The 132023-nt window shown below is 45.6% G+C and overlaps 1 protein-coding gene across 1 annotated transcript; it reads right to left on the bottom strand.

The window, feature by feature from the left end:
- Positions 1 to 18488: 18488 nt before the first annotated feature.
- LOC121290470 (MAP7 domain-containing protein 2-like) lies at positions 18489 to 122150 on the bottom strand. Its single transcript, XM_041210909.1, has 12 exons — positions 122051 to 122150; positions 93602 to 93723; positions 79203 to 79318; positions 69300 to 69577; positions 61256 to 61394; positions 60433 to 60613; positions 54571 to 54675; positions 54424 to 54477; positions 47757 to 47835; positions 38667 to 38853; positions 22332 to 22621; positions 18489 to 21004 (listed from the first exon to the last, which is right to left on the bottom strand). The coding sequence occupies exons 1-12, from the start codon at positions 122148 to 122150 to the stop codon at positions 20997 to 20999; spliced, it is 1659 nt and encodes a 552-aa protein (XP_041066843.1). The 3' UTR covers positions 18489 to 20996.
- Positions 122151 to 132023: the final 9873 nt, after the last annotated feature.

Here is a 132023-nt window from a genome sequence, read left to right as displayed (position 1 = left end):
TGGAAATAAATTTTTAAAAATAATAATAGAAATAGGTGGGAAAATATATATATAAAAAATTTAAATTTTCTCCTGCCTTCCCCTGTAACCCTGTAGATTGTTTCTTTACGAATAATCATCTAATTCCCTTCTGAATGCTTGGATTGAACCTGCCTCCAGCAAATACTCAGGCAAGTGCGTTCCAGAGCTTAAGCACTGGCTGTCTGAAACAGTTTTTTTCATATCGTCTTTGCTTCTTTTGCCAGTTACTTTAAATCTGTGCTGTCTTGGCTTGATCCTTTCAAGAGTGGGAACCCTATCTGCTCTGTCCAGACCCCTCATGATTTTGAATACCTCTATCAAATCTCCTCTTAGCCTTCTCTTCTCCAAGGAGAGTCCCAACTTCTCCAATCTATCTTCATACCTGAAGTTCCTCATACCCGGAACCATTCTCATGAATCTTTTCTGCACTCTCTCCAATGCCTTCACATCCTTACTAAAGTACGGCATGCAAAACTGGATGCAACAATCCAGCTGAGGCCGAACTAATGTCTTATACAAGTTCAACATAACCTCCTTGTACTGGTACTCCATGCCACTATTAATAAATCTTAGGATACTATATGCTTCATTAACCATGCTCTCATCCTGTCCTACCTTTAGTGACATATGCACATATACACTCAGGTGCTCTGATCCTGCACTCCCTATAGAGTTGTACTATTTATTCTATATTGGTCTCCATGTTATTCCTACCAAAATGTATCACCTCACATTTCTCCGCATTAAACTTCCTCTGCCACCTGTCCATCCATTCCGTCAACTTGTCTATGTCCTTTTGAAATTTTGCACTGTTCTCCTCACAGTTCGCAATGCTTCCGAGTTTTGTATTGTCTGCAAATTTTGAAATTGTCCTTTGTACACCAAGATCTAGATCATTAGCACATATCAGGAAAAGCAAGGGTCCCAATACCGACACCTGGGGAACTCCACTACAAACATTCTAGCAGCCCAAGCAACATCCATTAAACACTACACTCTGTTTCCTGCCATTCAGCCAATTTTATATCCATGTGCTACTGTTCCTTTTATTCCATGAGTTCTAACTTTGCTCACAAGTCTGTCGTGCAGCACTGTATCAAATGCTGTTTGGAAGTCCATGTGCACCACATCAACAACATTACCCTCATCAACCTTTTCTGTTACCTCTTCGAGAAACTCCAGCAAGTTAGTTAAACATGATTTTTCCTTTTGAAACCATGTGGCTTTCCTTAATTAACCGCGTTTGCCCATGTGATTATTAATTCTATCCCGAATTATTGTTTTTAGAAGTTTCCCCACCATATGCCCGGTTTCTATTTTGCCATGGCTGCACGTCCCTTCCAGTTTTTGGTGCACACCCTGGCCCCTCCAAAGCATATCCTCATCACTTTCAAATATTCAGACTTGATGGTGAAGGGGACAAAGGATCGGTGGGCCCTGTTCCCAAGGAACATGGCCTCACTCTTGCCATGATTTATTTTCTCTCCTGAGGCCAATTCAAACTGATCGCAGATGCTCATCAGTCTGCACACTGACAAGGAATACGAACAGAAGATGTTGACGTTGTATATGTACAGGGAGGCTTTGACCCAAGTGTCTCCGCTGCACCTTTCTGTAATTTCCTTGCAGATTTGTTCCTCTATGTCCTTCTCACTGGTAGTGTCTTATAGACCACATGCTCCCTCTCTGAGGGCTGTGAGTCTGAGGTGTTAAATGGGGTCACACTGGGCAAAAAGATGAGAAGCACTGGTCTATGCACAGCTTGATGCAGCCACACACAAATGTGGCCATCGGGATAAGGCAACGTTGGATATGATTTTCCCCCTTTATTCAGAGGTTTCCACATCATATTGCTGCAGACACGGTCCATTTTCAACCTCCAGATAAAGCAGAAGGTGGTTTGGATGATTGCCATGGTGCAGGGGTTTGGTACGGGGCAGCCCTGCCTGACTCCAGATTTGAGCAGACAACTTTCCAATTGCCACTCATGGATTGAAACTGTGGTGCTGGTGTTTATGTAAAGCAGTTGGATCCAATTGTGGATTCCGTACTCCTTAGTTCCAGGACATCAATACAGGAATTCCTCAGGGTAGTGTCCTCGGCCTAACCACCTTCAGCTGCTTCATTAATGACCTTCCCTCCATCATAAGGTCAGAGAGGGGATGTTCGCTGATGATTGCACAATGTTCAGCACCATTCGCGACTCCTCAGATACTGAAGCAGTCCATGTCCGAATGCAGCAAGGCCTAGACAACATTCAGGTTTGGGTTGACAAGTGGCAAGTAACAATCGTGCCACAAAAGTGCCAGGCAATAACCATCACCAACAAGAGAGAATCTAACCATCGCCCCTTGACGTTCAATGGCATTACTATCGCTGAATCCCCCACTATCAACATACTGGGGGGTTACCAATGACCAAAAACTGAACTGGACTAGCCATATAAATATTGTGGCTACAAGAGCAGGTCAACCACTAGGAATCCTGCATTGAGCAACTCATCTCCTGATTCCCCAAAACCTGTCCTTCATCTATAAGTCACAAGTCAGGAGCGTGATGGAATACTCACCACTTGTCTGGATGAGTGCAGCTCCAACAACACTGAAGAAGCTTGACACCATCCAGGACAAAGCACCCCATCCACAAATGTTCACTCCCTCCACCACTGATGCACAGTGGCAACGGTGTGTACAATCTACAAGATGCGCTGCAGGAATTCACCAAGGCTCCTTAGGCAGCACCTTCCAAACCCACGACCACCACCATCTAAAAGGAAAAGGGCAGCAGATAGATGGGAACAACACTACCTGGAAGTTTCCCTCCAAGTCACTCACCATCCTGACTTGGAAATATATCACCATTCCTTCACTGTCACTGGGTCAAAATCCTGGAACTCCCTAACAGCACTGTGGGTGTACCTACACCACATAGACTGCAGTGGTTCAAGAAGGCAGCTCACCACCACCTTCTCAAGGGAAATTAAGAACGGGCAATAAATGCAAGCCTAGCCAGCAATGCCCACAGCCCATGAATGTATAAAAAGAATTTTTAAAAATCACTTTGGAAAGCACATTATGTAGGTGTGCAATATTCTGTGAAAGGTCTTATCCTGGTCCAAACTGATGTGGCAGGTGTCCACCGTCTGTCCTGCACATAGGTGATTGTATCCCTGAGTAAAGCAATGTGATCAGAGATCTTCCTGCTGGGTACTGTGCTGGTCTGGTCAGGGTGGATCACCACCAACTCCAGAGCAGACTTGACCTGATTGGAAATGACCTTGGACAGAATCTTATACTCCACATTAAACAGTGAAATGGATCGTCAATTTCTGATTTCCTCCCTCTCCCCTTCCTGCTTGTAGATGAGGGTGATGAAGCCTTTCCTCATGGATTCTGACATGCTGCCACCCAGAAGCATACTCTCGTACACTTCTAGCAGCTCTGGGCCAATCTAGTCCCATAGAGCTGAACGTGGAAGCCTTTGCTTCCAGGAGTTTTACTCATCTCGAAGGACCTTAAAGCCTTTGTCAGCTCATTCCAAATTAGAGGTGTGTCCAGATTCTCCAACATAACGTCATCTAAGTCCCCTGTGATTGAGGACAGGAAGAACTGGAAGGCCTTGTTATCAGGGTACTTTGCATCCATCAGACCGACATAGAATGACTTGCTGATCCTTAGTATATCAGACTGCGATAACGTTACCGAGCCATTTTCATTCAGGCTGCTGAACAAAGAGCTCTCTGTCTGTCTCTCTGCTACCTTTGGAAGAAGAAACGCAAGCACATTACATCTTGCTGCACCGAGCAGACTCTAGACTGGGAGATGATCTTGGAGGAGATGATCTTGGAGGCCTTCAGTGTAAAGAACGAAGCTTGCTGGCTCTTCACCTCTTGGAGATCCTCCTAGACATCAACTTATTAGTGAGCATATCAGCAGCAAACACGGGAGAGAAATGGTCTGTGATTGGAGGAGCAATGAGCGGAGAAAGGTGAGTGGCAGCACTCAACCTGATGGAGGGGCGTGACAGAGGGAACAGTAAAATCCAGAGCATTGTTTCACCACTGAGGTTAAATTGACTGGCCTGTCAATGCTGGGCTTACCTTTGCACCTTTTTTTGAACAAGGATATAACATTTGCAATTCTTCAGTCCTCTGGCACCACCCCTGTATCTAAGGAAGACTGGAAAATTATGGCCAATGCTTCCACAATTTCCACTCTCACTTCCCTTAGTATCCTTGGATGCATCTCATTCAATCCTAGTGCCTTGCCAACTTTAAGTACAGAAGTCTATCCAATACCTCCTCCTGATCCATTTTAAACCCTTCTAGTGTCTGAATTTCCTCCTCTTTCACCAGAACCTGCACAGCATCTTGTTCCTTAGTAAAGACAGATGCAAAGTATTCATTTAATACTTCAACCATGCCCCCTGCATCCATGTGTAAATCTCCTTTTTGGTCCCTTATTGACCCTACTCCTATTTTTCCACCCTTTTACTATTTATATGCCTATAGGAGACTTTGGGATTCCCTTTTTATGTTGACTGCCAGTCTCTTTATATTTTCTCTCTTTGCTTCTCTTATTTGCTTTTTCGCTTCCCCTCTAAATTATCTATATTCTGCTTGATTCTCCATTGTATTATCCACCTGACATCTGTCATAAACATACTTTTTCTTCTTTATCTTGATCTCTATCACTTTCATCATCCAGGGAGCTCTGCACTTGTTTGCCCAACCTTTCACCTCCATGGGAATATACCTTGACTATACCCGAACTATCTCTTCTTTAAAGTTACCGTTTTGCCTGACAATCTTTGATTCCAATTTATCTGGATGAGATCTATTCTTGCCCCACTGAAGTTGGTTCCCCCTAGTTAATTATTCTTAGTCTGGAAGTTACCTTGTCCTTTTCCATAGCCAATGTAAACCTGCTGATACAATGATCATTATTCCCTAAATCTTCTCCTACTGACACTTGATCCACTTGGCCCACCTCATTCCCAAGAACCAGGTCAAACAGTGCATCCTTTCCCATTGGACTGGAAACATACCGCTGTAGAGAATTCTCCCGAACACACTCGGAATTCTTGCCACTCTCTGCCCTTTACACTACTGCTATCCTAGTCTGTATCCGAATAGCTATAACTATGATTTAATTCTTGCACTTCTCTGCAATTTCCTTGCAAATTTGTTCCTCTACATCTTTCCCACTAGTTGGTATCCTATAGACTACACCGAGTAATGGAATTCCACTGTTTTTGTTCCTTAGCTCTAGCCTAACAGATTGTGTCTTTGACCCCTATGGGACATCTTGTCTTTCTGATATTGCAATGCGCTCCTTAATTAATACTGCCCTCCCTCTTCCTTTCCTCCCTTCCAGTATTCCACACACCTGCAGAAACAGTAGGTCAGCTTTGAGCTTGACAAGGTACCCAAGTCTGAAACACATTGTGTGGTAGAATTAATGCTACGCACATTAATGGAGGCAATGTTTAGACCCATTATCACTGTGTGTCACTTATCAGTCCCATTGTCTGTGCTGGTCTTGACCCTTTGGTATGTTCTTGCCTGCGCATAGCGTTTGCAGCTTCACTGTTGTTGGGCTGAGAACGCCGTCCTGGTCTGCCCCGATAGGGTTATTCCACCTGCGTGCCAGATAGGGTGGTGGAAACAGAGGAGCTTTCAAAAGGGAATTGGACAAATACTTGAAGTAGACAAAATTGCAGGGATGAGGAAAATACTGGAGACAGTGAGGGCTGGCAAATGCTTCAATAAATCCAGCACTGCTTATTTTGCAGCACTGAAAGTTTTACTTCCATTAAATACAACCTACTCATGTGAAGCTGGATTTTCAGCAAGGAGATTAATGAAGACAGAGTATTAATCCAGGATAAGAATTGAACATGACCCTGTGCGTGCGCTTGTGGAAAATATCTCCACATCTTCACATAACTCCTGCTCAGTACCAGCTACAAGTTTCAAATTAAGTAAATCAAAAATAGTAATACATGTATATTTTTTATTGCATAACATATTTTTATGCCAAAAGATACTTGTGTTGCAGGGGGTGCATGGAATTTTTATAACATGGGAGAAGGCCCAGAGTGCAAAATGGTTGCCAACCTCTGGCCTAGCAAGCCCCTACAAAGAACAGGAAGAAAACAGCAGCATACAGACTGCAGCAGTTTAAGATGAGGGCCTTCTCAAAGGCAACTGGGAATCGATTAGAAATACTGGGAATTCCTTAGAACAATTTAAAGAAAAACCATGACCTCTCTGGCATTTGCAGAAATGTCAACCTTTGACAATTGAAAGTGATGAGATTGCCGGATTTGGGGGAGTCACAGAATTCAATAAGAATGAAATCTGGACAGAAAATACTCCTTCAACTTTCTTTGTAAAATCTGGAGGACTTTTGGTCTGCCGCTGTGAAGGTGAGTTCTTTTATTTTGGGATAGTTAAAGTGAAGCGTCCCATAGTCAAATATCTGAGAATGCACTGGCTGGCATTATGGACAGAATTATCCCCCTGTTGGGGGGGATGTTCAGGAGTGGGCGAGTGCGGGCTTGCCTCTAATCAGCATCCCTGATTGGGAGCGCGCCACCATTTTACGTGGGTGGGCCAATTAAGGCCTGCCCAGCATGACGTCCGCCAGGAAGCACTATGCACTCCCTGTGTGGGCGGTGGGGGGGAGATTCTCTAAACCAAGAATGCGTGCGAAAGAGCGCACTCATCTCCCTAAGGCTAATTGCTGCCCCAGGGAGATCGGCACCAAATTCAAAAATGTTAAATATAGAAAATTAAAATTTCCCTGCATGTCCCTTCATGTGACACTGTCACATGAGTTGGGACATGTCCATCACTTTTAATTAAACTTTTATTAAATTTTTAAAATCCTACATGAAAACTCATCCCGCCCACGGATAAGGTTTGATGCTTTTACTGAAGCCCGTCAGGGCTCCCGGTCTGCCCGCCAACCTTAAGGTTGGACAGGCAGGTCCTTTAATGAGTTCAATTACTTTTTAAATGGCCTCAATAGGCCGTTGACAGGTGGGCGGGCACACAGCTGATTCAGCTGCGCCCCCGCTGACCTGAAAATTGAAATGACGCGGGCTGACGTCGGGAGTTCCGCCTGATGTCATCCTGCGTCATTTTACGTGTTGGTGAGCGGGCCCTGTCTCCCACTCGCTGATCTCAATATCCTGCCCTATGTGTGCAAATTTCTTGCATGTTGAACTCTGCTGGATTTGATTTCTTGGTGTTGCACTAATATTTTCAAATCAACAACAACCACTTGTATTTATTTTATTCACACATCTAAAACTCTGCTCTTCTCATCCTCTCCTGCTTCGTCCCACCCATCCATTCCCCTGTCCTCACTGACCTACATTGGACAGGGGCAGCAGACACATGGGAACACCACCACTTGGAAGTTCCCCTCCAAGTCACTCACCATCCTGACTTGGAAATATATCACCGTTCCTTCACTACCACTGGGCCAAAATCCTGGAACTCCTTCCCTAACAGCACTGTGGGTGTACCTACACCACATAGACTGCAGTGGTTCAAGAAGGCAGCTCACCACCACCTTCTCAAGGGTAATTAGGGATGGGCAATAAATGCTGGCCCAGCCAGCGATGCTCACATTCCGTGAATGAATAAATAAATAAAATCATTGGCTCCTGGCTCCATGATGGCTCGAATTTAAATTTTTCACTCGTGATTAATTCTTTTCATAGCTACATCTCCCCCACCCTCCGTAACTACCTTCAGTACTGCAATATTCCCTCCTTCCCCCCTCCCAAAACTCACGATGAACTCTCCTTTCCACTGACTCTGACATGAAAACAGTAAATCTGGCAGCATCTGTGCAGAGAGAAACAGAGTTAACATTTCAAGTTCAATATGAGTCCAATGTTTTGTTATCCCTCCCCTTTGCCTGTACAGTGGCAGCCATGCCTACAGCTGTCTAGATGCAATGCTCTGGAAGTCTCTCCCTACACTCTGCCTCTCTCTCTTCCGCCTTCTTTTATAAGACCCTCCTAAAACCCCACCTTACATCTCGTCTTTTGCTTCATCGACCATTTAGTTTTCCTTTGCTTCTCTTTTCTATGTTAAAGGCACTAGATAAATGCAGGTGGTTGTTATACTCTCCGCTGGTGTGGACTGCTTTATCTTACCTTGCATTTTGCATCCTTACAGAAATCCACTGATCCAGAGTGTAAAAGCTTCAAGGATTTAATTCTTCAAGCAACAACAAAAGCAACAGCTTACATTTCAATAGCACCAGAACTTAGGGGTCAGAGAACGAGAGGGGGAAAGGATGGAAGAGATAGGAGTGGGATCAGAGATGTGTGGGGTGGGTGTTCAGTTGAATGATTCAAGGGAGTTGAAGATCAGGGGTTTCAGAGACTTGGGGGATCAGAAAGAGTTCAGGGATGGGAATCAGAGGCTAACGGGTTGGAGGGAGATTGGGGGGGCCAGAAATCAGGGGAGTCAGAGAGAGATTAGAGGGGTAGGGGAAGGATCGGAGGGGGATTGGGGGAGAGATGGGTTGTTCAGGTGGAAAGGTGGAGATTGCTGGAAAGATCAGGGGCCAGTGACAGAGGTGGTTGGAGAGACGATCTGGATTGGGGAGCTTTTGCAGGTAAAATATGGGGGCCTGAAGAAGCATACCTGCTCCACCTGACCCACAAGCAGTGCTGTACTAGATGGAACAAAAACAGAAAATGCTGGAAAAACTCAACAGGTCTAACAGCATCTGTGGAGAGAAAGACAGAGTTAATGTTTCGAGTCTGTATGGAAGAGTCATATGGACTCAAAACATTAACTCTGTCTTTCTCTCCACAGATGCTGTTAGACCTGCTGGGTTTTTCCATCGTTTTATGTTTCTGTTTCAGATTTCAAGCATCTGCAGTATTTCGCTTTTATCTGTACTAGATGGATCTGGTCTTTCTTACCTTTTACCTCCTGGATTTCTCAAATCATGGGAAACCCATCTAGAATTAGTTAAAAATAGAAACCCTGTTAAAATAGAAACACGCAGCCTCCTTAAAAGCTTTCAATCATTAAATGATCTCCTGAGAGCTGATTGGTTGCCCTCCCCTAATCTATCTTTGTTAATGCCAAAATGAGCAGGTACCTGCTGTGTTCCTCTTTGAGATTTGTAACCATTTTACTTCCCTCCCAGTCCCCACTTAATTTGGTTGCTCAAAATTACCCCTCACAACTATGGTCTTCTTAATATCTAATTGGAAGCAATTCCTGCACATCCAGTAGATACCGGAACAGTAACATGACCAATCAGAGCCATTGGAAGAGTTGAGCGAGGCAGTGGTGAGATAGAGCTGGGTAACACCAGCATATATGTTGAAACTAATGCTGTGTATTCAGGAGAATAGGTTAGTTGGATGGACAGCTGGTTTGTGATGTAGGGTGATGCCAATAGCATAGGTTAAATTCCTGTACTGGCTGAGGCCATCCATGAAGGCCCTTCCTTCTCAACCTTGCCCCTTGTCTGAAGTGTTAAACTCACGTCCAATCACCCCTCTCCCTAATGAGAGAGCAGCCTTTGGTCCTTGGTGACTTTCATTGTGTTCAGGTGATGTTGCTGACGGGGCAGCATATAGATGAGAAATAGGAGGGGATCAAAGATAGATCCTTGGCAGGGGGGCGGTCACCAGAGATTTAAAAAGGGTGTTTTGATAAAATTAGACTTAATTTAATTAATACATGCAGCCTAATTACTGAATCCCAAGTTACCCCATTAAATTGATTGAGTTCAATAGAAATATAACCATCATGCAAAGACTCAGATACTGAGTTAGCAAATAACATCAAAGTTATCGAACATAAGCAAAATGAAACAACACTTATCAATTAACCAAAGACTAATTGATCAGCTAGAGACTTATTACATTGGTGTTTTATAATACCTGATTTCTGACTCAAGCAATAAACCTATTAATTCTTAAAAAAAGACTTATCAATCAACTTACTCAATGAACTAAAACTTACTAACTAACTAATAAAAGGAAATGAAGATAAAATATGCTTATCAACAAAACTCTACAGACTTCTGAAGAAGCGAAAAACAACCTCAAACCTTGGTGTCAACAGGTATTTACATCTGCCTCCAAAGGACACTGCACCTTCCCAGGATTCACAATGACAGGAATTTCCCTCTGTCCCTGGTACAGTTCTACTATCACCATCTCCACACTGGCAGGAGTCTCATCTCGGTCCCCGCTTTCCCTTCATTTGATGTACACAACAGGATGGTTCCCCAAACCCCTTTTCATATCAGAAGAGTGCTGTCACCCCACCTTAGCCCTTGTTGTTGTAAATGGCTAATTGGCCAATAATGTTGTAAGAGTTAATTTCATTGGTTTGAGCTATTTGCGCACAATGATTTAAACATAAGACAATGGATTATTTCAAGATGTATCCTTTAACTTAATATTACACAATGTCCTATTCACTGACCAGCACTGGGCTAGTCAAGGTCAATATGTTCTTGATAAGGGCCAATAATGGATAGTTCAGACTCCCTCCTCGCAGCTTTTGCTGCAGCACATTTAAGTTTCAAATTTAAATCCTACCATTGGACTGTTAGTAGAAAATACAGAAATAATGGGCTGTGACTTGCTTGCAGTGGCAATCAGAATCAGATTGCCACTCTGCTCCTAGCTACATACCTTACAATGAAGCTGCACTTTTCTCGCCTGACTTTCCGACTCAGACCAGGTAAGAAAGGTGCAGTGCAGCAGGTTCCCGAGGCCTTGTGTCAAGGGCAGCTGAGTTGGAAAACGCCTCGGTTTTTGGTCAATGGGAGAGGTTGGGTGGTCAGTGGGAGGAGTTGGGTGGTCAGTTGGGGGGTGGTCAGTGGCGTTAATCAGTGAGGAGGGTATTGGTGGTCAGTGAGGGGTAGTCAGTGGGGGGGTCGGTGGTCAATGTGAGGAATGGCCATTGCAGGGGTAAGAAGTAGTGGGCGTAGTCGGATGATGGGGGTGTAGACAGAAGTGGGGAGGGCAGATGGGGTTGAGGGAAGTTGGAGGTTCCCATGTTGGGGTTTGGGGGGTAATTGGCGTTTTGGGGTTAGTCGGGGCGTCCTGTGAAGGAAGTCCCATGGGGGTTTGGGGGTTGTCAGTTACCCAGAAGTTAGAAGTCATTTTAGTTCTTCTAACTTTTCCTGGCTAACTATTACTGTAAGACAGTCAGAACCATCCAAAGTTTATGACTTAAATCGCAATTTCGGATGTTTACCCCGTGTGGAGCGATTGCTCAATGCAAGTTGGAACTTCCTGGATCATTGCCAGGAAATCCTTACCTGGAGACTTCTTTGGGGTAGCCCTCCACCAGGTACTATGCCCAGGAAACAGAAATTATGAGCCTCTATGATCTGACTGTTATTAACTATTTGATTAATTACTCATCCTTCAATTACAGAGTAATTGAGGTACCTTCTTGTAAAACAATGATCTGTTCTGAGCCAGTGACTACTCCACAGTATTATATCAGGTTAGCTTGTGGTAAAAGGTTAGCAACGTCAGCGTGGCTTCTTTTCTGCGTACATGTTAATAGAAAATGGCCTTTAACATAAAATGACCAAGCTGAGCAAGCAAACTAAATCCTACTAAAATAAATCTAAAATCTAGGCTAGTCAGTAGGTTTGTGCGAATAGGAAGCAGAGGATGTGCTCGATGAGGACATGAAGAGAGTTGTGTGAATCAGCCCTAAATGAAATGAAAATATTGTTCAGCTGTGTAGAGGCACCGACTATCAACCTTAGTCAGCCATTTCACCGGTGAAAGTGTCATGTTTGATTCAGTAACGTGGGACAGTGTTTAATGGAGGCGACAAGGGTCTCCCCTCCTCCAGCTGGAGAGCTGGCCCTGCATCGCCTCCTTTTGGGAAGGCCCACCAAATTAACTGCTAACCAGGCCAGCAGCGGGCCCTCCCCAGGATCAAGGACCCCAAGGATGGAAATCCCGCTGCCTGGTGCATTGCTTGGCTGTGGCACTGGGTGAGTGGTGACTTCTGCTGGCATTGCACCCACCAGAGGCCCCGGAACGTTAAGAGACTCGGGCCACAAGTGAGTGATGGCAAGATAGGGATCACGGGAGTTGTTTTTTGGTGAAGAGGGATATAGCTGTCCTCCTTCCTGGTGCTGGGCCCCTCGATCAGGCACTTTGAATGAGGGATTCCCTTTACCCCCGCCTGGTGGGATTTGAACCCAGGTCACCAGAGCATTACCCTGTGACAGTACCACAACGCCATTACCTCTGACCAAGCTTATGTTTCTTTTAATGGCTTGGTATGAAACTTTTGTCTGTTAACACTCCTGTGAAGCTCCTTGGGATCTCTGACTCTGTCAAAGGTGGCATAGAAATGTAAGTTGCTGTTGTTGACAGTCACTACATTTGAAAGGGACCATTAAACACACTCCAATTCCGCAGAGACCAAATGAGACTCAAGCTTCTTAACACCGGTATACTCAAGCATATGCAGAGGAGCTGCATCCATTCACTAAATGGTGTACAAGCTCTCCAATCAGTTACATTCCATTACTTAACACCCTTGCAGATCATTTGAATGTACCAATCATTAGTTGACATATTTCTTATTCTAACATAGTTATGCAATTGTATTCATTTACATGTGATTAGGTTATCCTATTGCATTCGAGGCATGTACATATGATTATACTATCCAATCATATTCAAAACATATCAATGATTATACCATCCAATCATGACCAAGGCACATACGCATGACCCTTGACCCTCGCCTGACTCAGTAACTCATAGCTACTTGTGGTTTGTCAAGGCTTCTTTTCCGTCCATTGTTCTCGTCTTTTGACCCCTTCGTTTCCCCCTTCAGTACCCCCTTTTGGCCCCTGGTAAAGCCCAAGTTGGCCATATTTTCAGTTGAGGATTTCTCTTCCGGCCCTTTGGATGGCCAGTCATCCAGACTTCCTGAGGAATCCTAAACTACCCTGCTATATGACCTGACATCCTTCTCCCTTTTTTGCCAGGACATGGGCCGGGAAACTGGAGCATATCCCTCTGCTACCACTATGGGTGCCTGAAAAGGTTTCTTTCATTGGTACAGCAAAGTCCAACAGCCCACAAGAGCATGATTCCTGTGGCCATTGTCATTCCCATCCTGAATATTTCCCACCAATTTGTTAGCCCTCCTCCTGTAGCATTGGACGTAACCGACTGAGTTAATCTTTGATATCCACAAGTACTCAAATTATAACATCGAACATCTCTACATCCATGTCTTTCAATAACATATTTAAATGATTCTTGGCAATACCGGCTGTCCAGACCTGACTCCCATACAAATAGAGGCAAGTCTGTCCAGCTGGTGATCAAGTTGACACTTGGTGCCAGTATGTTGGTGTGTGTGAACATGTCAGAACTATCTTTGGTGTTAATGTTACATAGATAGTACCAGATACCCAATCCAATAGCTCTATCATATATACCCCTAATGTCTAAATTATCCTCTGAGTCTTCAAGAGTCGTGAGGTTTAATCCTCCTGCCGTCTGCCAATGTTCTTCAGGTTTTAAATTACCATAGTATCTCCAACCGATTCCTTTAACCCTTTGGGTTGTCCCATTGACGTAGAAGGCCTTCATCTAACTACATCTGGGATTCATAAACCTGACTGGGGTCCCTGGCTTATCGAGAGTCACATTCGTGGTGATAGTTTACCTTGTTCAGTTAAGTCTGTGTTTGGTGACTAGTGGAGGTCACCCTATCCGATTTCTTTATCCATTCTCCTGTACTCCCTTTCGGCAGCTGCATATATTGTCCTGGGTGGAGGCAGATGTCATTGTCGACGTTGACTGTTGGTGCCTCCCATGCCAGCACTGACACACCCACAACCAGGACCGTAGACCTGTGGAGATATTAACATCAGCTCCCGTTGTCTGGGTTACCATTATTTCCCTCATATACTTTTAACTGTGTATAGCGTTTCCACTTGCTCCCCATTTTCATATCTACAAGTGCGCATGAATCACCTGTCTTAATTACCTCATATGGTCTGTGCCACCTAGGGGCAAATCCCATTTGCTCCGGGCTCACCTTGACCATCACCTTAGTTGTCGTTCTTCAGGTTTGCCTGTTTCCATGTCCTTAATCACCTGTTGGTCTCTGGCTTCCTTTCTTAACTCATGCAACTGTTTACTCATTTCCCTCACATAGTCTTGCACCTTTCCCTTTAGTGGTCCTACGTCTCCTCCTCCTACTATGATTCCCTTGGGTAGCTGCACTGCTCTCCCTGTCATTAACTCAAATGGGGTGAACCCGGTGGTTCTACTTGGGGCACATCAGGATATTGAGCAACACTGTTGCCCAGCTGTTCCCTGTTTCTTGGATTGCCTTCGCGATTGACGTTTTTAAAGTTCGGTTCATTCTCTCCACTAACCCCGAGCTTTGCACGTGGTAAGGAATGTGGAATTTCTGTTTGATCCCTATGAGTTCTCACATTTTCTTAATGACTCTTCCTGTGAAATGAGTTCCCTGATCTGAATCCATCTGGGTAGGCACTCCCCATCTGGGTATTATGTCCTCTGCTAGTACTCTAGCCACAGTCATTGCTGAGCAGTCTATGATGGGGATTGCCTCCACCTATCTGGGAAACTGGTCGATTACTATTCAACAGTATCTCTTCCCCTTTGATGTTGGGAGTGATCTTGTAAAGTCAATCTGAACCTGTTCCCAGGGCTCCTTGGGGCATGGCTGGTGTTGGAAGCCTGATCTTCACGGCCTTGCCTGGGTTGTGTTGAGCACACACTATACACACTAACACTATACACTGACAATATTTCGCAACTTCTCTACCCATTCCTTCCACCACCAACATCAGCCTATTAAATCTATCATGTTATTTCATCTGGTACGTTGGTTACCGTGATAAATACCTTTATCTGATATCTTGGGGGGCTACGACCCTTCCTTTCATTTGCCAGATTCAGTCTTGGTCCTTTTCTGCCCCCGTCCTTTCCATTCTCCTTCTGCTGTGTTGTGGAGGTCTCTAATTTTTATCTTGGGAACCCCCTCAGATGAGCCCTTGGCGGCAGCTAACATTTCTTCCTCTGTTATCTGACATGTCCCTTGCTGCTTTGTCTGCCTGGCTATTCCTCCTTTGCACCGGAGTGAGTACCCTCCAGTAGGCCTTTATTTTTATTACTGCTATTTCCTGAGGTCCTTGTACTGCACCTATTAGTTCTCTAGTTCCTCATATTGGATCGTCGTTATTGGCCCCTGGGGGGAACCAATCTGTTGATACGACTGGGACTACTCGATCAAGATGTTTTTGTATTAGTTTAGTTTGTTGTAGTTACACGCTCAAGATAAGGACTATAGCCTGATTAGTTCTGTCATTCGTCTGAGCTTTCCACCACTCCTTAGAGCGTTGTGGTGAATCCCTTGGTTGCCGATCTTGTCTTTTCATTCTGCTAATCAACCTCCTATTTTTTCCAGGCGAGGGAAAGAGACATAGTTCCCTCACTTCCCCATTTTGCAACAAACTTGAGTTCCATTTTCTCGGCTGTCGCTATTACGTGCCCTAATTTCCTAACCAGGATCCAGTTGTCCCCTGGGACTCAATTGTCCCAGCCTGCTTGAGTCTCTGGTCTAGAGTTCAGATCCACCCTATTAGACCTTCGCTCTAGTCTGATGCAAACAACCGGAGAGTACTTTCAAATGAAGTATACTCACCAGATCATTGTTCCACCTTTGCAGAGGTCCAGGCAGATCCTGCCGACTGAAAGGGAGCATTAAACACCCTCTGATTCCGCAGAGACCAAACAAGACTCAATCTTCTTGACACCAGTTTATTCAAGCATATGCAGGGCAGCTGCATCCATTCACAGAATGGTATACAAGCTCTCCGATCAGCTACATTCCATGACTTAACACCCTTGCAGATCATAGTTCATTTGAATATACCAATCATTAGTTGATATATTTCTTACTCTAACATCGTTATCCAATTGTATTCATTTACACATGATTAGGTTATCCTATTACATTCAAGGCATGTACACATGATTATACTATCCAATCATATTCAAAACACATGTCCATGATTATACCATCCAATCATGACCAAGGGACTTCTGCTTGCCCATCGGGAGCAGGCACACACACAATTATAATTAAAATTTAAAGGGCCGGCAGCAGGAACGTGAGAAGCATGTGATCCATAATGCAGGTATGGGTCAGCTTTAAATGAGCCTCCTGGATATACAGGAACACTCTGCATCATGGCCACAACTTTCCTGTTCATCTCCATTCCATCAGGATAGTTCATTTCTTATTGCACCGCTCATCACCCTCAGAAACCCAGCAAACTTCTCCCTCATAATGCCCACCTTATTATTCTTTCGTGTCCTGCCAACCCACCCTCCACCCCCTACCCCCACCCCATCATGTCCAAGTCCCTTCAAAAGCACCAAAGAGGTGGGCAATTCATTTAATAACATTTGTCTCTCAGTAGTTGTAAATGGCACTATTATTGTGTCCCTAGTAGTGCCTCCCCTCCCGTTGTTTGGTTTATCTACCATTTGATCATGGGCCCATTTTACTGGGATGGTTCCACCCCACCGTCTCAGTCCTCCCACTGTTCTGATGAAGGGTCATACGGACTCGAAATGTTAACTGTAATCCTCTCCGCAGATGCTGTCAGACCTGCTGAGTTTTTCCAGTATTTTTGTTTTTGCTCCCATTGTTCATGGTCGCCTCGCCATCTAGATCCCAATCGTCGTTATTGGCCCCTGGGGGGAACGGACCTGTTGATGCGACCAGCACTACTTGACCAAGATGTCAGGCAGGTGGTACAGACCCACAATTTGAGGGAAAGGGCAAGGACTGCAGGAGAAGTGCCTGCCCTTGAGCTGCTCTGCCCTGCTGAGGAAGAGACACTGCAGGTCATAGGAGAGGAGAGCATATGGGCCTACAGGAGGTACACGAGGAAATGTGATACGCTCATGCTGTGCTGGTCCTTCATGTGGTTCTTTTTGCTTTCCACTACAGGTCCTTGCAATCCCAAACCCAGGCCAGAGTCACTGCAAGAGTCTGAAGGCTCCACCTCTGTGGACAATTACACTACTGACCCAGAGGATGTCTCTTCAATGCCTCTTTCACAACCTCCAGTGGCACAGTTATACCCACACAGGTCGCAGAGGGTTCACGTTTAGAATTGGGAGCAGTCTGTGAGCACATTGTATACACGTTCCCACAGCTGAGGGAGACTGTGACAGCTGAGCCCCCGACACTTGGGGGACTGCTGGGATACACACCCCTGCTGAGCCCCACACACATGACAGACCTCTAGTCACAGCCACAAGCAGCCTGCTGGACATACAGCTAAAGGTAGGGGAATATGTGGTGGAGATATGTGCAGCTTTGCATAGGCAATGGAGGAGTCCATGCTAGCCATGAATTCGGCCATGTCTCAGGCAATGAACTTGGAGAGGATGCTGGCTGCCATGGAGAGCCAGGTTAAGCATTCAACCCAAATGTGCTTGGAACTGCATTCCGAGCTCTAGCCATGAATTCCATGCAGTGGGCAGGTGAGGGGGTGGGGTGGGGGGTGGGCAAGGCACCTGGACCTCCTCCAGGTGTGCCTTCTCCTCAGAGATACAGGGAAGTGCCATCAAGCACTGAGATGGGGGGGTGGGGGAAGCATGTGCCAGCTGTCCCAGCGGCATTCTTTCAGGACACGTTGATGGTGAGTAGCCTTTCTTCATCCCGTCTGTCCACTGCCTCCACTAGGCAAGGCTGAGGAGGATGCCCTGCACCAGTGCAGGAAATCCCCATTAGGCCAGAGCCCACCATGGTTATCAAACCACCACCACCTTTCAGAGCAATTAGGCCTCACCAACAATGCTCATATCCCATGAATGAATATAACACCATCATCTCCAATTCACACACCCATTCCATACTTCAACATATATTGCCATTCCTTCATCATCCCTGGGTTTAGACTTGTAACTCACTATCTAATAGCACTGTGGATTTACCTAAACCATAAGGACTAGAAGGTTTCAAGCAGACAGCCCATCACTGTATCACTGTCTTCTTATTGGGCATCTAGGGGTGGCCAATAAATGCTGGCATTGGGCATCTAGGGGTGGCCAATAAATGCTGGCATTGCCACATCCCAACAATGAATTGAAAGAAGCAAAATCAATAACCTGTTGAAAATGGCAATGTAGGAATTTTATGTTGTGCATGAACCACTGTGCTAAAAATCACATTCAGTGGAATATCAGCCCTCGGGTTGGAACAATGGAGGATTCTCTCTTCCTTTAGCCCCTTTCTTCCTTTGGTGCAATCAGTCCTAACTTTAAAGGCTTTTGCAAAAAACTAAATCTTTTAATCATGGCTTACCCCTTTTGTTTAAGAGTGATGATTTCAACAGTACAAGTGGCACAGTCTGCAAGTGTTTTGAATAAAAATTTATTGATGCATTACACACACATGCTGTGCATTATGACAGGAGTATTCAGCGCATCAGCAACTACACAAGCTATTGTACACAGGCAAAGGTGTTAGTGTTCAGCGAAAGTGGTACATGGCATCTTGAAATGAGATCATTTGTACAGACTCTAACGTGCATGCAAACTTCATGGTGTTGACAATCCATTGACAGAATGGATCAATTTAGTGCATTGAATCAACACGACCCGTGTGTGTGTGTATGTGTATGCCACACACAATTAGCAATAGTGTAGTAGGCATTGTCCTAATAAGCACTGAAATGCAGGTTATTCTACCCTACAGAAGCCAATAGACAGCTGTTTCGTGAGAGGTTAAGCCAGCGGTGTAGATTTGGCCACATACACATTTAGATTTCCCAAAAGAAACGCACTGCTTTTCTTGGTGATGAACAGCTGAGAATTTTTCAGTGACAGGCAACCAACCCTACAGAATTGTCTGAATACTGTGGAGAACACAGATTATCCAATAGGCCTTGAAAGTCAGTGGCACCTGGTTTGTACAGATGAGGCCTGCCTAACCAAGCCCTACATGCAAGGCACCTACACCCTGTGCTACCATTGAGGACAAAGCCAGGCATCCACTCTGCTAAAATACACATCCTCCTTTGTGCTCTGTACCTCACTTGCCAGTGTTTGCTTTACATTTGATCATTCTGTTTTCATTCACAAACTCTTATGGACTGTCTACTCTGGTTTCCTCACCCATAGTTAACTATCTACAATTATCATCAGGTAGTTTTTGCAGCAAAAAGCAAACATAAGAAAAGAACAGAGTGAAATTAGGAGCTCCCCATCATCAAAAAGGTGGGATTGTCAGTCATTCTGTGTAGATACAACCTCTACAGAGGAAATCGGGGTGAGGGACGTGAGGTACCTGATCAGCTGCTTTGGCTGAAAGTTTTGGGCCTAGGGTTGCTAACTCTGGTTGCACGTAGTCTCCTGTTGGTTGCATCACCTGACCTGTTCAGGCAAGCAGTCACTTTCCCATCTCCCACATTTTATGAAGATTAACTGCAATATTTTTCACATCCCTGTGACTTTTCTTCTGGGTTTTTCTCGCAGTTGTGTCCAGAAGATTAATCTTCTCAATTCCTGCAGATTCTAGGACAACCCCTGCAGTGTTGACAACCCAATCTGTATCTACAAATATGTTTGGTTACCTTTTAGGAATAAATTACAATTACAGGATTAACATCAAACCTACATAATTGATTATACTGTTTGGTGTATTTTAACTATACTACTATCCTCTTTGAACTTCACAGGGTGATTGTAAAGCACATAAGTACCTCAGACAGAGTGCTCGCTGCAAACTAGACCAACTGTTGTCTTCCACAGTGGCTAAGGAAACTCCTTTGCAGCACAATGCTTAATGTAACAAGAGCACGTTTAAAGGTGCCCGTTTACATTTCTTTGTATACTTGATTGTACAATTTGAAGTCAGATTTGCCTTCTTGGGAGCTCATTGCAGCTGTCAAGTCTTTTATTGCAGGCTTGTAAGTCTGATTTCTCACAAGTGGGTGGCTCAACTTTTCAAAAAAGACTTACTAGGTGGCAGGTTGCAGCAAAATATGCTTTGCTTTTGGCTAATGTAGTGCTTTCACAAGAGGCACAATATTGTGTTGTTTTAAGGACATTTGATCTTAAAGGTCTATAAATAGCAGTAAACCAAATATAATACTGCACTTAGATACTTAATACTAACTTAGCAACTGAAGATGAGAAGGGTTGTGCAAATCCATTTTACCATAGAAATTAAGAAAGGTTCTAGTTCCCGGTTATGGAAAACATTCATTTATAAAAAAAAAACTATAAGTATGGTGCAATAATGCTTTCAGAATCATAATAAAACAGTTTTAACATCCACTTCAAAATTAACATTCAGTTACCACGGAAGAATACCTGAGTTTTCTAAAACACATTTTACAATGTCCCTTAATCCATACTGTGCATTACTGCAAGAACCATTCAAACTGCAATTGAACAAACACTTCTCTGGGGAAATTCACTAAGTAGGTTTCAATATTAACGTTAAAAAAACACCAAGAAATAGGAGAAGCCAGCAAAAGCTACGTAATTATCATTGAGATTCACATCTATCTTAAAATGTGGGTAACATTTCATCTGACTGATAGAGGGATTATTAGAAATTGTTATCACAGTAAACATGAGTGAGCTTTCACTGTAGTAATTTAATTGCAGGATGAATGACGCTCAAGGCTGTTGTTCTAACTGACCACTCTGGCCAGGGACAACATTTACAGAATCATATTTGTTAAAAAAGAAAGATCTGCATTTAATACGGATGATTTGAACTGTTGCGTGAAGGATCACTGTTAGTTACTCCAACATGTCCATAAAGGCTACATGAATCTTCTTAAGGTAACGCAGTCTTCGGGATCATAGTGATGTTGGACTGATTGAAGCAAGTTTTTTGCATCCTACCTTATTGTTCAGAACTCTGGGAAAAGACAAAAGCAACTCGTTAGTTTTGAGGTTACAGTAAACATTTTTGCACCAGCATTTTATTCAAAAGATATGATCACCTTATTATGAAAAACTTGAATGAAGACATGTTCTTTCATATGCATTATTCAAAATTCAGCTCTATATGGCCAACATTAAAATTCATAGAAACACAGGACCAGCAACAGCTGAAGAAGGGTCATATGGACTCGAAACGTTAACTCTGTTTCTCTCTCCACAGATGCTGCTAGACCTGCTGAGTTTTTCCAGCATTTTCTGTTTTTATAACAGCAATAGTCCATTCAGCCCCTCAAGCATGTTGCACCATTCAATCAGGTCAGGGCTGATCTACATCTCAATCTCATTTACCCATCTTTGTTCCATAGCCCTCACAACAAAAATCTGATCAACTTTGGTCTTGAAATGTACAACTGCCCCTTCCCCAGAAGAGCAAATTGGTTCTATGACCTTCAAGCTTTTCACAGATATATCCACATCTTTATTGTACAGTAGTTATACAGGTTAGAGCCAGAGCAGTTGTGACAATCTTCAATTATGGATGGTTAATGAAGTGAGAACAAATTGTTTGTATATAATGGCCCTTTGGACATTCTGGTCCTGATCCTAGCTTCAGCCCAGCGACAAGCATAAGGGGTAGGCTGGGTGGTGAAGTCACAGCCCCTTCCTCGCCATGTACTGAAGACACGACCTTTAATGTCTGCCTTCAGATCACTGGCTTGTATCATTTTAAAACAGGCCTGTCAGCTTTCCTGACACGGCTCACACTCACCCCCCCAACATGGCTCACCCCCGCCCCTGACACTGCTCACCGCCCCCCCCACCCCTGACACTGCTCACCGCACCCCACCGCCCCTGACACTGCTCACCGCACCCCCACTCCCCGACACTGCTCGACTCCCCTCCCCGCCCCTGACACTGCTCACCACACCCCCTCCCCGACACTGCTCAATGCCCCCCACCTCCCCGACACTGCTCGACTCCCCTCCCCTCCCTGACACTGCTCACCCTCTCCCCTGAAACTGCTCACCCTCAGCCCCCCCAACACGGCTCACCACCCGCCCCTCACACTGCTCATCACCCCCACGTGGGGGTATGTGGCAATACCCTATAATATCCTTATTGCCCCTATGTGGAGGTATATGACAAAATTCTATATGAACCCAACTGGAGTTGGGGAATCAACTATCTAAACTCCTCCATCCGGAGTTGAGGAATCAACTATCTAAGCTAATTAGATTACTGGGCAGCTCCACCTGTACTAAGCAGGTTCACTTCTTTCATTAATTGCTGGTATGATTTACCTGCTGATGTTTGTATATGGGTTTCCTCAACAGATTTAGTCAGTGAAGTGATAAGAGGGTTCTCCATCGAAATGCACCGCCCTTCAATCAAGTTCTTGTTACAGTCATCCAAGCTCATCGTGTCCTGGGGTAACTTGGTGTAGGTTGAATGAACCGTCAGGTCGATGAGATCTTCAACTGCCTGGGCGTCACTCAACCCATTTTGCTCCTTCTCCAGTTCAACAACATGGCTCACCTCATTGAGTGGGGAGAACTCAGGGATAGAAATACCATCGTCCTTTGACATAGGGCTAGACACCAAAAAGAAACACTCAGAATGAAATGAGCAGCCTGCTTTTATAAGTCACCATCACCTCAAGGTTGCAGATCCCTGACATTCTTTCATTAGAGACATGTGGCTGAGTAACAGACACTGATCCTAAGTTATGGCATGGCTATACCAATGATTAACATGTTTGTATAAATTCCTTCCACCTCAGAAGTACTACAACGTTAATTTTAAATGAGTTATTGTCACCATTTGTATAGATGAGGGAATAACTCAATCTGAATGTGTTTGTGCATTCATATAACTTACAGCCTAACTTCAAGCCTATTGTGTCTGCCACACAAGTATTACACAAAGTAAACTGTGGTTTTTATCCATGCATTTTTACTTACAGGAATTAGAAAATGCTTCCATTATTGAACAGGTTTCATGACACTACAAGTCCCAAAGTACTTCAGAGGAATATTTCCAAACTGTCATTGGTGTGGCCAGGCAGGGAGATGTAGCAGCTAATTTGCACATAGCAAACTCCCACAAACAGTAATCATGACCAGGTAATCTGTTTTATGTTTAGTTCAGAGACATGTGTTGGCTGAGACACAGGAGGTTTGATGAGAATATTTTAAGCAAAGGGTTTGAATGGAGTGACTGGACGAAGTCTATTTCCTCTGGTTGTGAATCATCTATGGTGACCAAAGGCAAAGCTTTCCCCCCATCAGTAGGGAAATGCAGGGGCGGGCGTCCCTCCAATCGGCGCTCCCAATTGGAGGCGTGCCGCCACTTTTAGTGGACGGGCCTTAATTGGCGCTTAAAGCGCTGTGCACTCCCTGTGTGGGCGGAGGGGGATTCCTAAATTCGGAAGTGCACTTCGATCTCTCTGAGACTAACTGACACAGCTGACTTGGAAGTATTGAATGAACGGCATGACACTAGGAAGTTCTGAGGAACAAAGGGACCTTGGCGTGTGTGTCCATAGATCTCTGAAGGCGGAGGGGCATGTTAGTGGGGTGGTGAAAAAGGCAAATGAGACACTTGCCTTTATCAATCGAGGCATAGATTACAAAAGTAGGGAGGCCAAATTGGGATTGTATAGAATCTTGGTGAGGCCACAGCTGGAGTACTGTTTGCAGTTCTGGGTTGCTACATTATAGGAAGGATGTGATTGCACTGAAGGGGGTGCAGAGGAGATTCACCAGGATGTTGCCTGGGATGAAACATTTAAGTTATGAAGAGAGGTTGGATAGACTTGGATTGTTTTCGTTAGAGCAGAGAAGACTGAGGGGCGACCTGAACGAGGTGTACAAGATTATGAGGGACATGGACAGGGTGGAAAGGGAGCAGCTGTTCCCCTTAGTTCAAGGGTCAGTCACAAGGGGACATAAGTTCAAGGTGAGGGGCAGGAGGTTTAGGGGGGATGTGAGGAAAAACTTGTTTATCCAGAGGCTGGTGACGGTCTGGAATGCGCTGCCTGGTAGGTTGGTGGAGGCGGGTTGCCTCACATCCTTTAAAAAGTACCTGGATGAGCACTTGGCACATCATAACATTCAAGGCTATGGGCCAAGTGCTGGTAAATGGGATTAGGTAGGTAGGTCAGGTGTTTCTTATGTGTTGGTGCAGACTCGATGGGCTGAAGGGCCTCTTCTGAACTATGTGATTCTGTGAAGTGCTGCCTCAGGGAGATCGGTTCCCAAAGTAAAAAAGTTACTGCAGTGAAAATTTCATTCACCATCCATGTCCCCTCATGTGACAATGAGTTGGGACATGGACATAACTTGAAGTCAAGGTGAATGGTAATTTTTTGATTCAGCAATGCAATCTCATCCCGCCCGTGGATGAGGGTTAAAGCTTTTTCAGATGGCTGCCAGCACTCCTGACCTGCCCACCAACCCTAAGGTTGGGCGGGCAGGTTCAATAAATGAGCTTAATTGTTTTTTGAATGGCCTGAATAGGCCGTTGACAGGTTGGCGGGCGCACAGCTGACTTGGATGCATGCCCACTGAACTGACAGGGTGACATTGGGACGCATGGCCGACATCACCCCGCATCAGCGAGCAGGCCCCGCCCCCGCTTACCAACCGGGAGATGCTGGCCCAAGTGTTATCAATTAAACTGTCACTGAGAGAACGATGGCGAGAGGTTAAGGAGACAGCTCTTAGGATACGGAGCAGGGAGAGTTTCATAATGGGGAGGGATTGAAGCAGAAACCACGTGAGGGAAGAGTAGGCAAACATAAGAGGGCAGAGCAGTCGGTTTAGTATTTTATTAGTCTATCAAAGATTCCTGAATTTAAATCTCTTTGTCAAGCAGAAAGGGGAGGTGGAAGGGGCATTAAGGTGGGGGCAGCAACTTACCCCCTGTCTTCCCACCATGTCCCCATGACCTTCACCCCTTAAAAATTGGGGTGAATGGTTTAAATAGCCTCATCTTCAACAGAAAATACTTGTTAATATTTCGCTGTGAGTTACTGGTTAGTGCATGAGAACACTGCAGAAACAGGCCCCAGTCCCCCTTGTTCCTGCCAGTTAAAATTCTCTTAACGGCAGTGGGTCACACTGTAAATGTGTTTTTTTAAACAGTTGTGAAATTAGGCTCAGGTGATCCAGTATTTATAAATCTCCAAAGAATTGCTGAGATTGCTCATGCACTAATCAGTAACTCAGTGAAATATTAACAATTTGGACTTACCCACTATGTCAACTCTCTCCTCTCTCATATTCTAGGTCTCTGTTTCCAAAGGGACAATGCTGCCACTCATTTTTATGGCTACCAACCTGCATGTTCAGTGAATGATGTCTTTATAACGCTAGGTCTCTCTGTTTCTCCATATGCTGTGTCTCTTTCCAATGTAAGATGGCCACCGATACCTGTCTGTGCATGCGCACTGGTCCGCGCATGTGCAGAAATCCAATCACATCACTCCGCTGCGCCCAGCTTGCCAGAAAGCGTTATTGTTTTTGTGGCAATATTTTTTCAGTAACCTTGATATTATCTTTTCAGCATTAACTTAATGGTTATATAACTAGGGTTGCCAACACTGACTAGACCCTGGAGATTCGATCACACAACATATGCTGCAGTTTTCAAATGTTATTTTGTTTCCTTAATGCCTTGACAACTGATCTCTCACAGGGAGACTAATTAATAAATGATGTTTTGAGGTTGCGAAAGCTCAGCTTGGTCTTAACAAACTGGTCAGTGCCCAAGCACCAGATAATTGTGACATGATGTCAGTCCAGTACTGGACCACAGTAGGGGAGATGGTGGCATGGTGTTAATGCCACACAATTAGTAATCCAGACACAGGCTAATGCTCTGGGGACATTGAGTTCAAATCCCAGCAGTGAGGAGGCGGTGGTGTAGTGGTATTGTCACTGGGCTAGTAATCCAGAGACCCAGGGTAACGCTCTGGGGACCCGGGTTTGAATCCCACAATGGCAGATGGTCGAATTTGAATTCAATAGAAATTCCATGAAACCATTGTTTTTTGTTGTAAAAACCCATCTGGTTTACTAATGCCCTTTAGGGGAGGAAATCTGCTGTCCTTACCTGGTCTGGCCTGGCCCTACGTGTGACTTAAATGGCCGAGCCACTCAGTTGTAACAAGCCACTACAAGACGCGAAAAAGGAATGAAACCAGGCAGACCACCCGGCATCGACCTAGGCACCGGATACAACAACGGCAAACTCAGCCCTGTCAACCCTGCAAAGTCCTAATGGGGGCTCGTGCCAAAACTGGGAAAGCTGTCTCACAGACTAGTCAAGCAACAAAGCATTCTAATGGAATCATACCTTGGAGATAATGTCCCAGACTCCACCATCAACTGTACCACTTCGCAGGACAGACCCAGCAGAGGTGCCAGCACAGTGGTATACAGCCAGGAGGGAGTTGCCCTGGGAGTCCTCAACATCCACTCCGGACCCCATGAAGTCTCATGGCATCAGGTCAAATACGGACAAGGATGCCTCCTGCTGATTACAATGTACCGGCCTCCCTCAGCTGATGAATCAGCGCTCCTCCATGTTGAACACCACTTGGAGGAAGCACTGAGGGTGGCAGGGTGCAGAATGTATTCTGGGTGGGGCAAAATGTCCATCACTAAGAGTGTCTCAGCAGCACCACGACTGACCGAGCTGGCTGAGTCCTAAATGACAGCTGCTAGGCTGGGTCTGCAGCAGGTGGTGAGGGAACCAACAAGAATGAAAAACATACTTGACCTCATTCTCACCAATCTACAGATGCAGCTGTCCATGACAGTATCGGTAGGAGTGACCACCACACAGTCGTTGTGGAGACAAAGTCCCGCCTTCACACTGAGGATACCTTCCATTGTGTTGTGTGGCACCACCACCGTGCTAAATGGGATAGATTTCAAACAGATCGAGCAACTCGAACCCGGGCATCCATAAGGCGCTGTGGGCCATCAGCAGCAGCAGAATTGTACTCAAACACAATCTGTAACCTCATGGCCCAGCACATCCCCCACCCTACCATTACCATCAACCCAGGGGATCAAACCTGGTTCAGGAGGGCATGCCTGGAGCAGCACCAGGCATACCTAAAAATGAGACCTCAACCTGGTGAAGCTACAACACAGGATGAATTGCTTGCCAAGCGGCATAAGCAGCAAGTGATAGACAGAGCTAAGCAATCCCACAACCAACGGATCAGATCTAAGCTCTGCATTGCTGCCACATCCAGTCGTGAATGGTGGTGAACAATTAAACAACTCATTGGAGGAGGCGGCTCCACAAATATCCCCATCCTCAAAGATGGAGGAGCCCAGCATATTAGTGCAAAAGATAAGGCTGAAGCATTCGCAACAATCTTCAGCCAGAAGTGCCAAGTGGATGATCCATCTCAGCCTCCTCCAGAGGCCCCAGCATCACAGATGCCAGTCTTCAGCCAACTTGATTCACTCCACGTGAAATCAAGAAATGGCTGAAGGCACTGGATACTGTAAAGGCTATGGGCCCTGACAATATCCCGGCAATAGTACTGAAGACTTGTGCTCCAGAACTTGCCACGTCCCTAGCCAAGCTATTCCAGTACAGTGCCAACACTAGCATCTACCCGGCTATGTGGAAAATTGCCGGGGTGTCCTGTACACAAAAAAAGGACAAATCTAACCCGGCCAATTACAGCCCCATCAATCTACTCTTCATCATTAGTTAGGTAATGGAAGGGGTCATCAACAGTGCTATCAAGCGGCACTTGCTTAGCAATAAGCTGATCACTGGCGCCCAGTTTGGATCCCGCCAGGGCCACTCAGCTCTTGACCCGATTACAGCCTTAGTTCAAACATGGAGAAAAGAGCTGAACTCCCGAGGTGAGGTGAGAGTGACTGCCCTTGACATCAAGGCAGCATTTGACTGAGTGTGACATCAAGGAACCCTAGCAAAACTGAAGTCAATGGGAATCAGGGGGAAAACTCTCTGCTGGTTGGAGTCATACCTAGCACAAAGGAATATGGTTGTGGTTGTTGGAGGTCAATCATCTCAGCTCCAGGACATCACTGCAGGAATTCCTCAGGGAATTCAGCTGCTTCATCAATGACCTTCCTTCCATCATAACATCAGAAGTGAGGAGGTTCATTGATGATTGCACAATGTTCAGCACCATTCGCTATTCCTCAGATACTGAAGCAGTCCATGTCCGAATGCAGCAAGACCTGGACAATATCCAGGCTTTGATTGACAAGTGGCAAGTAAAATTTGCGCCACACAAGTGCCGGCCAATGACCATCTCAAACAAGAGAGAATCCAACCATCGCCCGTTGATGCTCAATGGCATTACCATCACTGAATCCCCCACTATCAACATCCTGGGAGTTACCATTGACCAGAAACTGAACTAGACTAGCCATATAAATACTGTGGCTACAAGAGCAGGTCGGAGGCTAGGAATCCTGCAGAGAGTAACTCACCTCCTGACTCTTCAAAGCCTGTCCACCATCTACAATGCAAAAGTCAGGAGTGTGATGGAATACTTCCCACTTGCCTGGATGAGTGCAGCTCCTACAACACTGAAGAAGCTGGACACCGTCCAGGACAAAGCAGTCCGCTTGATTGTCACCACATCCACAAACATTCACTCCCTCCACCACCAACGCACAGTAGCAGCAGTGTGTACCATCTACAAGATGCACTACAGGAATTCACCAAGGCTCCTTTGACAGCACCTTCCAAACTCACGCTCACTACCATCTAGAATGACAAGGGCAGCAGATAAATGGGAACACCACCGCCTGGAAGTTCCCCTCCAAGTCACTCACCATCCTGACTTGGAAATATATCCCCATTCCTTCACTGTCACTGGGTCAAAATCCTGGAACTCCCTAACAGCACTGTGGGTGTACCTACACCACATGGAGTGCAGTGTTTCAAGGGGGCAGCTCATCACCACCTTCTCAAGGGCAACTGGGGATGGGCAATAAATGCTGGTCCAGCCACATCTCGTGAATGAATAAAAAAAAAAGTTGATGGGCTTTGAATTCAGTAATAAATCCAGAATGTAAAGCTAGCCTCAGTACTGATGACCACAAAACTATCATCAATTGTTGTAAAAACTCATCTGGTTCACTGGTGTCCTTTAGGGAAGAAAATCTGCCATCTTTCCCCAGTCTGGCCTACATGTAACTCTAGACCTACAGCAATGTAGACTCTTAACTGTCCTCTGAAATGGCCTAGTAAGCCATTCAGTTCAAGGGCAATTAGGGATAGGCAATAAATGCTGGCCTTGCCAGCGACACCCACATCCCATGAAAGAATAAAAGAAAAAAAGTGTCTTCATGATAAGGACAGGTACCTGCTAATATTTTAAAAATATATTTGTAAGGGAGGGGGGGAGCGGTATGTTTTAAATGTACATGGATGGCGTTGTTGCCAGTGCAGGGCTTTTACTGGCCATGGTTAAATAGTGACAGACACTCAGATCAAGTTGGAAAAACTGTCTTCCTGGCTACCGGTCTAAATAAAATCTGCCTGTTTTATAAACCATGAGAAGCTGGCAACATGAAGCACCTTAACTCGCAGCATTGCTGCTGTCTCGTTTATAACTGTTTGATCAGTGTCTCTGCTCCTGGCTGCTGCCTATTCTGTCGTTCGCAATGCGTAACAGGGTAAAGGTACGAGAACTGTGCACGCACAGCACTGGTAGCAGATACATTCCTCCCAATATCCTTCAATATCTGCCCATTAAGTGTTACATCACAAGCCATTGCTTTTACTCCCAAAATGTCTCAACTCACGTTAAATTGCATCTGCTACTCACTGTGTGCTGCAGTCTTTCACAGGACTCCTCACTACTTGCTAAATACCCTATACCCTGCCTTTATTTATTTTAGAACTTCCCCCCCACCACACTTTTGGTGGGGGGACGGACAGATTACAGTGTGTGTGGGAGAGGGGCTGATTGCACTGTGTGTGGGGGAGGGGAGAGGGGCTGATTACTGTGAGTGGGGGAGGGCAGAGGGGCTGATTACAGAGTGTGGGGGAGGGGGAGAGGGACTGATTACAGTATGTGGGGGGAGGCGGAGAGGGGCAGATTACAGTGTGTGTGGGGGGAGGGGGAGAGGGACTGATAGCTGTGTGTGGGGGGAGGGGGAGAGGGACTGATTACAGTATGTGTGGGGGGAGGGGGAGAGGCTAATTACTGTGTGTGGGGGGGGAGGGGCTGATTACAGTGTGTGTGGGAGAGAGGGAGAGGGACTGATTACAGAGTGTGGAGGAGGGGGAGAGGGTCTGATAGCTGTGGGTGTGGGGAGGGGGAGAGGGTCTGATAGCTGTGTGTGGGGGGAGGGGGAGAGGGTCTGATAGCTGTGTGTGGGGGGAGGGGGAGAGGGTCTGATAGCTGTGTGTGGGGGGAGGGGAAGAGGGTCTGATAGCTGTGGGTGTGGGGAGGGGGAGAGGGTCTGATAGCTGTGTGTGGGGGGAGGGGGAGAGGGGCTGATAGCTGTGTGTGGGGGGAGGGGGAGAGGGTCTGATAGCTGTGTGTGGGGGGAGGGGGAGAGGGTCTGATAGCTGTGTGTGGGAGGAGGGGGAGAGGGGTTGATAGCTGTGTGTGGGGGGAGGGGGAGAGGGTCTGATAGCTGTGTGTGGGGGGAGGGGGAGAGGGTCTGATAGCTGTGTGTGGGGGGAGGGGGAGAGGGGCTGATAGCTGTGTGTGGGGGGAGGGGGAGAGGGTCTGATAGCTGTGTGTGGGAGGAGGGGGAGAGGGGTTGATAGCTGTGTGTGGGGGGAGGGGGAGAGGGTCTGATAGCTGTGTGTGGGGGGAGGGGGAGAGGGTCTGATAGCTGTGTGTGGGGGGAGGGGGAGAGGGTCTGATAGCTGTGTGTGGGGGGAGGGGGAGAGGGTCTGATAGCTGTGTGTGGGGGGAGGGGGAGAGGGTCTGATAGCTGTGTGTGGGGGGAGGGGGAGAGGGTCTGATAGCTGTGTGTGGGGGGAGGGGGAGAGGGTCTGATAGCTGTGTGTGGGGGGAGGGGGAGAGGGTCTGATAGCTGTGTGTGGGGGGAGGGGGAGAGGGTCTGATAGCTGTGTGTGGGGGGAGGGGGAGAGGGTCTGATAGCTGTGTGTGGGGGGAGGGGAAGAGGGTCTGATAGCTGTGTGTGGGGGGAGGGGGAGAGGGTCTGATAGCTGTGTGTGGGGGGAGGGGGAGAGGGTCTGATAGCTGTGTGTGGGGGGAGGGGGAGAGGGTCTGATAGCTGTGTGTGGGGGGAGGGGGAGAGGGTCTGATAGCTGTGTGTAGGGGGAGGGGGAGAGGGGCTGATTATGGAATGTGGAGGAGGGGGAGAGGGGTTGATAGCTGTGTGTGGGGGGAGGGGGAGAGGGTCTGATAGCTGTGTGTAGGGGGAGGGGGAGAGGGTCTGATAGCTGTGTGTAGGGGGAGGGGGAGAGGGTCTGATAGCTGTGTGTAGGGGAGGGGGAGAGGGGCTGATTATGGAATGTGGAGGAGGGGGAGAGGGGCTGATAGCTGTGGGTGTGGGGAGGGGGAGAGGGGTTGATAGCTGTGGGTGTGGGGAGGGGGAGAGGGTCTGATAGCTGTGTGTAGGGGGAGGGGGAGAGGGGCTGATTATGGAATGTGGAGGAGGGGGAGAGGGGTTGATAGCTGTGGGTGTGGGGAGGGGGAGAGGGGTTGATAGCTGTGGGTGTGGGGAGGGGGAGAGGGTCTGATTACAGTATGTGTGGGGGAGAGCGAGAGGGGCTGATTACAGAGTGTGTGGGGGAGGGGAAATGGGGCTGATAGCTGTGTGTGTGGGAGAGAGGGACAGGGGCTGACTACAGTGTATGTGGTGGAGGGGGAGAGGGGCTGATTACAGTGTGTGGGGGATAGGGGAGAGGGGCTGATTACAGTGTGTCTGTGGGAGATAGGCAGATAGGCTGATTACAGTGTGTGTGGTGGAGGGGGAGAGGGGCTGATTACAGTGTGTCTGTGGGAGATAGGCAGATAGGCTGATTACAGTGTGTGTGGTGGAGGGGGAGAGGGGCTGATTACAGTGTGTCTGTGGTAGAAGGGCTGATTATAGTGTGTGTGGCAGAGGGGAGAAGGGCTGATTGCTGTGTGTGTATGGGAGACAGGGAGAGGGGCTGATTAAAGAGTGTGTGGGGCGAGTGGGAAAAGGGCTGATAGCTGTGTGTGTGGGAGAGCTTCTGATTACAGAGTGTGTGGGGGAGGGGGAGAGGTTCTGATTACAGTGTGTGTGAGGAAGGGGGAGAGGGGCTGATAGCTGTGTGTGTGGGAGAGAGGCTGATTACAGAGTGTGTGGGGGAGGGGGAGAGGTTCTCATTACAGTGTGTGTGTTGGGTAGGTGAGAGGGGGAGGGGCTGATTACAGTGTGTTTTGTGGAGGGGGCTTCTCTGAGTCTTATATCAGTGGGGAATATGGAGAGCTCGGCTGAAATGTAAATGAGTATGTAAAATAATAACATCCTTACAAAGCACTCTATAAACACAGATTTTTATATTTATGGTGTATTACTGTATGTTAATCTATAACATGTGAACTTTAATAATTATACGCTGAAAGTCACTATTCTGCTTTACTCAATCTCTGATGATAGACTGTCCACCAATATCCATTACAAGCCTACCGACTCCCACAGCTACCTCGACTACAGCTCCTCACACCCCGCTTCCTGTAAGGACTCCATTCCATTCTCTCAGTTCCTTCGCCTCCGTCGCATCTGTTCTGATGATGCTACCTTCAAAAACAGTTCCTTTGACATGTCCTCCTTCTTCCTTAACCGAGGTTTTCCACCCACGGTCGTTGACAGGGCCCTCAACCGTGTCCGGCCCATCCCCCGCGCATCCGCCCTCACGCCTTCTCCTCCCTGCCAGAAACATGATAGGGTCCCCCTTGTCCTCACTTATCACCCCACCAGCCTCCGCATTCAAAGGATCATCCTCTGGCTTGCTGCATTGTTCCAGTGAAGCCCAACACAAACTGGAGGAACAGCACCTCATCTTCTGACTCGGTACTTTACAACCTTCCGGACTGAATACTGAATTCAACAACTTTAGGTCTTGAACTCCCTCCTCCATCCCCACCCCCTTCCTGTTTCTTCCCCCTTCCTTTTGTTTTTTCCAATAAATTATATAGATTTTTCTTTTCCCACCTATTTCCATTATTTTTAAATCTTTTATGCCCCCCCACCCCCACTAGAGCTATACCTTGAGTGCCCTACCATCCATTCTTAATTAGCACATTCGTTTAGATAATATCACCAACTTCGACACCTCTGTGTTCTTTTGTCTGACATCTTTTGATTATCTGCTCCTATCACTGCTTCCTTGACCCTACAAACACACCACCCCCTCCACTTCTCTCCCCCAACCCAACACACCCCCCTCCTTAAACCAGCTTATATTTCACCCCTCTCCTTGGATTCACCCAGTTCTGCTGAAGGGTCATGAGGACTCGAAACGTCAACTCTTTTCTTCTCCGCCGATGCTGCCAGACCTGCTGAGTTTTTCCAGGTAATTCTGTTTTTATTCTGCTTTACTGCTGTTTTACATTTGCTGGGATGGGGTAAATGTTTCAGGTGTTAAAATGGGGTCATGTTGAAAAACAGTTTGGAAAACACTTCTCCACCTCATCAGTATACATGATCTTTCCTCAAAAACAGAAAATGCTGGAAAAACTCAGCAGGTCAGACAGCATCTCTGGAGAGAGAAACAGAGTTAATGTTTCCAGTCTGTAAAGAGTCATACGGACTTGAAACATAAACTCTGTTTCTCTCTCCACAGATGCTGCCAGACCTACTGAGCTTTTCCAGCATTTTCTGTTTTTATTTCAGATTTCCAGCATCCGCAGTATTTTACTTTTATCTAAGCTGCCTTTCCTGGTCGGCAGCTCTGCCCCTTTACCAATCAATTCATCAGAGAATTGAGGATGCCTCTGAGTCATGAGGTTGTGGGTTCAAGTCCCACTCTCGAGGCTTGACCACAAAATCCCCTCTAATTCCTAGTTCAGTACTTCAAAGAGCAGGGGGAGTTCTCGCCTGTGATCTGGCCAACAATTAACCTTCAACAAACATGACTAAAGCAGATAATCCAGCCACTGCCACATTGTTGCTTATGGGATCTTGTTGTGTCCAAATGCCTCTGCCACATTCCCCATCTTACAGTGACTTCACTTTCAAAATACTTTATTAATTTTAAAGTGTTTGGGAACATAATGCCCTTCTATAAATGTAAGTTATTTATATATCTGAAAATATTTAATCAGTTTCCACATGAACGATGAGAATACCCACAAACATCTCTCTCGACCCCTCCACTGTCTCCAATCAGACTGCTTGTCCAATATCCAGTACTGAATGAACAGAACGTTCCTCCAATTAAATATTGTTTATTTTTTCATTGGATGTGGGTACCACTGGCAAGGCCAGCATTTGTTGCCCAACCCTAATTGTCCTTGAACTGAGTGGCTTGCTGGGACATTTTCAGAGGGCAGTTACGAGTCAACTACATTGCCATGGATCTGGAGTTACATATAGGCCAGACCAGGTAAGGATGGCAGATTTCCTTCTCTAAAGGGCCTCAGTGAACCTGATGGGTTTTTACAACAATTGATGATAGTTGTCATGGTCACTATTACTGACACTAGCTATATATTCCAGACTTTTATTAAGTAAATTTAAATTTCACCAGCTGCTGATATGGGATTTGAACCCAGTGTCCCCAGAGCATTAGCCTGGGCCTCTGGGTTACTAGTTCAGTGACATTGCAGTAATATTACATTACATTACTGGATGCTGGAAGGTGAGATTAGAATAGGCGGCTAGTTTTTCAGCCGGTGCAGACAAGATGGTCTGAATGGCTTCTTTCGGTGCCATAACTTTTCTATGGCTTCAATGTTTCATTATCCCTATGCCACTGTTTCTGTGAAGATTGAAGCCATTGTCTTTGGGCCTCACCAGCAACTCCATCCCTCTCCCTGTCTAAGGCTGAACCACATTGTTTGTAGCCTTGGTGTCCCAACGTTGACTCCAAGTTGAGCTTTCAACCATATACTCTCACCATTGCTAAGACCCTTCTTTCCATCTCCATAACATTCGACCTTTCCTATCTCATTTCATCTGCGTTGAATCCCTCAGCCACCCCTTTGTTACCTCTAGACTTGTCTATTCAAATGCACTCCTGGTTGGTCTCCCACATTCTACCCTCCATAATTCGGAGGTCACCCAAATTCTGCTGCATATCCTGACTCGTACCCAATGTCACCCACCCATCACCCCTGTGCTCGCTGTCCTACACTGTCTACCCATTAAACAATACTTTGATTTTAAAACTCTGACCCTTGTTTTCAAATCCCCCCCTGGTCTTGCTTTCCATATATCTGACTTCCGTCAGCCCCATAACCCTCTGAGATATCCGTGTTCAATTCTGGCCTCTTGATTCCGATTTTAATCACTCCACCACTGGGGGCCATGCCTTCAGTCGCCTGAGAATTCCCTCCTAAACCTCTCCACCTCTCTATGTTCCTTTAAGGCCCTCCTTAAAAACAACCTTTTTGACCAAGCTTTTGGTCATCTGCCCTATCTCATTATGTGGCTCGGTGTTTAATAATGCTCCTGTGAAACGCCTTGGGATGTTTGATTACATGAAAGGCTCTAGATAAATGCAAGTTGTTTGTTGTTTGCTACTGCTAACTGGAACACTCCCAAACACTGTCAGGACATATGTCACAGTCTTCTGTAACAATCCAGCTCTTATTGTCTGCTGAATGGTGCCGTCCCTAATATAAAACACATACATCACGGCGATCTGTTTTATACATTATTTTGGTGTCGATATTTAGATAGGGATTAGCAGAGACCTTTGCCCTCACCAATATGTAGCTCCTGATGGTAAGGCTTGTGCTAAAATGGAACAATAGCCTGAAATGTGTCGGCCACCTAGCTGTTCAGTTTTATGCTGGAGATTCTCTTAAAACCCACAGGCAAACCATGTTGAACAACCTAAGACTAGAACAGTGTAATGAGAAAACAGCTCAAATCTTAACTTCAATACAAGCCAGATAATCCACAACCCAAGTTCTGCCATGCTTGTTACATGCCTTTCACACCACCCGTATTTGATATTGGCCCATTTTCAGTCTCAAACATATTCGCCATCATCTTGAGTTCAGTTCATCTTCTGCTCTTTGGGGGAAGACTTTCCCCTTGTCGGGCAGGCGCAACAGGCGGGCCAGAGAGTGGCAACACTGCCCTGCCCGCGATTGGGCACCGAGTGCAATTTCATGCTGGCTGCCCATTAATCAGCGCTGCCTGGGCGGGGGGGAGGGCAAGCGCAGAAGTCAGTGCCTGTGGTCACTGAAAGCTCACTGGAGGCACAGAGCGGCCTCAGGGAGCTGAAGATTTATCACATTAAAAATAAAGATTTTAAAATTAAGGTAAACATGCCTCCTCTGTCACATGAGCAGGGACGTGTTAGAAATGAGATTTAAACATTGTTACTTTATTTTTAAATAACACCAGAAACCCGTGGTTGAGGCTTCCTCAAAAATCCAAAGGCCGCTTGAGGGAAAAATTCAATTTAATCAATTAATTAACGGGTTTAACAGCCCTGTTAATTGTCGGCGGGCAGACTGCTGATTCCCGCATACACCCATGACCAAAACATCGCACAACTGTGCAATAATGTCGGGACACTCGCCCAACGTCATCGCACACTATTTCACGCTCATGCATGTTGGGTGCACACCCGCACGCCGAGCTGAAAATTCAGCCCAATCTCCGTGACCTTGCCCATCTCCACCCCACCTCAGCCCACCTGCTGCTGAAATTCTCATCCATTACCTCAGACTCCATTATTCCAATGCATCCCATAAACCTGGCTGCCTCTGAAACTCTGCATCCCGTATCCTAAATCACATCAAGTCATATTCACCCAGCACTCCTGTACTCACTGACCTCAATCCCAGTATGGCGTACCTCAAATTGAAATTTCTCATCCTCATGTTCAAGTTCCTCCATGGCCTCATCCCCCCCTATCTTAATAACATCCTCCAGCTTTACAACCATCTGAGAACTCTGTGCTCCTCTGGCTTAGGCCTCATGTGTGTCCCCTACTTCCCTTGCTCCACTGTTGGAGCTGTATGTTCTGCTGCCACAGCCCTAAGCTCTGGAATTCCCTTCTTCAACCTTTCCCACCTCTATTTCTCACTCCTCCTTTGGCTCTCCTACAAATCTACCTCATTCACCAAGCTATCAATCATCACCTGCCCCAATATCTCCTGGGTTTTGGTCAGGTGCCAATTTTAGTCTGATAATACTCCACAGGATGTTTTACTAAATAAAAGGCATGTTGTTGTTGCATGTTCTGCTGCCCCAGGTTAAGCTGCTTTGTTGCACTGAGTTCTGTGGTAAGGTATTGAGCATAATTCAGTAGGTCTTATTAAGGTATCTGTAGTCTTAGGTAGTTCAACAGTAAGTATTTATTAATGACTATAAGCTATAAACATAGGTACAGTAAAGGTTCAAGCTAGGAGCTGTCTCCATGCTTGCTTCTACACAGGGCTCTGTCCAATGCTACAATGACCTCTAGGTGTGGGTCATGCACTCTCTTACATCACTGTGTGGGCAGTACTGTACTCAGTCCCACGTTAACTCCATGTGCCAGATCTTTATACTACAAGTTCATGGCAAGAAATTGCAAAATTTAAATATTTTGTTTAGCAACTCACATGGAATAAAATTATTCTTATTCCAGCCCCAAATCTTTTTGGGCAATCAAACATTCAATAAATTCACTTGCTTTTGGTCAGGCTTTACTTAAAAGCCTAGAACTTCTGTTTCAATTGGAGTTCCCAATCAACAGATCCTGTGGAGTTTAATGTTTTGTGCTGCACTGGACACTTGGAACAGCACTGGGCTTTACATACGAATATAAAAAATAGGAGCAGGATTAGGCCATTTGGCCCCTTGAGCCTGCTCTGCCATTCAATAAGATCATGGCTAATGTGTTTGTGTTTCCAGTTCTATATTCCCATCTACCCCTGATGACTTTTGATTCCCTTGCCTAACAAGAATCTATTCCCTCTGCCTTAAAAATATTCAATGACCACCTCCACTGCCTTCTGAGGCAGAGAATTCCAAGGTCGCACAACCATCTGAGAGAAAAAGTTTCTCCTCATCTCTGTTCTTTAAGGGTGACTCCTAATTTTAAAAGAGTGCCCCTTAGTTCTGGACTCACCCACAAGAGGAAACATCCTTTCCACGTCCACCTTGGCAAGACCATTCAGGATCTCATATAATTCAATCAATTCATCCCTCACACTTCTAAACTCCAGTGGAAACAAGCCCAGCCCGTCCACCTTTCCTCATAAGACAACCCTGTTCTTTGACACTGTATTTTAGGATGCGAGAAGGAATTTGCAATGGGCAATGTATATTTTTCAGAGTAAATAAGTGAAAACCACAATATAAATCACCAGGGTATTGGTCAATAATCTCCAGGATTACTCAGAATAAAATTCAGGTCTGATACCATTTGTTCTGCTGTTTTGGTCACAATTTTACAATAGTTCCTTTCTGGATGTACAGAAACGCACTGACAATCCAGCCTACCTCACATCCATAGACTGCAGCTCATCTGTCGATTCGTCCGCACTATTAGGCTGCTCGTCCACAATATCCGCTTGCTCGGTTCCAGTGACTGCCTCCAGCTCGGGCACAGTCTCAGCCGGGGCTACCGGAGAGTGAGCTTCCTCCTGCTGCTTGTCCTCCAAACTGACCAATGCTTTGCTGACCTCCACTGGAATGCAACAGATCTGAATTTAGACACTGGCCCTCAGCTAGCTTTACTCATTGCTCTGCAAGGCAGGGTTATTTAATGACACAACGGCTGCACAGAAGAACATAAGAAATAGGAGGAGTAGGCCATTCAGCCCTTCAAGCCTGCTCCTCCATTCAATGAAATCATGGCTGATCTTTTACTTCAACACCATTTTCATGCACCATCCCGTCTCCTTACACATTAAGGTTCTCACATTGAACCAAGCAAAGAAAGATCCAAGTATTATCATTTTATAACTGATGGCTACACATTAACTGTAAAGGGCATCTGCAAACCAGAAAACTCCCAGAAAAATAATGATGCAGCCATTCGAGGGAGCTGAATTAAGCTTCAGAGGTACAATTTCACTCCTGCAGTAGGAGGACACGTCAGGAACTGGGCATGGTGATCAGTCCATCTCTTAATCATCTGATTTAACCGGTGAAGAAGCGTGTAGGCTACGATCATACCCCAGATTCGGAGGTGCATGAAGCTCTGGATCAGGAGTACTTCCCCTCCAAAGAAAGGCAGGGAAGCCCATTATTTCCGACCAATGTGTGGGAGCCATCAGTCCGAGTACCTGGGCTCAAACACCACTGGGACAGCTAGTTCACCAGAAGTAGTGTCCACTGTAAGCCAATGTATTATTTACTTTCTTTTAATGTACTAATCGCTTCTTAACCATGAAACTGTTTGTTTATTTATTTCATATTAATGAATGTAGACTAGGCGCTTGGTGGCCCTGTGAGTGCAGAGTTTGTCTCCTGTTGGTAACATGGAACATCAAAGAGAAGCAGTACCCTGACTGAAGACACACGAGGAACTTTGTGGGTGCATTGACAGGATGGGTAATTTAGTCAAGACACAACTTGCCAGAATTGACAAGGTCTGCAAAATGAATTAATCTGTGCAGGAGAATTGGCCTTGACTGTGAGAAACATAGACCCATTTTGTGGTTGTTAGAGGTAGTGAAGATGTCTGTCTGTATTGGCTTGGGGATTGATAACAGAGTAAGAGATAACAAAGCAGAGCCAGGCTGGCTCTATTCCTTCAAGCATGGCCTTGTGAGAGGCCCAGGACATATAGACAAGGGAAGAGACACTGATGTAATTGAAAACAAATTAAATGGACCAAAAACAGGTCTTATATGGCATAAGGTCAGAGCCAAAAACAGTATAAAGACAGAGCACACAAAGACATGATTAATACACAAGATAAGATTACACGGAGTTAGGAATAATATATTAGCTTGGATAGAGGATTAGCTAACTAACAGAAAGGAGAGAGTCAGAATAAATGGGTCTTTTTCTAGATGGCAAGCTGTAACTAGTGGGATGCCACAGGATTCGGTCCTTGTGCCCCAACTATTTACAATCTATATTAATGATTTGGATTCAGGGATAGAAGGTACTATAGCTAAATTTGCAGATGACACAAAATTAGGTTGGAAAGTAAGTTGCAATGAAGAAATAAGAAATTTCTGAATAGATTTGGACAGGTTAGGTGAATGGGCCAAAATGTGGCAGATGGAGTTTAATGTAGATAAGTGTGAGGTTATCCATTTTGGTCGGAAGAATAAAAAGGGGACTTATTATTTAAATGGAGAGAAACTTCAGCATGCTGCAGAGCAGAGGGATCTGGGTGTCCTCGTGCATGAATTGCTGAAAGCTAGTATACAGGTACAGGGTAATAAGGAAGGCAAATGGAATTTTGGCTTTATTGCTAAAGGATTAGAGTATAAAAATAGGGAAGTGTTGTTGCAACTATACAAGGCATTGGTGAGACCGCACCTGGAGTACTGTGCACAGTTTTGGTCCCCTTACTTGAGGAAGGATGTAGTTGCACTGGAGGCGGTTCAGAGGAGGTTCACTAGATTGATTCCAGAGAAGAATGAGGAGAGATTGAACAGTTTAGGCCTATACTCACTAGAGTTTAGAAGGATGAGAGGAGATTTAATTGAGGTATATAAGATGCTAAAGGGGATAGACAAAGTAGACATGGAGCAATGTTTCCCCTTGTGGGGCATTCTAGAACGACAGGCCATAGTTTTAGGCTAAGGGGCAGTAGACTTAAATCAGAGATGAGGAGGAATTACTTTTCTCAATGGGTTGTGAAACTGTGGAATTCACTACCTCAAAGTGCAGTGGATGCCGGGATGCTGAATAAATTTAAGGAGGAGATAGACAGATTTTTAATTAGTAATGGGTTGAAAGATTATGGGGAGAGGGAGGGAAATTGGAGTTGAGGCCGAAATGAGATCAGCCATGATAGTAATGAATGGCGGGGGAGGCTCGAGGGGCTGAATTACCTAGTCCTGCTCCTAGTTCTTATGATTGCTGCAGTGGATTACAGTGATTTGGTCAGCCACTCTGAATTTGCACACGGAGACCTCATCGCCGGATTGAGCACCAAGGTGAACTTTGGCTCGCAGGGGGTTACTAAGTAACCAGAATTATGAGTATGTACTATTGCCTAGTGGTATTAATAAAGGTGTACCACATTTAGTGGATCAGTGTCCAAGTGTCCAAGTTGTTGTGCCTTTGATGCCAAGTAGAGGCAAGAATGTTTTAGACCAGGTAGAGGGTCTTAGCTGTGCCCACATGACAATACAGATAGTCACATGATGCTGAATTGTCTTGTAATATTGCTGTCCAGGGGTAAGACAGCTACTATCAGCAAATAGTTTATTAATTCATTCTCAGGATGTGGGCATCGCTGACAAAGCAGGCATTTATTGTTGGTGAGGGTGGTGGGTCTCCTTCATGAACCACAGTGAGGGTTTGACACAGCTGTGCGTCTCACTGGGCCATTTCAGAGTTAAGAGTAAACTGTGTTGGTGTGTAAGTGGAGTCACATGTAGGCCAAACTGGGTAAACTTGGCAGTTTCTCTTCACCAAAGCACACTAATGAACCAGTTGGGATGCAAAGAGTTTGTAAACATTTGGGATCTCTAAGCTTTGGTTTCTGATACTCCAGGCCTTCTGTCCAAGACACATTACATTCCAACACTTTCTCAGTTTGGTTTCTTGGACAAATGCTCCAATACTACAGTGATACTGCAAGTGATTTGGAAAAAGTTGTTCCCATAAAGATTCATCAATAAATTGGCAGAGTTGTTTTATATGATAGGATGCACAATCTCTGGGTTGAGGTAGTCAAGCTATTGAGCCAACGGCAAGAACATGAATGAAGCTGTGCACTGGCTTCAGAATCAGGATCTGAGTGCTAATGCGGACTGCAAGAATGAATCCTCACTCTGTCGTTGCAGCTAGTTTGAGACTGAAGTACCTCTCAGTTCACTTAGCGTGGTGTATTTGCACCCTGTGTAACCAGGGTGATTATCAGCAGAAATGGACATGGAAAGAAGCTAATGAAATATTAATCAGAACTCCAACACCATAACACGTTGCTTGCTGCTTATTTGTTCTCTGATTTTGTAAAGGGCAAATAATACATACCAAAAAGCATTTCTATAATCCTGGGGCTGAATTTTCCCCTCCATTGGGGGGATGGTGGGGAGGTGGGGGCGGTTTTGCAGGGGCGGGCAAGGGCGGGGGTGAACCCAATCTGCTGCCATTTTAGGTGGGCCAATTAAGGCGCAGCACGACTCTCGCCCAGAAGCGCTGAGTACTCCCTGTGCGGGTGGTGTTGGCGGGGGGGGGGGGGGCAATCCCTGAGTTGTTCCCTGTGCTCGTTCGCGCATGCGCACAAAGGAGTGCAGAGATCTCCCTAAGGCATGGAGGTGCCTCAGGGAGATCAGCTTGACATGTGTAAATTTAAATAAAGGGAAATAAAAACTTTTAAAACATATCCCCTCTTGTGACACAGTCACATAAGCTAGGACATGTGAAAGAATTATTTTTAAAACTTTTATTGACTTTTAAAACACTTCATGAAACCTCATCCCGCCCATGGATGAGGTTCCATGAAAAATACGAAGGCCGCCTGGGCCCTTCACCTGCCCACAACCTTAAAGCTGAACGAGCAGCTCAGTTGATTGAATTAATTACTATTTAAATGGCCGTAACAGGCCTTTGACAGTTTGGTGGGCGCGTAGCTGACTCAGCTGCATGCCCGCTGAACTGAAAATCTAAATGACACGCAGTGATGTTGGGAAGCCCACCCGACATCGCCGTGTGTCATTTTATGTGTCGGTGAGCGGATAATTCTGCCCCTGGTGTCCAACAGGCTCAATCTCACAATTTGCGCTGCTCTTCCTCCACTGTAACGGTTTGTGAGATCCACACAACAATCAGACGGTGAAATAAAAACACAAAAACACTGCAAATATTCAGCAAGTCTGGCACCGTGGCCACAATTTTACATCCCAAGTGCCCGACGCGAACGGACATGAAATAGCGCGAGATGGCATTGAGCGAGTGTCCTGGCATCATCACGTACTCGTGTGATACTTTGTTCAGAGGGCATGTGCGGCAGTTGGAAGTGCACCCGCTGACAATTAAGCCCATTAACGACACAATTAACAGTGATTTTACATGGCCCGTCCACACTTACGGTTGGCGGACAGGCCATTCTCCCAGGCAGCACTCACATTGTTGCTCAAACCTCGATCCAGGGTGGGCTGTGCTGCATGGACATTTTTTGCAGCATTTTTGTTGTTTCCTTTAGTGTGTGGGGGGTCTGCAGCTCCCTGGGGCAGCCAGGGGCCCGCGATCGGGTCCGTGCCGCCATTTTACGCGTCCAGCGTGAAACGCTGCTCCCGAGGACAGCAGGAGTGGGCAGGCGGCAGCGGGACTGCCATGACCACCGGGTCCAATGGTGACCCGGCGGCCTGTTTAAAAGTACTTCTGCAGCCTTGCAAAGGCTGTCAAACATGGTCAGCGGAAGGAATCCCCAGAGCGCTGCTGGTGAGCAAGCCAGGCAGGAGGGTAGGGCAGGGGGGCACTGTGCCCCTCGTTTCTCAGACGATTGCCTTGCTGCCCTCCTCGAGGAGGTGGCAGCACGGTGAGAGGTCCTCGTTACCAGGGACAGGAGAAGGAGGCCCCCCCCACATGACTGAATGTGCCTGGGAGGAGGTGGCGGAGGTGGTGAACTCCCACGATGTGGTGCGGTGCACCTGGGTCCAGTGCCGCAAGCGTTACAACGGCCTTTTGCACTCTGGAACGGTGAGTACCATGTTGGCATTGGTCACTTAACCCAGCAGGTAGGCTTTCCCCCCTGGCCACTTCCCCCACCTCCCCAAATTCTGAGAGCAGCTCCTGCATTGAATTATTGACGGCGTGTGTCCTTCGCTGGGTGGGCCAGCAGATATTGTCCATGCCGAGGTCACCCTGAGAGGGTGGTGATGAGATGGGTTCTGCACCCGCAGCATGTGGTACATTGAGACCCACATGACTGTTTTGGGGGCAGCCTGGAGGAGCTGCACCTGGGCACAGTGCTGGAACTCCAGGACAGGTCAAAGCCAGGGTGCTGACATGCTGGGAGAGGAGTTTCCAGATGGCGAGGCACCGATTGATCTGCTGCCCTCTGCACTCCACGTGCTTGTGCCTCCTTGCTATGGAAGGTTACACCGTGTGGTGCCAAATGTGATGGAGGCAGCATTTGGCCAAGGGAGTGGGTTGGGGGGGAAAGGCCTGGTATCTTTGTGTGAGTGTTCAGCAGCAGCGGGGTGAGGAGGCACTGGAGCCCTGCAATGTCCCACTCTGGTGGGGTGAGACGGCAGTGAAGAGAATCCAGGTACAAGTTGCACCAATCAATGCTCTTCTCTCCTTTCCAGGAGAAGAATGCACATACTGCCGCTGAGCGGGTGAGGACTGGCGGAGGACTGGGCCAGTTGGCCATCATTACCAGGTTCTGGTAGGAGGCCCTCTATCTGGAGGGGGGCCATGTGCCCAGGTCCACCGATGTTGGTGAGGCTGGGATGCCACGGGCAGGTATGTTTACCCAGCACTGAGGTCACCATTAGTGGCCCAGCAGCCATGGCAGTGCTGAATGTTCAGTGATTGAAGTTTGCAACATGGCTTGACCATTGCTTATGGAAGGATGAGCGCATAATGATCCTGGGGACAGGGATGCACATTGACATTGTCTCCATGTTAACCAACCAATGTCCTTGTTCTTCCTTTCAGCATCAGTGGAGCAGGGCCAGGAGGAGGAGGCACAGGGGCCTCATCTCACACCTGAAGGTCCTGAAGTCTCTGACCCACCAGCGTCACACCATCTCTGCCAGGCAGGTACCAGGGCAGATACTAGCACCTCGGTGGGAATTAGGTCATCGGCTAACATCCCGGGGAACAGCGTTGAGGGCACTTCACAGTCACTGGTGGAAACAGAGAGTGCCCATGGCACAAGCAGTCAGAGGACTGCAGGGTACCAGGTACATACTCAGTCGGTGGCTGATGATGTATCTCTGGAGTCGTCCCTGACGCAGCAAATGCAGAAAATGTGGCTGGGTGTGCGGGAGCATCTGGTGGAGATACATGAAGCTATGCTTGGCTTGGTGTCCGTGGTGGAGGAGTTTAGGCAGACCATTGCCGATACAATGAGCCTCATGGCCGAGTGCCGAGCGTCCTCAATGGAGAGGGTGGTGATTCTCGTGGAAAGGCTCCTCCAGGAGACCAGTCAGGGCCTCCTGGGGTTGCGCTCGGACCAGCAAACACTCACAGCAGCATTGACCTCAGCTGGTCAGTACCAGTATGGGAGATGGTCTGGGCACCAAGTTTCCCAGCTCGGTGCCCATCTAGCCACGGTGAGCAGGGAGGTCCAAAGCAACCTCACGTCGGTGCAGCAGCTGCCTGTTGTGTCTACGGGCTCCTCTCAGGGAGCTCCGGATGAGGATGTCAGCTCCTCCGCCTCTCTGCCAGTGATCGTGGCATCCGATGAGGCTGCAACGACTGGGGAGATGCCAACTATGGAACTGGCCGCTCCCTCCCAGGCAGTGTCAGCAGAGGCTCCATGGGCCAGAGGACGACCACCAAGGTCATCGAGGCCAATAGGACAGCAGAGTGAGCAGGCAGTCTCAGATGCCAGTGCCAGCGAGGGGGCTGCACCAAGACGTAAATTTAAGGCACCTTAGGCACACGGTGCTTTTGTGTTGCTGCATAATGAGGTCATGATTAGTTGGTGTGCTATTTAACACCTTCTCATTTTGTTTCCTTAAGTTCATTTTGTTATATCATTACATTTAGACATGTGACCATGGCTGAGGGTGCCTCTTTTCCTCTGCAGGTGGATGGTTACCCATGATATTATGAGTGAGTTGTGTCACATTGAGCTTTATTGACAAGGACCTTAGTTAATGTTCCTATCCAGGCAGATTTTGCACACAGGTATCAGGGCCTGCAGCCCTGGCGTGTGTTGAAGTTCCATCTGTGGTGTTCTAGCTGAAGGTTCGTTGGATTAAAGCCTCCCAGGTGTCCCTGCCTCCCTGGAGTATGCCCGGGTCAGCATCAACCTCCTCAGCGTTTCCCTGCGCCTGCTCATCCTTGGACTCACTGCTGACTCATCGTGTGCAGCCGCAAACACTGCGTCAATATCTTCGTTGTCCACTGCGTCCCCCCTTTCCAGCGCAAGATTGTGGAGAGTGCAGCATGCAACCACTATCACCGAGACACAATCTGGGGGTTACTGGAGTGCGCCCCCTGAACGATCCAAGCATCGGAAGTGCATCTTGAGAAGACCAATGGCTCTCTCCACCACAGCCCTTGTGGAGCCGTGGCACCTATAGTATCGCTGCTCAGCTTCTGCTCTTGGATGGTGGAGAGGCGTCATGAGCCACCTTCTGAGGGGATAGCTCTTGTCACCCAGCAGCCAACCATCCAGCCAAACTGGAGCAATGAAGAGCCCTGGCACCTGGGAGTGTCTGAGGATGTAGGCGTCATGGGAGCTGCCTGGGTACCTTGCACAGACTTGTAGAATCAGCATCTTGTGATCACACACTATCTGCACGTTCATGAATTGGAAGCCCTTCCTATTGACAAAGGCACCGGGCTCACCTGCTGGTGCCTTGATGGCCACATGTGTACAGTCTATTACGCCCTGGACACGGGGGAAGCCAGCAATGGCTGTGAAGCCTCTGGCTTGCTGTGTCTGGCTTGCCTGACCCCAACGATAGTGGATGAGAGCACAACTCCCATTTCCAGGCTAATGAAACCTGCAGGCCCCAAAAAGGATCTTCACTGTAGACTGCTGACCTGAAGACTGAGTCCTGTCCAAGCAGCTGGAATGAGTTTTGAAGTACTTCTGCTCACACAAGCAAGTATCAGTAACTTCCCATATTAAATGTCTGACCAGGGACCTTCACAACCCCACTGACCCCTCTTATCCCACCCGTGAGTGAGGTTATATAAATGTGTCCTACCCGCCGGCCTGTTGCGCCCATGCGATGACCTGAAGGTCGCACGGGCCCCAAAAAATCAACGTCAATTGGTGCCTCAGGGGCCTTAGTGGCCCATTAATTAATGGCGGGCACGCATCAGAGATCATCGCGTGCCCACCCACCAAAATATCGCGAAGGTGAGAACGTCGAGATGCTCGCCCGATGTCACCGCGCATCATCTTACCTGTTGGCATGTGGAACCCACCCCTGCACGCCAACAGGAAAATTCTGCCCCCAGAGTATTTTACTCGCAAGTAAAAGCGTTTGCCATATTTGGAGCCAGCTCTCCCCTACATTACTGAGAACCCAAATGCCAACATCTTAAAAACCAACAACAGTCAGAACACGCAGCAGCGACTATGGCAAAGCAAACTCTTTGATATCGTCACTTTTGAATGTTTCACTTCCGAGTGCAGCAGATGATGCAATCGGTTGTTTCGAGTTCTACTCCAAAGATTAGGTTGCATGAACGTGCTGTTCTCTACCATGCTTTAAAATAAAATTATCTCAATCTTAAGATGTGCAAATATGAAGAGGAGCAGACCTTGTTTCACAGGGGCTGCGGTTTGAAGCTCCTTTTCCCCATTCGTGTTGGGCTCAATTTCTGCTTTGGTTTCTTCTTTCTGGACAATGGACAGAAAATGGAATGATCAGGACTTGAAAAAAAACTTACATTTCTGTAACGCCTTCCACGACCTCAGGAAGTCCCAAAGTGCTTTCCAGCTAATGATGTAGCTTCGAAGCGTCGTCACTGTTGTAATGTAGGAATCTGTGTATAGCAAGCTCCCAAAAACAGCAATGAGATAACAACCAGACACACTGTTTTAGGCATTGTTTTGAGGCTAAATGAGAACGCTCCTGTTTTTCATAGCAAAGTGCCAAAGGATATTTTACCCCCACCCAAAGGGTCAGACAGGGGTTTTAGTTTAATATTTCATCAAAAGATGGCACACAAACTATTGAAATGGGCAGGCCAAGTTGAGAAGGCTGTTTAAAGAGCAAACGGGATCCTTGGCTTTATTAAAAGAGCAGAATAGAAAGAAAGCTGTGCTAAACCTTCGTAACATACTGGTTAAATCTCAGCTGGAGTAATGTAGTCAATTATCAAAAAAAACCAGAAAAGAGTTAACAAAGTGAACATGGTCCTACAGAAAGTGGGTCTGGGGACTTAATAATAGAAAATAAGGAGATGGCAGATGACTTGAACAGGTATTCACTACAGAGGATACAAGTGACATCCCAGAAATAGCTGTAAATTAGGAAGTGGAAAGGAGGGAGGAACTCAAGAAAATGACAATCACCAGGTAAGTGGTACTGAGCAAATTGTTGGAGCTGCGGGCTGACAAATTCCTGGGTTCTGATGGGCTTCATCCTAGCGTCTTAAAATAAGTAGCTAGTGAGATAGTTGATACGTTGGTTTTAATTTTCCATAATTCACTAGATTTGGGGAAGGTTCCATTAGACTGGAAAATATCAAATGTAACCTGCGGCCATTTGCAGCCTCTAGATCACTAGTCTAGTGACATTATGACTACACCACTGTCTCCCTGAACTGAAAATTAATGGCTAGAGAGCAAGCTCACCATACAATTAAGGACAGTGGGCAGGCTCTCGAAGCTGGGGGGCTCATAGGAGGCCCTCCACCAATGAAGAGGCAGCAAGATACCTTTTCAGATAAGAGAGAGAGCCTCAAGATGGAGGTGTCCTCTCTCCAACTTCTTAAAATTTAAAATAAAAATGCCCTTAGTAGCTGACTTCCATTTGGAGGGAGTAGCTTAACCACAGGGTGGCCTGTGGCTGCAGCTGTGGACAGGCAGGCAGGAAGGGCGTCAAAGCCTGCTTGGAGCACTAGTTCCTAGTCTGTTGCCAGGATACCACCTCCAGGCAGCAGGCCTAGTCCCAGCTAGGAGGAAAGTGGGGGTAATGGGGATAACCCTTTCAAAGAGTTGGCACAGGCACGATGGGCCGAATGGCTTCTTAGGCTTACCAATATATACTCACCTCATGGTGAGTTCAGAAACTTATTAACTAACAGCTGAGACCATGTTGTGCACTTGACTTCTGAATCAGGAGCGGTATGTGTCATAAAGAGAAACAAAAAAAGGCTCAATTCCAAAGAAAATACATTACCGAAAGAAACAGAAAATAGAAGCAGGAGTAGGTCATTCTGCCCTTCAAACTTGCTTCACCATTCAACATGATCATGACTGATCATCTATCTCAATGCCATACTCCCACTCACTCCCCATACCCCTTGGCGCTTTTAGAGTTTAGAAGTCTATTTCCTTCTTAAATATATTCAGTGACTTGGCCTCCACAGCCTCCTGTGGTAGAGAATTCCACAGGCTCACCACCCTCTGAGTGAAGAAGTTTCTCCTCATCTCGGTCCTAAATGGTCTACCCCATATCCTGAGACTGTGACCCCTTGTTCCAGACTCCCCCAGCCAAAGGAAACATCATCATTGCATCCAGTCTGTCCAACCCTGTCAGAATTTTATATGTTTCAATGAGATCTCCTCTCATTCTTCTAAACTCCAGTGAATACAGGCCCAATCTCCCCTCATATAACAATCCTGCCATCCCAGGAATCAGTCTGGTGAACATTCACTGCACTCCCTCTATGGCAAGTATATCCTTTCTTGGGTAAGGAGACAAAAAACTGCACATAATACTCCAGATGTGGTCTTACTAAGACCCTTTACAGCTGCAGAAAGACTTCCTTGCTCCTGTACTCAAAAGAGAGCCGCATTCTCTCGTTTTTGGTTTACAGTTGGCCATTGCTTTTTTCAATCAAAATCCGGGGAACACATATGGTGAATTGTGATACTGACGTACAGACACTGTGCGGGTCAAGTCAAGCTCCTTTGCTTGCTACCTTAATGAAGGCATTAACCATTGTAAAATTAATTGGCATTAATATATTTTTTGTACAATGATATTTCCTGGTATAATTTCCTGACTGGGGTCAAATGGTTGACTCGAGATCAAAATGTTAGGAAGGATTGGGATGATGATTAGAGCCGAGATGCTTTTCATCCACAAAAAGTCCCATATGGTCAGAGTGTCAAATGGTCTCTCCTAATCAAACTCCTACTGCCCGGCTTCATGCTCTGATTCCTGTTTATAATTGTGGGCAGGTGGGTGTTTGCACGTCTAAGCCAGACAGCTCCAGGTTGGTAGGGTTCATCAGCCTTAATTAACAGTCTGCCTAGGAGAAGGTAACTCTGATTTCCAAGCCCCAAGCTATGGGTTAACTAGTGAGGTACACGTCAGCTGACAGTGCGGAAGGTCACAAATACTGCCAATGGACAGGGCAGCAATGTCAAGGGTAGATGAGGCTCTTCAGCCTCTCAGCTGCTCATCTAGGATAATGACAACTCCAAAATCAAACCTGCATCCTTTCAGCTGCTATGCTTGTGGCGTACATTGTATCAGTGTAGTATCAGCTGCCTCGGACGAGGGAGTGGGAGAGGCTCTGACAAACCCCACGCGCTTCAATATACTCAACGTACAGGTTGTTCAGCGAGTTCTCAACCAAAACATTAGACACACCAAGCCCTGTGACAATGGGGATAGGTACAGGATGCTGCTGGTGGTTTTCAGTCATAATCCTGCACACAGGTAGTTTCAGGGTAATGGTCTCTCTCCACAGATCGGGCAGATGTGGAGCTCGTATCCTCCTGAGGTGACAGAGCAGATCTTTTCAGGTACAGTGATGCTGTCCCCAATCCAGGGAAGGGGAAGAGAAGGAACCCTAAACACAGCCTGTTCTCCCTGCACCTAACAGGTTACCGCTCCTGGCTGGTCATCCATTCACCGCGATTGAAATATAAAAAACAAGTCATCATATGAAGCTCAGTCCATGGAACGTCAGAACACTTCTAGCCAACATTATGAGATCAGAGTACAGGATGTCCCTCATAGCCAGAATGCTGGGCAAGTACAACATCCTCGCTGCCCTGAGTGAAACAAGGCTCACTGAGGAGTCTCAACTTGAGGAGGTTGGTGCAGGCTACACATTCTACTGGACTGGCCAGTCCAAGGACCAGCGTCAACACTCAGATGTGGGCTTTTCCATTTGACCTAAACTGGCAAACAAGATCGACTCACCTCCTGTGGGGATCAGTGGTCAACTCATGGTTCTTTGTTTAAATCTTGCCAATAATCAACATGTAACACTCCTTCGTGCCAATGCTCCAACAAAGATACATACAGACGAAGTCAAATGAGCATTCTATAATGACCTCAGCAAGATAATTAGGAGGGTACCCACCAAGACAAACTCATTACCCTTGGTGATTTCAGTGCCTGTGTGGGTACAGACTGTAATACAGGGTGAGGAGTACTCGGACAACACCGTACTGGCAGAGCCAACTCCAATGGCCAGCTCCTTCTCTCTGAGCGCAGTGAGTTTGCCCTAACCCTTGCAAACACAGTCTTCCAGTAAGCAGGCAAACTGCAGATCCAAAAGCAGATCCAAACACTGATACATGTTGGACCACATTATGGAACAACAGAGAGATCGTAAGGATGTTCACTCTACCCGCTCCCTAAGAGGAGCAGAATGCTGGTCTGAGTATTGTCAGGTGTATTGTGTCTTTGAAGATAAAATCTAAGACGCTTTGGCACAGAGTCAAGCCACAAAGGAAGCTTGATGTAACTGTTCTTAAAGACACAGCCAAGAAATAAGAACTGGAACACACACTAGCCACAGGAGTAGCTGATGTCCCCGAGGACAATATTGTCATTGAAGATTCTTGGAAAAAGTTAAAGGATGTTACTTACAGCGCAGCATCTGAGGTGCTAGAATTCATTAAATAGAAGCACCAAGGCTGTTCCTCAGCATCGACCAAGACTTGCAGACAAAGTGGACGACATTCACAGATCTTCCATCCCTGACAAGAAATCAGCAGCAAGAAACCCAGATACCATCGTGCTAAACACATGCTGCAGCCAAACTGAGAGAGATGAAGAACCGATGATGGGAAAACAAGGCTGATGAGCTTTGAGCAGCTGCTGATAAAAATGACCTGGAGGCTCTACATGAAAGTCTGCGATCAGTCTATGACCCCAAAACCAACGAATGCCCATCCCCTCAGCAGATGGCAATCGGCTCCTAATAAATAGGCACGAGATTCTCTCTCATTGGGCAGAGCACTTCAGCAACCTCATAAATCAACAATCCACAGTGTACAATGGTACCACTGAGTCACTTCCACAGCACCACACTCTGGAAAAGCTTGCTCTCCACCTTTCTTAAGCAGAAGTCACAAAGGTCATAAAGCAGCTTTCTATGGGCAAGTCACAGGAGCTGATGACACTTCACCTGAAGTATCCAAGTACGGAGGGACTCAGATGGTTAGGGAACTCACTGGTCTCTTCTGCCCCATCTGGAAGCAGGGCACTGAGCCCTAAGACTACAAGGATGCCTCCATAACTCTTCTCTACAAACAGAAAGGGAGCAAGTCCATCCTTGACAATCACCGTGGAATGTCACTTCAGTCAAGAGCAGGAAAAATTCTTGCAAGGGTTATTCCTAATAGGATCGTCACTCACCTCAATGACTCGGTGTACCCAGAATTACAGAGCAGCTTCTGTGCAGGATGGGGAACAGTGGACATGATCTTTGCAGCACGTGAACAGAATAAGGACCTCTATATGGTGTTCTTTGGCCTGACAAAGGCTTTTGACAGTAAACTGGGAAGACCTGTGGAAGGTTCTGCACAAATTTAGCTGCCCTGAAAAGATGATCATTGTCATTTGCCCATTTCACGATAGTACGATGACCAGTGTGATATAAATGGTACATCATCAGATGCCTTTCCTGTCACCAACAGCACCATCAAGGCTGTATATTGGCTCCAGCTCTGTTTACCATATACTTCTCGCCCATCTCTGGTACACACTCAAAAATCTTGACACACGAGTACACATTCAATACAGGACAGACGGCAACCTCTTCAACTTACAAAGGCTTAAGTTTGCACAAAGGTTACTGAACAACTACTGAGTGAACTCTTGTTCGCAGACGACTGTGTGCTCATAGCATGTACTCGAGGGCATTCAACTCCTGTTGATCATTTTGCCCTAGCCTCAGAACACTTTGGCTGACAATACATCTGAAGAAAACAGAGATCTTGTATCAACCCACCTCTGGTCACGTACTCCAAGATCCCACAGTCACTATTAACACACCCTTCTGTTCAGTACAGTTTTACTATCTTGGGAGTATCCTCCCTAATAACACTACGGCGGATGACAAAATCAATCACTGCCTGACAAAAGCAAGCTCAGCGTTTGGCAGGTTCACTCAGAGACTTTGGAAGGAGTTTGTCTCTGAACAAAGATCAAAGTCTACCAGGCTGTGGCTCTTACATCACTTCTTTTTGGGTGTGAGACTTGGACAACCTACCAGCATCACACAAAACAACTAGAAGCATTCCGTCTGCACTGTCTGAGATCTATTTGTGACATCAGGACAAAATCCCCAACACTGAGGCTCATTCAAAGTGCTGCATTCTTGGCATTGGGAGCATGCTCATCAGAGCTCAGCTTCTCTGGGCCAGTCATGTGCTTTCAATGAAGGATTCCCACGTACTAAAGTTAATACTCTACCGCCATTCGGGCATGGGAACCAGCACCATAGGATGTCCCAATTTCAGATATAAAGACAATCTGAAAGCCAAGCTCAGAGCTTGCAAACTAGATCCCAATACACAGGAAAAACAACCTTGGACAGACCCAAATGGAGAAGTCTCTGTCATCAAGTGATTTTGACATTTGAGGAGAACAGAGTCAAGTGCCTTCAGGACAAGGGAGCACAGTGCAAAGCCAATACCTCCATCCATCCCTCCAACATTGACTTCATGTGTAGTATTTGCAGAGAGTTCTTCAAATCGAGACTTGGTCTAACGAGACGACATCAAGCTAGACTGTATACTTCTTTTTTTGCTGAAGGCTCATCTGTCAAAGTGAGGGGAGAATCTAACAATTCCCTGACTTGTGCTATTTGAAATCACAGAATGGCCCTGTGGGTGGATAGTGACAGTACCGATACGTGCCTCCTGACCTCCCTCCTCTCGACTAACACCAGGGGATCAGTCTACTTGTTCAGATCATAAAGGTGGTAGAATATTACAACATGTCAAAACATTCAGCAAGGAGGGAAATGTTACTGAACATAAGGGTGAGTATTAGATTGCTATGGTTACCTTGATTTCTCCAGCATCACTTCGTCTGGTTCTTTTCATGATCTCTTCTATTCTCTACAACAAAGAATTGGCAATAAAAAAAACTGGTCATATATTCCTTTGAACTAAACACTGCCTCCCTTATGTTCATCTACTGTCTGTCCTAACCTTCTTTCTCTCCATCCGCTCCTGTTCGATCTGCTGAATGATCTGCTCCCGTTCCAGTCGCTGGCGTTCAGCTGCCTCACGAGCCCTGGTCTCAGCTTCTTCACGCTGAACAGAAAGAAATACAGGACACAGCCATAAAAAAACAATCCTAAAGGAAAGTCCGATTAACTTTGGCCTAAATAAAGATCCAATCAAGCAAATTTCAGAAAGAAAATATATATTTTTTAAAGGCTCTAGTCCAACGCTGGTGTGTTTTGTGGTGCAGTGGGTAGTGTACCTAACTCTGAGCTAGAAGCTCTGGGTTCAAGTCCCACTCCAGGACTTGATGGCCAAGGAAGATGTTCATAACATGGCCAAACAGGTTGAGTATCCACTTGCAAATCCTTCCAATATGCTTGATGGCAGGCAGTAAGAACAGGAGAGTTTCCTGGTCAGCCGTACTGCAGAAGGCAACAGCAAACCACTGCAGTACTTTACCAAGCGTAACCATGGACCAACCCATGGAAGTCCATGGCCGCCAATGCTCTGTTAGGGCATGGTACCCGAAGAGAGAGAGAGAGTTCATCTCTAAGCATGACTACATATCAATCCAATTACCTTCAACATATAGAAAGATGCTATTCCACTCTCATAATACTGCCAACTTTTAGTAACTATGAAAATATGATTCTGCAATTAATAAGATTTATTTACATGATGCAGACCCAGGTTAGAATCTCATTCTCTTGAAATGATACTGTAAACTTAGCTATCGTCAACAAGCAAGTTTCACCAGATCTGAAATGTGTCAATCTGTTGACTGGGTTGATGGGGAATTAAAACACGGCGGGTGGGGGTGGGGCGGGTGGGTAGGAGGGCGACAGAACCAGGATAAGGGGCTGATCACTTCACACTGAAATGAGGAGAAATTTCTTCACTCAAAGGGTTGTGAACCTTTGGAATTCTCTACCCCTGAGGGCTGTGGATGCTCAGTTGTTGAGTATATTCAAGGCTGAGATCAATAGATCTTTGGGTACGAAGGAAATGAAGGAATATGTGGATAGCATGGGAAGATGGAGTTGAGATAGAAGATCAGCCATGATTGTATTAAATGTCAGAACAGGCTCGAAGGGCCAAGTGGCCTACTCTTCCTCTTGTTTTTTATGCTCTTATGTATGAATTTTTTTTTTACAGGAAGGAGACCGGCTGAAGCAGCAAGTTAGAATTATGTGTTGGTTGAATGGATTAAATTATGAGGACAGGTTGTCTGAACTTGGTTTATATTCTATTGAATTTAGAAGATTAAGGGGTGATTTAATTGAGATGTTTAAAAATTCTAATAGGGGTTTGATCAGGTAGATGGAGATAAATGGCAGAGAAGGGGATTCCAGAAGAAGAGGGCATCATTTTATAAGTACAGCCAGGCCATTTAGGAAGAATATTTAATAATAAGATGGAATGTAATAAAGTCTAAATTATGATTACTGTGCATGTATGTGAAATAAGGCTGTTGAGCTGCAATGCAGATAGGCATATGGAAATATGTTATGGCTAAGGGCAGGACTGGGTATTAAATTTTCCTGGATATAAAAGATGTTCAGATAAGATAGAGAAGGAAAGATAAAGGAGGATGGGTTGGAGTTAAAGGGTTAAATAGAATATTACAGTGCTGGAGAGAGAGGGTGTCCAGAGGGTCGAGGGCAGAATCTATTTGGTTAGAGCTAAGAAACAATAGCAATACTGTTACATTGCTCGGTGTAGTCAATAGGCCACTAACTAGTGGGAAAGATGTTGAGGAACAAATTTGCAAGGAAATTACAGTGCAGCGCAAGAATGACAGAATTATAATGTGGGGGTTTAATTATCTGAATATAGACTGAGACAGTAATAATGTTAAGGGCAGAGAGGCACAGGAGTTTCTAGAATGTGTTCAGGAAAATTTTCTACAACAACATGTTTCCAGTCCAATGAGAAAAGAGGCACTGCTAGACCTGGTTCCTGGGAATATGGTGGGCCAAGTGAATCAAGTGTCAGTAGGAGAACATTTAGGGAACAGTGATCATTGTATCATAAGGTTTAAGCTGACTAAAAACCCTAGAAAGGACTGCTTCACTGGTGACCTTGTCTTTCCACATGATGCTGAGGATGTTTCATAGACACCAGAGATAGAAGCTATTGAGTCTTTGTTCTTGGCAGGTATAAGTTGTCCAGGCTTTGCTGTGATATACAGTAATGTGCTGAGGGTATATGCCTTATAGATTAAGCATCATGGTCCTGTGGGTCAGTTTGGTGTTTTTCTCACGTTCATTTTGTTAGTGGGTCATCTGTCCCTGTAGATCCAAGGTAGCAGAATTTCCTGACTGCTTCCAGTGGTGTGTAACTAGCCCCAAAGGCTCATGGGTCATATGTCCTATGCCTGTATCATATTCCCCATCATCAGTGTCGAGAAAACTATAGTTATGGGACAGGATGTTTGTTGTGTTTCCAGCTGTGAGGGGGGAAAGGTAGGCAAACAAATCCAAAGCTCCCTAGATAATGAAAGGGATACAGAGAAAGATGAAGCAGAAAAAACCATGCATGTGACATTTGACCCAGCTGAATATAGAAAGTTCACAGGGGAAGTGAAATAAGAGAGTCAAAGAGAGAGTATGTGAAGAAACTGGCAGCTAAAACAGAAGTGAATCCAAAAGTCTTCTACAGGCGTAAAAGGTTAAAAGACTGGTAAAAGGGGGAGAGGGGCCAATTAGGGACCTAAAGGGGATTTATGCATGGAGGCAGGGGACATCGCTGAGGTACTAACTGAATACTTTGCATCTGTCTTTACCTAGGAAGATGCTGTCCAGGTCATTGTGAAAGAGGAGCTAGTTGAGATACTTGGTGGGTTAAAAATTGACAAAGAGTTGGTATTAGATAGGCTGGTTGTACTTATGTTGATAAGTCACCAGGACCAGCGAGATGTATCCAAGGATACGGAGAGAAGTGAGAATGGAATTTGCGGAGACACTGGCCATAGTTTTCCAATGCCTTCAAACATTCCACCCTTGTTCAAAAAAGATATAAAGATAAACCCAGCAATTACAGGCCAATCAGTTTAACCCCAGAGATGGGAAGCTTTTAGAAATAATTATTTTGGACAAAATTAACAGTCACTTGGGCAAATGTGAGCTAATTAAAGAAAGCCAACATGGATTTTTAAAGGACGAATTGTGTTTAACTAACTTGCTGGATTTGATGAGGTAACAGCATGGATTGATGAAAGTAATGCGGTTGGTGTAGATTTATAAAAGACATTTGTGAGCAAAGTTAGAACTCATGGAATAAAAGGGACAATAGCAACATGGTATGAAATTGAATGAGTGGCAGGAAACAGAGAGTAGTGGCGAATGATGAACTGGAGGAAGGTTTATTGTGGGGTTCCCTAGGGGTTGGTGTTAGAACCCTTGCTCTTCCTGATATACACTAATGATCCAGACCTTGGTGCACAGAGCATAAGTCCAAAATTTGTGGATGATACGAAACTTGGAAGTGTTGTGAACTGCGAGGAGGATAGCGATAGGCTTCAAGAGGATATAGACAGACTGGTGGAATGGCCAGACACGGGGCAAATGAAATTTAATGTAGAGAAATGTGAAGTGGTTCATTTTAGTAGGAAGAACATGGAGAAACAATATAAATTAAAGGGTACAATTCTAAAGATGCATAGGAGCAGAGGGACCTGGATGTATATGTACATAAATCACTGAAGGTGATAGAACAGGTTAAGAGACCGGTTAATAAAGCATACAGTATCCTTGGCTTTATTAATAGAAGCATGGAGTACAAGGGCAAGGAGGTTATTCTGAATTTATAGAAAAATCTGGTCTGGCCTCAAGGAGCACTGGGTCCAGTTCTGGACTGCACACTTTAGGATGGATGTGAAAATATTCGAGAGAGTGCAGAAAAGATTCACGAGAGTGGTTCCAGAGATGAGAATGCAGATAGATGGGAGAAGTTGGGACTGTTTTCCTTGAAGAGAAGGTTGAGACGGTATTTGATAAACGTGTTCAAAATCATGAGAGATCTGAACAGAGTAGACAGAGAGAAACTGTTCCCATTGGTGGAAGGATCAAGAATCAGAGGGCTCAGATTTAAAATAATTGACAAAAGCAACAATGGTGACATCAGGAAAAGCTTTTTTTACACAGTGAGTGGTTAGGATCTGTAATGCGCTGCCTGAGAGTGTGGTGGAGACAGGTTCAATTGAGTGGTTAGGATCTGGAATGCACTGCCTAAGAATGTGGTGGAGACAGGTTCAATCGAGTGATTAGGATCTGGAATGCACTGCCTAAGAGTGTGGTGGAGGCAGGTTCAATCGTGGCTTTCAAAAAATAATTGAGTCATTATAAGAAGAGGAAGAATCTGCAGGCTTAGGGAAAAGGTGAGGGCAGTGGGACTAGGTGAGATACTCTTGTAGAGTGCTGGCACATATATGACAGGCTGAATGGCCTTCCACGCTGCAACCAATCTATGATACTATTTACATACAAAGGGTAGTGTAAATCTGGAGTTCTGGGAATGCTGAAGGTCAACTGGAGCTTTCAAGACTGGGATCAATAGATTTCTGTTGGGAGAGAGTATGAATGGATACAGAGGAAAGATGACCACAAGGAGATGAAATACTGACTTGCCATACTCTGTCAACAGGCTTAAGAATTTGAATGGGCTATTCTTATTTCCTTTGGAGATTATTTTTTATTCTTTCTTGGGATGTGAGCAAGCACCCCCAAACCAACTGCTAGGGAACCCCATTATAAACCTTCCTCCAGTTCACCACTCACCACTACTGTTTCCTGTCACTCAGCCAATTTCATATCGGTGTTGCTACTGTCCATGGGCTCTAACTTTGCTCACAAGTCTGTTGTGGTGTGGGCATTGTTGGCCAGGCCAACATTTATTGCCCATCCCTAATTGCCCTTGAGAACGTAGTGGTGAGCTGCCTTCTTGAATCGCTGCAGTCGCTATGGTGTAGGTACACCCACAGTGCTGTTAGGGAGGGAGTTCCAAGATTTTGACCCAGCGACAGTGAAGGAACAGCGATATGTTTCCAAGTGAGGATGGTGAGAGACTTGGAGGCGAACTTGCAGGCAGTGGTGTTCCCATGTGTCTGCTGCCCTTGTCCTTCTAGATGGTAGCGGTTGTGGGTTTGGAAAGTGCTGCCTAAGGAGCCTTGGTGAATTTCTGCAGTGCATCTTGTAGATGGTACACACTGCTGCTACTGTGCTTCAGTTTGTGGAAGGGATGCCAATCAAGTGGACTGGATGATGTCAAGCTTCTTGAGTGTTGTTGGAGCTGCACTCATCCAGGGGAGTATTCCATCAAACTCCTGACTTGTGCCTTGTAGATGGTGGACAGGCTTTGTTACCAAGCTACTCTGAGAAGATGGAGGTGGTGAGCGTCTCCTTTTTTGACCAACTGAGTGACATCCTAGGCCAAGTCAGAGGGTCGGGTCCAGGATGTACAGGCTAGACTAGGTACGAGAGGCTGGTATCCTTCCTGAAAGGACACTCAGGAACAAGTTAGGATTTTACGACAATGTAACAGCTTCCTGGTCATTTTACTGATACTGAACTCTTAAATCACTGTGATAGAATTCCAGATTGAACCCCCTGGATTATTATTCCACTATATTACATATTTCAAACCTCTCTCCTCACAGGTTGTGTTTCACTGCTTATTACAATAGTGGGGTGGTTGTTGTATTACAGTGTGAATCTGTTTATTTAACCCTTACCAGGATTAATGCAGTTTTGACACCATTTTTTAATTGGGCTGAAGAGCAAGGGTAACAGAACCGAGGAAGGTTTAAACATGTTCAACTTCACAAAACATCACTTCACCACGAACCTGCTGTTCAAGTCTGGCCTGCAGTTCTTTCTCTTGCTGTTCTCTGAAGATCCTTTCCTCTTCTGCCTTCCTCTGGCGTTCCAGCTCCTGCTGTCTTTGCTCCTCTTCAAGCTTGCGAGCCTCTTCTTCACGACGAGCTTTCTCTTCAGCTTCCTTTCTTTGCAACTCTTCCCTCAGTTTCCTTTAACAGGCAACCAGATATGCTCAGAGTCATCATTAGCCTCTTCCTAAAACATTGAGGTCAAGGTACAAACATTTGCATAAAATGTCTTCCTGCATGGACAGCCTTGTGATGAATGTGTGACCAGAATGATAATAGGTGGTGCTACCTGCAATTGTTCAGCACTGGGTGTCGGTTACTTAGCCAGCACCTCCAAAAAGAGTCAACGTCCTTGTTCGGACAAGCCACTGGAGGGGTGGGGGTCGGGGGAAGGGAAGTGGAATCCTCATTGGAGGAAACACAATCAAGAAGCAGACACATTAACCCTTGAGTTAGCCAATGATATCCACAACCTGCCTCATCTGCAGTACAGGTCAATGTGAGAATGAGTGTGGACAGTCCCAAACAATGCCAGAGTTCAAATCCCTGCCTGAGGTGTGGAGTCACAATCACAGGAACTCCAATACTGGGGTGAAAATTCAACCACTTAGCTTATTTACCAATTATTGAATTTCCTCTTGCAGTGCTCCCAATTTTAAGAGGCAAAATATAAATGAAAGTTGCTGTTATAAATAGACAGCAAAGAAACAGATACAGCAGATAAATATAGCACCTTCATTGGCTGATGCCTAGTTATCTGAGTTTCTAAATCTAGCACATTACCTTTCGGCTTCCTCCTGCTCTAGCCTCTCCTTCTCCTCAATCTCCTTCTGCAGCCGTGCATGTCTTCGTCTTTCTGCTAGAAGTTTAGCTGCTTCTTCTGGGTTAGTTGTTCCTGCCATGGTTTTAGTAGCAGAGGTGTCTGAATGAGAAATGTGGAGAGGTGTGTCAGTCAGAGGGGCACTGCTATTCAGCTGAGCAGCAAACACATAGACAAGAAAAGGTATCAACTTTAACATCTCAACTGGTTTAAAAACACAAAAAAGGAACATATTGTCTACCTGTGTTCCAACACAAAGCCTCCTGAAATACCACAATGGATTTCCTCCAAGTGGATTCATTGCCCAGTATGTTACCAAGAGGCAAAGAGTCAAAAATTCTGTAGATGCTGGAAATCTGAGACTGAAACAGAAAACACTGGAGCCACTCGTTGGAACAGGCAGCATCAGCTGAGGCAGGAGGGTAGGGTTAATGCATCAGCTTCAGGGCCCCTCGCAAGCTGATAAGAAACAAAGCCAGGGAAAAGCAGGCAGAGGAAGCAAAAAGGAGAGTAAGAAAAGGGAGAAACAGATAAAATGACACTTCTCTCCCTTTCTCCTCTTCCTGCTGCCTTTTCCCACCAGTACTCAGCTCTAGTTGCTGAGTTTGATACCACTGAATGGCCTGCAAGGACATTTCAGAAGGCAGTTAAGAGTCAACCCCATTGCTGCGGGTGTGGAGTCACATGTAGGCCAGACCGGGTAAGGACGGCAGATTTCCTTCCCTAATGGACATTATTGAACCAGATGGGTTGTTACGACCATTCAACAGCCTTACGTGTATTTTTACTGATACCAAATTTTGTTTAGAGTTTTAACAAAGTTCACATTCACAAATTACTTGTGGGACTGGCACTCACACATATATGCTGTTATGAAGCTATTAATGTATATAATATTTTGGAAAATATTTTTCTTTTAAAATAGAGGGTTAGCCTGTGCGTATGTCTTAACTGGATTAAAGCCAGCTAGTCTGGGTGCTTTAGGTACTAGTTTTGATATGTAAGAGAGATAGCATGCATTTGTGTTTTTTGAATAGAGCATTCAAGAATTGGGGTGAAAACTGATGCTTTTCTAGCAGCCACCAAGCAATATGTTTATATTACTAATAAAAATGGTACAATGAAAGGGGTTTCATTGTTAAAAGGTGAAGTTCAAAGAGGTTGTTGATACAATGAGAATTAACATTCAATAGTGCTGGTAGGTAAAACTTCGGCAGTTTTTGGGTGTGCAGGGCAGAGGCAACGTAAGATCAAAAGGCAGCTGTAAGCCTCCAACTGGCTCCACATTGAAAAGAATCTCATTTTGAATTCGTAAGGTGAAAATGCTTTGCCTGGTGTTTGGTTAAGTCTATGGGTTGTTGTTGCCTTAATGGAGATTAGTTTGAGAATTTGTTAAAAGTTATGATAGTAGTAATTTGTAGCCATGTGCATATATTTTAACCTGTGTAAATTAATAAAATGTTTCAATTAGTTTAGTGCAAAGTCTCAAGAACTGGTGGCCTGTTTCCTCAATTTAGAGTCGCATCTCAAACATAACACTTCAAAAATTATAGGTTATGACAGCTGTTTAAGGTTTCCTCTGGGAATTTTAAGTAACTCCACTTTACCAACAGCATCAGTCAAAACAGATGCAAACTTGCGTCCTAGCACTCTGTTGTAGACTGCTGCTTTGATTCATAAGAACATAATAAATAGGAGCAGTAAGCCATTCAGCCCATTGAGCTTACTCCACCATTCAATACCATAATGGCTGACCTTCGGCTTCAACTCCTCTTTCATGCCCACCTCCACAGTTCCCTTGATTTCCTGAGAGATCAAAATCTATTGATCACAGTCTTGAATATGCTCAATGGTAGAGTATCTACAGCTCTCTGGGCAAGAGACTATCAAAGATTCACAAGCCCCTGAGTGAAGGAATTTCTCCTCATCTCAGTCATTAATGGCTGACCCTTCATCATGGGGCACTGACCCACAGCTCTAGACTCTCCAATCTTGGGAAACAACACAGGATTTTCTGTGCCCACTGGCATTGGGTTTGTTTGGTGGTATTAATGGACAATATGGTGCGATTGGATTCAAGATGGCATGAAACTAGTTCGTGAATGTCCACTCAGCCCGCTGATGTCGGGCCGCATTTCCTGCCATTGGACATTGGGAACCTCATTGTCATACGTCAGCATATCGTTATTAGGCCAGCCCATCGGAATCATTCCCCCTCCTCCCTGCTGGATTGTCACAACAGCACATAAAAGGTGTTCACTTGGCCGGTTGCACTTGGAGGGAACTCGGAGGTAGGTACACAATAATGTTGTGCAGCGCTTGCCAGGGTCGCCTGTTGGACTACAAGCTTGAGGGATGTTGGAGGGGAGGGGGGGGGTCAGGGTTAAGGGCGGCTCAGCCGTACAGGTGACTAGCTCGGGGGGTGGGGGTTGGGGAGGGAAGCATGAGCTGCCCTGTAGTTGAGGTGATTTGTAGTGGGGGGAGCAAGGGTTTCCCTGCCATTGAATATGTTGCACAAGCATTCGAGATGGGCGATGGGAGCAGCCACCTGTATAAAGTGACCATTCCTCTGCAACTGAGACAGTTCAGGCGCAGCCACATTGATATGATTGGAGTCGGGCTTCTACCTTATCTGCCCACTCAAGCAACACAGAGGCAACAAAGTGCCAGCAAGTGCTCCAGAACTTTTCACCCCACACCCCCTGCCCCATACAGACTGCAAAGCCATGAGCATTTTAGTGGACTGCAGAACAGTTGGACAACTGCACACATTGTACAATCTCCTTGCTAAAGCTGGCCATGGAGCAGTCACTGCTGGAGACACTCACAGCCCCTTGTAATGTTAGCACTACAATCCCAGTTTGGATCAGTCTCCCCAATGGTTCAAGCTAACCTTGAAGTGCAGGTAAGGAGAATGTCTGTGCCTGAGCTGAGAGCACAGCATGCAGTCCAATGGGCAAAGCTGCTGCCAATCGGTCAGGTGGAGTGGGTCGGAGGAGGGTGGGGTTTCGGGCAGCCATACAGCGCGCTAAACTCTGACCATCCAAGTGGTGACCAGCACTCTCCGGGAAGTGTTAAGGGGCCTTCACACTTAAACAGGACAGGTTCTTAGTACACCCATGCTGACCACGTGTCTCTCTATTTCATTCAGCAGGAGGAGTAGATCAGGATCATGGAGCCTGGTGAACTAGCTGTGTGCCTGATGGACACAGAGTGAAGATGACTGAGGAGAGAGTGATAAGGCTCCGGGCTGTGCTGAGGGAGGGGGCAGCAACCTCAGGAGGAAGGGGTGGTTGGGGCTCCCAAACACGCCATAAAAGAGCTGTTGCTGTTCAGGGCCTAGCGACACCCAGGGTCTATAGACGCCACCTTTCATTCCTGCAGATGACTGAGAACTGTCGCTGAAGACTGTGCACGTCTAGGGACCTGGTTGGTCACATCTGCCAGTTACTGAAGGATTTGGTACTGTGGTGACATGGAGGGCATCCACTGCCAGTGGCTGTGAAAGTGGCCATGGCGGTCAATATCAGTGACTCCTTTCTGGGCTCCACAGGTGACCCCTGTGCGATATCACAAGCCTCCACCCACAAATACGGATACCATCCTCACGAGGGCACACAAGTTTGTGCATTTGCCTGGGACCGGGACAGCCAGGATGCAAGAGTGATTGGATTTGCCCAAATCTTGGGTTTCCCACAGGCTTCCATTGCTGAATGTGCAGCTGGTGTGCGACCACCAGAAACATGTCCTGCAGGTGTGTGTATAGTTTCCAGGGAGTGTGCACGACTCCTACATCCTCAGTCGGTCACAGATCCCTGACATCTTCCAGGGTCCACAGAGGCTGCAGGTTTGGCTCCTCGGGGACAAGGGCTGCCCACAGAGACCGTGGCTGATGACACCCGTGCAGCAGCCTCAGACTGCAGCAGAGCGATGCTATAATGAGGCTCATGCTGCAGCTCACAGCCTGGTGGAGCAGAGCATCGGGATGCTGAAGATGAGGTTCCGGTGCCTGGACCGGTCTGGTGGAGCCCTGCAATACAGTCCGCAGAGGGTGTCACACATCATCGTCGTCTGCTGTGCCCTTTACAACCTGGCGCTGCAACGGAGAGAGGAGCTGGCTGAGGAAGAGTTGGAGGAGCTGGAGGTCTCCTCTGATGAGGAGGACGCCAACAGGGATGAGGGTGAGGGGGTCCTCAGTGGGGACGATGTTGGGAATGAGGTCCTCACATTGGCCAGATGAGGCAGGCGCTCAGGAGAGCCTCATAGCTGCCAGATTTGTGGAGGATGATGACGACAGGCAGTGAGGTGACCCCATAGATCCTCACATTGCACCTGTGAACGTTTGACTCCAGTCTGGTTAATGGCAGCGCGAATACCCTCTGTGAGAATGCTCCTGTCATGGAGACACAGTGGAGACCCTAATAGTCACTCGATTGCAGGAGGATGATGAAGACATGCAGTGAGGACACTTCATAGATCTTCACATAGCCTCTGAGAATGTCTGATTCCAGTCTGGCCGAGGGCAGCTCGCTTGCGCTCCATGGTCAGGGCCATCTCAGAGACGCAGCCATGAAACTTTAGAAGCATCTGATCCTTTATCCACCTTCAGAACCTGAGCCCTTCAGGAGCACAGCATCACTGGTCACAGATGCTGGTGTGATGAGGGCCAGCCCCACATTAAAAATACTGAGAGCAAACAGGGAGAATGACGGAACTCTGTGACGCCTGCCCACTACATTCTGGCAGCAATGACCAGCACTATCGAGGTGCAGACATCAGTAATGTGTCCAGAGAGTGTGAGGCTGGACCATCACTGTGGTCTGAAGGCTGCACAGAGCACAGGGAAGAGGCCCTGGACTGAGACACCTGCCTTTATCATGTGCAGAAAGGTTTCACATCTGAGTGACACGGACACTGCTCATAGAACAAGGAGCCATAGGCAGGGAGACATTCTTGGGAGTTTATTGACAAGAGTGAACAATATATACAAGTGATTAACACCCGTGCTCAGGCTGTGCAACTAAATCTCCTTAACCATCCTAGCCCTGCTGCTACATCCCCGGACATCCACAGTGGAGATGGAGGCAGCCTGCTAACTGCTACGCCCTGTCTGTGATGACTTTGACGGGCTTCCTCAGGAGAGCCAAGGCCTGGAAGGCCCTGGCCTGTTTTCGGGTTCCTGCTGTGTGGCAGTAGCACCTCCTCAGCCTGTGGAGCTGGAGTTGCTGTGGTCACAGGAAGAGGGGATTCAGAAGGGCTGGACACTCTTGGAGTCACCTGGATGGATGGGCCCGGAGTGTGCACCTGCTGATCCTCGTCCCTATGGGTGCCCGGTGAACCCAGGCTGACTCCTTGAGGAGAAGGGGAAGCTGGAGTCAGATTGGGTTCCCTGCACCCTTCTCGTGTACACACTGTTAGAGGCCAACGATGGCATCAGCGATGGAGTTAAGCCTGCGCAGCAGTGCAGGAGCAACGTCCTGGACCAAGGTCTCCATGGCGGCCACCATCCTACCAGTGTTGACCTCGGTGCATTGGCATGCCGGAGCTATCACCTCAGTCTGAAGGCAAACAGACTCCTCCATCATGCCTTGCAATCTGAGGAGTGACGTTCCCGAGCTTGCCTTTGCAGCTCCAGCAACTGTGACATGACCGAGTCCAGAGGCTCATCATCTGACTCAGACTCAGCAGCGTTCTGGCCTCTAGCAGTCCTCTGAGTGCCGGGGACCTGGGAAGTCCCTGCCTCTGCCTGCTGTGGATCACACAGTGCGATGTGCTCACCAGATTGTGATCCCGAGGCTACTCTGAAGCTAGGTCCCACCGCGGTGTGTGTCTCTGCGCTGGTGGAGGGTGTGGGTGAGCGCTGTGACGGGACTTCAGGTATGGTGCCTTCAGATTCCTCTTCAGAGGTTTCTTCAGGGCTTGATTGGAGGCCCTGGGTCATGGACTCTGTCAGCTGTTTCCCAGATGTGCCTGTGAAAGCAAGGGGAGATAGTTAGTGCATGGCAGTGGCTGTGAAAGAGGACACATCACTCACAGCATGGTTGTCTGATGGATGTTGCACTGCTGGACCATCACTTGGTAGAGCAGCACCGACCCCACCATCAGCTCAGGACTGATCCAGATCCTCGCCGGCCAGCTGGATGGCTCTGTTTTCAAAGTCCGTGTGGACCTTGATTTCAGGAATTCCTCCATCGGTCTGCAACCTCTCCCTCTTGTTGAGTGCCAGCTTGTCCTGCATAAATAGAGATGGAGAAAGCATAAGCAGGGTGCCTGCCAGGCCTAATGATAAGTATGCCTGGCATATGTGGGTGGTGAGTGGTCCCATGGCCAGGATGAGGACAATGGCGGTGTGTGTGAGAGAGTGAATGGTGATGTCCCTTGAACCAGCAGTGAGTGAGGTCTCTGTGAATGTGTGATGGGTTTGTGACTGTGTGAGTTGAGAGTGATAAGAGGAGTGACTTACCCTGGTGGAACGGAGATCATCATTCATCCTCTTGCGGCACTCGATGGCTGTCCTCTTTTTAAGGCCGTTGGCCCTGACCATCGCTGCCACCGCCTCCCAAGCCAGGTTGGTCATGTTGCTGCCCATCCTGCGGCCAGAGAGGGGTACAGGACATCCCGGCTGCATTCCACAGCATCCAAAAAGTGCATCGCTGAACCTGGGGGAGGCTGCAGTCTTTTTGCCTTTCAGGGCCTTGTCTTCCCTGCAGCAGTCGTGGGCTGGAAGTAGTGAGATGTGTGTGCACAGCTGCACTTTAAATATGGCGCCAGGCGTGATGAAGCAGCGAGGTGATGACGGACAGGTGAATGAGAGCTTGCTCGCCATGGAAACAATGTGTTTCCTGGAAATGCATAAATAATTGGGACAATACGGCCTGAAAACCCATCATTGGGGCCAACAGATAAAACATCGTTTTACCCACCCGCTACCGCACTTAGTGCAAACCTAGGACGATTTTGCCCAATGTCTCACTATCTATCCTGTCAAGCCCTCTCAGAAACATACATGTTTCAATTAGATCACTTTTCATTCTTCTAAACCCCAGGGAGTACAGTCTGTTCCATTCATTTCAGCAAACAAAGATGCTGTCCCTTTTGTGGTTCTTAACAACAAATGTTGGGACATCATAACCTAACACCAATGTTAAATACTGTTTCACTCTAGTAGAATAAATCCAGTGTATTTTCAGATCATTCCTACAGTCTCAATGTTATGGTCATCGAGGCATTCAAGGGGCCATTAGATGACTATTTGAATAGAAACTATGTGCAGGGGTACGGGGAAAAGGCAGGAAAATGGCACTGAGTAATAATGCTTATTTGGAGAGCTGATGCAGACACGATGGGCCAAATGGCCTCCTTCTGCGTCATAACAATTCTGTGATTCTGCACCACATCTACATTAAACAGGTCCCTCCTCCATTGGTTCAATGCCATCCGAAAAAGTTTCATTTTTGAAATGTAGTACTGAACAGCTCTAATATAAAAACAGAAAATTCTGGGAAGACTTAGCAGGTCTGGCAGCATCTGAAGGAGACTCATATGGATTCAAAACATTAACTCTGTTTCTCTCTTTGCACAGATGCTGCCAGACCTGCCGATTTTTCCCAACATTTCTTGTTCTTATTTCAGATTTCCAGCATCCAGAGTATTTTGCTTTTATTGAACAACTCCACCTGTTCCAGTCCTAGGGTCCTTCAAAATCCCAGTGCTCCTTCAATTCTGGCCGTTTGCCCTTCTCTGATTCCTATCGCTCCACCATTGGCGGCTGTGCCTTCTGTTGCCTGGGCCCCAAGCCCTGGAATTCCCTCCCTAAACCTCTCAGTCTCTCTACTTCACTTTAAGGAACTCCTTAAAAACTACCTTGTTGATTGAGCTTTTTGTCACTGATCCTGAATTCTCTATGTGGCTCGTGTCAAATTTGTATTTGACGTTCCTGTCAAGGGCCTTGGGATGTTTTACTACATTAAAAGGTGCTGTATAAATGAAAGTTGTTGTTGTAATCACCTTCACCCACAGCAGCTTTCTTCTTCTCATGTTCTTTGACTGGAGTTGTCACTGGAGCCTCCCTTTCAGCTACCTCTGGCGATTTAATCTCGCCCCCTGCAGCCTCCTCCGATTTCTGCCGTGCCAGATCCCCCTGCTCTTTGCTCTTTTTTTTACTTCCTGCAATGTTATTAGAAGATGGGCGTCTCCTCATGGGAGAGGACTTGCTGCTGGACGTTGGAGATGGTGAGAATTCTTTGCCAGAGCTGGGAGACCGGGTTCGAATCTTTGAACTGGCCCTGCAAGAATAATGAGCAAAAATTCCATAGAACTATTAAATCTTAACACATACTGAATACGTTTTTGACAAACTGTTCCAGCGTTACTTTTTTACTCAGTCCATTAAGTATTTTATAAACAAACTGTAAAATTTAGCATGTAATTTTCAGTTTTGTACATCTATATGTACAGGGGGTTTGTGATGCAAGGTGATACCAACAGTATGGGTTCAATTCTTGTCCTGGCTGAAGTTATCTGTGAGGGTCCTGCCTTCTCAACCTTGCACCTCAGTGCACCGCAGTGACCCTCAGGCTAAACTCACCACCAGTCACCTTTCTCTCCCTAATGAGAGAGCAGCCTCTGGTCCTCTGGGACTACGGCAACTCTCGTTTCACATCTATACATATTTATATTGTTTGTAAGTGTTGGCCATGGTTCAGTTGGTAGCCACTCCTGAATCAGAAGGATTCAAATCTTAATCCAGTGACTTGACACACCAGTGCAGTACTGAGGGCTGCAGTATTGGAGGTGCTGTCTTTCAGATGAGATGCTCCATTTGCTTACCCTCCCAGGTGGATATAAAATGCTGCATGGCATTACTTCAAAGAGGAGTTAGGGAGTTCTCCCCAGTGTCCTGACCAATGTTTATCAATATCACAAACCAACAGATTAGTTGGTTATTATCACTTTCCTGTTTGCAGGAACTTGCTGTGTGCAAAGTGAGAGCTGCGTTTCCTACATTTCAACAGCAACTTTGCTTCAAAAGTACTTGATTGGTGCTTTGGGATATTCAAATTGCAACAAATGATTAATGGGACTAGAGACACTGGGGGCCAGATTTTCACAGTCGGGAAGACTCCATAAACCTATATAAAATATGACACAGATGTGGAAATCGCGCCCCCATTTCCGACAAATCCAATTTTTACTGGTAGGCGGAAGGGGGCAAGCTGTGATTCCCACAGGAGGAAACCTGATCTCAGCAAGGCCATTTGAATGCAGTGCTGAGTTCAAACAGACCTCATTTTGGCTGTTGCAAGGGCCGTAAGCCGCAGAGTGGGAGTCACAGATGGATGAGTAGACATAAATGCACTCAAAGGGCGGGTAAGGTTAATTTAAGTGTCAAAATCTGATTTTTCTTTTTAAATTTCTCATTCTTTAAACATTTGCAGTCTGAAGCTGTCACAGAGTTTTAAAAAAAAGCCTCTGCTGGACTGCTTTGATTGCCAGCCCATCTGGTGTAGGTGAGAAAGAAACATGAGCATCTGGTCATGCAGTTTCAAAGGAGTTTTTTGTTGACATTTCTCCAAGGGCTATCGTGTCATTATGAATGCTTGGCTGAGTTTCAAAAGTTACAATTATTTCAGCAGGGGTTTCAGGGTTCACAGTTGGATTGACAGTTTAAAGGGATTAGTAAAGGATTAGCGGTCATTGATGTGGAGTCTGAGTGAAAGTTTGTTTGCTTTCATAAGCGGTTAACTATTTCAGGAGATTTAGAAACTTTGAATGGATTTCATGAATTTTTTTCACTGTCAAAGGTGTATGAGTGAGAGCTGTATTAAGATGTTACAAGTTTTTTTTCCATCACCATTTGACTCCTGAGGTCTACCCATGGTAGATGTAGCATGAGTGGCGATATAGTTGGAATGGGGGTTAGGACTGTTGATGGGGGATGGGTGGGGGCATGAGTTGGTATTGAATTGGCATGGGGGCTGTGTAGGGGGAATGGGGGTTGGGATGTGAGGGACACAGGCGAGAGAGCACAACAACTTTTAAAACGATTGGGACTAAATCCCAGAGAACTGAGGCAGGCCGTCTAGCCAGTCCACCCTGGCACTCGCATGCCCCGTGGCCGCCTAGGTGCTGCTTCCAGGATTGGCAGGCCTGACTGCATCCCATCCCTGTGCAACACCCCCACCCAGAGCAAAAATTCCATACCAGGGCGTTTTTTTCTACTGGGGCAGGTCTGCGATGGAAATCTCCCGATTTCCATTTAGTACCAAGGCTACTCTCCTTGGTGCTGGAAATCCGGCTCTGGGTGTGTTAGGTACATGTACAATGTACACAAGACTAAACAGGCCACTTTTCTGCATAATTTTCAATGTATTATTTCAAGATGGGCCTCTGGATTGATACCCATGGTGTGGACACCCAGTGGAACTTCCATTCATCTGCTGCTGAAACCCTGACCCATCCCCTTGCTACCTCCAAACTGGTCTATTCTAACATACTCCTGGCTGTTCTCCCATGTTATCTAAAACTCTGCTGCTCACCAATCCCCGCTGTGCTCGCTGAACTATATTTGGCTTCCTGTTAAGCAGGCACTTTAATTTTATAATTCTCATCCGTGTTTTCAAATCCCTCTATGCCATTCTCCCTCCTTCTCTATATTCATTTGGAGCTCCACAATCCTCTGAGATACCAGTGCTCTTCTAATTCTGGCCTATTGAGAGTTGAAACACTCCTTTATTGCTGGCTGTGCCTTCAACTGTCTGCACCCTAAGCTCTGGAATTCCCTCTCTCCAGCTCTCTGACTCTCTACCTCCTTTATCCTCCTTTAAGATGCTCCATAACCTGCGAAAGAGTCAGGCAAACTGACTCCAGTATCAGGAATCCAACCAGTGGCTGACTGAGTGGGTGCTTCACCCCACAATAATATAAAACTGGATATATTTGTGAAAAACTTGCATCAGGGAGATCTGTACAGTGTCATTAATATCAGGGCTGGCCACAACTCCACTGGCCATTTTGTCATCTGGGAAATCTATTCTGTGATATAAATCATACAGCATACATCTTCACATATCAACTGTGTGTGAACTTTCCTCTCCATGATAACACTCACTGTCTTTTCTCCAAAATCTAATGGCCCATGAGGCAACCCCTTTCTTCCACTGCTTTGACACCAGCTAGCAGATTGTGCTGCAGGCTGTTTCTATAACCAGGATTCTTCTCGCATGTGCAGATTGCTACCACGGCTGGGAGGACTTGTTCAATGGGATGGAGGTGGGTCATCTTTCTACTCCCAATAGACTCAAGCAATCTTTTGGGTTAAACCAATCAAATCAAATCAACAAAATTAAGGACAAATCAAGCACAGCCCCTAATTCAGCTCAGCTGTAAAACTAAAGACAAAATTTAAAGGAAACTTACAACTTTAAACCAAAATGTGATTAAGGGGGTCAATAAAGCACCCCAGTCCCCGCGGTGCCCACCGGGCATGGAAGGCCTTGAGAGTGCCGGCAGACACCGCGTGCTCCCTCTCCAAAGACACCCGGCCGCGAACGTAGCCGTGGAAGAAGGACAAACAATCGGGCGGGACTTCTCCGTCGATCGCCCGCTGCCTGGACCTGTTAATGGCCAACTTGGCCAGGCCCAGGAGCAGGTTCACGAGGAGGTCCTCCTCCTTCCCGACCCCCTTCCGCACCGGGTGTCCATAGATCAGGAGCGTGGGGCTGAAGTGCAAACAAAACCTTAATAAAAGGTTTTTCAAATAACTAAAAAGGGAGTGCAGCCTACCACACCCTATGTAAGCATGGTCCACGGACTCCACAAGACCGCAAAAAGGGCAAGTGTCCTGGGAGTCCGTGAACGTACACATTCTCCGCAATAGACTCAAGGCCTCCACTGGGTTTCAGGATTTCAAGATTGGAATGCTTGTATCCAATCATTGGGGTTGTCTGGGATGGGGCTTGAATGGCAATGTAATAGTTGTGAGGGAACCTTAATCTTAATATCGACTGGACCAATCAAATTGGCAAGGGTGGTCTAGAAGATGAGGTTGTAGAATATTTTTGTTTCTTAAGCAATAGGTTGTGGAACAGACTAGGGATAAAACTATTGTAGATCTAGTATTGTGCAATGAGACAGGGTTAATAATAATAATTTCATAGTAAAAAATTCCAGTGGGAAATAGTGATCATAATACCGCTGTGTTCTATTTTAAGTCTGAAAGCAACATACTCCAATCGCAGACTTAATCAAGGCCAATTACATGGATATGAAGGGAGAACTGGCTAAGGTTGGTTGGCTAAATAGACTAAAAGGTATAGCTGTAAATAAACAGGGAGAAACATTTAAAGAAACAATTCAAAATGTTCAACAAAAATACATTCCATTAAAAAAAAACTCAGCAAGAAAGATCCATCTGTGGCTCACGCAGGGAGTTGAGGATAGTATAGGGGGCAGTGGTGGCATAGTAGTATTGTCACTGAACTCGTGCTCCAGAGACTCAGGTAATGTTCTGGGGACCCAGGTTCAAATCCCACCACCAGATGGTGAAATTTGGGTTTGATTTAAAAAATCTAGCCATGAAACCATTGCCGATTGTTGTAAAACCCACTATGTTCAATCATGCCCTTTAGGGAAGGAAATCTGCCTTTCTTACCTGGCCTGGCCTACATGTGACTCCAGACCAGGTAAAAATGACAGATTTGTGGTTGACTATTAAATGCCCTCTGAACAAAGACAAATAGGGATGGACAAGAAATGTTGGCCTAGCTAGTGACGCCCACATCCCGTGAATGAATAAAAAAAGTATTAGATTAAAAGAAGAAGCTTATAATGTTGCAAAGAATTGTAGCAAGTCTGAGGGTTAGGAGTGTTTTAGAAACCAAGGTTGAGAATGAGAGTAAACCAGCCAGGAATATAATAACAGATTGCAAGAGCTTTTACAAGTAAATGAAAAGGAAGAGAGTAGCTAAAGTAAACACTGGTCCCTTAGAAGCAGAGACAGGAGAAATTATCATGGGGAGTGAGGAAATGGTAGAGACATTGAACAAATATTGTGTCCTCCATTTCAATTACATACCAGAAATAGAGGGCAACCTAGGGGTTAATAAGAATGAGGAAATTAAGGTAATTTATATCAGCAGAGAAAAGAAGCAGAACCTCAAAGGTCATAATCTCTGGATTATCACTTGAGCCACATGTAAATTGGCATAGGACAAATCTAGTTAGGGAGATGAATGCGTGGCTCAATGTCTGGTGTGGGAGAAGTGGGTTCCAGTTCGTGGGGCACTGGCGCCAGTATTGGGAAAAGTACTGCTGGGACAGTTTACACCTGAACTGTGCTGCGATAAGTGTTCTTGCGAGCCGCATAACTAGGGAAGTAGAGAGGGTTTTAAACTGAATAGTGGGGGCAAGGGATCAAATTTGGGAAGATGTGGTTAATCAAAGAGCAGAGAGACAAGGCAAAAGAGAAAGGTATTATTACGGGAAATGAAAAACAGATCGTGACAGGATAGAGAGCACAAATCCAACAGTAAATCAACGGTTGAGGTGAGAGGTTATAAAAAGAATAAAAGGATAAAACTAAAGGCTCTATATCTGAATGTATGAAGCATTAAAACAAAACAGGAGAGCTGAGAATAAACAATCATGATTTGATAGCCATAACAGAGACATGGCTGCAGAAGGACAGGATTGGGACCTGAATATTAAAGGGTACAGGACACTTAGGAAGGACAGGAAGTGAGGAAAGGGTGGAGTGGTGGCCCTATTAGTTAATGAGTGGTATGAGCACAATAGAGAAATGGTAAAGGCAGGAAGTTACTTGTGGGAGTCGTGTACAGGCTCTCAAATAGTAAATACATGGTAGAATGGAGCATAAAGGAAGAAATAATTTGAACTTGCCAGAAGGGCACAGTGATCATCATGAGAGATTTTAATCTACATATAGACTAGAAAAATCAGATAGGCAAAGATACCCTAGATGAGAAGCTTATAGAATGTTTTTGGGATAGTTTCTTAGAGCAGCATGTTCTGGAGCCAACCAGAGAGCAGGCTGTACTAGACCTGGTATTGTGCAACGAGATGGGATTAATTAATGATCTCAGAGTGAAGGTATCCCTAGGTAGCAGTGACCATAATATGCTTGAATTTTAATACAGTTTGAGTGGGTTTGAGACTGTTTTTAAACTTAAATAAGGGCAATAATGAGTGCATGAAAGCAGAGCTAAATAAAGTAAATTGACAAATTAGGTTAAAGGATAGGTCAATAGAGATGCAGCGGCAAAGATTTAAGGGGATATTTCAGAATACACAGAATAGATACATTCTAACAAGTAAGAAAAAGTCCAAGGGACAGACATACCTTCTGTGGTTAACTAGGAAGGTTAAAGATAGTATCAAACTTAAAGAAAAAGTATATAATTGTGCAAAGATAGGTGGACCGTCAGAAGATTGGGCAGAATATACGGAACATCAAAGGATGACTATAAGATTAACAAGGAGGGAAAAATTAGAGTATGAGAGAAAGCTAACCAGAAATATAAGATAGTAAGAGTTTCTGTAAATATTTAAAAAGAAACGAGTTGACAAAACGAGTGTTGGTCCTATAGAAAGTGAGTCTGGAGAATTGATAATGGGAAACAAGGAGATGGCAAATGAATTGAACAGGTATTTTGCATCAGTTTTCACTATAGAAGATACAAGTAACATCCCAGAAGCAGCTGTAAACCAGGAAATGGAAATGGGGAAGGAAGTCAGGAAAATTACTGTCACCAGAGAAGTGGTACTGAGTAAATTGTTGGAGCTGCGGGCTGAAAAGAGCCCGGGTCCTGATGGACTTCATCCGAGGGTCTTAAAAGAAGTGTCCAGTGGGAGAATTGATGTGCTGGTTTTAATTTTCCAAAACTCCCCAGATTTGGGAAAGGTTCCAATAGATTGGAAGATAGCAAATGTAACTCCATTATTCAAAAAGGGAGGGAGACAGAAAGCAGGAAACTACAGGCCAGTTAGCTTAACATCTGTCATAGGGAAAATGTTAGAAGCTACTATTATAGCTGTTATGCATAAGTTCAGGGTAATTAGGCAGGATCAACATGGGTTTATGAAAGGGAAATCATGTTTAACCAACTTTTTGGAGTTCTTCGCTGTGGATAAAGGGAAACTGGTGGATGTACTGCACTTAGGTTCCTAGAAGGCATTTGATAAAGTGCCACATGATGTTAGAGGTAAGGTACTAGCATGGATAGAAGATTGGCTGTCTGGCAGGAGGCAGAGTGGGGATAAGGGGGTCCTTCTCAGGATGGTGGCCGGTGACTAGTGGAGTTCTGCAGGGGTCAGTGTTGGGACCACAACTTGTCACTTTATACATTAATGATCTAGATGAAGGAACTGAGGGCATCCTGGCTAAGTTTGCAGATGATACAAAGATAGGTGGAGGGACAAAGATAGGTTGAGGAGGTGGGGAGGCTGCAGAAGGATTTGGACAGGTTAGGAGAATGGGCAAAGAAGTGGCAGATGGAATACAACGTGGGGAAGTGTGAGGTCTTGCACTTTGGTAGGAAGAATATAGGCATAGATTATTTTCTAAATGGGGAGAGAATTCAGAAATCTGGAGTGCAAAGGGACTTGGGAATCCTGGTCCAGGATTCTCTTAAGGTTAACTTGCAGGTTGAGTCGGTAGTTAGGAAGGCAAATGCAATGTTGGCATTTATTTCGAGAGGACTAGAATATAAAAGCAGGGATGTGCTGCTGAGGCTTTATATGGCTCTGGTCAGACCACATTTAGAATATGGTGAGCAATTTTGAGCCCCGTATCTCAGGAAGGATGTTCTGGCCCTGGAGACGGTCCAGAGGAAGTTCACGAGAACGATCCCAGGAATGAAAGGCTTAACATATGAGGAATGTTTGAGGACTCTGGGTCTATACTCAATGGAGTTTAGAAGGATGAGGGGGGATCTGATTGGAACTTACAGAATACTGAAAGGCCTGGATAGAGTGGACGTGGGGAAGATGTTTTCATTAGTAGGAGAGACTAGGACCTGAGGGCACAGCCTCAGAGTAAAGAGAAGACCTTTTGGAATGGAGATGAGGAGAAACTTCGTTAGCCAGAGAGCGGTGAATCTGTGGAATTCATTGTCACAGAAGGCTGTGGAGGCCAGGTCGTTGAGTGTATTTAAGACCGAGATAGATAGGTTCTTGATTGGTAAGGGAATCAAAGGTTACGGGGAGAAGGCAGGAGAATGGGGTTGAGAAACTTAACTGCCATGATTGAATGGTGGAGCAGACTTGATGGGCCGAATGTCCTAATTTCTGCTCCTATGTCTTATGGTCTTACGGCCTAAGTAGTAGTCACATGGAAAAATATATGTTGATTAGGGAAAGCCAGCATGGATTTCTTAAGGGGAAATCATGTTTAACTAACGCTGGAGTTTTTTGAAGAGGTAACAGAGCGTTGATGAGGGTAATGCTGTTGATGTGGTGTACATGGACTTTCATAAGGCATTTGGTACAGTGCCACACAACAGACTTGTGAGAAAAGTTATAGCTCATAGAATAAAAGGGACAGTAGCAACATGGATACAAAATTGGCTGAGTAATAGGAAACCGAGGGCAATGGTCAATGAACATTTTATGGGCTGGAGGAATGCTTGTAGTAGAGGCTTTAGACCCCAAGGGTCAGTATTGGGACCCTTGCTTTTCCTGATACATATTAATGATCTAGATCTTGGTGTGCAGGGGACAATTTCAAAGTTTGCAGATGATACAAAACTTGGAAGCATTGTAAATGGCCAGGAGGGCAGTATAGAACTTAAAAGGACATAGACAAGTTGGTGGAGTGGGCAGATAGGTGGCAGATGAAGTTCAAGACGGAGAAGTGTGAGGTGATGCATTTTGGTAGAATGAACATGGAGAGACAATACAAAATAAGGGGTACAATTCTGAAAGGGGTGAAGGAGCAGAAAGACCTGGGTGTATATGTGCATAGATCACTGAAGGTGGCAGGACAGGTGGAGAGAGCAGTTAATTAAGCATATAGTATCCTGGGCTTTATTAATAGGGGCATAGAGTACAAGAGCAGAGAGGTTATCTGAACTTATATAAGACACTGGTTAGACCTCAGCTGGAGTACTGTGTACAGTTCTGGGTGCCACATTATAGGAACAATGCGAACACATTGGAGAGAGTACAAAAGAGGTTCACAAGAATGATTCCAGGGATGAGAAACTGGGGACTGTTCTCATTGGAGAGAAGAGGGCTAAGAGAGATTTGACAGAGGTGTTCAAAATCATGATGGGGCTGGATAGAGTAGATAGGGAGAAACTGTTCCCCGCTCGTAAAAGAATCGAGAACAAGAGGGCACAGATTTAAAGTGATTTGCAAAAGAAGCAAATGTGACGTGAGAAGAAACTTTTTCACACAGCGAGTGGTTCAAGTCTGGAATGCACTGCCTGGAAGTGTGCTGGAGGCAGGTTCAATCGAGGCATTCAAGGGGGCATTAGATGATTATTTAAATAGAAACAATTTGCAAGGTAATGGGGAAAAGGCAGGAGAATGGCACAGCCGGGGCAGACATGATAGGCTGAATGGCCTCCATCTGAGTCGTAACAATTCTGTGGTTCTGTGGAATTCTCTACCCCAGAGGGTTGTGGATCCTCCATCGACAAATATATTTAAGGCTGGGATAGGCAGACTTTTGGTCTCTCAGGGAATCGAGGGATATGGGGAGTTGGCGGGAAAGTGGAGCTGAATCACAACATTAGCCATGATTGTTCTGAATGGTGGAGCAGGCTCAATGGGCCAAATGGTCTAATCCTGCTCATCTTTATGTTCCAATCCATAAACTGACTCGGAGATGGAAATGCACCCTGAACCAAGGCACACTTTGATCTTTGGCCAATAAACATTACAACTCACTTCATTGCAGGTGAAGATGACCTCTTGGACATGTTTGCTGGAGATTGAGATCTTCGGAGTGTGGACGTCACTGACCCAGGGGATAGCTGTCTCTTATCTTTTTTCACTTTCTCTGTCTAAAAAAAAAGGTTTTTGTTTATATATAGAATCCAAATATGTTAAAACATTAATAAAACTGAAAGAAAAAAAGCTTAACATGGGCACATTGGAGTTATTTATTGTAACTTCTGTCCAAAATTCAAAAGTGAATTTGGATTTGGACTAGCGACAAGTAATCTGCGGGAATCTTGAATTTCCTTTAGACCATTTTCTAGGCAGAACTTTGGATGTGTTAAATTCTGGTGATGCAAGGAGAATTAAACTCAAAGACTGAAAATTGGTTCCATGACCAGCGTGTTGTGTTTTACGCCTTGGAGATATGCAGAGATGACAAACCGGGGGCAGGATCTTCTGTTCGGCGTGCTGGCCCCGTCCCCGCACACCGACACGTACAATGATGCGTGGTGATGTTGGGCGTGCATCCCGAGTAACCGCGCGTCATTCCGATCTTTCTTTCGGTGGGCACACATTAGAATCGGCTGCAAGCCCGCCGAACTGTCAAAGGCCTGTTAAAGCCATTAATACACTAATTAACCTAATTGTCAGGTTTAAGGTTGGCAGACAGGCAAAGAGCACAGGCGGCCTTCGCATTTCTCATGAAACCTCATGCATGGGCAGGTAAGGTTTCATGAAGAGTGTATTAAATATTTTTTAAACATTTGATAAACATGTCCCAGCTCATGTGACGCTATCACATGAGGGGACATGTGGGGATGATTTTTTAAACATTTTTTATTGTAAACTTTGAAACTGAAGTTAATCTCCTGGAGACAGCTCCGTGCCTCAGGGAGATTTCTGCCCTCTTTCCATGATGCGTGAAAAAGCACAGGCCCCGACTCTCCTTCCTCCCCCCACCTCCCCACCACCCCCCCCACCATCCGCACAGGTACCGCTGAGCGCTTGCGGGTACGCGTCACGCTAGGCGAGCCTTAATTGGCCTGCCCATGTAAAATGGCGGCACGCAGCCGATCGTGGGTGGCGATCAGCTCCACGCCTGCTCCCAACGGGGAGAAAATTCTCCCCCAGGTTTATACGTCTGAACAGGAATTTATTTACAATGCTTCCAAAATGTCTGCCCTCTCATACTTACAGCTTCTTTCTTCAGTTCAGTCTCTCTTTCTCAGCAACCACACCTAAAACAATAGCAAAGTGCCTATACTGCTGCTTCCATTATTTTATTAATTCTGGGGAAACTAACTGACTGCTCCTAATAATAAGAATTATATATCTAAAAGTAGTTGCCAATCAACCAGCACCACTGTGCAGTATACACAAGAACTGATTCATTTAGACTTCAAATTGCATTGAATATTGAACAGAAACAATATCAGAATAGGGGCCAACCTTCTCTGGTTCTGGGACATGGGGTGACGAGGTGGACATCTGCTGAGGTGCAGGTCAGAGGATATTTGGACAAGCAACTGCAGATGCAATTCAGCCCCTAGACCGAAGTACCATTTTTTTCCATTTCCATGTTCACTTACTATTTCTAATAGAAGCTGCTGAAAACCCCATCACGTAGCAATTATACAAAAGCAAAATGCTGCAGAAATCAGAAATAAAAACAAAAAGTGCTGGAATTACTCAGCAGGTTTGGCAGCAACTGTGGAGAGGGAAACAGAGTTAAGGGCTGGGATTTTCCGCTCCCAATGGCGGTGAACATCATGGTGGGTGGGAGCGGAAAATATCAGGAGATGGCAAAAATCGGTTTCACATCGTCATAAAACCAGTTTGCGATCGTCCGCTCCATCAATCAATGACGGGCTGCGTTTCCCACCATCGGATATCAGATTTCAACACTTTATCATCTCATTATAATTCCTGCTCACCAGAATCACCCCCCCTATGCTGGATCATCCAGGCATGTCAGTGTGATTGCACACCCACGTGTTTCACAACTGTACGTAAGCGACGTGCACCTGGCGAGCTGCACTTCACTCGGGACTTCGAGGTTTGTCTGCCTACCTTGCTTCGGGCAGCACTTGTGGTCATCAGTACCAGGCTTCACAGACAGCACATCACTTTTAGAGGGGCTCACGGGCAGGTCTCTACCTACCAGACCAGCCATAAGGTGGTTTTCCAATGGGTGCAGGGCTGGGGCTTGCTTGGGGAAGAGGGGGGGGAAGAGGCCTCAGGCAAGAGGCTGCAGGGCGGGGGGCTGTACTGGGGAAGAGGGGTAACCAGGGGATGTGTGTGGGGAGACATGTGGCCTCAAGATGGTGAGGGCTGAGGAGGCAGTCTCCAGAGGAGATGAGGCCAGATGGAGATGTGAGGGTGTCTGTGAGAGAGTGAGTGGTGATGTCCCTTGGGCTGGCAGTGAGTGAGATACCAGGGAATGTGTGATGGGCTTGTGAGTGTGTGAGTTTAGAGAGATGAGATGGTTGCCTTACCCTGGCAGCACGGATGAGATCAGTCATCCTCTTTCTGCGCTGGATAGCCAACCTCTTCTGTGCAATGTTGGCACTGACCATCACTGTCACCGCCTCCCAAGCCGGAGTGGTGAGATTGCTGGACCTCCTGCGGCCAGAGCAGGGGTAGAGGACATCACTGCGGCCTCCAAAAGTGATGGGTCACTGAACTCTTCCTGGCTTTCAGGCCCACATCTTCACTGGAGCAGTCCTGGGCTGCGAGCATTGAGAACTGTGTGTACGGCTGCAGTTTAAATATGGCCCCTGGGGTGAGGGAAGAGTGAGGTAACGGTGTGGTGGGCGATTCAGAGGCTGCCCGGCAGCGAGAGGGCGTGTTTCCTGTGGCTGCATAATTAATGAGGTGGGAAGCGGACATTATGGCGTGAAAACCTGTCATTGTGGCCGGTGGGTAAAACATCGCTTTTCACACCCGTTATTGCACTTGGTGCAAATCTGGCACCTACATGTCGGGTTGGTGACCCTGCTGAACATTTCTGCAATGTCTGTTTTCATTAACACAGTAATTACCTCTTTCTGCTAGGTTGTGTAATTGCAATGTGGCCCTCTCTCAAATGTGGACTCTTGGGGCAGATCTTTTGAGCCCCCTCCAGGTCAGGAATGGATTGGGGTCGCGGTGGGGGGGGGGGGTGGTCTGAAAATACTGGAGTACCAATCTCAGAATGCCATTCCCAGCACTGGCCATTTTAAGAGAGGTAAGTTTGGAGCCCAGAAAGGCCAGCCACTCCCATGAGCCAGGGCAGGCAATTATACCCATTAAGATGGTGTTGAAGGTAAGTCATGGAGGCAGAGTGGGAGTTTTCCAGTTGATCTCCAGTTTTCCGATGTGAAAAGGGGCTAATCTAATGCCTGAAGGCAGGCACCCAGTGGCAAACTAGGGTGCCAGTGCTCCTGACCGGGTTACAGGCCCTCCCTGTTTGCGTGGGGGCATAGCCAAAGACCACCTTGTGGACGAGATCCCCCCTCCAATGGCTGTATTTTTTCTGTATTCTATCAAGGTTTCTAAAACGTGGCTGACAGGACACCTTCTTGAGATGTCCTCCCATGTACTCACCTTATACTGCAGTTAGCTTCTACTCTGAAGCTGGAAGGTGTCTGAATGGCCCTCCAGATTTAAGAGCCCACCAGCCCCCATAATTGGACAGGGAACCTGTCTCCATGCCAATTAATGGCTCACCCACATGAAAATCGTTACTTTCACCAGTTTCCCACCAGTGCCGGGTTCTCGAAGACAAGCCCAGCTCCTTTTCCCACCTCCATGGCAAAATTTCAGCCCTTAAGTTAATACCAGAAAAAAGGTGACAGTGAGATACATTTTACAATAGATGCTGCCTTATTTTCCATCTCTTTTTTTTTTGGCAGGGCAGCAGAGGAGTATCCGGAAACCTTCAATGATGAACGTTAATCGAGGGGTTACTATTTTGGCTGACTGGGGAGTATAGAGTAAAAATAAGAGAACAAGATGAAATCAGGAAACACTCCATGCAAAGGATGGTAGGAATTTGGACCTATTTTGTAAATGGTAATTGATGCTAGATCAATTGTAACTTTTAAATCTGAGGTTTTTTGTTCGCCAAAGGTATTAAGGTAGGCTCCTCCAACCTTTTTGCATGGGCGGGGAGGGGGAGACATATCCAGTTTTTACTCACTCAAAGGGCCAATGAGTAGATTTCGGAAAGATACATGAATGAGTGAGCTTATCAGCAGCCATCACAGGAGAGTAATGGCCTGTGATTGGAGGAACAGCCTCCTGCAGGATCTTCAACCTCACTTCCCTCTCTTACCGGAATTCTGAACAGTGGCTTCGGGGGCCACAATCTGGCCCGTGGGCCTCGGGTTGGACAAGCCTGTATTAAGGAATATGGGACAAAGGCGGGTATATGCAGTTAGGTTGCAGATCAGCCTCGAGCTCACCGAATGGCTGAACAGGCTCGAGGGGCTGAATGGCCCCCTGCTGGCTCTGGGACATTTTGCATCAAAGGTTAGCAAAACAATACCCTAATCAATGGCTCATTCTCTAGCCTGTCTCTGCTGTCTTCATGTTGCTGTTTCTTTCTCCAGCGAGGGCCTCCAAATCTTGTAGCAAGAAAGGAGTCCCAACAACAGCAACCTCTCTCAAACCATCTTGCCCAGCATCAAAGTGCTAATCATTCAAACCTGCTCTGTTGGGCAAGACATGTCGCTCGTATGTCCGACACCAGACTCCCCAAGTAACTGCTCTACTCAGAACTTGGTCATGGCAGGAGATCCCCAGAAGGACAATGGAAATGCTTTAGGGATGTCCTCAAAGTATCCCTGCAGAGATCAAACATCCCACCAACTCATGCGAGACCCTGGCTTGTGACCGACCAAAATGGAGAAGGTTCATTTGGGAATGCACTGGACACTTTGAGAGGCTTTATTGGGAATGTGCAGAAGTCAAGGCATCAGAGGAGCATGCAAACCTCCAAACAACCCATCTACCCAATCCTTCAAACAGCACGTGTCCCCGTTCATCAGACATCATAGAGCCCATCAAACAGGAGTGGAAACCAGTCAGTCTCAAGCCTGAAGGAGTGCCTGAGAAGAGGAGGAGGACGAGGTTTGTTTCTCTATCTCTCCTCTTCTGCTTCTTTCTCTCTTTTCTTTCTTTGCTTTCAGCTGAGAGGGACTGGGTGGTATGATATGGTGGAGTGGGGCTGATGGGGGTGGCTGCACTCAGCAGGTGGAACTTAAAGAAGATGTGGCTCTTAATGGTTCACTTCTGATGTGCTTTTCTAATCATCCTGGCTCCATTATATCCCCCTCCTACCTATCCGTTTTCATACAAGAGACATTGCTTACTTTCAAAATTCAATTTTAAAAATATAATTTGAATCTCTGTCTCACGGTTCAAGTGTTTAGCTTTGGCTTTTCACTATTCAATGGTTACTGCTGAGAAGACAGACATGTTACCTAAGCCTTTCATCTTGAACATATCAGGGCAAATGCAAGAATGTCAAAATTCAAACAATCACAACAATTTAGACTATAGGAGAAAAGGTTGGCAAGGCAACCTTGGCTGAGGCATTGAGATGGAGAAAGCAATGGGGAATTATAGGCTCCCCAAGCTCTAGGGTAATTCAAGAAAAGGCCTAAGGCTTGAACATATTTCTTTATTTCCAGAGAACGGGTCCCTGCCTATGAATGTATCTTGCTTCTAGCAAGTGTAGATGAGCCACATTATGAGCTCAACTGATTATCTTAAATTGGTTGTTAACGTAACTATTAGCACTGTCATGATTGTTCAGCAAGTGCTGTCCAATCACAGAATCACATCTAATGGCATACATTTTGTTTTGGGTTTTGTAAGCACGGTTGAGTATGGCCTGTACTCTGCCTATCATAAATGCAGCAAGCAAATTACTGATGCCTTGTTACTGGGGCAAATATATTCAAATAGCAGAATGAAAGGGCACTGCAATTCTGTTTGCATTGGAGGAATCTGCAAAATCTAGGATTGGTTCCAGGGGACAAACACTTTCTTCCCCAGATGTAGCTGGATATAATGAGGTCCACGCAGTCGCCAGCAATGTGTGTTTATTTAGGGGAGGGCTTCATCAGTGAGTACACAGTAGTAGTGCTTTCGACGCCTGGCTACAGCAAGCAGGATAGCAATCCACGGGAAAATGCAGGACATGGACAAAGGGGTCCAGGCCACTATGAATTTAGCCTTAAATGCAAGTTTCTCTTTTCAAACCAATGCTACAGTACTTTTTTGAAGAAACAAATTGGAATTTTCCTCATGATTTATTCCTCTCCCTTGAATTGCGCTGCAATATGACCTCTGACACTGGCAGCATCATCCACGACACCTCGCTCTACTGGCTCACCATTCTGTCCAAGCAGTGAGAGAGGGCAGTGTGACCACAGCAATAATACAGGAGAGTCAGTCTCGTCCTTGCCTATTCGTCTCACAGTGCTTGCTTGAATACTTTTAAATTGCAATCTTCATGATCACAAACCCTAAAGAAAAATAATGTGTTTTTGTAATACTGCCACTTCATTGTGTTTCGTTTTCATTATTACAATAGCATGCCAGAGCTTTGGGAGCACAACAAACTCTCAGCTTCTTCCTCGAACAGAGGCCCGAACGATCCCCATCCACCACTACTCTCCTCCATCTGACTGAACTTGTTCTCACACTGAACAATTTCTCCTTTAACTCCTCTCACTTCCTCCAAATATAAGGTGTGGCTGTGGGTACCTGCATGGGCCCCAGCTATGCCTGTCTCTTTATGGGGTATGTGGAACATTCCTTGTTCCAGTCCTACTCAGGCCCCCTTCACAACTCTTTCTCCGGTACATCGATGATTACTTCGGTGCTGCTTCATGCACTCGTCGGGACCTGGAAAAATTTATTAATTTGGCTTCCAATCTCCACCCCTCCATCATTTTCACGTGGTCCATCTCTGACACTTCCCTTCCCTTCCTTGACCTCTCTGTCTCAACCTCTGGTGATAAGACTGTCCACCAATATCCATTACAAGCCTACCGACTCCCACAGCTACCTCGACTACAGCTCCTCACACCCCGCTTCCTGTAAGGACTCCATCCCATTCTCTCAGTTCCTTCACCTCCGTCACATCTGTTCTGATGATGCTACCTTCAAAAACAGCTCCTTTGACATGTCCTCCTTCTTCCTTAACTGAGGTTTTCCACCCACGGTATTTGACAGGACCCTCAACCGTGTCCGGCCCATCTCCCGCGCATCCGCCCTCACGCCTTCTCCTCCCTCCCAGAAACATGATAGGGTCCCCCTTGTCCTCACTTAACACCCCAACAGCCTCTGCTTTCAAAGGATCATCCTCCGCTATTTCGGCTAACTCCAGCATGATGCCACCACCAAACACATCTTCCCTTCACCCCCTGGCGGCATTCCATAGGGATCGTTCCCTCCATGACACCCTGGTCCACACCTCCATCACCCCCTACTCCTCAACCTCCACCTACGGCACCTCCCCATGCATACGCAAAATATGCAACACCTGCCCCTTCACTTCCTCTCTCCTCACCATCCAAGGGCCCAAACACTCCTTTGAAGTGAAGCAACATTTCACTTGCATTTCCCCCAACTTAGTCTACAGCATTTGTTGCTCCCAATGCGGTTTCCTCTACATTGGAGAGACCAAACGCAGACTGGGTGACCGCTTTGCAGAACATCTTCAGTCTGTCCGCAAGCTTGACCCAGACCTCCCTGTTGCTTGCCATTTTAACATTCCACCCTGCTCTCTTGCCCACATATCTGTCCTTGGCTTGCTGTATTGTTCCAGTGAAGCTCAACGCAAACTGGAGGAACAGCACCTCATCTTCCGACTAGGCACTTTACAGCCTTCCGGACTGAATATTGAGTTCAACAACTTTAGATCTTGAACTCCCTCCTCCATCCCCACCCCCTTTCTGTTTCTTCCCCCTTCCTTTTGTTTTTTCCAATAATTTATATAGATTTTTCTTTTCCCAACTATTTCCATTATTTTTAAATCCATACCTTTTATGCCCTTTTAGTCTTATTTCACCCCATCCCCACTAGAGCTATCTGTCCCTTGCGTGTCCTGCTATCCATTCTTAATTAGCACATTCTTTTAGATAATATCACCACCTTCAACACCTCTTTGTTCTTTTGTCTGTGACATCTTTTGGTTATCTGCTCCTATCACTGCTTGCTTGTCCCTACAACCACCCCGCACCGCCCCCCCCTCCACTTCTCCCCCCACACCCCACCTTAAACCAGCTTATATTTCACCCCTCTCCTATTTTTACTTAGTTCTGTTGAAGGGTCATGAGGACTCGAAACGTCAACTTTGTTCTTCTCCACCGATGCTGCCAGACCTGCTGAGTTTTTTCAAGTATTTCTGTTTTTGTTTTAAACTCTCAGCTCACTCTCTCTTTATCTGTCTCCAGCCCTTCCTTGCCTCTTTCAGTTTGTCTCAGTCACTTTTTAGTTAGTTGAACAACTTCAGACCATGAATCTGTCCTTCATTTTGTATTTTATCACCCCAGTGCCAATCTGTATCTTGTTCTCATGTTTTGCTTTCAGACAGCGCTAACCTTCATGCTACTATTAACACATTCTCTGGACCAATGCTTTACTACTACCATTCCCACTCCCACTCCCTTTGCCTTTTGTTCCATGACATTTTTGTCATTTAATCTCCCCTGCCCTCTAACCTATCCATTACCTTCCCTTTTTGCTCCACCTGACTCTCCCCTCTTTATCAATAGCATAAATCCCATCATATTTCTATCTCCCTTCCGTTCCGAAGAAGAGTCATATTGGACTGGAATCATTAACTCTGTGGGCAGGATTTTACCCCTGTCAGGGGAAGTTGAAGTGTGGGTGTACAAGAGGTGCGCTACTGATCGACACCCCCTAATTGGGGGCGCACTGCTATTTTACGTGTATGGGCCAATTAAGGCCCGCCCAGCGTGACATGCGCACGGAAGCGCTATGTGCTCCCTATGCGGGCGAGGGGGGGGGCGGAATCTCTAAATCCGAGGGTGCGCTCTTTCGCGTGTGTGCATGAAAGAGCGCACTCATCTCCCTGAGGCTAAGTGCTGCCTCAGGGAGATCGGCTCTACAACAAAAAATATTAAAAATTTAAAAAAAAATTCCCTGACATGTCCCCTCATGAGACACTATCACATGAGTTGGGACATGTCCATAACTTTTTAAAAAACTTTAAATTTTTTAAAACCTACATGAAACCTCATCCCGCCCGTGGATGAGGTTTGATGCTTTTTCTGTAGCCCGCCTGGGCTCCCAGCCTGCCTGCCAACCCTAAGTTTGGACGGGCAGGTCCATTAAAGAAAAAAAAACAGTTTAATGACACTGTCAATGGTCTCAGTTTAAATGGGGTGCAGCGACATTGGGAGTTCCGCCTGACACCATCCTGTGTCATTTTACACGTCGGCAAGCGGGCCCCCCACTCGCCGACAGTAAAGTCCTGCCCTGTTTCTCTCTTTCCACAAGTGCTACCAGACCTGCTGAGTTTTTTCAGCACTTTTCGTTTTATTACTCCAGTCACTTTGTTGCTTTATAGCCTGCTTCAGACTTCCTACTTAAGTGGGTAGTGATTTCATTATATCAGGAATTTTATTAGATTCACTTCCATGGTAAGGATATTAGGATTGCTTTTTAACATGTATATAAATGTAAATTTATACAACTGAATTTACTATAAGTGAAATTTATTGCTTAAGCTATATACAAAGCAGTTTTTTTTTACATCAAGGTCATGGATTCAAGAACTGCTGTAGCGAATTGGGTATAAATTCTAGGCTGACACTCCAGAGACAGTACTGAGAGAGAGTGCTACACTGTCAGAGGTGCCTTCTCCTCCATGAGACTGAGGCCCTGTCTGCCCTCTCAAGTTGATGTAAAAATCTCTTTTGAAGAAGAGCAGGGGAGTTATCCTGAGCCAATTTCTACTAATATCACTAAAAGTTAGATTATCTGGTCAGATCCCAATGCTGTTTGTGGGATCTTGCTGTGCACAAATTGTCAACTGTGTTTCCTATTTTACAACAGCAACTACAATTCAAAAAAGGATTCCATTGACTTTGAAGGTGAGAGGTTGCCAAAGGTGCTAAAAGGCCCTTTTTGTTTTTGTGGTATTTGGAAATTTGGGGAGAATTTTCATGCCATTTACAGACAGAAAGAGACGGATTTTCAGCAGGAACACAGGGATGAAGTTTACATTCCGTGGCAGTGGGCGGGAGTCTGATCCGGAAGCACGTGAATTAGCCCAGCCCCCGCCTTTAAGCAACATTAGATAATACGATAATCAGCCAATTAACTGACACCAGGCGGGTTGTAGGCCAAAAGGGTTCATGGAAGGTGGGCTGCTCACCCAATAGGCCGTTAAAGGTGGGACGTGTGGGCAAATGTTACTCAGATACTAGCTACATAAATGACGTCATGTTTGAACATTCTTGAGAAGATCACTGGTTTATTTACTTTGTGCAAGAATGCATCGAGATGGACTCCACTGATGGTCTTATTTGAATGTGTATTCACGTGCACTTAAAGGAGTGACAGAGTTTGGATGTTTGTGATTGTCCAAGATGACAAATTGGTTTTCTTATGATGGGGGTGGGTAGGAGGAGGAGACACTGGTAAAGGTGAGCAGATACATGGGAACACCACCACCTGCAAGTTCCCCTCCAAGTCACTCACCACCCTGACTTGGAATATATCGCTGTTCCTTCACTGTCACGGGGTCAAAAACCTGGAACCCCCTCCCTAACAGCACTATGGGTGTACCTACATCACATGGACTGCAGCAGTTCAAGAAGGCAGCTCAACACCACCTTCACAAGGGCAACTAGGGATGGGCAATAAATGCTGGCCCAGCCAGCGAAGCCCACATCCTGTGAATGAATTTTTTTAAAAAATCTTTGGATAGACTGAACTATTGGCATCTTCACAGGATTAACGCCTCCCTAGTCCAACACCCATCCAGATGCTCCCTGGCTGGGCATTCCATATCTGGCTGTGGCAGCTCAACCTCCTCTTCCTCTGGAGGAATGGATTGTCCCCCTTGGCTCATCCCTCCCTGTAATGGTAGGTAGTGAAGTGTACAAGCAACCACCAGGAGGAACATTCTCAATGGCACGTACTACAGAGACCTCATTTTGAACAGGACAATGGTTTGCCCAATGATAGCCCTGGTCGTTGAGTGGTTCACGTTATATCAGTGCTCAGGGTCAGTCCTGGGGCCTCATACAGGTGTCATGGGGCACTACTTCAGAGGGTACCCTTCGTCACCCAGCAACCACCCTTCCATTGCATCCTGCCCACTAAACATTCCTGGCACCTGAGAGTTCTTGAGGGTGTACCGGTCATGGTTGCTCCCTGGGTACCATGCACATACCTGAAATAAGTGCTGCTGGTGGTCGCAGACTCTGTTAGTGAGTGGTAGATGTTTGGGTTAATGAATACCCCTGGATGTCCTGCTGTTGCTTTGATGGCGAGATGGGTGCAATCAATAACATCTTGCACCCTTGGGAAACCTGCCATGTCCACAAAGCCTCTGGCTCTTTCCATCTGACTGATGTTGCCAGTGGTGAAGGCAATGAACTGCTTTGTACTGTGAAACATGGCATCTGTAAACACCTTAATGTAGTGGTGAGCTGCAGGGCTGGGTCACACCATTCTGGTCTCTGCAGGCAGCCTGAAATTACCCAGATGCAAAAACGTTTTGTGCCACCATGACTTTCAATGCCACAGGCATTAGATGTCATCACCCCAACCCCCCTCCCCTACAGCTGGATGTCATCTCTATATCTAGCATGTCACATAGAGATGTCACCGTGGTTTGCAAGAAGTGAAGTCTCTGCAGGCACCATCTACCAGACACTTCTGAACTCTATACACATGATTGGCAGGTAATGGCCTCTGCACCTCCTGCATCCTGCCCTCAGCAGCCCCTCACTCCTCAGCAGGCTGGCCTCCTTTATCCACTTGTTGTGGCTCCTGCCCCTCTTCAGCTGGACTCCTCCATCTCCTTCTCTTCCTCCTCTCTTCCCATGCCTATATTGGGCTCAGCAACAATGCTGCAGTGATCTTATATTTCAGTGTCCATCATTTTGAAGGCAGTGTAATGATTGATAGCCCTGATACTGACCAGGAATTCATGCACTTCACAGATTTGCCAGTGGAAAGCCTCACCTGCTAAAGTAGGGCATAAACCCACCGCCAGCTTTTATACCCGTGCCTTTCACTAACTATGAAAAAAAACAAAGGTTCCTGCTTGGCATGTTTCATGTGCAGGCGACGTATTATGGCATCAGGGATGTATAACTGCAGTCAACTGGGCTGCTAATAAGCTTAAACAATCATTACTTGCTTATTTCAAAGTGGTGGTGGGCTCCCTATTTTGGAGCCCATGCAGCCACCGTATTATTGCTGACCAGCGTGATGAGGTTGTGTTCGCAGCCCAATGTCACCATGCTGGATATTATGCTGCCACGGGACTAAAATAGTCCCATTTTCAGAACATAACATTCAGCCCAAATGCTCAGATAATTACTCTCTAACTCTCTGCTGACTGCACTCTGATTCTATTATCAAATGAATAATCTCAGAATCATTTAAAGGTTACAGCACAGAGGAAGGCCATTCAACCCATTATGCTCATGTTGGCTCTCTGCAAGAACAACTCAGCCAGTCTCACTCCCGAGCTCTTTCCCTGTAGCCTTGCAAATCTTTTCACTTGAGATAACAATCCAACTCCCTTTCGAATGCCTCGAATGAAGCTGCCTCCACCTCATTTTTAAGCAGTGCATTCCAGATCCTAACCACTCGCTGCATAAAAAAGTTTTTCCGCTTGTCGCCTTTCGGCCTTTTGCCAATCACATTAAATCAGTGCCCTTTAGATCTCAATCCTTCCACCAATGGGAACAGTTCCTCCCTATCTACTCTATCCAGACCCCTCAAGATTTTGAACACCTCTATCAAATCTCCTCTCAACCTTCTCTTCACCAAGCAGAACAGTCCCAGCTTCTCCAATCTACCACGGAATTGATGTCTCTCAGCCCCAGAACCATTCTCGTGAATCTTTTCTACACTCTCGTTACTGCCTTCACATCTCTCCTAAAGTTTGGTGTCTAGAATTGGACACAATACTCCAATGTACATAAGATAATGAATTCTCCTGCAATTAAAAAAAAAACAACTGATCCTAACAATATTCCTTCAGGTTTTCTGTCACCCAGGATTACCAACGGAAGCACAATGTTAAATACCACACAGAAAATTCACCATCAGCGAAATATCCTTTCAATAGTATTGGAAACGCAAAACATTCAAGGAAGTCATTCCAAAATAGGATTCAGGTCATGAGTTTTAACAATATGGTTAGAAAGTCCAATTGATGATATTAGGACAATAAGGACTTGCATCTATATAGCACCTTTCACAACCTTGGGAGGTCACAAAATGTTTTACAACCAATGAAGCACTTTTTCAGTGTAGTCGCTGTTGTAATGTCGGAATCATGACAGCCAATTTGCACACAGCAAGATCCCACAAACAGCACTGTCATAATGATCTGATAATCTATTTGAATTGAGTTGGCCAGAACGCTGGGGAGAATGCCCCTGCTCTTTTTAAACAGTGCCACAGGATTGTGCCCATCTACTGAGGGGGCAGAGGCTCAATGCATCATATTACACTTCTATGTGTGGTATTTTACATGCGTTTTAATACTTTTAAAATAAATACCAGAATGTTAAATGTTGATAAATGAACTTTGCCAGCTGAAGGCTTGACTCTCACTACTTGACTCATTGGTATCATCCAAACCCCAGACTAGGTTGCGATTTGTTTGAAATAAACTATAATCGCTTGACAGAACTTTGGATGTCCAACGCTATAGTAATTTGTTACCTATTAGAGCTAATGCAACATTCGTCATCATTCTTCATCAATAGGGGCATTGGGGGCAGGTAGTGGGGGTTGGGGAGAGAGGGGGGGGTGGGGGGGGTGTTGCCCAGAAACCTACTACACACTAAATAAGGCTCAACAGGGCTGGATTATAGGCAATGTATAAAAGGTCCCTGATTAATTCTGGGCTTTATTTGCTCAAATAGGAAATCAGATCAGGACTTTATATGCACATGTCATATAACCCATGATTTTACATACAGATCTTTCAGAATAGAACTTTCTTTGGAAACACCATCACATGAAGTCTTTACTGAGTCATAGCGTGACTGATAGCAACAACTTCATTTGACTATACAAAATAAATAAGAACATCATGTGGTTTTTACCAATAAATGAAAAGATATCTCCAATAAGCAATGTTATTCATTTTTGAGCTTCATCAATAACTTCATCATTCTTTTCGCTACCTGTTGAAGTTCTGATGCCAGTGTCCCTTTTGTCTCTCCTGGTGAGCTGGAGATGCCGGCTGTATTCAGATTGTCTCCACTTGGGCTGAGCGTCGACGTGGAATTGGTCTTGTGGGGGCTATCTGAGGTTAGACAAGGGCAGAGATGGGACACTAAAGAGTTAAAGTTTCAAAGAAAAGAGCAAAAGAGTATATAGAACGAGGAAAGAAATGGAGATTCACATTAGAATACGTTTACTGGATAGAACAGGCTAAAAGTGAACTGCCACCACAACAGTGTGTAACGCTGTTTTCATGTAGTCACTTAATCTTGGCTAGATTCCCCTTAGAGTTCCAGTCTCCATATTATATAAAAAAAATACAGACTGAGGGGTGACCTGATAGAGGTCTTTAAAATTGGGTAGATATAGAGATGATGTTTCCACTTGTAGGAGGCACCAGGGTTAGGGGCCATCAGTATAAGATAGTCACCAAGAGATCCAATCAGGAATTCAGGAAAAACTTCTTTACCTAAATAACGATGAGAAAATGGAAGAAGCCACCACATGGAGTAGTTGTAGAGCCATAGAATGGTTACAGAACAAAGGGTGGTGATTCAGCCCATTGTGTCTGTGCTGGCTCTTTGTAGGAATTACTCCACTCCCCTGTCCAACTTAGTTAGTCCCATTCCCCTGCCTATCCCCCCCTCCCTCTGCCACTCCAAGGTGAATAACACAGATACATTCAAGGGGAAGCTAGATAAACACGAGGGACTGAACAATACAGGGGGAGGGGGCGGACAGCACCACCCCCATCCCCCCACCCCACCCCTCGAAACCACATGTGTGTAGGTGTCACGCTCCATGCCAACCTGCCCCATAGCCATAAAGCGCTGCGAGGCGAACTAAGGGATTTCTGCCCCTTGGAGCTGCCAGCCATGTTCCATCAGTCCCAGCAGCACCAGGGAGGCACCAGCGGCTGTTGCTGGAAAAGGAAGGACCCCTAGGCCTCAGATCCCCAGAGCAGGTTAGTCCAGGGCCTTGGGCCAAGGGGGTTTGAGTAGGTTAGCGAGATGGGTGGGAGGGTGCAGGGGGGTGGGTTTAAGGGAGGAAAGGAAGGGGGAGGGAGGGGTTCAACCTAAGGGGGAGCTGTCCCGTGATCGGCAAAGGACAGCCCTTGAGGAGTGACAACCCCTTCCTTCCCGCTCTTTAACAACTCGAGATTAAATATCAGGCACAGTGCTCCTGCCCTGATCATGCCAAACGTTTTATGGTGTGGCAGCATATTATCAGGATCAACTGGCTTGATAACAAGCCTAATTTACCCTTAATTGTTGATTTAAATATGGCGGGCAGGCTGCCGTTTTCAGCGCCACCATTATTAATGGGGTGAGCTTGGGAGTGGGCAGGTGGGGTGGACGCCCACCTCATTTTGTATGCCCAGGTCCTGGGGGAAACAGACCTGCGGTGGAGCACTTAAAATACAGCCGGAGGAATAGAAGGGTATATTGATAAGGTGAGATGAAGTAAGGTGGGAGGAGGCTGGTGTGGAGCATAATCCCATTCTACTGAATGGCCTGTTCTTGTGCTTTAGGTTCTATGTGACTTGTGTAGCTATTCTATGAATACCATACACCATAGAACCATCTTCAACAGCTGTGCTGAACTTTTAAGACTCAGATTACCCTATTATTCAAATCTAGATTGCCGCCTTTGTATCTCTTTTATCTTTGCCCAGCAGGTTTGTATTTTCTAAGCTCGAAATTAGCTGATGGCGCTTTGAAACATTCCTTTCATCCACCATTATTATCTGATTATTCTCTGAGCTTTACTGAGATCTGAATATGAGGACGTGGCCCCTGTCTGACTGGCTGCAAACTGACAAAACCTCCAAAGTTTATTGCAATTCAAGCTCAGCTAACAGTTGCTGCAGTAGCAACAGCCCAAAATTAGCTAGACTGAGGCATCTGACAGTGAGTACCCCAAATTGGATGTTTCCTCTTCGCTTTCCAATCATATTATTTTTGTGTTGCAACTTGCTGGCAGTGTGAGCTGATAATGCTGTAGTGAGGACAACGGAACACCAGAGAACTTAGTGAATGGTGGGGCCAAGAGTCTATCGCCTTAGCAATGAGGTTAAAGGATTGAGAGAGAAAAAAGAGGAATGATGGGGTAGGAAACAGAATTACTAAGATTCAAGCTTGGAAACAGAAAGAAAAATAAGGGGAAAGATTGGATTAACTGAGTAAAAATGGCAAAAGGATACAAAAAACATTCCAGTAATAGCTGTAAATCGGGAGGTGGAAGGGAGAGAGGAACTTGGTGAAATTACAATCACTAGGGAAGTGATACTGAACAAACTGATGGAGCTGTGGGCTGACAAGTCTCCGGGTCCTGATGGACTTCATCCTAGGGTCTTATAAGAGGTGGCTAATGAGGTAGTAGATGCGTTGGTGTTAATTTTCCAAAATTCTCTTGATTCTGGAAAGGTTCCATCAGATTGGAAAGTAGCAAATATAACCCCTCTATTCAAGAAGGGAGGGAAGCAGAAAACAGGAAACTGTAGGCCAGCTAGCTTGACATCTGTCATGGGGAAGGTGTTAGAATTGATCATTAAGGAGGTTATAGCTGGGCACTTAACTCAAGGTAATCAGGAAGAGTCAGCATGGTTTTATGAGAGGGAAATCATGTTTGACCAATTTATTAGAATTCTTTGAAGGAGTGACATGTGGGGAGTCTGTAGACATACTGTACTTGTGTTTCCAGAAAACATTTGATAAGGTGCCACATAAAAGCTTACTGTGAAAAATAAAAACTCATAGTGTGGGGAGCTAACATATTAGCCTAGATAGATGATTGGCTGGCTGACAGAAAACAGAGAGTATGCATAAGTGGATCTTTGATTGATAGAATGTGACGAGTGGAGTCCCGCAGGGGTCTGTGCTGGGGCCTCAACATTTTACAATTTACATCAATGATTTAGATAAGGGGAGTGAAGGCATGAAAGCTAAATTTGAAGATGACACAAAGATAGGTCGGAAAATATGTTGTGAAAAGGGCATAAGGAGGTTGCAGACGCATATAGATAGGTTGCTTAGGTGGGCAAAAATATGGTAGATGGAGTATAATGTAGGAAAATGTGAAGTTGTTCACTTTGGCAGGAAGAATAATAAAGCAGAATATTACTTAAATGGAGAATGGCTACAGAATTCTGAGGTGCAGAGGGATTTAGGTGTTCTAGTGCATGAGTCACAAAAGGTTAGTATGCAGGAACGACAAGTAATTAAGAATGCTAATGGAATGCTATCCTTTATCATGAGAGGAATTAGACATAAATTAAGGATGTTCAGTTATACAGGGCATTGGTGAGACCACATTTCGAATATTGTGCGCAGTTTTGGTCTCCTTATTTAAGGAAGGATATAAATGCATTGGAGGCAGTTCCAAGGAGGTTTACTAGATTAATATCTGGAATGAGTGGGTTGTCTTATGAGGAAAGATTGGACAGACTGGGCTTGTTTCTACTGGAGTTTAGAAGAGTGAGGGGTCACTTGATTGACAAATATATGATCCTGAACAGTATTGACAAGATGGACATGGAAAGGGTGTCTCCTCTTGTGGGTGAGTCCAGAACTAAGGGGCACTGTTTTAAAATTAGGGGTCACCCTTTTAGGACAGAGATGAGGAGAATTTTTTTCTCTCAGACGGTTGTGCGACTTTGAAACTCTCTGCCTCAGAAGGCAGTGGAGTCACTGAATATTTTTAAGGGTAAGGTAAACAGATTCTTGTTAGGCAAGAGAATAACGTTATTGGGGATTGATGGGAATGTGGAATTCGATACACAAACAGATCAGCCATGATTGTATTGCATGGCGGAGCAGGCTCGAGGGGCCGAATGGCCTACTTCTGCTCCTTTTTTTTATGTTCGTATGTTCAGAAAATACCAAAAAAAATTAGTGTGAGTTACTGTTATTATTGTGAGCTATTAGCACACTAGTTATGACATGCTGATTAAACCCGCCATATTTTCCCAGTAAATTCTGAGTTGCTTGTATCAGCAACTACCAGAATTGATTGACTTACTACACGTGATGCTCTGATTGAATAGTTATTGCCTCAACTGACTCATTTTCAGGAAAGGGAGTGATGAATTCAGCTTAATGGTAGAGCATTTGATTAATTTTTAAAAAGGTCCAAGTGTTTCAGGTACATTGACCAGAAATTGAACTGGACAAGAGCAGGTGAGAGGCTAGGAATCCTGTGGTGAGTAACTCACCTCCTGACTCCCCTCCTGACTCCCCAAAGCCTGTCCACCATCTACAAGGCATAAGTCAGCAGGAATATTCTTCACTTGCCTGGATGAGTGCAGCTCCCACAACACTCAAGAAGCTCGACACCATCCAGGTCAAAGCAGCCCACTTGATTGGCACCCCATCCACAAACATTCACCCCCTGCATCGCTGACACATAGTGGAAACAGTGTGTACCAGCAGTGTGTACCATCTACAAAATGCACTGCAGGAATTCACCAAGACTCATTAGACAGCACCTTCCAAACCCACGACCACTACACCATCTAGAAGGACAAGGGCAGCAGATAGATGGAAACACCACCACCTGGAAGTTTCCTTCCAAGTCACTCATTATCCTGACTTGGAAATATATCTCCATTCCTTCAATGTCACTGGGTCAAAATCCTGGAACTCCCTTCCTAACAGCACTGTGGGTGTACCTACACCACATGGACTGCAGCAGTTCAAGAAGGCAGCTCACCACCACCTTCTCAAGGCCAATTAGTGATGGGAAAGAAAAATGCTGGTCTAGCCAGCGATGCCCACTTGTTGTTAAATGATTTTTTTTAAATCCCTTAAGTTTTGTCTTTTTTTCTACAACTATCTCAACCTGTGCCAAATTTAGGTGGCATGATACATTCTGTGGAATGTTGCAGTCTGATTGCAATCAAATCAGTATCACTTAGATAGTAATTGTCTGATTGTTACCATCAATAACTCTTGCAACAAGAACATTGTAAATTGTTCACATTTCGCAAAGGCATTTTTAAAATGCATGTTCAACTAAATAAGTCACATAAATTGATTTTTTAAAATTCATTCATGGGTCATAGGCATTGCTGGTAATGCCACCATTTACTGCACATCTCTACATGCCCCTGAGAAGGTGGAGATGAGCTGCCTTCTTAAACAACTGAATGGTTTGCCAGGTCATTTCAGAGGGCAATTAAGATTCAACATGTCATCACGGAGAGGCCAGACGGGCAAGGACAGCATATTCTTCCCTAGAGGATAGTATTGAACCAGATGGAATTTTACAACTACCCACTAGTTTCTTGATCACCATTAATGCTACTAAGCCCTTTGTTCCACATTTACATAGTTGAATTTAAATTTCCAACTGCCATGGTGGGATTTGAGCTCATATCACCTGCTCATTACTCCAGGTCTTTGGACTATAAGTCCAGTAACACAGCCACTGTGCTACCATCCCTTCATAATCAGCATTGAAGACATTCTTTGTTATATTTTCCTTTAATATATCTTAATATTGGTGGATAAATGTTCACACAGCATTTTTGAGTGCATTTTATATTCGAACACTGTCGACTGAGAGTTTTAGCTACATTCCAAAAGTACCAATTTAGCATTAAATATTTGAAAAGCTTTAGTTTGTTCAATTATTTGCACTTGATTTTGAAAATAAGTTGCTTGTGGTCTTGGAATACTGGGAAGTCATAGATCCTTCCCTGTGGTAGACATGATAAGCTGAATGAAGTAATGAATGGGCTTCTGGAATCTGTTTAAAGTCTCACACATTTTTACCACCTAAAACCCTCTCTTTCTTCTGGATTTTCTAAGAAGCATTTTATTGGGATTCTGCAGTTGCAAACCTTTAATCGTAGAAAGGAGGGAAAATCTCCCAATTTGGTCTCCAAAAACATACAAACATGCAATGGGGAGCAGGAGTAGGTCACTCAGCCTCTCGAGCCTGCTCCACCATTCAACAAGATCATGGCTGACCTGATTGTACCTCAACTCCACATTCCTGCCTGCCCTGACATTTAACTGGCCAATATTTTTCATGTATACATTAGGATCATGAGAAAAACACTTTAGAAATGCATTAAGCTCTTGGAGCCCTCTTTGATCAAATACGCATTAACAGTTTGACTGAGCAGTTTTTAAATGATCAATTCTTTAAAACATATAAAATATATTCAGCGAGCAACGATCATAAAGTAAGATTTGAAATGCTTAAGTTTAAAAGCGAGAGTTTTGTTGGACCAAAGCTGGATTAACACTCCACGTTTTGACCTTTGAACCTTTTGTCATTTACCTGAATGATAGGTGAAACAATATGACAAAACCTGACAAGTTAAGTGGTCAGCAAGCAGCAGATAACATTCTCCGAGGGACAATGTGAAAGCAGCAGTGAACTGCTAGATTGAAGCAATTGAAGTAAATTATGTCAAGATGAAAGAAAAGCGTGAATCATTAAAGGATAAAACTCAAAATTAAAGTCAAATGAAGAAAAGCAACATTCATTATTTCATTGTTTAAAAACAATGGAAAATCTGAAACAATAATTTTCTCCTCCTTTATCTTCATATAAAGTAATTGGCATACAAAATTCTTCAGGTTTGTGATGAAACAGGTGACACGTGCACACAAGTCCAGTCTTGTCCAACAGGAATCACTGAAATGTCCCAGGTGATGCTACAGTGATACTGTTTTAGCCACATGCGCTCATTTTAGTGGAAATCACTTTACACACAATACATGTACATTTACTGAACAAACATCTATCGCCATTCAGTGACCAAGGGAGTGAAGCAGCCACACAATTAAATAATATTCTGCTTTTCCTGTCACTATCATACCAACAAACACAGAAAAGGTTAAAATTCACTCGCATATGCTATGTGAATGAGTATCAAGGTCACACACCTAGTGCTGTGTCTATCACTCATTGTTTGCTAATCAGAAATGCTATTAACCACATCTGGATTTCCAACTGGCCACTTGTGACTGGTGGCTAATGTATTGGGCAACACTGGAATAATCCACAGCTGCTTTCACGACACCATTGAGCTTTTAACCATTCCTCCTCCCCAATCCAAGATGGAGCATTACACATGCGAACCAGTGAGTCTTCCAATGTGACAGTCAGGACTTGAGCCACGTCCAGCTGTGGCCTGATTGGCCCATGTGCCCATTTTAAAAGTGGGTAACAGTTTAAACAAAAACATTGAAAGAAAAGCTTGAAGGCAGTTAGTGCCAGGCTTCATGAATGGTTACCGCTGAAGTGAAAATGATGCTTTACTTATTAAGCACGAGAAGTACCAGATTAGTAAGGTCTACTGCAGAACAGAAATGTATTTGCAATTAAGATGCGTGTTAATTAAAATTGAAACTTACAAAATTTAGAAGTAAATTGGCAAGTGCCATTGCACAGAACTTGTTTAGGATATATAAAGCTGAAATCACTAATGAAAAGTTTAAAATGTCTTTGTACATAACTGGAGAAAAATAAACCTTAACATCATTGACAGATGAGGCCCCAGGTATGAGACCATAAGATGGGCAATGGCAATATAGTAAATGAGCTTGGCTAGGCCAGGTCTGAGAGACAGATATTTGTGCCCACAAACAGTGTTGATTATCTTCTGACAAAGTCCCTTGCTCCTGTGTGGTAGTAGCCATTAGCCATCGTTCTGCACAATACTACCTGGCATTTTACAGGAACCATGCGGAGGAGCTGAAGCTGTAGACACGGGTAAGAGTATTTTTGAAGAACTAGAGATGCAACAGGCCTGACCAACACTTGAGAAATTCAAGGTTACACTGAGACTGTTTCTGTCTCCCTTATTAGACTATTGATATTTTGTTAAGGGAAAAACTAAGTCTATTAGGCATTTAATTCAAAAGATTTAGAAAACCCTGTTAAGCCCTCCACTGTAACATCAGGCAAATAACGATCAATGATTTTAATAAGTAATTGAAGTTCTTTCTAAATGATTAATTGTTCAAGTCTGTAGCACTCCAACTACTAATCTACAAAGAACAATGGTTTTACAAATCAATATACGTGCTAGCAATGACTCGTAAAGGGTTTTAAAGTATTTATTCTATACTTAAACTACTGTACTTCTCCCCAATTATATACAAGTTGATCACTTATTTATCTGGCTTCCTCTCCCTGCCAACATCACTCCCCCACACATGCGCTGACTGGCAAAAACCTACAAGCTGATTGAAACCATCAGTACTGCGCCTCACTTCCCACTGCATGATGACCTTTCAGCTGATCTACTGCCCGCCTTCCAACTCAGTGCCCCAAATGGAACACCCTTCCTGAGGAAGATCTACCAGCAGACATCCTCTGGATTGAGAAATGGGAAGTCACTAACAAAGTGACAAAGCCTGTCTTGTTTTTTTGTTTTAATGATACACACAATGATACGCCAACATTGTAGCTGAGCTAACGTTATTGCCAACACATTTTCCTAACGTGAACACATATCTGCAGTAACTGAATTCTATCAAGACAGGTTCCAATATGTGCTATCTGACCTTCAACCCCCAGGTCGGTGACCCCATATATAGTAGAGGGTACCGTATAGTAACTGTTGGATCCTGGTCCTTAGTTTAGTTGGCCTAATGGATCCGGGTTGCACACTTGTTTCATAATGGTACCATTAACAGAGTAAATCAGTAGATGGTTCTTATGTAGAGCACATTCTATTTATTTACAAAGGAACTCAGCAGTGACACTTGTGTGCTTGCAACTCAAACTCTGTCTCTACATTACAGACTCTAACTCTACACTACTCTTACTGACTACTCCTACTGACTACTGAGGTAGCCTGCGCTACTCTGCTATTGGATACTAAGATCATGTGATCTTCCAATATACGTTCTTCTTAAAGCTATATTACACATCCGATTACCACATCCCTCCCCCTTTATTCAGAAATACTTTTTTGCAGTTACAATTACAATTTTTCTCAAATATCAAATTATTTACACAGATAAGTAATTTACAAGTTCAGCCTTTCTAGGGCTTTCCTTATGTGTGTAGAATGTTTCAGCTCCACAACTTCAGATGTTTTGTCGGGAACCTGCTTTTCTGGTGTTATCCAAACATTAGGTTCTTCGGTGGGCACCTGCAAGTCTGTTTCCTCAACTCTTACAGGTACAGCCGACCCTTCAGACACATCTGTACTCGGTTGAGTTCTTTCAACTGGGGATGCTGGCAGAGTTGTGAATACTTGGGGAATTACTTCCTGACACTTTGTTTCTCTCCTCCTTTTGTGATTTATATGTCTCTGTATGACTCGGTCTTCCACTTTCACCTGATAACCATCTGGATCCTTCTCCAAAATTTTTCACGTATACCATCTCTCCTCTGGTAAACTTCCTGTCACGACTATGCCAGTCATGTCCAGTTTCTGACTTCCCAGACTCCTTTCCACCTTCCCTTCCTAAATTTGGTGTTATTCAGCTCAATCTCATTCTGAGACAGCGTTTCATCAAGAATTCAGAAGGTGTGATATCTGTTGTCATGGGGTGGTCCTATATGGAAAACGTGCTAGCTTGGTTGCTATGGAGTCTCTCCTGTAAATTTCTTCATGCCAATTTTGAATGTTTGAACTGCTGACTCGGCTAGTGAAGTTTTTACCAAGAGTGATACCATTGAGGCTGATAAACCATTGTAACTCAGCACTCGTAAATGCCATGCCGTTATCTGATACGATGACTTCTGGTAGTCCGTTGATAGCAAAACTTTGACGTAGCTTGTCATTTGTCGCAGAAGAAGTTGGTGACTCCATCTATTTTGAGTGAGCGTCAACAATCAGGAGAAACATTGTTCCCAGAGAAGGTCCCCCATAGCCAATATATAATCGCACCCATGGCCTTCCTGGCCACTCCCACAGATTGTAATGGAGTTGTAGGAAGTAACTTTTGCACTTACTGACACTGCGTATAACTTCACACTAAGCTCTCTATTTCCCCATCCATTCCAGGTCACCATAAATAGCTGCATGCTATGGTCTTCATTTGAGAAATACCTGGATGGCACTATGCAGTTCAGTCAACAATGGCTTTGGTCCTTTTGGAGGAACAATCACTGGAGCTTCCCACAATAAGATAGCCTCCTGGCTGGTTACCTCATATCTTCTGTAAAAATACGGTTTCATTTTGTCAGATTCCTGTTCTTGTACCTTGGATAAGTCTGGATTTCGACTTGACCAATCTCTAATCTGTCTAGCACACACTGGGGATGCATCTAATAAGTTCAATAATAAAACGAGCTCGAGGAACTGGAATATCCTCATCGTTTTCTTTCAAAAGGAAATGACTTAGTGCATCAGTGTTTGTAATATGATTTCCAGCATGTGGTGAAAGTATACACATACACTGCCAGGATCAATGCCCATCTCTGTATTCTTGCTGAGGCTAAGGGTGGTATAGCCTTGTCCTTGCTGAACAATCCTAGCAAAGGCTTGTGGTCTGAAACGGTAGTAAAATGATGACCGTGTACATACTGGTGAAATTTCTTAACACCAAAGATGAATGATAGGCCTTTTTCTATCTGTGAGACTCCCCTTTTCCACTGTGTTGGGCGTCCTTGATACATATCCAATAGGTCGTTCTAAGCCATCATCCATTCGATGGGAGAGCACTGCTCCAACTCCATAAGGTGATGCGTCACATGTCAAAACTCTTTTCTTTTGTCAAAATGTACTAATAGGGTGGATGATTGTAACAGTTGTTTCACCTTTGTGAAAGCTTCTTTCTGTGGTGTTTGCCAAGACTAACATTGGTTTTTCTTGAGTAGGTACTACAGGGCTGCCAGTTCTGTTGACAAATTAGGTGAGAAGCATCCATAGTAATTTATTATCCCCAAGAATGATTTGCGCTCAGAAATGTTCTTTGGCGCTGGTGCCTCTCTAATGGCTCTAACGTTTTCCTCAGCTGGGTGGAGGCCCTGTGAATCCACCCTGTGACCTAAGCAAACTACCTCTTTCGCTTGGAACGTGCACTTTTCTTTCTTTTCAAATGCACTCCTGCCTGTGAAAAACATTTCAAAACTTCTTCCAAGTTTACCAAATGCTCCTTTTCAGTGAGTCTGGTCACCAGAATGCCATCTAAATAAACTACAACGTAGGGCAGTCTCTGCAGTAAACCTTCCATTGTTCTCTGGAATTTGGTGCAAGCTGAGGATACACCAAAAGGCAAACGGGTATATTTTTACAACCCTCTGTGTGTATTAATTGTGATGAATTTCTGGGAGGCCTTCTCTAATTCCAATTGCTGATAAGCATGGCAGTTCCACCTGCCAACTTAAATAGCAGGTCTTCAATTTTTGGTACAGGTTTTCTGTCCAACTTACTTACTTTATTAACAGTAAGTTTGTAGTCTCCACAAGTCCAAACACTTTGGTCAGGCATAAGTATGGGGACTACTGGTGCTGCCCATTCCAAGAACTGCACAGGTTGTATCACTCCCAGTTTCTCTAATCTGCCCAATTTGGCGTCTACCTTTTCCTGCATTGCGTAAGGGACTGGTCTTCCCTTCATAAATCTGAGGTAGCATCTGAATCTTTGCTTGCAGTCCCTGCATGTTCCCGAGTTTCACCTTGGAAAACTGAGGCGTATTTTTGTAGTAGCTCAGGAAGCCCCCTGGCTCTCAGCTGGAAGATCTCAGTCCAATCCAATTTAATTTCTTTCAGCCAGTTTCATCCAAGGAGACTTAGCCCCTTACCTGCTACCACCACCAAGGGTAATTTTACTGATTGTACTGTACTGTAACCCTGCTTATGCCTTTAATTTTGATGTCTTCTCCGTGTAAGTTTTCAATTTGGTATCTGTTTATTCCAAATTTAATTTACATTCTCCATAATTCAGGTATTTGAAGGTATGCTCACCTTTTACCATAGTGGATGCTCCTGTGTCCACCTCCATTCTGATAGCCCTATCATTCACCCTCACTGTTACATAGATTGGTTCTGTTCTTCCTACCTTTAAATTATACAATGAATAAATATCTGAATCTGTTACTTCAGGCTCTTCTACATTATGGATCTCATGGGGTTTTCTCTTTTGATTGAAAATCTTCCTGATTCTATCCTTGCAAGGTCTCATGAGGTATCCGTTTCGATGACAATAAAAACATTTGATATTTTTAAATTTTCATTCATTACAAGGTTGTCTACTTCCACTTCTGTCACCATTATTCCATGTTTTAGCTGCTAAGTCTTTTTATTTGCCTGCAAGCGGTGGCTGCTTCCCGCTTCTCAGAGCTGTGCATTTTCATGCCCTTTTTGGATGGGGTTCTCCGCCCGATGTGGAGGACGGCACTATTTTATGCTCCCTGTATGGCTTTCGAGTTCCTTGCTGCGCTTTCCATGGCCAGTGCTACCTCTAGTGCCTTCTGAAAATCCAAATTTGTTTCAGACAGTAATCTCTTCTGAATCGCACCTTCATTTATACCGCACACCAAACGATCTCTAAGCATATCATTGATAGATGCACCAAACTCGCAATATTCTGTTAACTGTTTCAGACTTGCCACATAACAAGCAACTGTCTCCTCTGGGGCTCTATTTCTTGAATTAAATATGAACCAATGTATCGTTACCAAGGGCTTGGGCTGATAATGACTCTTCACAAGGTTCACTAAGTCATCAAAATTTTTTGAATCCGGGGCACTGGGTGCTGTCAAACTTCGAATCAATTCATAGGTCTTACTCCCACACATGGATAAGAGGATCGCTCGTCACTTCTCCTCCCTTGTAATGTTGTTAGCTTGATGTTCAACATAACGAGACCAATTGTCCGCGGTTGGGTCGAAGGAATCAACTCTTCCCAACTGCGGCATGCATCGAGGGGACTGTTTCAACGGTTAGGACAGAAATAATTACTGTGTGCAATATGGTCTGACTTTGGTTCACTTGATTTCCTTTCTTGCTTTTTTTTCCGTCCTTCCTTGCTTTTTACAAAGGAACTGAGCAGCTATACTTGTGTGCTTACAAGTCAAACCCTGTCTCTACATTACAGACTCTAACTCTAGATTACTGACTACTAAGGTAGCCCATGCTATCCTGCTATTGGATACTAAGATCATGTGACCTTCCATTATAACATTTTTCTTAAAGGTATATTACACATCAGATTACTACAGTATCTAATACTGGAGCCCACTACCACAATCAACTATTATCATGACAAACCCTACTGGTCAAATGGCAGGCTTTGAACTACCAAGGTAAGGGTGGTTCTTATTAAACAGGTTCAGGACAGGCCAGGGCCTCTGTGCAGCCAGTGTCCACTGCTGGGGCCTCAGTACAAACCCCTTATGTACCTGTGGAGAGACACAAACAATACAACATTATTAAGGCGTGTCCCCTCTACAGACTAAGTGACCGACTAACTCAGCAAGTGAGGAGGCTATCGCTTGGCTTCAGGATTTGAATTCATACCAACATATACTTGAATTAGGAACAGGAGTAAGCCATTCAGCCCCTCAGGTCTGCTCCACTATTTGATAAGATCACAGCTGATCTAATCGTGGCCTCAACTCCACTTTCCTGACTGCCTTTGCGCTTTGACTCCTTTGTCGATCAAGAATCTAATTTGGCCTTAAAGATATTCCAGGAGCCACCTCCATTTCTCTCTGGGGAAGAGAATTCCACAGACTTATGACCTCAGAGAAAAAATTCCTCCCCAACTTAAATTGGAGCCGCCTTATTTTTAAACTGTGTCCCCGGTTCTAGTCTCTCCCACAAGGGGAAACATTCTTTTGGCATCCACCCTATCAAGTCCCCTCAAGATCTTAGATGTTTCAATAAGATCACCTCTCATTCATCTAAACAACAATGGATATAGGCCCAGCCTGTCCAACCTTTCCTCAGATGATAAACCTGTCATCCCAGGAATCAAGTCAAATGAACCTTCTCTGAACTGCTTCCAATTCAATTATATCCTTTCTTAAGTAAGGAGACCAAAATTGTGCACATTATTCCAGATGTGGTCTCACAACGCCCTGTACAACGGTAGCAAAACCTCCCTACTTTTATATTCCATTCCTCTTGCAATAAATGCAAACATTCCATTTGTCTTCCTAATCACTTGCTGTAGCTCCACACTAACTTCATGTGATTTGTTTACCAGGAGAGCCAGATCCTCCTGTACCTCAGGGTTCTGCAATCTTTCACCATTTAAACTGCTTTTCTATCCTTCCTGCCAAAGTGGACAAGTTCACATTTTCCCATCCATTCACACTTGTCACTCACTAGGTGATGACTATTTTACCACACTCTGCCACAAAAATGGATAAATTTAGAGTGCCCAATCTGAATCTTTGCGTGGTTCATCCATGTGCAAATACATCCAGAAGCGAGCACTACCAAGGGATAGAATTAAGAGTCACTTGGAAAAATGTGGATTGATTCAGAGTCAGCATGGATTAGTTGAAGGAAAATCATGTCTAACTAACTTGCTGGAGTTTCTTGAAGAGGTAACAGGGATGATTGAAGAGGGAAAGGCTGTTGATGTAGTGTATATGGACTTCCAAAAGGTGTTCAATACAGTGCCACACAATAGACTTGTGAGGAAAGTTATAGGTCATGGAATAAAAAGGGCAATAGCAATGTAGATACAAAATTGGCTAGAGATAGGAAACAGAGAGTTATAGTTAATGGTTATTTTTCGAGCTGTAAGGTTTGTAGTGGAGTTCCCCAGCATTCGGTATTGGGACCCTTGCTTTTCCTGATATATATAAATGATCTAGATCTTGGGGTTCAGGGGACAATTTCAAAGTTTACGGATGCAGCAAAACTTTGGAGAATTGTAAACTGTGAGGAGGACTGTGCAGAACTTCGAAAGGACATTGATTCACTGGTGCAGTGGGCAGATAGGTGACAGGTGGAGTTCAATGCAGAGAAGTATGAGGTGATAAATTTTGGTACAGAGAACATGGAACATAGTATAAAATAAAGGGTACTATTCCCAAAGGGTGTGCAGGAGCAGAGACAACTGGGTATATATGTACATAAATCATTAAAGGTGGCAGGGCAGGTAGAGAGAGCTATTTCTAAAGCATACAGTATCCTAGGCTTCATTGATAGGGGCAGAGAGCACAAGAGCACGGAGGTTATGATAAATTTATAAAAGACACTAGTTAGATTTCAGCTGGAGTGTTGTGTACAGTTCTGGGCGCCACACTATAGGAAGGATGTGGACGCATTCGAGGGGTTTATGAAAATGGTTCCAGGGATGGGGCACTTCAGTTATGAGGAAAGATTGGAGAAGTTGGGACTGTTTTCCTTGGAGAGGAGACTTGATAGAAGTTTTCAAAATCATGAGGGGTCTGGACAGAGTAGGTAGGGAGAAACTGTTCCCACTCGGAAATGGATCGAGAACCAGAGGGCACAGTTTTAAATGTTTTGTAGAAGAAGCAAATGTGAGGTGAGAAAAAACTTTTTCCCACAGCGAGTAGTTAGGGTTTGGAATGCACTGCCTAAAAGTGTGGTGGAGGCAGGTTCAATTGAGGGATTCAAGAGGGCATTGGATGATTATTTAAATAGAAACAATATGGACAGTTACAGGGAAAAGGCAGGAGATTTGCCCTAAGCTAAAATGCTCATAGAACTGGGGCAAACATGATGGGCTGAATGGCCTCAATCTACACTGTAACAATTCTGTGACTCCGTGAAGGGAAGTTACACTCGATGTAAGGAAGAGGAGTGGTAGGTTCTGAATTGTATGGCCTTTGATGTTGACCAAGCATGGAATACCACACCAACAGAAAGATGCAACTAGGTTCAGTGGTCCAGAGACCTACTCTTGAGCACATCATTTGATTGTTGTGCAGTATTATTAAAATCATTATTAAATTAATATTAAAATGATAAAACATTCAACTACAATAATAATTAGTCTAAGCTAACACATCTAAACCTGGATCAAAATCCTGGAACTCACTCCCTAACAGCACTGTGGGTGTACCTACATCACATGGACTGCAGTGGTTCAAGAAGGCAGCTCATCACCACCTTCTCAAGGGCAATTAGGGATGGGCAATAAATGCTGATCTGGCCAGTGATGCCAAAATCACATAAAATGAAAAAAAAAAACAAGTTAAAATCCCAATTAATGCAGTACACCATACCCAGCCTCTGGGGATTAGGTGTTTCATCATCACCAGCTTGAGAGCTCTATACAATTACCCTTGAATCCAGAACTGGTCTTTCGTCATCCAGCCTGGGGTAAATGTCTTCATTCAACAGCTCTCAAGCTGGTGATGATGAAACACCTTATCCCCAAAAGCTAGTTATGGTGTACTGCATTAATCAGGATTTTAACTGTAAGTTTAGGTGTGTTAGTTTAAACTCATTATTGTAGTTGTTGCATGTTTTATCATTTAATATTAATTTAATAACGATTTTAATAATAAATCCTGTACATCAAAGCAGCCACTTGATTGGCACCCCATCCACAAACATTCACCCCTTCCACCACCGACACACAGTAGTACCAGAGATGCACTGCAGGAACTCAACAAGGCTCCTTCGACAGTACCTTCCAAACCCATGACCACTGCCACCTAGGACAAGGACAGTAGGCACATGGGAAGATGACCACCTGGAAGTTCCCCTCCAAGCCACTCACCATCCTGATTTGGAAATATATCGCCTTACCAACGCATAGTGGTACTGTCACTGGACTAGTATACCAAAAACCCAGGATAATGCTCCAGCGACCCAGGTTCGAATCCCACCACGGCAGATGGTGAAAACTGAATTCAATGAATAATCTGGGATTAAAAGTCTGGTGATAACCATGAAACCATTGCTGATGGTCATAAAAACCCATCTGGTTCACTAATGTCCTTTAGGGGAGGAAATCTGTCATCCTTACCTGGTCTGGCCTACATGTGACTCCAGACCCACAGCAATATGGCTGACTCTTAAATGCCCTCTGAACGAGGACAATTAGGGAAGGGCAATAAATGCTGGTCTAGCCAGTGACGCCAACATCCCATGAACGAATAAAAAAAAATAAAGAAAAGCTGGTCATTTGATAGAGATCATCAATTCTCACTTGTAACTGAAAATCTGCAAAATCTCTTGTGTCCAAGATATAGTTAATCCCGAAATCTGCTGTGCAAATGATTTATGTTTTTGGATCTTCAGGAACTGCAAGAGTCCATTGTTTTTCTCCAGCCATTTGCCTCAAGCTGCAAATCACAAATCCAAAGAATCTGATCCCCGAGTCTCCAATCAGTCCCAGAGTTTCTGCTTTAAGGTGCAGATATTTCTTCCACTTTTCGTCACAAGCTTTCCCTTGTGTCACGTTGTTGTCCTCACACTGAACTATCTACTACAGTCATGTCCTCCCGTTGCCTGACTATAATGTCGGCCCTTGCTTCGAGGTACAATGTCCATCATACTATGAGTCAAATTGTTGGCATTGGTCCAAGGTTTTGTTGTGATGCTTAGTTCTGGAGTTTTTCACAAATGGGCAACTTCCAGGTGTATGAGCCAGGGTTTCATTTGTGGCTCTGCATCTCCTGCGTGTTTTTATGGTGTTTGGTCAACCACAGGTGAGGGCTGACCTAGTCAGGCATAGGATACTTTGGATAATAGACAAGATTGTTAGATATTCTATGCTGATTTGATCCAGAAGTCTGATATTTTGTCATTGTTGTAATATTGTATACCTGAACCTTGGCTTTGTAAATTAGTCTACTTTGCACATTCCACCTCCCTCCAAGCTGCATATCTGTTTATTGGCTTTTGTTGGGCTGGTGAGTTTGTATCTGCCCATCACATGTCTAGAGCATTCAAGAGTGACTCTCAAGATCAACCCCTCTCTGGATTTCACTGTTACTTCTCTCATTGGAAGTCCTCAACTTCTAGGGTTTTCAGTTCTCGTAATCACTTGATGACCCCGATGTTGTTTTTGCCAGGATATTGGAATGTTGTCCATGTCACCTCGTCTCTGGATCATGCTTTAATATGATTGCCTAGGGGATCTGGACTTCCTCTTTTGGTGTCCCCAGTCCACTGTTCTTATTACTGCAGTACAGGATCCCACCAGTGGTATAGCGGGGAAGGCGTGGGATCTCTTCTGTGGATTTCCTGATTATGTGATCCAGTTTTATAAGAATATTTTGTGAAACTTCTGCAAGAATTAGATGGAAATAGATTCTCAGAATTATGTCTGTTTTTGGCATCTCAATTCTCTGAGCTGGTCAAAGTGAAATCGCCCTTAGACTTGTGATCCATGATTTGAGTTTTGGCTCCTATTAGTCCTCTGCAACACCTGCCCATGGGTCCAAAGCACTCACAGGTACTTCACTATGTCCCTGGGTGGGATGTAACAAACAGGTCCACCTTTCAAACGCTGGCTTTCCATGTGATTGTGTATAAAGGTCATTCCCTTGCAAGCGAAGTGGAATCCTTTTGTCTTTGAGGTGATAATTTCCAGCCCCAGGTTGTCACAGAATGAATGGACAGCCTTTAGGTTCCATATGCGTGTGTTGCTGAGGAGGGCTTGGTCATCCGGAAAGCCCAATCATAAACAGCTGACTCACTTCCCCTGTAGAAGCGTTGACATTCCCATATCGGCCTTTTCCAGTGAACATATCAATGCGTCCAGTGAAATACTGAATAGAATTGGAGAAAAGGGGTCACCCTATTTAACACCCTCCTTGTTATTTATCGGTGCACTTCGGATATAGTCGCCTTCAATCACCATAGTGTTATAGGTGCACAGATCTTCCATCAAGTTAATGAAGTTCTTGGGTAACCCTATTCTGTTTACAGCTTTGACCAGCATTTTGTGTTTCATGGTGTTGAATATTATGGCCAGGTCCACAAAGTCAACTGCCTGGTACTTTCAGTTATTCTTAACCTCCTTTGATGGTACTGCAGGAAGGCAATGTATATATTGCATCCAGGGGTTGCTGCTAAAAATCCCTTCTGACAAGGATTGATCTTGACAACCTTGCTTTTACCATGATCTTGAAGAGATGCAGCAGCATTAGACTGATGGTAATGAGTCACCATTTGTCGATTTTTCAGGCATTTGGCATCTTTTGGTTTGTGGATGAGCTTGGTATAACTTGCTTCAGGCTTTCCAGTATGCTGCTTGGAGGGAGAAGAGTCCAGGAAGCCAGGTATCATCTTCCCCCTCTATGTCCTGGATGGTTTCCATGTTCATATTTTCAGGCACTTCTTCTATCAATCCTCCTCAACTGGCTTCATTGGAGTTAAACTCCTTAGTATTGGGGAATTTTCTGATGTTTGCCTTATTGTTCAGTATGGTTAATTTAGCTTTGAAACAGTGTTCCAGTTCCTCTTTGCTTAGAGAGAATGTCATAGGGGGTGCTGCACCCATCATCTGATTTACAAGTTTTCACCTGTCAGTTTTGTACACTGAACATTGCCTTTTTAGCTGCCCATCCCTTTTTAGCACCAGTGTTGTAAACCCCACGGGTGCTTTTCCTACTTCCTCTCAGAGCTCTTCACAGTTTCCTGAGGTTTCCGGTGCTCATTAACATCTCGGTGGTGTTTTCCACAAGCCCAATGCTTAGGGCCCTGGTGTCAGGGTCTCCCCTACTGTCCATTAATTCTTCCACTGGTGTAAGCCGGTCAGCCAGATCCCTGTGCTTCGGGACACTGGCCAGCAGTTGGATCACTCTTTTTAGATAAGGGGTTACATTATTACTGATATCAGTCTTACCCCCTCTCACTCAGTGACTCTGCATCAGGAACACCAACACGGGAATAAGTGTTACACTTGCTGCTTCCACCATAGCTCTCTACAGTAAATCGGCATTTGTCCAAAATCTGTTTACTGAGTTTTGACTGGAAGGCATCTGCAGTTCTCTTGTTAATGTCCCAGCGTCCTTGAAACTTCTGTTCGAGTTCCCAAAGGTTTGTTTTCTTCGGGTCATCTGTAATCTTTCCTGTCTGGTTTCTTTTCGGACAATGGAGCTTCCAATCGTTTCTCATTCCTCAGGCTAGCATGTTTCTACCTCTCGTGCTGACTGAGATCAACCTGAATTGTGAATTTTTGTTCACAATTACCATATGGGAACCTTCCCTCTTGTGTAGGCAGCCCTCTGCCATTGCATTTTGCATAGCAGCAAGTGACTGAGTGACATTCACCAGTCTTATTGCATTTAGTGATTTAGTGTATCGAGTGCGGATGGATTTGATTTGCTGTCTTTTGGCCAAGTATGAGGGGCAGCAAGTGTTGCAAAGATTGCAGAATAGCCCATCAGTGGGTTGATGAATTATCGCTTACAGTGGTTCACTTCTATCACGACTGGACTTAATGATCGAGGTAGGTGGTCTCTTGCAATGTTTTGGCGCCCAGTATCCATGTTGGTCATAGTTTCTGTTCCCTTGTTGACATATGTTATAAAGGGTCTGCATTCGAATGACAACAGAGACCAATTCTCCTGCCGGTTAACCAGGTTCTTCAACCTCAAATTTGTTTACTTTAAACTTGCAAGACCAGGGCCAGGATTTTCCTTTTTCGGTTGGGACCCTGATATCAGGGTCAACTAGGGGTCCTGACCCCACACCATCAGGGCAGGCAACTGACAGTGATTTTGCCTGAACTGGCCAATTAGTGGTCAGAAGACATACACACTGCTCGTAAGGCAAGCTCTCAAAGTTAGGGGGCCAATAGAAGGCCTACTGCAGCCTGCTGTTGCAGGTAAGGGAGAGATAGGGTGTGTCCATCTTGAGGCAGCCTCACAGCAGCTTTAAAAACTATAACAGTAAAAAAGACTATGGCTGTGGGGCCACCATCATGGAAAGGGAAACCCCCTCCAGGACAGCCTGCTGCCGCTGCTGTAGCCAGGCAAGGGGAATAGAGGGTCCGGGGAGCTTAAAACCCGCCTGGGTTGCTGTTCTCTCAGTCTGCGCCCAGGAGGATGCTTCCAGGCAGCTGACCTGTCCCCAGTACCTTCGGGGTGGGGCCAGCAAGCTAACTGCAAAATCCCAAGAGGGGTGGTCAGGGATCTGGAGGAGGAGGCCAGGGAAGGGGGTTAAATGGGTGCAGAAATGCTTGCATTCAGCTGAATTACTGACCTTTTTTTTGGCAGGCGATTCAAAGGCCTAGTTCCCCTGAGTTCAGTCAGGCTAGGAACCTCAAGGCAAACCTATTTTGGAGACAGGGCCTCAAACAGGTGCTAGGTCCCATATTGGTAAATGTGAAGGGACATTGGCTAAGGGTGCCTTGTTTGTTCTTACTCAATTGGGCATACCTCCTGTCCAACACATTAGTCTCACTAGTCCGAGTAGCCTCTGAAAGACAAGTGCTGCAAGGGCCAATTTCTAGGCCAACTTTACATAGAATTATATTAAAAAGGCAGCACAGAATCAGACCATTTGGCCCAACAGCTCCATGCTGGGGTTTTTGCTCCACAGGAACCTCCTCCTAATCCTTTTCATCTCAGCCTATTCATATATCCTCTACTCCTTCCTCCCTTATGAATTTATCTAGGCTCCCTTAAATGCCTCCCTGGAATTCATCTCAACCACTCCATGTTCCACATTTTAATCCTTCCACACATGGTTAGTAGTGGAATGTAGGAACAGGAGGAGGCCATTCAGCCCCTAGCCTGTTCTGCCATTTAATTAGATCATGGCTAAACTGTACCTTAACTCCATCATGGTTCTGTAGCCCTCAATACTTTTGATTAATAGACTCCATCAATCTCAATTTTGACATTTTCAGCTTTTTGGGAGGTAGGGTTCCAGATTTCCCTTTGCCTGAAGAAGTACTTCCTGATATCAGCCTAGCTCTGATTTTAAAGGAAAACAGCTTCTCTCCAATTACACTATCAGCAGCACGTTTGGGGGGAAGAGGTGCCATTGGACCAATGGATCCCAAAGCTCTCCAGAGTTTTCCTCACTTAATATCCAAGTCTGTTGTAGAGAAATTCAGAGATTGATTGATTAGTCAACAACTCCATTATTGCTCACGGCGACTCCCAGGATGGTAGCAGGGAACAAGGACAACTTAGGTAGATAAGAAACGACCGATGAGAGTTATCATTCTTGAGGTGGGCAGGTGTATCCTGTGTCCATTTGGTGGGAAAGGGGGAGAATCCATACTCCAACTTGGATCATGGAAGAAAGCAGGATTTTTTAAAAATTAAACATTTGGTCCCCCTGAAGAGGGTCTGGCTAGTGCAGTGCCAATGGGGAGGGAGCCTATGCCTCCATCCCCATCATCAGGCGCCAGTCATCAGATTGCCCCACTGCATGGGGAGGCAGGACCCACAGCTGGGGTAGGACCCCTCCCCCAAACCCCAGAGCTGGGGCAGGCCCCCTCCCTCCCTCACACCCTGGAGCTGGGGCAGGCCCCCTCCCTCCCCAACACCCCAGAGCTGGGACAAGCCCCCTCCCTCCCCCACACCCCAGAGCTGGGGCAGGCCCCCTCCCTCCCCCACACCCCAGAGCTGGGGCAGGCCCCCTCCCTCCCCCACACCCCAGAGCTGGGGCAGGCCCCCTCCCTCCCCCACACCCCGGAGCTGGGACAAGTCCCCTCCCTCCCCCACACCCCGGAGCTGGGGCAGACCCCCTCCCTCCCCCACACCCCAGAGCTGGGGCAGGCCCCCTCCCCCACACCCCAGAGCTGGGACAAGCCCCCTACCCCACACCCCAGAGCTGGGGCAGGCCCCCTCCCTCCCCCACACCCCAGAGCTGGGGCAGACCCCCTCCCTCCCCCACACCCCGGAGCTGGGGCAGACCCCCTCCCTCCCCCACACCCCGGAGCTGGGGCAGACCCCCTCCCTCCCCCACACCCCAGAGCTGGGGCAGGCCCCCTCCCCCACACCCCAGAGCTGGGGCAGTTACCCACCATAGCCTCCTGAACAAGCTTCCACAAACAGCCACGTGATAATGGCTGGATAATCAGTTTTAGAGGGGTTGCTTGAGGGGTAAATTACTGGCCAGGATACCAGACAGAACTCCCGGCCTCTTTAAAGTAAGCTCATGAAATCTTTTACGGCCATCAGGAGGGCAGACAGGGTCTCGGTTTAACATCTCATCTTGAAAGGCAATGTAACACTCCCTCAGTACTGCAGAGTGTGGCAGACTAGTTCAGGTGCTCAAGCCTATAAAATGAGGACTCAAAATCATGGCCTTCTGATTCTGAGGCAAGGGTGACACATTGAATCAAGGCAGGCAGATAAAGACAGTTAACAGAGTTGTGGAATAAGTTATGGAAAAATTCATTAAGGCTAAGCATATAATTGAGCTGAAATGGAAATTTGTACAGACAGAAGTGAGTGAGGGATATGGTTACACAGCAGCTTGGTATAATTGTAAGTACATAGGATGTAGGCACAGAAACAAGCCATTTGGCCCAACCAGTCCATGTTGGTGTTTATGCTCGATTCGAGCCTCCTCCTATCTCTCCTCATCTAACTCTATCTTTGTATCACTATCCACTTCACCCTCACATGCTTGTCCAATTACCCCTAAATGCTTCTATTCTATTTGCTTCAGCCCCTTCCTGTGACAGGGAGTTCCACATTCTCAACACTTTTTCCTGTGGTGCGGGCACGTTGCACAAAATGACCCCCCTGTCAAGCCCAAAAATCAGGCCAGATGAGCTTTACATGTTTCAACAAGGTCACTTCTTGCTCTTCTGAATCTTAGCAAACAGCTGCAGTGGTCTAAGATAGTGGCCCACTTCCACCTTCTCAGGGCAACTAGGGATGGGCAATGGCAGCCTTTCCAACACCCACATTTTGAGGAAAACAAAAATCCCATCACAGCTTGAGTCACCCTTTGTTAACATAGGTCGCCGGGCTCAGGCAGCCTTCAACAAGTAGCAGGTCATTTTCATTCACTGACAAGGCCAGTCTGGCTGAACTGGCATTGAGGCCTCAAGTTCACAATTTTGCTGGGCTCCCGTGGTAACTCTGCTTGGTCGATAGGGAAACGATGGAGACTCCCTCACTCTTCCCACTCGCTGCCCCCCCCAACTTACAGGGCAAGTGATGGTCGGTGGGGCAGACCCGGAAATGGGACCCTCCCAACTCCTGCCCCTGGCACCCGCTTGGTACCCAGAATTGCTGTGGAGACCTTTGGTTTTTGTTGACACCGAAATAGGTGGGAAAATAAATTGCAATGAAGAAATAAGAAATTTACAAATGGATATGGACAGGTTAGGTGAATGGGCCAAAATTTGGCAGATGGAGTTTAACGTGGATAAGTGTGAGGTTATCCATTTTGGTCGGAAGAATAAAAAGGCGACTTATTATTTAAATGGAGAGAAACTTCAGAATGCTTCAGTGCAGAGGGATCTGGGTGTCCTTGTGCATGAATCGCTGAAAGCTAGTATGCAGCTACAGCAGGTAATAAGGAAGGTAAATGGAATTTTGGCATTTATTGCTAAAGGAATAGAGTATAAAAATAGGGAAGTGTTGTTGCAACAGTACAAGGCATTGGTGAGACCGCACCTGGAGTACTGTGCACAGTTTTAGTCCCCTTACTTGAGAAAGGATGTAGTTGCACTGGAGGCGGTTCAGAGGAGGTTCTCTAGATTGATTCCAGAGATGCAGGGCTTGTCCTATGAGGAGAGATTGAGCAGTTTAGGCCTATACTCGCTAGAGTTTAAAAGGATGAGAGGAGATCTAATTGAGTTATACAAGATGCTAAAGGAGATGGACAAAGTAGACGTGGAGCAGATGTTTCCCCTTGTGGGGCATTCTAGAGGGGCCATAGTTTTAGGCTAAGGGGTGGTAGATTTAAATCAGATGAGGAGGAATTACTTTTCTCAAAGGATTGTGAACCTGTGGAATTCACTACCTCAGAGTGCAGTGGATGCCGGGACGCTGAATAAATTTGAGGAGATAGACAGATTTTTAATTAGTAACAGGTTGAAAGGGAGAGGGCGGGAAACTGGAGTTGAAACCAAAATGAGATCAGCCATGATCGTAATGAATGGCGGGGCAGGCTCGAGGGGCTAAATTGCCCACTCCAGCTCCTAGTTCTTATGTTAAACAATGTTCCAAAAATTATCCCCCTTGCCAGAGTTGGCAAAATATGCCCACCGGCAACATTGCTACCATGGGCGTGGTGCAGGCATAGGCCAAAGAGGTGCCCATGCTAGTGAGATGCAGTCCAAGCAACCCTGTAAACTGAGAAGGACACCAGAGTGTGGGATCCTAACCTGACCTTCTGGAATGTGACACCCCCTCAGGGTCTCAGCAGCTAATAGTCGACAGGTTTGAAACAGAGGCTGTGTGCTTGTGTGCGAACTGAGACAGTATACAGTCAATCAATAAAGAGTTGTTTTTCAAACGCTCACACACGAGCCTTTCCTGCCTCAGCAGCTTGCACATTATCCTGCAAGTTATTCAGAATTAAAAAGAATAATCAAATTCTCGATGCATTGGTTGCCAGATCTTGCTGTTCACCTGGCTTGTTTGCCGCAAACATACAATTAAAAATAGTGTTCTTAAAAGAGAAAATATCTGGAACATCTCTCTTTATTCCTTTGAAAAATATTTGACATGAGAAACAAAGGTTTGACTAACCATGACGAATCATCCAAATGTGGGTCAGGGCAGATGGAGGCAAGAGATCATGTGATGAGACCTCCAGAAATAGGCCCCAACCAGAGCTGGCGATGTAAACTCAGGGCGAGAGCAGGGGGTTGGAGGGGGTGAGGGCACGGGACTGGTGGGGTGCGCAGAGTGTAGGCCAGGCAATAGCGTTTAACATCCTGCATCACCCTTTCCTCGTTGACTCCACCTTTTTCACTCTGCTGACCTCAACCCATTTCACTGCCATCACTTCCCAATTTTTCAGTGAAGGGAATGCAGAAAGCTCATTCAATAACCAGCACACAAAGGGCTGAAGCAAAATAGTTACTACTTTGTCATCTGTTTGGGACTTACAAAAGCGTGTTTCATCCTCACGGGGAGAAAACAATATTTTGTAATCCTATTTCTCTCAAGTTTTATGTCACCTTAAAAAATTCAAAACAGAGCTAACCCACTGTGACAAGAAATGAATACATTGCCTTGAATCCTTCACAAGAGTCACTGAATAATAGGATGAGAGAGTGGTTAGTCCAACCAAAGGAGCAAAGGCAGAGCTTGGGTGAAGAAGTTAGGCCCTCTGTAAACAGGTTGGATGAACAGTTACACGGCAACATTAGCTGAAAGCCACTGAATGCATCCAGTCTTTGATTAAGTGCACATGGTGCAGGAACTCGGTAGAAAATCTGCTAAAAAGGCCTTCAACAATGGCACCATGTACAAAGGAATAGGAGGAGACCATTCAGCCGCTTGACCTGTTCCGCCGTCCAATTGGATCATATGCCTGATTGGTGTCTACGGCCTCCTCTGCATGGGTGGACGGTCTCCCTGTGCTTATCAGCTCCCTGTGTGGGGAGCGTCAAATCCACACCCCATTGCTCTGGGCTGCATTGGTAGAATCTTGCTTCACAGTGACCATTACCTGCTCCGCCTCTCAACTGAAAACCGCTGAACTAAGCACCTTCTGCAGTTACCTGATAGGGAAGGCACTGCCTTTTTCTACACGCAATGCAGACACTGCAACATAACATGCCTAGTAACAGTAACATTTCATATCAAATTTCAAATAGCTCTTACTACATCCATTGGACAGATGCATCCACTTACCCAGTAGCACACAGCCAATTGGTTTGGAATCTACCTTTTTTTTGCTTGTTGGTGTTTAACTAGGTTACTAGTAAAGCAACAAAAGCAGAGAGAGCACACACAGGCAACACTGTAGGAAATACAGGAAAGAGGAAAAGCTAATATGGCCTCAGAAGCACATCCCACAGGGAGCACGCATACCGCCCAGCAGGATAATCACTTGCCTCTTTCAGGGGGATGTGGATTCGCTGCTGTAGAGAAGGGCACAGCCTTGCTGGCAGAAGACTCCATTTGTTTGGGCAAATTGGCAGAAGAAGCTGAGAATCTGTCAGCCACTGCAAAAAGGAGAGAGCGAGCAAGGACATTTACATTTAGATTGGCACTTCATAAATCCTCGTTGTGAAATATAAGGACAATGGAGATTGAAAACAAAAACACATTGAACAGGGAAACAAGCATGCACACAGAATAGCCTCGGAGCATATGTCTGAGTCAAGTGCTGGTAAAGGAAATGATGCTGTCTCGTCAAAAATAATGCAATAACCATGCTTACCAATTATTGAAAGATCAATGAGAAAGCACAACACACACTCTCACGCACACACGTTACCCAAAATATGTCAAGCAGTAATAATATAAACGGCAAAAAACCATTAGATCACTGGGTGGGTTAAACAGACCAATTAGACAAGTGGGTAAGACACTAAAAAAAAACACCTAGGTATAGTAATTATCCTAAATACCAGTAATGCAGTCAGCAGCAGCAAAGGCCACGGGCTCTGTAGGAGGGTGGGTGTTGAGTGATAAACCTACAGGAGAGGATAGGGTATTTTCTGATTCACCTACACGACACACAAGCAGAATAAAGAATAGTCAGCTGCGAAATAGTTTTAATACTCCAGAGCAAATGATTAAAAACCAGAAAGTATTTCAGCAGACAGTGAAGGGCAGGGAGTTAAGACCTTGCACCCTGACACAATAGGGTGGCATGCAACATGTTGAAATCTCAGAGCAGGTCCAGGGTCTCATGAACTCCCAGAGTCTTGCAGCTAATTCACCTAAAATGTCTCAAAGCAACATATTTCAATCATCAGCGGCGGTGCTTTCAGACGCAGTCTCAGGAACATGATTAAAGGATTGGGAAATCGATCTATTTTTGTAACAGAAATGCTGCCTGGTGTACTGCACAGGCTGTGGCTGCTCCCAGTTTAGCAGTTCAAACTGGGTCTAATTCTTACCACAAGCTGTGCAGACACTGAACATCTTTCCCCTCCCTGTTGCACGGGTACATTTTAACCCAAATAATTAAATGTTTCAGAAATGCAATCTTTGTAAACGACGGGTCAGAGAAACAGGTTTGAAAATTCATCCTGCCAAAAACAGATTCCAGAGAGATAGACATCTTCAATAATTTACTCAGATTCTCAGTATCCATTTTAATACATCTGGTCCCAATAATTCAGCGAAAACTGTAGTTATCTGCGAGCCAAGAATTTTCTGCACTTAAATGTTTTGTCTTTCATTGCACTTATTTCAATAAAAACAATATTCTACACAGGCTGCGTGATGAGCAAATGGGAGAGACCCACATAAAAAATGAACAGAAAGCAGTGACGCACCTGAACAAATTTCTACTTTATAAAAACGCAGAGACCTGCTCTGCTGTCTGAAATTAGCTGTAGAGAAAAACCCGAGAGTGGTATAAGAGCTCAGAGGCTCCCTCTCAAACACACACTCATCGCGTTATGTAGGAAGCTGCAATGCAGTTAGTGTCCTCTCACTCACCATCTCTGGATCCAGCTCCTGGAGATCCTACTCCTCCCCAAGACCATCGCTTCTGTCTTTGCTCTAGCTGCTGGCTACGCTCTAAAGTGCGACGCATCATAGCTTCGTGACGCTCCTAGCATTGCAGGGAACAAACAGAGACAGACACACCTTCCAAAGTCAGAGGACTCACCATGTACTTTCGCCAGATGTACACACTGAGAGACCATGTAAAGAAAATCAGAACTCGCTGCTCTTAGGAAATGATTGTTCGAAGGTAATTTGCATTGAATTGGTTAAAAAAACGGCCAGCTTAACATAAATTTTCACACAACAGCAAAAAACATACCATCAGAAATCTCCAAGCTCAGCACCATACCCAAGAGAAAGGCAAGCAGTTACAGGATACTGAACTACTATGCAAATATCTCTCTGCATCACCATCAGCACCTGCTCTCATAGGTCTGAAGAGCTTTGGGGATTCTGACTTCATGGGCCCATGAATAATGCTCAACAAGCATTAACTGCAGAGCCATGGAGAGAGAACTTAGTGCAGAGGATCAATGGCTGCATTACTGTATAGGATCCTTAGTATAAGCTGCTCGCCAAACTAACCTACCAATAGGTATCTATTACAGACTGTAGCACTGCACTGTCTTTAAAAAAGCAGTATTTTCCAACAGAGATAAACTCAGGTGATATTTAGATATATAAATATTTAGATGTTCATAAATCAACTTTTTTTAAATATGTGGAAATCTATGCATAATTTTACCAGTTGAGTTTGATAGATGAAGGGGTGTCCTGTCTGACCTTGAACATTTGAAGGTGGTTTATTTCAGCCATGAACACCTCAGGAGTATGAATTCTTATTGTATCCACAGCACACAGGGTGTGTCCCAAGTAATATGGCAATGCTATGTGAACACACCAATCCATGCTTTGATTGCAATCTCCTCCATAACCAAATCTGATGCAGCTTATAAAATGAGTGATTAATGATGAGCGGGTGTTCAGCCTGTTTCAAAGCTGCCCACTGCATCATGTCTGACAGGTCAGCGAGGAAAATGCAGAACTGCAGAAGAGTTTGTTTGCTACAGCATCAATTCCTTCAGTGTGTTTTAGGGAGCACTGCACTGATAATAAGAGAACATGGGTTCAAATCCCAACAGGGCAGTTTGAGAATGTGAATTCAGTTTAAAAACAAAATTGGAAATAAAAAAATTAGTCTTAGTAATGTGACCATGAAACTATCATTGATTGTCATAAAAATCCATCTGGTTCACTAATGTCCTTTAGGGAGGGAAATCTGCTGTCCTTACCCGGTCTGCCCTCTGAAATGGCCGAGCAAAACACTGAGTTTAGGACAACTAGGGATGGGAAACAATGTTCACATCCTGAGAATGTTTTTTTTTAAATGCACATGGAGACACTGAACACAGCTACATTCAGGTAGAAAGCGACGGCTACTCACCATCTGCATGGTGACTTGACAAAAAAATTCCTTAACTGTCACATCCAGTGTGATCAGAGGCTGAGTAAATGGGGTCTATATTCTCTGGAGTTTAGAAGAATGAGAGGCGATCTCATTGAGACATACAACATTCTGAAGGGGTTTGATAGGGTGGGCACTGAGAGATTGTTTCCACTAGTCAGGGAATCTAAAACACGGGGGCTCAGTCTCAGGATCATTTAGGATTGAGATGAGGAGAAATTACTTCACCCAAGAAGATTGTGGATGCTCCATCGTAGAATACATTTAAGGCTGGGATAGGAAGAGTTTTGGTCTTTCGGAATTAAGGAAGCGGGAAATGGAGTTGAAGCCCATGATCAGCCATGGTCATATTGACTGGCAGAGCAGACTTGATGGGCAGTGTGGTCTATTCCTTCTCCTATTTCTTATGTTCTTAATGAACTTATGTGAGTCACATCACACCTTGTAGATGTGAGTACAGCATCAGCATGTGGTTTAACAAATTACAATGAAGGACACTGAAAGGCCAACACTTCCAAATAAAGTTCAGGACACATATCCTTCCTGTGCTTGTTTTATCGCTGTTTTTACTCCAATCTCCCTTATAATATACCAATATTTGGAGGAAATTTCTGCTCGTTCAATTATGGATGCTGGATAAGCAGTCTGACAGATCAGAGGCAGTGGGAGGGTAGAGGAATGTGATGGTGAGATAGAGCTGCATGTCATCAGAGTACATATGGAATCTGACATCATGTTTTCAGATGATGGGGAAGATCAAAGTCATTGTCTCCAGTCTGGCAGAGACTCATCCCTCTCCGTGGTAACTGATGCTGAACCAGAATGTATACAGCCTCACTGGCCTATTTGATCCTGAAGTTTAGAAGAATGGGAGGAGATCTAATTGAAATGTATAAAATTCTGAGAGGGATGGACAGACTGGATGCAGGGAGGATGTTTCTTCTGGCTGGGGGGATCTAGGACAAGGGGTCACAGTCTTAGGATATGGAGTAGATCATTTAGGACTGAGATGAGGAGAAATGTTTTCACTCAGAGGGTGGTGAACCTGTGGAATTCTCTACCACAGAGGATCATGGAGGCCAAGTCACTGAATATATTTAAGAAGGAAATAGGTAGATTTCTAGACTCTAAAGGCATCAAGGGGTATGGGGAGAGAGCGGGAGTACGGCGTTGAGATAGAGGATCAGCCATAAACATATTGAATGGCAAAGCAGGCTCGAAGGGCCAAATGACCTCCTAATGCTCCTATTTCCTATGTTTCTATGTTCCCATGAACCGAGCTCCTGACCCCATATCCTGTCCATCACTAGGACCATCTACTTGCATCTCTGCAACATCACTTGGCTGTGTCCCAGCCTCAGCTCCTCTGCTGCGGAACCCCCAACCCCCTCATCCATGCCTTTGTTACCTTAATTGCAAAGCACTCCTGGACAACCTCCACCTTCTGCTCTCCATAAACTTGAGCTCATCCAAACTTCTGCTGCTTAAAATTCTAACTTCAACCAAGTACCATTCATCCATCTTTCCTTCAAGGATACCGGGCCGGCAATGACCCAATTTTAAAATTCCCATCCTTTCCTACTTCTCAATGGCCTCACCTTTCCCCATCACAACAACCTCCTCCAGTTCCACAACCTTCCAATTCTAGCCACTTATGCATCCCCACAAGGATTGAATCATTCTACCAAGAGTGGTCATGTCTTAATCTGCTAAGTCAGGTTCATTCACATCTCCACCTCTCACTCCTTTAAGCTTTTGGTCGATTGTACTAATATCACTTCTTTTGGAAAAACAGATTTGATAGAAGTGTTTAAAATCATGAGGGGTTTTGATTGAGTAAATAAAGAGAAACTGTTTGCAGTGATAGAAGAGTCAGTTAGCAGCGGGCACACATTTAGGATGACTGGCACAAGTACAAGGCAACACGAGAAAATATTTTTACTTACACAGCGAGTTGTTGTGATCTGGAATGCGCTGTCTGAAAGGGCGGTAGAAACAAATTCAATAATAAATTTCTAAAGAGAATACCTGACAGAAAAAACATTTGCAGGGTCCAGGTGCAACAGGAAGGAAGTGCGATAACTGAACAGCTCTCTCAAAGAGTGACCCAGTTATGGGGGAGCCAAAGGGGCCTTTCTGCACTTGATCATTCCACCCCTGCATGACTAGTTTGGATTTTGGATCAACATGAAGGTGAGAACTGTGAACTGAGAGTCTCATGCGGAGCTGATCTGTACTTGCAGTTCACACATCGAAACCGGGCAACCTAAACTGACCCGAGCCAAACCGGGCAACACAAACTGACCTGAACCGAACCAAGAGAAACCGGGCAACACAAACTGACCCGAAACAAACTGAACCAAGAAAAACCAGGCAGCAAAAACCGACCCAAACCCAACTGAACCGAGAGAAACCGGCAACAGTAACCGACCCGAACCAAACTGAACCGAGAGAAACTAGGCAGCACAAACTGACCTGAACCGAGAAAAACCGGGCAACACAAACCGACCTGAACTAAACTGAACCGAGAGAAACCGGGCAACACAAACCGACCCGAACTAAACTGAACCGAGAGAAACCGGGCAACACAAACCGACCCGAACCAAACCGAACCGAGAGAAACCGGGCAGCACAAACCGACCCAAACCAAACTGAACCGAGAGAAACCGGACAGCACAAACCGACCCAAACCAAACTGAACTGAGAGAAACCGGGCAGCAAAACCGACCCAAACCAAACTGAACCGAGAGAAACTGGGCAGCACAAACCGACCCAAACCGAAAGGAGAGAAACCGGGCAGCACAAACCGACCCGAACCGAACCGTGAGAAACCAGGCAGCACAAACTGACCCAAACCGAACCGTGAGAAACCGGGCAGCACAAACCGACCCAAACCGAACTGAGAGAAACTGTGCAGCACAAACTGGCCCGAACCGAAAGGAGAGAAACCGGGCAGCACAAACCGACCCGAACCGAACCGTGAGAAACTGGGCAGCACAAACTGACCCAAACCAAACTGAGAGAAACTGAGCAGCAAAACCGACCCAAACCAAACTGAGAGAAACCAGGCAGCAAAAACGACCCAAACCAAACTGAACTGAGAGAAACCGGGCAGCACAAACCGACCCGAACCAAACCGAGAGAAACCGTGCAGCAAAACTGACCCAAACCAAACCGAACTGAGAGAAACCGGGCAGCAAAACTGACCCGAACCAAACCGAGAGAAACCGTGCAGCAAAACTGACCCGAACCAAACCGAGAGAAACCGTGCAGCAAAACTGACCCAAACCAAACCGAACTGAGAGAAACCGTGCAGCAAAACTGACCCAAACCAAACCGAACTGAGAGAAACCGGGCAGCAAAACTGACCCAAACCAAACTGAACCGAGAGAAACCGGGCAGCACAAATCGACCCAAACCAAACCGAAGCGAGAGAAACTGGGCAGCACAAACCAACCCGAACCGAACCAAGAGAAACTAGGCAGCACAAACCGACCCGGACCAAACTGAACTGAGAGAAACTGGGCAGCACAAAGCCACCCAAACCAAACCGAACCGAGAGAAACCGGGCAGCACAAACCGACCCAAACCAAACTGAACCGAGAGAAACCGGGCAGCACAAACTGACCTGAACCGAACCAAGAGAAACCGGGCAGCACAAACCGACCCGCATCAAACCGAACCGAGAGAAACCGGGCAGCACAAACCGACCTGAACCGAACCGAGAGAAACCGGGCAGCACAAACCGACCCAAACCAAACCGAACCGAGAGAAACCAGGCAGCACAAACCAACCCAAACCAAACTGAACCGAGAGAAACCGGGCAGCACAAACCGACCTAAACTGAACTGAGAGAAACAGGTCAGTACAAACCGACCCGAACTGAACCGAAAGAAACCGGGCAGCACAAACCAACCCGAACCAAACTGAACCAAGAGAAACCGGGCAGCACAAACCGACCCGAACCGAACCGAGAGAAACCGGGCAGCACAAACCGACCCGAACCAAACCGAACCGAGAGAAACAGGGCAGCATAAACCGACCCAAACCAAACTGAACCGAGAGAAACCGGGCAACATAAACCGACCCGAACCAAACCGAGAGAAACCGGGCAGCACAAACCAACCCGAACCAAACCGAGAGAAACCGGCAGCACAAACTGACCCGAACCAAACTGAACCAAGAGAAACCGGGTAGCACAAACCGACCTGAACCGAGAGAAACTGGACAGCACAAACCGACCCGAACTAAACTGAACCGAGAGAAACCGGGCAGCACAAACCGACCCGAACCAAACTGAACCGAGAGAAATCGGGCAGCACAAAGCGATCTGAACCGAACCGAGAGAAACCGTGCAGCACAAACCAACCCGAACCGAAACCTGGACTGCAGCTCACCACCACCTTCTCAAGGGCAATTAGGGGATGGCAATAAAAGCTGGCCCAGCCAGCGATGCCCAAACCCCCTGAACGAAATTAAAACTGAGTTCTGATAGGTTGCTGTTTTGGGAATAACTTGAGCTAATCAGTAAGTGTGATGTATAATACCTGGATGGTGGTGTGTCTGGGTATGTGCATTATTTAATGGTTCAGAATGTTTCTTTCAGTGTCTGTGGTCAATTGTTTGTCCTCCCTTTGTCACACAATATCTTTATTTGACTAAATGATTTGAGAATCAGATGTGAAATTAATTTTAACAGCTTTGTTCAGGTAAAGTTTCACATTGAAGTTATTATCAAGTCTTTAGCATTCACTGAGTGGCAGAGAGTGTCTTCCTGACCGTAATATTTAACGTCTGTACACGTTTCACTTATGGGTAGAATTCTAAACAATCATTGTTCACAGGAAATGTTTCTTTTCTCAATGGGAAAGTTGAATTATGTGTTTACTCACCAAGTAAAAATCTTTCCGTTCACCTGAGCAAAAGAAACTAAAAGATGAATTTGGAAAGCTTTTTTGCTGCTGAATTTCCGCATGAGCTTTTCACATGAACCTTTATAAAGCTTTGGTTAGAGATTTAGATACCAGTTCTGGTCACCGCACTTTAGGAAGAATGTGAGGGTCCTTGAGAGGTTTACCAGAGTGGTTCCAGGGATGAGGAATTTTAGTTGCAAGGTTGGGTTGGAGAAGCTGGGGTTGTTCTCCTTGGAGCAAAGGGGATTTTGGGGAGGTTTGATAGACATATAACAGGTTTGGGTAAGATAGACAAGGGAAAGCTGTTCCCATTGGCTGGTAGTACAAGGACAAGGGAACAAAGATTGAAGTCAAATATATGGGAATGTGAGGAAGAACTTTTTTGATGTAGTGAATGGTAATGACCTGGCACTTGCTACCATGAGGGTGGTGGAAATGGAGACAATCAATGATTTCCAAAGGAAATGGGGTGGGCACTTGAGTGAAGTAGACGTGCAGGGCTACGGGGATCGAGCGGGGGAATCGGACTGACTGGATTATTCTATAAAGAGCCAGCATGGACTTGATGGATCAAATGGCATTCTTCAGTGCCACAATGGCTCTATGACACCTGAGAGTACAATCCAGGTCTCAGTTTAACATCGCATCTGAAAGGCAACAGGGCGGAATTGCATTATGACATCGGGGGACTTGCCTGCTGGCTGGAGAGCCGACGAGAAACCTGCACTGCCTCTTTTTGGGAAGTCCTCCAAGCCACATGCCAATCAGGCAGCGGTGAAGCCAACAGCAGGCCTTCCCCTAGAATCAAGGCCCCAGGGGCGGAGGTCTCGCCTGCGGAGAGCTGATGGTAAATCAGAGACCAGCAGCTCTTGTGTTCAGCAGCGCCACTGATGAAGCCGTGGCTTTTTTATTAATTCATGGGATGTGGGCGTTGCTGGCTGGGCCAGCATTTATTGCCCATCTCTAATTGCCCTTGAGAAGGTGATGGTGAGCTGCCTTCTTGAACACTGCAGTCCATGTGGTGTAGGTACACCCATGGTGCTGTTAGGGAGGGAGTTCCAGGATTTTGACCCAGCGACAGTGAAGGAATGGGGATATATTTCGAAGTCAGGATGGGGTGTGTGGCTTAGAGGGGAACTTCCAGGTGGTGATGTTCCCATCTATCTGCTGCCCTTGTCCTTCTAGATGGTAGCATTTGTGGATTTGGAAGGTGCTGTCTAAGCAGCCTTTGTGAGTTCCTGCAGTACATCTTGTAGATGATACACATTGCTGCCACTGTGCGTTGGTGGTGGAGGGAGTGAATGTTTGTGGATGTGGTGCCAATCAACTGGGCTGCTTTGTCCTGGATGGTGTTGAGTTTCTTGAGTGTTGTTGGAGCTGCACTCATCCAGACAAGCAGAGAGTATTCCATCACACTCCTGACTTGTGCCTTGTAGATGGGGACAGGCTTTGGGGAGTCAGGAGGTGAGTTATTTGCTGCAGGATTCTTAGCCTTTGATCTGCTCTTGTAGCCAGTGTTTATATGGCTAGTCAAGGGCAATGGTAACTCCCAGGATGTTGATAATGGGGGACTCAGTGATGGTAACGCCATTGAATGTCAAGGGACGATGGTTAGATTTTCTCTTGTTAGAGATGGTCATTGCCTGGCACTTGTGTGGTGCGAATGTTACTTGCCACTTGTCAGCCCAAGCCTGGATATTGTCCAGGTCTTGCTGCATTTGAGCATGGGTTGCTTCAGGATCTGAGGAGTCACGAATGGTGCTGAACATTGTGCAATCATCAGCGAACATCCCCACTTCTGACCTTATGATGGAAGGAAGGTCATTGATTAAGCAACTGAAGATGGCTGGGCCTAGGACACTAGCCTGAAGAACTCCTGCAGTGATGCCCTGGAACTGAGATGATTGACCTCCAACAACCACAACCATCTTCCTTTCTGCTAGGTATGACTGCAACCAATGGAGAGGTTTCCCCCGATTCCCATTGACTTCAGTTTTGCTAGGGCTCCTTGATGCCACATTCAGTCAAATGCTGCTTTGATGTCAAGGGCAGTTACTCACACCTCACCTTGGGAGTTCAGCTCTTTTGCCCATGTTTAAACCAAGGCTGTAATGAGGTTAGGAGCTAAGAGGCCCTGGTGGAACCCAAACTGGGTGTCAGTGAGCAGGTTATTGGTAAGCATGTGCCACTTGTTGATGACCCCTTCCATTACTTTACTGATGGTTGAGAGTAGACTGATGGGGCAGTAATCTGCCGGGTTGGATTTGTCCTTTTTGTGTACAGGACATACAGGGGAAATTTTCCACATAGCTGGGTAGATGCCAGTGTTGTAGCTGTACTGGAACAGCTTCGCTAGGGGCACAGCAAGTTCTGGAGAACAAGTCTTCAGTACCATTGCTGGAATATTGTCAGGGCCCATAGCCTTTGCAGTATCCAGTGCCTTCAGCTGTTTCTTGATAACATGTGAAGTGAATCACATTGGCTGAAGAATGTTATCTGTGATGCTGGCGACCTCTGGAGGGTGCCGAGATAGATCATCCACACGGCACTTCTGGCTGAATATTGTTGCGAATGCCTTATGTTTTGCAGTGCTGTGCTCGGCTCCTCCATCATTGTAGATGAGGATATTTGTGGAGTCTCCTTCTCCAGTGAGTTGTTTAATTGTCCACCACCATTCACGACTGGATGTGGCAGAGCCTAGATCTGATCAGTTGGTTGTGGAATCACTTAGCTCTGTCTATCACTTGTTGCTTATGCTGTTTGGCACACAAGTAGTCCTGTGTCATAGCTTCACCAGGTTGACACCTCTTTTTATATATGCCTGGTGCTGATTCTGTCATGTTCTCCTGCACTCTTCATTGAAACAGGGTTGATCCCTGGTTTGATGGTAATAGTAGAGTGGGGGATATGCCGGGCCATGAGGTTACAGATTGTGTTTGAGTACAATTCTGCTGCTGCTGATGGCCCACAGCGCCTCATGGATGCCCAGTCTTGAGTTGCTAGATCTGTTTGAAATCTATCCCATTTAGCACGGTGCTAGTGCCACCCAACACGATGGAGGGTATCCTCAGTGTGAAGACGGGAAATCGTCTCCACAATGACCGTGCAGTGGTCACTCCTACTGATACTGTCATGGACAGATGCACGTGTGGCAGGCAGGTTGGTGAGGATGAGGTCAAGTATGTTTTTCCCTCGTGTTGGTTCCCTCACCACCAGCTGCAGACCCAGTCTAGCAGCTATGTCCTTTAGGACTTGGCCAGCTCGGTCAGTAGTGGTGCTACTGAGCCATTCTTGGTGATGGGCATTGAAGTCCCCCACCCAGAGTACAATCTGCGCCCTTGCCACCCTCAGTGCTTCCTCCAAGTGGTGTTCAACATGGAGGGGCACTGATTCATCAGCTGAAGGAGGGCGGTACGTGGTAATCAGCAGGAGGTTATTGTCACCTGCCCCCGGCTCCCCCCACCCCAGAAGTGACAAGCTGGCTGAACAGTTTAACCTGCCCTCCACACCACATGGCGATAAGCTCATATATTAATATATAATAGTTAATCCCAGCGGCAGCAGGATGTGGCCATTAATTGGCCAC

The sequence above is a fragment of the Carcharodon carcharias genome, chromosome 18 (genome assembly GCF_017639515.1).
Source record: "Carcharodon carcharias isolate sCarCar2 chromosome 18, sCarCar2.pri, whole genome shotgun sequence".
Lineage (NCBI taxonomy): Eukaryota > Metazoa > Chordata > Chondrichthyes > Lamniformes > Lamnidae > Carcharodon > Carcharodon carcharias.
The sequence above is the reverse complement of the archived record's forward strand: the minus strand, read 5'-3'. Positions and strand labels throughout refer to the sequence as shown.

Bases quoted from the DNA above. Each gene is read 5' to 3' on its own strand.
- LOC121290470 (XM_041210909.1), bottom strand. From the start codon at position 122,150: ATGATGCGTCGCACTTTAGAGCGTAGCCAGCAGCTAGAGCAAAGACAG. The intron at 93,724-122,050 runs GTGAGTGAGAGG...GTCTAACCTCAG, and splicing joins AGGAGCTGGATCCAGAGATG to ATAGCCCCCACAAGACCAAT. The intron at 22,622-38,666 runs GTAGGCTGGATT...TTTGGTGTCTAG, and splicing joins CTGCAGTCTATGGATGTGAG to CCCTATGTCAAAGGACGATG.